Here is a 140,572-nt window from a genome sequence, read left to right as displayed (position 1 = left end):
TTGTCTAGCAGGATTTTGCAGTCAGTATGGGATGAGGGTTAATTTGGAGAAAACGAAAGTCATGGTATTCCGAAGAGGTGGTATAGTAACAAAAAAGGAAAAGTGGTATTATGATGGTATTCCTCTGGAAGCAGTATCCGCTTATAAGTATCTTGGTGTGTTTTTCACTCCTAAGCTCTCATGGAGTTTGGCAAGAAGTACCCTGGCACAACAAGGAGAAAAAGCTCTGTATATTTTGTTTGGATTCTTGAAAAAGTCTAAGCTTAACAATAACGAGTCCTTGTTTCTATTTGATAGAATGGTGTCTCCAGTCTTATGTTATGCATCATGTGTTTGGGGATTTGAAAGTGTTCAAGTTATAGAAAATGTGCACTGCAAATTTCTTAGAAAGGTTCTCCATGTTAATTCAAACACTCCAGCAGCAGTCTTGTATGGGGAGCGAGGACGGTATCCATTACATGTAACAACCATGTTCAATTTAATTAAGTATTGGCTGAAAATATTAAACATGTCCACAAATAGGTATCCTAAGGCTTGCTATCTGATGTTATATCAGTTAGATGGGGCTGGTAGAGCCACGTGGGCAACTAAAATAAAATATCTGTTGAACATACTTGGATTTGGTCTAGTTTGGTTTGAACAGGGTGTTGGTGACATAACCCATTCCCTTAGAATTTGTAGGGAAAGGTTGCAGGATTGTTGGAAACAAACATGGGCGCTATCTATAAGTGAAACAAGTAAGCTTAATAATCATTCCATTATCAAATCAGTGTTGGAGCCTGAAAAGTATTTGCACAATATGAAGAGTAAAAATTTAAGAATTGCTCTTAGTCGATTCAGATGTGGTAACCACAAACTGCCTGTTGAAATTGGGCGGTGGGGAGGAGTTGCTAGAGAGGATAGAGTATGTAAATATTGTTTTGATAATCAGAGTGTATCAATTGTGGAGGATGAAGTTCATTTTAATACATCATGTTACTTGTATAACAAATTCAGAAATATGCTTTTGCCAAGTATCTTTGTACTCTCGACAAATTTTAGAAAGTCATGACAGATAATTCTTTGTCAGAATCTTTAGCACTGTATATTGTTAAATGCACGAAGGCAAGGCAGGTTTATCTCAGAGGTTAAAGGGAGACAACTTTATATATAGTTTACGAGTGCTTCACTTACTTTTGATGATTATAGTAGATCTTTTCTTAATGATTGTAATTGTTGTTTGTATTTTAAAATTGTTGTGACTTGATTATATACATATGTACTCTGGGCTGGAGGCCTTTATTACAGAATAAAAAAAAGAGAGTCTTGTTATGTCAACGTTATCGTTTTTCAGAGTGCACGTGTAACCCCCTGGATGCCACAGCGACACGTATGTCCCTCCTTTTCAACCCTCATTTCGAAGTCGAATACTCCCCCCTTTTGTTTATTATTTACTGTCATTTTAGGCAACGCAAAAGTACTGAAAGTGACTTCTGAAAATTAGGTACATCGTAAATCTCGCCAAATCACAATTCACGGCGTCATTTACTGTGTGTTTAGAAATCTAAATATCGTTTTTTTACTCGAATAATTAAAGTAGAGAAATAGCATATTAGTGATTACGGGCATCAAATCACTAATGATAATTCTGAAACGCCACTGATCAGCCTAGAATCGTTTAGAATACTTTGGAAAATACGCATACACGAACGTGTACGTTCCGCCATATTGGATTGTGATTACAAAATGCCGGTTATGAGACGCCTATTCGATCAGGTATATTTCAAACTCAGCTGATGTACATGTTTCACTGAGTTTCTCATACATTTTAGAAACAAATGACAAATGGTCTTTGTCACCAATGCAAATTATCTAGATGCATCATGCGAAATATGTTAGGTGCTGAAACGAACACTGCTCACAAAACTGTACTTGCTGATATGTAAACAAAGAAAAATTCAGATTTTAGGCTGTGTAGCATTTCTTTAGGTACTTTCGTCTAACTGTTGCATACACGCGTTTGAGAATACTCTTGGGAAGAGTATAGTTGCACTTATTATGGGATATCAAATATATACAATACAATGAAGTGGTAAATTCAACAGAAGCCGTAAAAGTTTCCGTCCTGTGTGACGCCATGACTGACGCTAAGTCACGCACAACGACGACGGTAGTTATCTGCATTTCTGACTAATTCTCTTTGTTACATTGGAAAACATGGTACACAAATAACAGTACGCAGATTGTCAGAATGTTTCTGATTACTTACGTGACACACTTATGTATACTCAACAACAAAAGTTCCTGTGACACCACTATATTAGTGTATTTTTCAAACAAGTAAAGTTTGGTTTTCAATATTGTAGTACATGTATGGAATCAAGTCACAAAAACGTAACTGCTACAGAAAAGCATGCATTCCATGCAAAAGTTGACTTTTATGCAAGCCCCGTGCATTTCGCTACCCAAGAATGGGTATAAAAACATGTGCGTTAACGGGATTCTATATGCATTGTTTAGCTTCGTGCTAACAACAACCACTCAGAAAAACAGTAATATTACGCAATTATTCAACATTACGAAATGCCACGCCTGTCCGAAAATGAGCGTCTGCGAGCCATTGGTAAGCTTGAAGCAGGATCGAGTCAACGTGATGTTGCGAGACAATTTAACGTCCACAGAAACACCATTTGGTGTTCATGGCAACGTTGGCAACAGACGAATGCAGTCAGAGACCACCCTCGGAGTGGCAGGCCACGTGTAACCAATAATCGACAAGACAACTGGATTCGAACAACACACCTACGAAATCGATTCCAGCCAGCAACAGTGACTGCAAGAAGCATCCCTGGCCTTCGACGAATATCTTCACAAACCGTGCGTCGTCGCCTCAGATGTGCAGGGATCGTCGGCAGAAGACCCGCCAGACGTCCCATTTTGACAGGAAACCTGGACGGCCATGCAGTGGGGACAAGTTCTATTCACTGACGAGTCTCTTTTTCACATCAGCCACAGCGATGGACGGATTCGAGTGTACCGACATCGAGGTGAACGTTGCGTCAATCATTGTGTCATGGAAGAAGATTGGTTCGGGGGCGGCAGCGTTATGGTATTGGGTGGGATTACAGCAAGACAGAGGACCCGTTTAATAGTGGTAGAGGGAAATCTCAATGGACAGCGCAACCGCGATGAGATCATCGGCCCTGTTGTTCTACCGTTTTTGCGTCGTCATGGCCCAGGCATTACCTTTCAACATGACAACGCCCGGCCTCATATTGCTCGACTTGTTCAGGATTCTCTTCAACAAAACAATATGAATGTCATCCCCTGGCCGGCTCGCTCCCCTGATCTCTCACCAATCGAGCACATGTGGGATGAGATGGATCGGCGCCTTCGACGTCAACTACGTGTTCCACAGACACTCCAGAAACATGCTCAACTAGATATGGACAGATATCCCACAGGACTTTGTGCGAGGCCTGGTCGATTCCATGAGACGAAGATGTGTTCTTTGCATCGATACCAGAGGTGGACACAAACGCTATTGATTTGTAAATTGTCATTTTGGCTTGTTCATGTTTTTTTTTTTATGAAATCACGCATTTTCTGAAGTCAGTATGGTCAATTAAACTTACAGGCGTCTTTATCTGTTGCAAACCGAATTTTTTTTCAAATTTGGTAAAAAACATAACTTTGCATTAAATCTTATTCAATGTCACAGGGACTTTTGTTGTTCAGTATAGATGCACGACTGTATTTTGCTATAACCTGGTGACAGTTGAATCATCTTAAGCATGTATCGATATGAGCCGTGATCCATGCATATAGTATCATGTTATTCTAAACCTGAAATAAAACAGATGCCAAAATCAATATAAGACGTCTCCAATACGAAATATGCAGTGCTGTAACTGAAAAGGAAAAGGAAATATATAACAATTAATCTGAAACACTATTCGAAATATACATATTGAGATTTCTAATGCTTGTGCTTCTTTTTTAATGACTTCTGCATCATATAATCATGCATCAATCCTCGAGGGATATTAGGTTCGGGTTCCCGTATAGCCTCCTGTAAAGTGAATATTTCCTAGTGAATCTTGTAGTACTTTTCTGCGGTTAGATTCGTTTTACTATGAAAACGTCGCGATCCTGTAATTCAAAGTCGGGATTCTGTGCCTGCTTGGGGGTAAATGTCTGAGGCGTCGGGGTGGTCATCTCCGTATGATTGTTGTCAGATTGAGACGGAATCGTTTGGTTGTCTGTAGCAACAACTGGGAGTGGGTTAGTTGGTCTGTCTTTCGTGTTAAGAAACCGTTTAAGCCGGTTAGCGTGGATAAAAACTTAAATACTCTGTAATCATGACAGTAACATAGTATGTAGGTGAAATGTTGCAATTCACTTGAGTCGTCATATTGCTTATATGCTATCGAATAATATCTAAGGGATCTGAAATTACACTAAGGGGGTAACGAATAGTACTGGCATCATACAACTCTGATGGTTTATCTGGTGCAGTCAAGATCGCTATCTTGTCGTCGTAGTCAGCTGACTTGGCGAGATCATTGCCTTCACGTACGGTTCCTATCAGTAGCGAACAAATAGGAAACCTGTTCAAAATGTGTCATCTGATTATGGTGGCAAGTATTTGCCCGATCGATACTGAACTGCGAAAGTGAAGTAACTTATTGTTTTTGATTGGGGAGGAATTGTAATATTTGACAGGGAGAGAAATTTGTTCTTGCTCGGTCGTCACTGTTTGTTGACCAGCAACAGGTGGAAACAAAACACAATTACCCAGACAGGAACAACTGTTGGACCAGTCAAAATATAAGAATGATAATTCATGACAGCGTTTTGCTGTATAAGGAAATCTAAGCCTAAAATCAGAGACGCTAAGTCGGCAACATGTCGAAAACGTTGTTCTATTTAAATGTTACCAATAATGGGTGGTGAAACATCTGACTTTCGCAAAATAATACTTTCCACAGACCTGAGTCATTGAAAATTTGAAGACTTAGCAATCTAATAGTATCACCTGAATCCACAACTGTAGAAACTAACTGTTCTCCCAAAATAACATGAATCCTATGCTTGTTGTCTTAGTCTGCTTACAGCATCGAGCATTGGAAACAGGTGGGTCACGTGACGTCAAATAAGTATGATGAAAAGTTTGCTCAGCACAGTGGGAAAGTTGCCTGCAGGATTGTGACTGTAATTGTTCATTGTTGGGTGGGGGACCTGAGTAGTGCCAAGCTCTACATATTCCTTTTAAATGTCAAATTTTCAGACAAAATTGAGACTGTTCTTGGCACACGGGACACCTATCTGAGTAAAATAAAACATACTTACCACCACTGATGAGGTTGGCCCCACTCCTCAAGAGTGGGATGCCGTCGTCAGTGATGCTGTTAGTCCGGCTGGTGCTGAAACTCTTGTCGTGTCTGCTCTCACGACCGAGTTGGGTAAAGAGGATATTGTCCGAGGGATTGGGGATACTGATTCTGACTCTAGTGAAAGTTATTGATCTCTGACGGCGAAAAGGCATGTGTCGCTTAGAATATCGATTGCCACCTGGAGTTCCGTACTCTATATAAGAGCGGAGCGGACGCGGCAGGGAAAGGTGTCCTCCGTAGAAGGGAAGTCCGATGTTCCTATAAAACAAAGAATGGGATCATCTTAAACATTTTGTTAAAGAGAAAGCCCGCATTCTCGACCATGTCATAAATGCGGGTGTCAAGTGGGACCCTACTACAGTTACTAAAATTATTGTCGTTCCTTGTCATCATGGCCAGTTAAGCCATGACTGTGCAGCTCGCCCTGTCAGCATCGACTCTTACGACGCTTACTCCCAATTATCTCCATCAGCATTTATACTCGCATAATAAAGAAACGCAACACCAGCTTTCTACTCGCATTAGTTTTACTAAATCACCATCCATCTATCAATACGCGACAGGATCAGAACGGCAAGGCTCGTCACTAAGTGGGGTGAACTTAGAACGATCGGGATTTGACGCAATTGACTGCAAACCGCGTTCTCTTCTCCTAATGTTGACAGTATCATTTTATAGTGTTTGGGCCTGGCCTGTCTTTGTCACATGTACTCATAGATCATTTTAATTGGTTAAGAACAATATCAGACCATGAGCTCGTGTTTGTTTCGTTATCAGCTAATTACCGGAACCTACTGCCCGAATAAAGATGTCTATTGATTAATTGGCGACAACACCCTGCCACTGTCATCGCTCTATTGATTTCCAGCTTGTTTGCACCAACACCACGGCTTTCTGTCTCCATCGTTTTAATAGCTATAATAATCAATTTAGAGGTTGACTTTGGTATAATTTTCTAATTGTTTTAGAAGCATTTTACCTAAATAAAAATATTTTACCTTATAAATTGGAACTTATTTCAAAATTGTATGAAGAGCCGGGAAACAGCGAATACGCTAACAGTCAAAATGTATCTACATGCTTAAGAATAAGGTAAATGATTCTATGTTACTTCGTATAACCACAAAGCATAAATATCACGGTATATTATTCAAGTACAATATAAATATTTAATTAATAGGGATTCATAAAAGTCAAATGTCACTGCATCTCAATCGTTTTTAAAGCTATAATCATCAATTTAAAGGTTGACTTTGGTATAATGTTCTAAGGTTTTGGGGATGCATTTTACCTTATAACAGGTCCCCAAATAAACATTTTTATCATTATGTCAATGTCAATAGGGAAAGTATTCACCAAAATCTTAAATGTAAGACTTTTAATATGGTCATTCGAAAATAACATCATCTCTGAAAATCAGTTCGGATTTGGGAAAAATCGTTCAACAGCAGATAGTATATTAACCTTATATGGAATAGTGAGGAAATATTTATCAAAATCAAAAAGGAGGAAGATATTACTGTTTTTTTCATCGACTTAAGCAAAGCTTTTGATTGCATAATCACTCCTTCCTGTCTTCTAAAGTATGGAATTCATGGGAATTGTCTGACAGTGCTTCGATCGTGATATGTTGGTTGGTTGGGTTGTTGTTTCACGCCGCACTCAGCAATATCCCAGCTATATGTCGGCGGTCTGTAAATAATCGAATCTGGACGAGACAATCCAGTGATTAATATCATGAGCATCGATCCACGCAATTGGGATCAATGACATGCGTCAACCACGTCAGCGTGCCTCACCACCCGATGACGTTAGTCGCCTATTACGACAAGCATAGTCGCCTTTTATGGCAATCATAGGTTGCTGAAGACCTATTCTACCCCGGATCTCATATTTACTCTATACCGACACAACATCTGAAATACTCCGAAAGACCATTTTTAGTCCTTACACATAATTCAAGTTTAGAGTCGTGATATGTATCTATAATACCTTGCCCAAAAAACGGGATAACGCCTATAAAATCTGCAATAAATGGAATCATAAGATTTCTTCTTGGCAGCTAATAGTAAATAACATAATTCTTCCGAAACTTCTACCTTTATTACATCTCTGCCATAAATCCTGTTTTTTGGCTTCAGGTACACTAACTAAAATTTTCAGATTTTCAACAGATTTCCTCTTCATTGTCAATGACACATTCACCTAGTTGTTGCCAAGTAGCATCGTGACCACCCAATCAATGAGGTAAGCAATGGCGGCAACCTCACTTTTTAACACCTAGAGGTAAATGAATTGGGGAGGGAGTACGTCGGATATAATGGGGGTAATATTCTTAGAATTATTAACAATGATAACTATTGTTCGATAATTCTTACAAGTCTTATGATTCCGGTGCGATCTGCCTCTAGTAACTCCCTGTGTAATTTCTTTTTCTGAAACCATTACTTACTGATTCTCATCCTAACGCGAGATAATTTCCACTGAAATTCCAACTGAGGACTTGTCAAGAATCAGTTTAATATGTAATGCGTTCACTAGAATTACCGTTATATTTGCTGATCTTGATCGTAATAATGATATCGTTTCTAATCTATTTCTGCTTAATGACGTCATTTCTTTGATTTGTGACACTCATACCGGTGCTGACGTCAGTTCCGGTGTTAACGTCAGTTCCGGTTTGTCACTTCCCTTTTACTAGGTAACGACGTCTCTGAAGGTCTATTTCTACCCAAAGACGTCATTTCCTGATTAGATGGACCTTGTTCCGTTATTTCAGGTGCTGACGTCACTTCCGGTTATGTTCTCACTTCCGGGCTACTGGAGGCAGTTGATACACAAGGTGCTTCTAATCCATCCTACGCCTATCAGACAGAATAATCAAGAGTGTACTCCTCGCCCCCCCCCCCCCCCTTTTTTTCGATAGAAGGGGGAAATACTACCGTCGGATGATAGTTTGCACCACGACAATAGGCCCAAGGGAATATTTGCACGTCACGTAAGTAAATGCTGGTGAAGGTGTTTTGTGAGGCCCATTAACAGCTAGAAACTACTTGTTCTACTGAGACTGATGTCCGTGAAGCGAGACGCGTGGCTAGGGCTCTGATCTCATGTTGAAATGTTGAAGTACAGAGTATCGTCCCGTGTCTGAATTTATTGTCTTGATGTAGATGAAGAAGGAAGTCTGCTATCATAGGGCTTGGCACAGCATTAGTTATAATCCCTTTTAGTTATAATTCCTTGAGCAAACTTAATGACTTGCGCTGTAATCCTGGTGAATAGCCAAGGGGCTATTGATATCCCAAATGGTAAGACTTGGAACTCATAACGTCGACTATTTCGTGACGTGACGTGAGGATAGACATCTTGTAAATCTAGGCTGATAAGCCAGTCTCCTGTCTTCAGCGTGGCCCGTAACTTCCGTACGTATTCCATCCTGAATTTGGGCGGAGGTACCAGGTATCTTTTGTTGAGGATCTTCCTTATGATCTTCCTTATCATCCTCATTTCGGTTGTATTTTTCTTCGGGACTAGTAAGACCGAAAAATATATACCCTTGGTGGATGGGAAGATCCATGGGCTTTGGCAGCTAGGTTGATAGCTCATGTTTGGAATCGTTCTGCGGTATCTTGTCTGACTGTATCTCTATCACGTGTCCCAATTTCTGTTGAATGTCGTAGGAGATGATATGGGTAGTGACATTATCAACCTCTTGGTTTGGTTGGAGACAGCTCTGGAGCGGATCTGGGCTAAACGTTTTTGACCCTGTAGCCATAAAAGTTGTGAAGACATCCAGACTTGGGAGGAGAGTAAGTCTTGATTATAGTATCTAAAAGGCTATGGATGAGTCCGACTTGATCTGTCCTAATAGTTGTGTCTCCGGTTATGCCTTTATAGGATGACTAAAGGTTGAATGATGTGTCTGATTCCGGCGACAAACCAGTTAATGTAAGCGCCAATATCGAATGAGTATCTGGAAACCGATGTCAGATCCTTAATCCGCGAAGGAGGTAATGTGATGATAGTGTTGGGGTTGCGTACCAACTTGTTGAAATCCTCGTCCATACTTGGAAATTCCGGAAGTGAAGCCTGGTGCGTCCTATATAACTTCCGCTTCAATGGAGGTAAGGGAAGTCCTCCATCATGCGTAAGCTTGTGTAGACTATCAGACATCTCGTCTAGCGTAGCTAGGCCAAGGTTATGTCTGATGAATGTGTTGAGACAATGTAGGAGCATGACATCCCGCGTATTCCGGCATCTGGAGTGGCAAGTTCTCTGTCACAGGAGGTTGAAGTACAGGCATAAGATGGTAAAGTTCTTCTATTAATTCAAGGAATGTATAACCCTCCGTGTAATTCCACTGGGGTGAGTCTTCAGCCTTATCTTCAAAGCACTCCGTTTTCGCCTCCGAGTGACCGTGAGTTGCTCCCGTGGGTGTGGATAATCATAGTAATCATCCGTGTCTTCCTCGTGGGGTTCGTCATCCTCCGATGTCCATGATTTCGGTATAATTAACCTCCGTCAGGCTTGTGATGGTCCGTGAGTAACGGTAGCCGTATGGCAGCCATCTTCTCGGTCGGCGGACAGGTCGGTTGAACGGTTGTCTGGACGATCATGTGTAGTCCGCGCGGATGGCTTGGGAGCCGCCGGTTGATGGAGATCATACGGTGAGCCGAGTGGCAGGACGGTCAACATGGAGTCCGTGCTGTTGACGTACGGCGTCCCAACGGTTGGCTGGCTGGACGGTTGGTCGGTCGGCTGGGTTGCCGTGAGCGGCTGGCCCAGTACGTGCGACGACATTCCGGTGTCTTAACGGTTAGCTGGCTGGACGGCTTGTCCCCTTGAGTCAGTGGAGTCCGTGCCGGCTTGATGCAGTGTTCCCGTTTACCGGTAATTACCATTTTTTTACCGGTAAAATTAGGCTTGGACTTCTTTGACTACCAGTGGACCGGCAAAGTACCTTATAAATCTTTGTTGTTGAACAAGAAATCAGCAATTTCCATATGAGTATATTTTTGAACGAAGCCAGCTTGTCTGTTAATTTGCTATCAGGATTTCCCCTTGTCTATTTTCAGTGCAATGACATAACATGTCTGTCGCTTCGAGGTTAAATACATATTTGTAGCAACTTAGTCTCAAAACATTTGAAAAACAGAGACAATTTAGACTGAACTTTGTATGAATGATGTGTAGATCTAACTAAGTCACTCCAGAGATGATGTCATTGCACTGAACATGACGTTGGAAGAATTAAAACCAGCTAATTTTCATACATTTTTTTAATTGATACAATTGTGACTGACAAAGTTTTTAGTTTCAAAAGCCAGCGCGAAAACTGTGGATGGCTTGGTTTCCGTGGACAGTGGGTTGCCGTGAACGGCTGGTCCGTGATGGATACCGTGCGGCTCCCGTCTCACTACTTCATTTCTTATCAACCATGGCCATTTTTGGAACAAACAGGAATGATGATTGCATTTAGTTGTTGTGGCCTACACAATACGAAAGGTAAATCTATGAACATGCTTTGTGGCTCTTCAGAACTTTCTAAGGTTTGGCCTATACTTGACATAGGTTTCTATCATTATGTCATGTACATCTAAAGTATTCTCATCCATGACCCCTCTTCACTGGATTAACCATGTGGGGATGATGACCCTGTGTCGATTCCTGAGTGAATAAAAGTAAAGATGAATATGAGTATGAATATGTCAGCAGTTGCTGGTATGATGCCTGTGGGTACATGCATAATGTATATTTCCTGACCTGTGTGATATGGCACAGGAATAAACAATGAAACCCCACAGTATGTATGAACCAAATGTCTTGGTTACCATGAATAAACTTTAAGCATATCTGATTGTGGAAGAAATGCATGCTATTTACAATAATAATAGTATTGTATAGTAGGTATGTGTTTGGTATATGCACTGACAGAGATAGTCCTTGGAGCAGTCTGTATATAGAGATTTAAGTATTGGTGCACCAGTCACTATGCCATCTACTTGTATCACTACATACCATAACTGCAACAGTATACATGTTCTAAAATAGGATGAAAAGGCATCTTAACAGAAACTACTATCAATAAAGTCTTACCATTAATGGTATGCAAATCTATCCTGCGAAAATAAATAGTGGTTACGTAAGGTATGAATGATGTCACACTAGAATTGACGTCATACCTGAAAATTGGTGACGTCATTCGACAATTGTGTTTTTCTAAGTTGGCCGTCTTCATCAATACATTTCTTTTCTGAAGAAGCTCATAAGGGTTAAGAAATAATTGATAACAAAGAAATTCTTACACTCGGATGTGTGTCTCGTTTGGGAAATACAAGAATTCTGGCACTTGTTTCATAAAAATCAGTATGACACACGTTCGTATAATAATCTCTATTTAAGTTGAGTTGAGTGACTTCATGATCAGATGGTAAGTGTGTGTTATTGATCATACGATTCACAGCTCATGTTGTCAACCACTTGTTTGTTGTCATAAGGCTGAAACACTGCTGACTGTTATGTAAGATAATATTCACTCAGTCACCTACGAAATAAGGTTGAATTTCATTTGTTTCATAAAATTTACCAAAAGTTATGATTCATATCATTTTAAAATAAGCGTTGAAAGTTTGGTTAATCTTTTGATATTACCTTACCTAATTTGTTCAGATTGACATAATGAAACTCAGATATATCAGATATATGCCCTAGGAACAGCTTTTTGGTTGTTTCTTTACTGTCTTGAGTATGATTTGGTGAGTTTCAGATGCATTTCAACTAAATGATCTCCGGGGGCCTCCATGGTTGAAAGACAGGCCTCGCAGGACTGCTGTGTGCTGACAAAATGTTCCAGTGGTGTTCCATCTGTCTGAATATATAATCAATTCTTATTTAGCAAGTAGTACAAGATGGTTGACTCAAGGTGAAATTGGGTGGTAGGGCATCTTAGTGGTTAAACGTTCACACTTCATGCAGAAAATCTACTTTTGATTGTCCACATTGGTACAGTGGGTGAACCATTGCAGTTGAATTGGCAACAATCACGTCATAATCTAAGGGGGATAACTCAGGCCTGTTTAGCTCGGTAAACGAAGGCCTCATAACGGCATATCATTTTCACACTATTGTGAAAAAAACGATTGTATATTTCCAAACACTGATACTAACTAATTTTAAAATTGCGTTTTGTTTAGAATATGAAAGAAAGTGGTATTTGCTTGTACACTTCCCCTTTAAGACACTGCTAGAATATATACTGTCTACAAACTAAACCAGTTGGAAGAATGATGATGGATGATAACAAAAATCTCACCCTCGTGTCTTTTGACATCAAATATATCAACACTTGTCGATAAAAGTTTAAAACTCCTCAGGAAGTCTCGGAGTTTTTTCCACTTTTATCAATTCCTGTTGATAATTTGATATCATACTTAAGACATTCGGGTGAGATTCCCTATATGTAACTATTTTCAAAAACGCGAGAACGCAAGATCGGGACATTTGACCAATGTAGCGATCTCGCGTTCTCTGGCTTTTGTGTCAATTGCCGTTTCAGTCATATGTAACTATTTTCAAAAACGCGAGATTGCAACACTTGACCAATGTCGCGATCGCGCGTTCTTGTGCTTTTGTGTCAATTGCGAGAATGCGAGATCGCGACACTGGACCAATGTCACGATCTCGCATTCCGGTGCTTTTGTGTCAATTGCCTATATAGTTAAATGCAACTATTTCCGAAAACGCGAGATTGTGACACTTGACTTTCTCGTGCTTTTCTGTCAATTGCCCATACAATTATATGTAACTATTTTCACTTGACTGATGTCGCGATCTCGCGTTTTTTCTGCCAATTACCTATACAGTCATCTAGTGGCTCAGTCGTCTGAGGCGTCGCAATTCGCTGTGAAGAATTGCGTCCCTTGGGCGTGTCAGAAACCTATGATGGTGGGTTTCGACCCATTTCAACCAGAAAAAGCAGGGGTATAACTGGAATATAAATACTGTTCAAAGCGGTGTTAAGCCAAACTCACTCAAATATGCAGACCAGTGCCGGTCCCTAAGGCTGGATATTGGGGGTACTTTTCCAGTATAAGCATGCCTATCATGTGGATGTCCAAAGTGCAATAAATTAATAGTTAGAGTGTGATTGGTTTTTAAAAATACGAGAGACGGGACGCATTTTGTATGGCCTAAAGTAGCGAATATGGTGTCGTGTAAAACATCGGACAATATTATTTTAGCCGAATGCTACAAATTGGTCTTTGAGAATTTGGTTTTATTGAATAAAAATTATGCTCTCCGTGTAAAATATTGCCTCATGGAGAAACTCACTGTCCTGTTATTATTTCTGTAACTAACAGTGTAGCTGCGAATAGCTGCAGTACTGCCAATGTGGCATTAAGCAATATTTACTCTCTCACTGATGGTGATATTTTGTTTCCAGCTTCCAGACACTTTCATGTTTTCACTATAATTGGACATTCATGTACATAATTTCGTTTCTTAAATTCTATTGAGCATGTTGATGGTTTCAATTTGAAGTACATAGGAAACTGTAACAACGGGAGAGGACTCTACTCTACTCTACATATGAATTTGTGCATGTAACTTACATAGCATTTTCAAGTCATAAGTTTGCTAAATGCTACTTGGAGAATGAAGAGCATGAAAGAAGCATGACCACAGGACTCCCACGTGCGCATGAATAAAAGGCTGATGTAAGGTGTGATATAAAATAGTCTACGTTTTAACCTATTTATTATATATGCAGTAGTATAGGTAATGATGGTTCTGGCTCACTTCCACTGGAGCCGGATTCATATACCTATACTGCTACTACAGATGGAATTTTTTATGCCAAAATGATTATGCGATTCAATGATAGTCATAAGATTCAGCTAAACTGACTCCAGCTCACCACCACCTGGAGTCTATGATACAAATTTTTATAGGTAATGATGGTTCTGGCTCACTTCCACTGGAGCCGGATTCATATACCTATACTGCTACTACAGGTGGCATTTTTTATGCCAAAATGATTATGCGATTTAAGGATAGTCATGAGATTAAGTTAAATTGGGTCTAGCTCACCAATACCTGGGGCCAATCATTGCTTTAGATGAGCCTAAATTGTAATAAAAATATTCTTTATTATTTTTATCGATAAAGCGATATTCAACATTTTTATTAAGTTCTTCGTTCATTTTACTAGGAGACCAGACTATATAACTACACTCTTCTTGTAAATTGATAAGAAACAATTTATAACCGTATTTGGTTGGTTTGACATCACTGATATAATAAAAACCTTGTGGTAATTCTCTCCATTTAATAGCTTTTTCCATTATTATATATATTTATGTAAGCATTTGTCTAAATGTGATCAAACGATAGTAAGCAATCTATTTTTAATCTCCAACCAGTTCTTTGGTTTTGGCACGGAATAATTGACGCGCTTGTTGCCTCCCCTGTTCTATGAACTTTTTTTTCTCATCTTCGCTAATACCACTGGTCTTATGAGATATTGATCGAATCTCCTGCTTCATTTCGTTGTATTTGGTGAGCTCCGACAGCACTAAACGAAACTCATCCTCGGATATCTTACAATTGGCCATTGCTGTCGAAATATGATCCTCAATGCTGTTCAACTTTGCTTCGGCGAGTATCCGAATACTATCGTGTTTTAATGCTTTCTTTTGTAACCTACGAGAAATGAATTTTATCGCTATTCCTGCCAGTCCTGAGACTCCAACGGTTATTTCCATGCCGAGCACGATAGGCGTGGCAATTATAGTTGATAGTAAACCGATACCCGCTACACCGAGTCCCATGCCAGATACTACAAGCGCGGTGTCAACTCCGTCCAGAGCATTCACGGCTCTGCGATACTTTTTATACAATCCAAGTCTCAACTCCCTATCCTTCTCTATTCGATGTTTTATGTCGCTTATTTGATGTAATCGAAATCCATCAACAGTATCCATCTTTTCAAATGCTTCATCGAGCGCCGGATATAAACTCATAGTGTATATTACGATCATATAATAGTCTTTAATTGGTCTTGCTTAATTGTTTTGAGACTATACATCAATCTTATCAAATGTATATTATAAGGCAATAATATCTTAGTAAGAGAAATGCTGTCACTTTTAATAATTTGGACCCCCTCGAGGGTTGCAACGGGTGATGCTCCGATATGAATAATACTGCAACGTCGACGCTCGTGTTTCTTATGCCATTTAATCGACAGACCTGGTAATATTTCGAAGGCATTTTCCGGTGCATCTCCGAACAAGACTTCAATAATAAGCGTAGAAATATTAGGTATTGCACTCAAGTTATATTTAATATCATCGAATTCAGTAACCAAATTTAAAGTAACATTTTTTAAGGCCGGACGACTATATATCATATGACCTGGGTTTTCTGGCAGGGGAGTGACTAACACACTTTTTCGTTTTGACGAGTTATAAGCCGCGAGTACAATGCCACTATTTATTATCTTAGTTAAATTATGTCCCTTACCCATCATCACATAAGGTGGGGTAATGACGATATTCAGTAGCCACTCGATGTTTGCTTCGACCATAGTCCATTTATTATCGTCGTTGCGAGTATATTATACGAATTGTTTTTAATGAGTCTACTAACGTCGACATCGCTTAAATCTTCTAGATTACCTGTGAATGTGACTTCTTTCTGCTTGTATACATTATCGTGTAAGTGTAAAGCGTATAACTTACCATTGTAACCGGGTTTATCAAATCCTTCCGTGTCTCCGAGATCGGAAAGCGCAATTGTATTAGTTTGTCTGAGTGTTCCAGGCCCTGATGCATCAACCATTATTTATAATATGGAGTGTTACACTTAAGTATCCTATATGTACAGGTTGATGTTTTACATCTAATACAGAAATTTTGAGGTCTGAAATAATACCACGCTTCAATTTTTTATATTGTAATGACGAGAAAGATTCCGTTCTACCGCTATTATATTTTTCATTTTTCACTGGAACACTTCTGAGCAGAGTTGAAGGACTTTCTAGTTGAATATTATCCGTCATGCTTATTTGATCAAGATGGATGAACAACTCTTTATAGGGAACTAAATCAGGTAATTTAACTCCCTGTGTTGTTGGGTTGTATAGGTTTGAAGAGTGTAAATCCAAGTTTATAATATAAGTTCTCTTCAATCCGTACACCTTTTTCTCCAGTGGCTAATTTCAGCATCCCATTCGACTCATTTTGTGTGAGACTCATTCCATTAGGCTTAAAAATTTCATCATTGAGTGAGCATACGCTGTAATACCCATCAGGTATAGTAATTAATTTGTCAAATGTATATTCGCTTATCAGTGTAAGCAACTCATTATTACCTCTCGCAGCATTTATATTGGTCCACAGTGGGTAATACGTTACATCACAGATAGCTACTTCGATTCGTCCATCCGAGTTATCGATAGTATGAAGCAGTTCAATAGACTGACCATTTGTTATTCCCGGGAGTGTAACATACATATTAAATATACAATGATACTACATCATAACTTAAATATGAAATCGAGATACATTACTAATCAATCGATTATAGTAACTGCCTCTGGTGCTGAATTTTTCATTAAATTCCCAGATATCTTTGAAAATTACAGGGTCAGAGCAACTAGCGATAAAATGGTGCACGATGCAATGCCCCAGGATTTAAACTATATAAGTCTGTTATATTATTTCACGTGTACTATCAGATTAGACGTATACTTAAAGAAATTAGTGCTCCATTACCGCTGGATCCAGCATGGAATCACGCAAATAATCATTATAATAAGAGGGCCTTCGAACGTATTTGTAATGAATTTAATGTTTCTACGAGTAAAGATTGGGGCATTAAAGGACCTAGCCATGGTCTAGGTATTCCGTACAATGGACAAAGAACTATTAAAGATAAAAGCGATTATTTAATTAAAGAGGGTGTGATCCCTTCAGGCTTTGCTCTCTCGAGTAAACAGTTTAGAGCAGATCGTATGAACTTTGAGAGTGGCATTCCTTATATTATAACAAAGTTTGTGCATCCAAACGATACAACAGACGCTTGGAATGAATTTCTTAATGATAAAACGGAAAATAATTTTACTAACCCAGGATTTAAAAAGAGTTAATGAATCGATAAGAACTTATGTATGGGCAATTCTCGGTGCACAATCGCAAACACGAACGTCCATTATCGGTACTGGGACAGCGTTCGATGCGCAAAAACAGTTTGTCTCAAACGTGGAGCACGCCATTAATTCACCAGTTGACATACCATCGTCTATAAAGCATTTTCAAGATGCATTACAGTACGCTCAATCCAAAGTGGACTACGTTTATGCGCCAGGACTATACATGTCTCCGAGTAATATGGAACTTAAGATCGGTCAAGTGATAGGCTATAATAATAAAATTGTTATCGCTACCGATCAACAAAAACCAGGTATAAATTCAGATATTAACGTCGAATTAATAACTCAAACAATCACAGGTGAAAAAGGAATAGTCAAGCCACAAACACCACATGTTTCACAAACATCTACTAACGCACAAGTACCACCGCATATTGAGGCTAAATATCAACAACATATCGATGAAAAAAACGCGCTTGTAGTGGGTGGAGTCACGGTTGGTTTACTCATGATTTGGTTAAATAGTTCTTAGCGAACTGATCTGGTTAAATAGTTCTTAGCGAATACGTACAACAGCCCTGCAATTGCTACGATCAACCCCCACAAGTTTTGACTAAGCCAAGTGGTGGTCTTAGCTAATAAATTCAATAGCCAGGAAACTATACTCCCTATTATACCGGGAAGTGCGGCCGCGGCTTTCTCAGCGAGCTTTCCAAGTGCTGAACCTAATGCTTTTAAATGCTTTTTTATCCACTCTTTAATACCATTTTTATCACTAAGCGGTGATCCGCCACCACCTGTACTGCCACCTGTTAACGAGAGAGTCAAAGTCGATATAATAAATCCCAACGCGGTTAAAATACTGGCAATGGTTATTCCCTGTTCTCTGAACAATGTTTTAATTTTATCGGCCAGTGTAGTATCATCGTTGAGGAATTGATCGATAGTTTCTCGAATTCGACTGATTTGCGAACAAAGTTTCTTTCTATTACTGGAAGCTGCTTCGAGCCGGGCCGATCTTTCCTCTTCTAAGTTACGCAATCTTTCGGCTACGCGGCGTCTACTGAACTCATCGCCCGCCTGTTCAAGTTTTGTTTTCTCTTGAGCTATATGCTTGTCGATTTCGGATATCTTGGCCGTATTATTCATCAGTTCTCCCCGCATTGTTCGCATTGCCTTGTCAAGACCTCATAATTCCCTAATACTAAACTCCGAGGATGGTACCTGTAACGTGGAATTATCGTAATAGGTATCTAAGATTTCTCCGAGTTCGTTAGAGGCCACGTTAGAGGCTGCTTCCAAATTATCTGTGTTACAGAGTTCTTCCCGCACAGTCCTAAGAACCTTAGTAGTCTTCGCGGGAAGTTTTGCTCATCCGTATTCTACAAAACCTAATTTATCACGAACAAACTCGCGGCTATGTTTACCAGCTATAGTAGACAAGGCTAGGGGCTTACGAGTACTATAATGCATAAGATCAATATGCGGAGAGTCACGCAGTCGCAATATTCCTTTACTATCTAGCATAAACTTTGAAAATTCACGACCTATTGGGATAACATAATTTTTATCTTCTTTTAATGTATCGTAATAATCATCAACGGCTGATTGTAAAAGGGCATCATTTACGGTTGGGTTCATAAAGCTGGTTTCATCAGTATCTTCGATTGGATTCTGGTCATCAAAGGTATCTAGATCTAAGTCATTATGTTCAAAATTATTTTTATATTAAACATAGGGTACATGTTTTCAATATAACAATGTCTTCGCAATACGGACGCAAGTTAAACCCACAACGTAGACTTCGAGATCCATAAGGGGTCAAAGCAATTCGTCAGTCTGTAACTATAACTAATAACCCTAGTACCATCGATCAGAATCAAATGCTTCTGGTTCGTTTTCCTAATCTTGGCGCACACGATGTGTTAGTTCCGGGAACTGTCCGACTAGCATTTACGATTAGTTTGACTTCTACAGACGTTAACAGGGAGCCCGTTCAGAACATAGGTCGTGCTATCGTTAAGAAAATCGCCATTAAAATTAGCGGTAATGAGGTTTTGAGTATCGATGATAGCGATGTATACTATTGCTACATGGATCTCTGGAGAACGGATAAAGAGCGGGAAAACTTACAGTACCAAGGTATTTGTAATAAGAATGCATTGAGACTGCGCTTGGGCGCTAAAAATGGTGTTGATACCAACGAAAAATATAAGGCCATTGCCGACGCATTAGGTAACCGATTCTATATTCCCCTAGACTTTGAATTACTAGATTCCCACATGCCCTTTTATCAAGCATCCCTAGGCGATAGGTTAGAATACGAACTCACTTTTAATGACTACGGTAGAGTAATCAGAGCTGCTGATGATGCTAGCTATTTTATTGACAATATCTCGCTCGAGTATGATATGATAACGGATCCCGAATTAGCCAGACAAATTCGTAACCAGTATACAGGAAGTTTAGCCATTTTGTACGATCGCGTGCTGCGACACCGAAAGATCACGAGGGACAGAAAAGATACCATGTGGAATATAAATCTAGACGTCCCCATGAGGTCGTTGAAGGGTATTTTAATGTTGTTCGAGGACCCCTCCGATGCGTTTAAAAGAAATACCGAGAAGTTCTACAATCCCAAGATTACAAAAGTAGAATTGACTATTGAGGGCGTTCCTAATCAACTATATAGCCAAGGAATGCTAGCGTATCACCAGTGGGATGAGATTAAAAAACTTCCTTCTATAAAACATTCTCCGGAAGTTAACGCGGTCGTGAAAGATCTGTCTCTCGGAAGTGTATCGATGGGTGAATACCTCACCACGAAGTACGCGCTACGGCTCGACATGCGAACAACGGACGATGACCAACTACACGGCAGTGGGAGGAGAATAGAAAATGCTAGCGAGGGTGCCACCATACAGATAACGAAGCTTCAGGAATTGGCTGGTAAATTAAACATATATTTGTACATGATTATGGATGCGCAACTTAATATACAGAATGGGAGATTCGTGCAAGCAATCTATTGATAATCTTTTACCTAAAGATCCGCACTGCGCTATCATATGCGGGCAAACGGGCTGCGGAAAAACAGCTTTTATTCTAGATATTTTAGAAAGTCATTATCGGGACGTTTTTGATCATATTATTATTCTGTGCCCGACTATAAGCGTAAATAAAACATACTTATCGAGAGATTGGGTAATGAATGATGACGGGGTACACAGAGTCGATCCGGGCGATCGTTTACAAGACTGTCTCCGAGTATGTCACGAAAAATACAAAGGAGAGTCAACCCTTTTCGTAATAGACGATTGCAGCGCTAGTAAAGAACTAACAAAAAAGAAAGATATGCTTTCGTATTTAGCATTCTCCGGTCGGCATACTCAGCATAGCGTTTGGGTACTTACTCAAAAATACAACTCTGTCCTGAAAGATCTCAGAGAGCAGACGAAATGGGTAGCGCTGTTTCATTGCAAAGATCGAGATTCATTCGAGGAATGTTTACGCGAAAATGATGTCATTTATACCAAGGGCGAACGAGATAAAGTCAGAAAACTGTTAGCGGCAACGAAGCACTGTAAACTCGTATTAAAAACCGATCAACCAGCTGCTTATGCAATTGCTTAGCAAAATTATAGCAAAAATGTAGCAAATATAGCAACTGCTTAGCAAAATTATAGCAAAATTATAGCAAATTGAACATTAGCGGTTAATATTACATAAAATGTGGTTCGAAATCCTCATTCTTTCGCAACAGTTCATTATTACGGGTTGTATTGGATATGTCATATTATATTATGTTAGACTTAAATATCTCCTTAGGTATTACATTGTGGAATGTGACGAACTCATCGAACAAATGCTCAAAGAATCTGAGCCTGATCAACATACACATCAACATGCTGAAGTAGTTACAGATAAACATAGAGAAAGACTTGCCGCTTTGGTAGCCGGTGGAAAATGTTCTCAATATTTGGGGGAAAATTATACCATCGAAAAAATTGATAACATGACCGACGAAGAGATTAAAAAACTGTACGCTCGTTACGAGTCTAGACTGGGAGCTACCATGACTAAAACGATAGGGTCGTCTATATTACAACTATACACAGTCGTAGCTAGTACGTTTCTCCCCATCCCGGCAGAACATCGCATGTATTTATGCGAATCTCTCGAGAAAGACCCATTCATCGAACACGCTATAAGCGCAGTGAGCTGTGAGTTTTATCATAGATACGGAATGTTTTTAGCTCCGTTCACCACAGCTTTAATAACGGCTAGGTATTGTCAATTTAAATATACGTGCCCACTTAATAATATAAATGGAGACACAATCACAACAGATGACACCACAACAGATTGTAAAAGAGGAACCACAACAGATTGCGGAACGAGTGAATGAGGAACCACCACCAGTGAAGGAGAAAACACCACCAGTGATTGCACCACAAACACAAAAACAACCCAGAGTGACAAAGAATCCTTTGAAAATAGCCGCAGGAAGGAAGGGTGGGCTGGCGAGGAAAGCGAAATTAATAAATAATTCAAATATTAATCCGATTAAAACATGGGCACTAGTAGGAGTTGCTGGTATAGCGGCTGTATGGTTCTTTTAGAAGAACGGAGAAGAGAAAACGTCACCCCCGCCGCAACAACAAGTTCAATTAGAGGTTAGTCCTCATATAATGCTATAAGAAGCATGACTACTCCAGTTACAGACGGTAAAATGTTGGTAAACGCGATGTATCATTCAGCGGTGGTCACCGGCTTGGCCATTGGCTATGCTCGTATGGCTAAAATGATTACTAAAGCCACACCTCCCAAGCTAGATTTTAATGGATTTGATATAGGTATGATGATTCTTGATATCGGATTAGCAATGGCAACGAAGGATATACTCATCAAACAAGGACTTATCCCAGAAGAAATAATGAAGTAATTAAACATTTGAATATTTTATATTCATATACTATGGCAACAATTGCGATGATGGTCGGTGGAGCTGTTGTTAATGCTCTAGCTTTTTCGGGGAGTAATTATTTATTTTCCAGTATGAGGGAATCAAACGCTAAAGAACTTGAAGAGGAGCGTAAACGACATGACGAAGCTTTAGAACAATACCAAGCAGCCCAGTTACAATATACGCAGCAGAGAATGAAGAGATTAGACTTTATTCATGCACAACTGATTAAGGAAGGACATTTAATTCAAACGTTTAAGGATGTCGAATATGCCATGCACGAATACTACCTCGTTTTTGGGAAAAAACTAGACCCAATACCGATACCAACAATGAGTCAGTTTTATACACCGTCAGAGGCTCAGAAAGACCGAGAGGTCACATTTGTGATTATGGGGTTATCTGCTCTATTGATTTTCAGCTATACAATAGCTACTCATGAATAACCACAGCTGTGGCTATGCATAAACCATGACCTAGTTATAGCGATCTATAAATAGCCTAATCAATATCTCGCCTAGTGTAGATGTGATTTGCATTTAGACAAATGATATGAGAGATGTATATACCATGAATAACTGCAAGTTTACACTCATGGGGAAGACGACTCTATGTAATAGACGCTGTGTTGATATTTACTGCGGTATACATAATTATTACATCAGGCGCGGACACATAAACTATACGTGTTCTGAATGCGGGATAGGGGTCAAAGGTCGTTATTGTTTATGTAAGAAACACGGTGCTGATAGGGTCAGGAACCAGATTATTTATGCTAGGAAGAGAGATTACATCAATGAGAGGAATAGGTTGGGGAGAATACGTATTTAGATATATGAAAACAACCAATTAGACATTTGTCTCATTTTGCATATACCATTCAACCACAATGGTTTTTGTCAGAGAGTTGAAGGCTATTGCAAAGCAAAGTTGCCTACGTGGATATTCTCGTATGAGAAAAGCTGAATTGATTACCTTACTCGGTTTGGAATACAACAAACCCCAGACTGTTAGAGAACTCAAAGTTCGAGCGAGAAACAGTGGGCTGAGAGGTTATTCTCGAATGAGAAGAGCTGAATTGATCGCTTTACTAGATAATAATCAACCTAATGATGATGATGATGATATTCAACAACAACAACAAGAATTAATATTTGTACCCACATCCGCCGGTGTTGGTAAATATCTAAGAGGTTGGAAGATGGATATTAATTCCATCATGGATGTTAACGATATTAAGCCCATCATAGCGAGTAAAATTAATGAGGAATTAGATGATTTACATAGTATAAAATACCAGCTGATGATTAAAATGACATTGAGTAAAAGTAACACAGACGATAGCACCGAATATACCGAACCATATTTCCGAAGCAATCAAGAAGTTATAACCTTATCCGATACAATAAACTCATCATTAGATACATCAATTCAGAGAATACAGGAAACTTTAGAACGCTGGACTAATAGAGGTTCTGGTTGGGGTGTGGATAAAATCGATAGTTTATATTTAGATATAGCAAATTATATGCCCTTCAAAGGTGGATCTTATATAGATTTACCCCCGTATTATAAGAATAAAAAAGCCATAATTAACGTAAAAAATAAATGCGATGACTGTTTACGAATGATGATCAAATCTGCATTGTTCCCCGTAGACAAAAATCCGGATAGACCTTCTAGCTATCCCCAAAACGATGGACTCAACTTCGATGGTATAGACGAACCTACACCAATATCACAAATTGATAAGGTGGAAAAGCAAAATAATTTAGCTATAAATGTTTTCGGACATTCTAAAGGAATTGTTGTACACAGGATAAGCTCCTCTCCGGAACATATTCCCAGAATCAATTCATTTCTGATCAAAAAAGATGGAAAATATCATTATACATGGATAAAGAGTTGAAACAGGCTATTATACGATCAAACAAAACATGCTAGAAAGAAATATTTCTGCGAAAGATGCCTGCATGGGTACCTCAGACAAGATCTATTAGAAGCGCATAAAGAAGACTGTAGAGGTGTTCGACAGAATGCTATCAGGATCGATATGCCTAAAGAGGGAAAAAATATATTAAAATTTGAACATTATTGTAATCAAATGCCAGTACCGTACGTAATTTACGCCGACTTCGAAGCTCTTATCAAACCCATAGAAAATACCAACCATAATAATCAAGATAGTAGTTTTACGTACAAAACTCAAGAACATATTCCTTGTGGGTTTGGATATATAGTTGTAAGGTATGATGGGAAAACAAACACTCCCGTGATGTACAGAGGACCTGATGCAGCGGGAAAGTTCCTAGAATATCTACAAAATGAAGAGAGAATAATCAGGGAAAAATTATCGTGTAAGAAACCCATGCGTATGACGAGGGATGATTGGAGGGTCCATAAGAAGTCAACGAGTTGTCACGTTTGTAATGACCCCCTGGATGGGGATTCCATAAGAGATCATTGTCACGTCACGGGTAATTATCGGGGAGCCGCGCATAACGAGTGTAACTTGAAACTAAAAATGAATTCTCAAACAATACCCATCCCCGTTGTGTTTCATAACCTTAGGGGATACGATTCACATCTCATTATGCAAGCTATCTCAAAGACCGACAGCGGTTTAACGTGCATTCCTAACAATATGGAAAAATACATATTGTTCTCGTTGACTAAACCTATACATTATAGGGACAAGGATGGGAAAGCCAGAATAAAGCAAAGTAATGGACTTAGATTCATAGACTCCGTACAGTTTCTGTTATCTTCCCTGGACAATTAAGCTAATGCGAACAATCCCGATGACTTTGCGATAACAAATAAATATACCGATAAGATAACTCATCATTTGTTGCTGAGAAAAGGTGTATATCCTTACGAATATATTGATGATTGGTCTAGATTCGAAGAAACTGAATTACCACCCCTCGAATCATTCTATAGTAACTTAACAGAATCTAGAATAACAGATGCCGATTATGAACACGCTCTGACGGTCTGGGATAAATTAGGTTGTAAGAATTTAGGCGATTATCATGATCTGTACTTAAAAACCGATGTACTGTTACTCGCCGATATATTCGAGATATTTAGAAAGACATGTTTAAAACAATACGGCTTGGACCCGGCATGGTACTATTCCAGTCCCGGACTATCGTGGCATGCATTGTTGAAGAAGACCGGCGTAGAACTAAAACTACTCACAGATTACGATATGCACTTGTTTATTGAGAAAGGATTAAGAGGTGGTATATTGATGGCAGCGAAAAGGTATTCTAAGGCTAATAATAAATTAGTGGAAGGATACGATCCCAGTAAACCCAATATGCACATATTATATCTCGACGCTAACTATTTGTACGGATGGGCTATGAGTCAACCTTTACCCACGGGTGGTTTTGAATGGGTCGATAATATCAATGAGAATAATATCCATAATATCAATGTGAATGATGTGAATAAAGGGTACATACTAGAAGTTGACTTGGAATATCCAAGTTCGTTACATAAAGACCATAACAGTTATCCGCTAGCTCCCGAAAGATTAATGGTTAATAAAGATTGGATGTCGGAATATCAACACTCCTTGATGGGTAATAGTAGGTTAGCTAACGTAGAAAAACTCGTACCAAATTTAATGGATAAGACAAAATATATAGTTCACTACAGAAATCTCCAGTTGTATCTATCGTTAGGTATGAAACTTAAAAAAATACACAGAGTTCTAAAGTTTGATCAAAGCCCTTGGATGGAGCCCTATATAAGGTTGAACACAGATTTAGGAAAGATAGCTACCAGCGATTTCGAAAAGAATCTGTATAAGCTCATGAATAACTCAGTATTTGGTAAAACTATGGAGAATCTAAGGAAGTGTGTTGATGTTAAATTAGTCAGATCTAATGAGGAAGAAAGACTCAGGAAACTTAAAGCCAGTCCGGCTTTTAACAGAAGCAAGATATTCGATAACGACTTGGCCGCGTTGCATATGCAGAAGAGTAATATAAAATTCAACAGACCGTGTACGTCGGTATGAGTATTCTCGACTTGTCAAAACACTTAATGTATGACTTTTATTACAACGAACTTAAGAAGCAATACGGCGATAGATGCGAGGTATTATATACCGACACAGATTCTTTGTTGATGGAAATACAAACCGAGGATGTGTATAAAGATATGGCAGAAAAAATAGATATGTACGACACGAGCGATTACCCTAAAGATAATCCACTGCACAGCGTAGTAAATAAAAAGGTGTTAGGTAAGATGAAGGATGAATGTGCTGGGACCCCTATAGTGGAGTATGTCAGATTAAGACCTAAGATGTATTCTATAAAGAAGTCCGATAATGGGGAGATAAGAAAAGCTAAGGGTGTTAAGAAGTATGTTGTAAAAAAGCATATCAAACACGAACAGTATAAAGAATCATTATTCAACGGTAGAACGTTCAAACACAAAATGAACTCTTTAAGAAGTTACAATCATAGGATATATGGATTAAGAATGAACAAGACATCATTATCCCCCTTAGATACAAAGAGATGGATTGATAATGATAGTGTAACTACCTATGCTTATGGTTATGGTGGTAATACCGTCCCGTCGGGAACTATGAACAACTCCTCTCGAACAAATGCCCTACCCGGTCCATCTTGAAGATAATAAAGAATAGGCTCTCCTTCTTTCGTAACCAATCGACTAATGTTATACGTCTTAAGGGACCATATGGGATCGGTTGCGCGACGTAGGCCTCCTTCGAGTTCACCTGCCTGGTATAAATATCTTACACTTACTCTATCCGGAAGTTTTCGTTCTATGCCTCTCCTCGGTGCTGAAGATTCGGACGTCACGGATTTCATTTTAATAGCATCGGATGGTTTCTTCCCTATTAATCTCGTTACTTCATTATTCAGCGCTGATACAACGGCTGATAATCGTGTCACCCATTCGGTTGATCTCAATCGCTCGGATTTCATTTCGATCCCATACTGATAGCCAAACAAACGTTCCGCTAATGTCCTGTTAAATCTTTCGATGGTAGCTTGACTGCGGTGGGCCTCTCTTTCACCACGGACGATTTCGACATCGTGCTTTGTTAACAGTTTAGTTATCGATCCCATAAACTCGCGACCGGGATCTACTTGAAATATTTAGGCCATTTAGTGGCACGCGTTTATATATGCGGCTCAGTGCATTAGCTACTTCTGTTGAATCTTTCGAGGTTAATGGCTCAGCCTCTTTGTATCGACTAGCCACATCCACTACTGCTAAAGCGTATTTATACGTTTTGCGTTTTACCTTATCGTGGGGAAGAAACAAGAGGTCAGCCTGATGAACTTCATTCATCGTAAAAATATCAAATTTCTTCCTCGGTATATAACGCGGTGCCGGTAAGTATATTTGCCACATCGCTTGTTTCTTTAACCAATCCTTGGCCACATCTTTAGATACCTTAGCCGCGGTGGCTAATTTTTTTATTGCTCCTACACCTTTCCAATATCCTCGTGGGCTATAGTCAATTTTATCCATTATTAATTAATATTGATGTTTCGTTTAATACATCTCATGACTATCGTTAAATCACATAGTCATTTTGGCATAATAAATGCCACCTGTAGTAGCAGTATAGGTATATGAATCCGGCTCCAGTGGAAGTGAGCCAGAACCATCATTACCTATAAAAATTTGTATCATAGACTCCAGGTGGTGGTGAGCTGGAGCCAATTTAGCTGAATCTTATGACTATCATTGAATCACATCATCATTTACGCATAAAAAATTCCCTCTGTAGTGGTGGTATAGGTATATGAATCTTGCTCCAGTGGAAGTGAGCCAGAACCATCATTACCTATACTACTTATGCTGATACCTATCAAGGGTCTTTAAAAGAGACTGCAAGCTGTTAGCTCTTGTTTCAGTGATATTCATTGCGATTTTCATTTCATGTCCACTTTGTCGGCATATTCATACAAACATATCCATTATATTTGATACTGACAGTTAGTGCTCAACTTATGTGGATAAATACCATCATGTTCCTTGGTAAACTCAATTTAGTTGTTACATCCATTATTATTCTTAGTATAGGATTATTTCAGTCATATTCTGTGTCTAAATCTAGGATAAGTTATTGTTTGTCAACACTGTTTATCTAGGTAAGTGTGAATGTGGTATACATTTTTAGAAAAATAATAATGTGACAAGTATACTGAACAGCATTGAAAACGCACCACCATGAAAATGGATGTATTTTTATCCGGGCTTAAGTCATATGAAAATATATAAGTGAATGAGTAATATACGACGTTCTGGACGAAGCATGAAGAAGAACAGCTCGTCAAAACACATTCCTAATTTTTTTGTGAGCGAAATCGCCAAAACGCAACAAATTGCGTGCACATCATGGAAAACGTGTTTTGTTTCACGGGAAGCATGCAGAATAGGGCTATAAAAGACAGACTTTTAAAAGCCACATCACTTGTTGCTGCAGACGTAAAGGGTACTGACCCAAGAAATGCCAAGATTAACAGCAGAGGAACGTGAACGTGCCTTGGGCATGCTTCAAGTTGGTACGTCAAGTAGAGTCGTTGCACAGCGGTTTCAATGCCATCATTCAACAGTCCTCAGGCTACTGAGCAGATACCAGCAGACAAGAACCACCAGAGATCGACCACGTCCGGGTCAACGTCGTGTAACTACACCACGTCAGGATCGCCATATTGTTCGTCGGCATCTTCGTGATCGTACACTTCCTGCTACCAGGACTGCAGCAACCGTACAAGGCCAACGGAATTGATCAGTGCTGACACCGTACGTCGACGTCTCCGCTCAGCAGGACTACGTGCTCGACGTCCATATGTTGGACCCATACTCACTGATCGACATCGATATGAACGTCTGCGTTGGGCCAAAAGGCTTCGTCATTGGAGATTGCGGCAGTGGCATGGTGTGCTGTTCTCTGATGAGTCCTGTTTTCATTTACGGAATGCTGACGGTCGACTGCGAGTGTGGCGTCGACCAGGAGAACGTTACCACAATGACTACGTTGTACAGCCAGATCGATGGGGGGGGGGGGGGGGGGGGGGGGCATCAGTCATAACCATCGAACAGAGCTCCATGTTTGTCGTGGAAGAGTTAATGCCCTTTACTACAGGAATAACATATTGGCAAATGACGTCATCCCATTCTTTCATCAGCACCAGGGTATGCACACCTTCCAGCAAGATAATGCATGAGCGCAGACAGCACGTGTTTCAACACAGTACCTAGCGAACAATAATGTGCCTCTGCTTCCATGGCCAACCTTGCCACCCGATCTATCGCCAATTGAACATCTATGGGATTACCTGGGTCAACGCCTCTCACGTCGTCCGCAAGTACAGAACCTGAGAGAACTTGAAGATACACTACGTCAAGAGTGGAATGCCCCAGAACACTATTCGCAGACTTCTTCGATCAATGAGAAGACGTTGCATGGCCTGTGTTGCATGGCGGACATACCAGATATTGACTTTTCATTTTAACCCTATGTGTCTTCCTTACACTGATGACGTAATTGTAATTACTGAGTGGTATTCCTGTTTCCTTTGTCGTCTTTCTTAATAATCCGTCTAAGTCTGTTCTAATCAAAATCAGTCACTGCTCAAGTTGTTTTTGTAATATTTCAAGATTAATTGCTGGTGCCTTTTCAATGCTGTTCAGTATATTTTAAGTGTCATTTTGTCAGTTTTAGTAAGTTTATATTTTATCTGTTTTCAAATAAATTGCCTATGTTTATTTCATACTTCGTTTGTGTCTTTCTCTATTATATGGTAGTCCATCTTATAATGATGGAATCTTTGGACAAGACGAGTAGAAACACTGTGCACATAGTAAGCGACATGCCAGCCCCTAATATCCCTCTATTGATCAATGAAGTACTTATAATTACAACTGTTCAATCCATTGTATTCTCGAGTGACGGTTGGGTCACAACCGTCACTAGCAATATACAATTAACACATTCGTTTGAATAGAAAACGAATTTAGCTTTAGCACCTTGCTAATTGTTTGGCATAAAGACAACGCCGTTTTGACAGTGGTAAACGTCAATCACGCCTGGTACATTTTATTCAAGAATAACTATATCACGGGGTTTTTTTGAGTGATAAACATCCATTTTATGTCAGGATAGTTTTGGGATTGTATTTCGGAATCAGATATGTTTTTCAGCTTAATTATTTTTTTCAAGTATTTTCGGGGATAATTTTTTCGATAATTTGTTTCCGATAAAATCCCATTTACCAGCACTAATTACACCACATTGTATTATTTGACACAGCTGATAGGGTTCCAGCCTTTTCTTCCAGGTCTGTATGTTCGTAACTCTTTGTGTGAACATTGTTCTACGTCGCTTTACTGAAACGGATTAAATTAAAATGTTTTTATTTCTCCTGACTTCGTTTGATATTGTTACATTGTATTGCTTGAGGGCCACAGTTATCGGTCAACTTCCTCCACCAATAAGTGTGTTGATATTTCAGATACAGCATACATGTATGTTATATCTAAGATATCAGAGTCTGTTGTCGAGTATGACATTTATGACCACGAAAACATCAAAGGAAATTAAGTCGGCTATTATATAATGAGGTGAATAATTAATGGCTACTATCTGTATATTTTGAAAATATATAAAACTTGAATAGGTAAAATGTAAGTTATCCAAAAAATTGACGGAACGACATTTTAAACAAACTTTGATATATATGTTTAGGATTGAGATATAGCGTGCTTCCCCGTTTCCAAATTCAAATCTGAAGTCAAATACTGTTATTGTTGTTCATAAACATATATATATTGTTAACCGAAATATATTGATTAAGACTGCATGAGTCATCTGTTATAGGGTACCCATAAGGGTACTTGATGCTTGCCCCAAAAGCATCACCATCCCAGTGACACACTGCCACTCGCGGACAAACGCCAACAGGATAGAAATCAATGAGAAATATGTATCTCACTGGACACGAAAACGTTAAAATCATTGGAAACATTCTGTTATCTACATACATGTATATACTTTATTCTTGTTGTAAGTTAGGATTTGGGATATGGATTATCATATAATCTCAGAGACACATATAGCTAGGTAATGTATTGCAAGAATAATGATAATACAGTAAACTACGTTTGTAACGAACACGCTTATAACGAACTGACCGATATAACGAACTTATTAAATAGTGCCGACCATTTGGTGTATATATGCTGTAATTATGCTTATAACGAACTACGGTTATTACGAACTAAAATTAGTGGTCCCCTCGAGTTCGTTATAGCATTAGTTTAATGTAGTTCATTTTCGACGTCTGTCGCACGACACATGATCCTACCGCCATAAAGCGCATCGCTGGGAGGATCTGAAGTTTGAATGACTCGTCCGACAAACATAAAGGCGTGGATTATTCATATCTTGTTCAGAGCAATGTAATCCGATCATTGCGTCACATCTATTGTGTCATTATGAACGTCATGACGTCATAATAGTTGCACGGCTGAGAACTAAACCTGGCAAGTTTCACTCAATTGGTTTCGTAATATACTGCTTACGATGCATCTATGCGGCGACACGCCCCCAGGTCCTATGTTACATACGAGTAAGGAAATACTCAATGTTTGATTATAATCAGCAACAGATTGTGTTTAAATTCCATTATCCGTAATGTCCTGAAATCAAGTCGGCAAGCTACAATAAATAATAAATAATAACTCAAAACACTACCTCGTTTACATGCCCGGCTCATCCAAAACGCTACATATCCTATTTCATCTGTAGTGGAGAATTCGATTTAGGGATTTACACCTACAGCACCTACTTGCTTTATAGAACAGTCAGTTCTACGGACACGCTCCTGCCGATGTAATAAACAAGACTGGGTTTCGAGAAACGTTTGCAATAAGATTCTTGGGACTATAACGAAAACAGATCAGAAATATCATATAAACCAATTTTAAGGACATAAATACATGACAATATTTTATGGACAAGAACACAGTGTTAATAAACCAGTTAACCATTTTCCAAGAAAACTTTTGCAAGGAGTTTGATAATGGAGTGAGTGACTTTTGTATAACGCCGCTTTGTTTATAAAATGCACCATGTCTACTTAAGTAGTTCTTCACTGAAAGAAAATATATTACCTAACGGTCTACATTACTTAATTGTTGTCTTTCTTTTTCGCAATAAAATGCCTGAAATTACTTACATTATTTGTCATTTCCGTAACACGTGATTGCCAATGTTTGATGAAGCAGACTTTACTCTCCGTGGTTTCCCTTGCAAACATTCTGACCATAGATTATGGTGCATTATCTATCAAAGTGTTTGTTCATGGAATTAGCATAGTGTACTCCTTTAAACGTTATTCATTGCTATTGTTATCTGTTATCTGTTATCAGTCCTGGTAGATTTAACTATTTTCACTGGCGTATTGCTGACATCAAACAAATAAAGAAACACACCAAATGTTAGGCCAGTGCAGCGTCAGCAATTAACTTTGTTATCATCAAAGAGTTAGCGCCGAATATTTTAATAGAAGAAGAGAGAGAAGTTAAACATATTGTGTAAATGTATTTGTCTCTGGAATCTGGAATAAAACCACAATGTGCATTCCTAAGAGTTAAAGCGGAAGCAATTACCGCCCAATTGCATTTACCTGTTTCCATAAAATGAAACTGGTACCAATGCCCTTCATACCCGCCCCACATGCAGTCCGATGGCGTTGGGGATTGGCATCACATTAGGTCGTTTTGTTGACGCTCCAAGAGTTCAAATACCGAGTTGAATATTCTCAGTTACTATTACGGTTTCGTAAGAAGGCTATTTTTAGGACTTTTCGGACGAATATGCCTCGCATTTCATGCAGTTCATTTTCTTCGAAATATACATACTTTAATCAACGAAACTTCAAACATTATGGATATTCCTGTTATCTGATTGACAACGTTCATTTGGTGTTCTGTATGCATCAGCAGTACTTCTATCATGGCTGTTATCCTCTTGAACGTGGCTTTGTGATGAAGACCAAAACACAGGCGTTCTTTAATCACATGTCACTAAATCTGGCCATGAAATATCCGGATTTCGATCACCTTTTATCGATCATGTTCACTTCATCAGCCGTTGTTAGGGAACACTCAATGTCACGCACAGCGCCAATTTTAGAAGTTAGTACAGCATCGTCATAATACCACCCTCTGCATGTGACTTTGAGGCGTGTTGAGTGGGAGTAATATGAATGTTCACATGATGTCGAGCATAGTCGTATGGCTGTCCTCATCCTAGACGTGTCTTACAATTGATGCAGCTGGGGAGATTGCTGGGATACTCTTTGCTAGTTACAACTATTCTGCAGCGTGAGGTAGGTGTTAGTTAAGCATATGTGTAACTTTGTCAGCGAGGAAGCCAATATCAAACATCGGATCAAATGAAAAATTCATTGAACATGAGTATCGTCTACTGACTTGAGCATTGGAAGCCGTGCCGAAAATAAGTATTAATTATTTTCCCACGGCGACTTCGAAGACATTTCCTGGAATTTCCATAGATAAAAACTTAACTCAGTCTACTATTCTAAGTACTGAATGTACTAGTGGGCGTATTACAGTGGTATTTGGTATTTGGTAAACTACTGCCTATAAGTTAATTCTCCTCACATCCATGTTTTGTTTTGAGCTAAAGTCGGAGGTAAGGCAGAAATGTGCGCAATTGCTGTTTCACTGACGCTTGGTGGTGTATTTGCTTATACCTCCCCATTAGATGATATATTGAACAAACTATGCGTGTTACATTTATCAATCACACTGACTTTATTTCAAACAATTATGCTGATGGGTATGTACCTCGGGGTAGATATATCGAACTGTACCCAGAGTCTCATGTTCATTCTTCCCTGCCCTTAAGGCGGGGAAGTATACGGGAAACGTTAATTTTGTGGCATGTATGTCGACATGTTGGTTTATTTGAAATTTCAAGCCACGCATTTACGGAAACAAAACATACAAATCATGTGCGTCGAATGTTGATGCTATTCTTTTCCAGCAATAAGAGATACTTCAAAATCGTCTCTATGTAGTTAATTGATGCATCTGACCGTTTCTGGCCATTAGCTGACATTATTAAACCATTCATGTGTAATCCGATGTCCTTTTTTCCTCAAGGACTAATTTTCACGATGTATACAAAAGAAGAACTGTATTCCGGAGATCGTAAATAACAGCATAATAAAAATTATGTTCTGAATATGCTTATTCATGAACAACGACGACATCTCAATTTAAATGTAATTCTACATTCTACATACAACACTTTTGATTGTTTGGATGCTCATGTTCACTAGAAATATTTGGAATAGTTATATTCCGTATTTTGAATTAACCCCGGCCCCCGTGTTTTTTTTTTAAATCAGTGCACCGCACATAGCCACGTGTGAAATGTTTGGTAGCAAAGTCAAAGCAAAATCCGAGTAGTGTGTCGGTGAATTTGCATCAAGGCTGTAGTATTTTTCAACCATTTGATGGAATTCAATGTACAGCCGTAGCTCTGGTCACTCATATATTTTGTGTCCCATGGCTCAAATGCATTTGCGTTTGTACCGTGTTCTACTGACCTCGATAATCTGTTGGATGAAGGCACAGCTCTCTACAGTCATATAGTTAACACCGAAGGCTATGAGGGGTATTTATAGGTCATAATCAGCTCCCAGCAGCCACTGCCTCAAGCGATATTGTCTACATAACAGATCAGTTTTATGGCTCCGTCACAGGTGCTCCAAATATTGAAGCAGGGAAAACAAATTTCATAGAATCATTTCAACAAGCAATATTGATAACCCCGTCACTTTTGGTAACTTTTAATGTTGTCTCCATTGCAATTTTTACGGATTTTGATTCGTATGCATTATTTGACTCTCATCAGCGGAATGGTTTGGGTCAGATTGATCCGAATGGACAAGCGGTTTTACTTCTGTTTAGTAGTATGGATGAATTGTTATGTTACATCTTAACAGTATATCAGGCGACTATGCTTGTCGTAAGAGGCGACAAACGGGATCGGATGGTCAGGCTTTGGTTGATGCATGGCATCGATCGCAATTGCGTGGATCGATGCTCATGATATAAGGCACTGGATTGTCTGGTCCAGACTCGATTATTTACAGAACGCCGTCATATAGATGGGATATTGCTGAGTGTTGCGTCAATCAATCATCTTCATATGAACTGGAACCAGTCATTGTTACAAGTAAACCACATTCCACAAGAGTTACTGACACTGGATAAAAAACAGTACATTGAAAAAAACCAAGTAACTCATCATGATCAGAATTACTATTCTTTGAAAGAAAGAAATAGAAAAAAGAAACTGACCAAAAAACGTAAAACAGGAGACGAGGAATTTCCGTTATTGATTAGTCCCGGTATTGAAATGTTCTCCAACTACGTGATAATATTTTGAGTATGTGTATCTGTGGTTGTGACAAACAGACCTTATCTAGTATGACTTTTTTGCCATATGGAGCCCTTAGTATTTTCATTTACATTATTATAACCAAATGCCAAGTGTAAAAAGAATGTGATCTATTATTTGAGTATGTGCATCTGCCAATGTTGTTGGCAGTTTTGATACTATTTCCACATGTTTACATTTGTGCCAGAAATTGCTTCCATTTCCTTCGATCTACTTTTTCAATAAAGACCCAGGTTAAAATAGGTCTTCAGCAACCTATGCTTGCCGTAAGAGGCGACGAACAGGATTGGGTAGTCAGGCTCGCCGATTTGGTCGATGCATAACATCATATTCCAATTGCGTAGTTCGATGCTCTTGGTGTCAATCACTGGATGATCTGGTCCAGACTGGATTATTTACAGACCGCCGTGATATGGCTGGAATACTGCTGAATACTGCGGCGTTAAACAAGAAACTATTTCTAAATAGACCTACCCTATGCAAATGTATCAACTGTATTGCCCAATACTCAAAATAAACTATTTTTTTCCACAACAGCGTTGTGTTATTTGTGGTTAATATAATTATGCTCCATCATGCCTTTCAGTAACATCATAATTATGCGTTTGTGAGGCATCACATATGGCGGGGAACTTTGATGCTCTGCATCAATGTTTTCTTGTATCCTTTTGTATCCAGGTTCTCTCGTTTGGTTCACAGGGCTTGCTAGCCGCTAGTTTTGCGACCGTTCCTGAATGGGCTCAACAGCAATCAATAGGCATATGAACAGCAATTGCTGAACATATTGATATTATTGATAAGGTCTTTAGATTTCAAAATACAATTAAATATTGTATGTTAAGAGTCAATATAATTGATAATAGTTAAGGTTATGGATCTTACCCATCTTAACCCCTGTTGTACTGTTGTGTGGATATGACGTAACATTTATTACATTCATCACATCACGTCCACACTTTGTTCAAAATTTTAAAACAATTCTTACATTGGAACTTCCGATCTCATTGATATACAATAAAAGTGTTTTGTTTAATACATTGGTAAAAGATAAATTGATCACAATGTCACGTTCAATACAGAGTTTTTGGATTCGAATACTGAACAGAGACAGTTCATGTTCATGGGATAAATTGGCCAGAACACTTATTTCTGAGCATGTGCTAAGTTTTACTGTTGGGTGATGACGAGCCCCACATCACCTAATTCTCAAAGAGCCTAGGTCGCACAGTCGTCTAAGGCGCAGCAATTCGCTGTGCTGAGTTACGTCCATTGGGCACGCCAGAAATCTATGATCGCTGATTCGAATTCTGGGTCGACCAAATTGTGTTTCTAGGTTTGCCAGCACCATTCCCATGCTCATGAGGTCCCTCAAAGTGGTAAACGTCTGAGACCTGTATCACTTCGGGCCTTTCCTCATTTATACTGCAATGTATTGTATTGTACAAATACATAACAAAGAGACTTAACAATTCAGAAGTGGGCTTTTCTTTACCCAGATCACCCAGTCAAAGCCAGAAACGAGAAGGAAAAAGTGATTAATTGTCTATTCATATATGATCGAAAAGAACATATAGATTTTGGCTGAAGAAATATAGACTTGCAAAACAATTATAGATTTGCATCGTGATCTTAAATGCTAAGCAAATCCAGTCACCTACACACAGTGACTCGACACTTGTTTGCACCAATCGGATACGTCTTTACGGTCATTACTACTCTCCCCCCCCCCAAAGAAAAATAGAAACACAAAAGATCGAGAAAGTATATTTCCCAACCTGTAAAAATATTTTTATATAGACATGTTTTAACTTCCAAGTAATCAGTGTGTTTCGTGTACAAAAACTATTATATTTGATGGTGGTACAGTTTGTGTCGCCATTATGCATCTTCTGTGGGTTTTTTTACGAATATCAAATACATATTTCGAAATATGGACGATTAAAAGAGTCCAGCATTGAACCATGTGCAATCGGATTCACATATTTCAAACCCTTGAACTTTGTACACTTTATCACTTTTCACAAACGGTTACGTTTATTAGTTGTCACGAACACTGATTACAATCTCACGAGTATAGTTACGTTAATACAAAAGGCCGGAGATAGAATGATTTGTTAATGACAGCTGTTCTTATTTCAGTTGATTTAATTCAACATAAGAAATTAATAATTCACTTATCATGGTATAGCAGAAATCTGTTTACATCAATATCTGATTGGTTGGTTGGTTTGTTTGTTGTTTAACGCCGCACTCAGCAATATTCCAGCTATATGGCGGAGGTCTGTAAATAATCGGGTCTGGACCAGACAATCCAGTGATTGACATCATGAGCATCGATCCACGCAATTGGGATCGATGACATGCATCAACCAAGTCAGCGAGCCTGACCACCCGATCCCGTTAGTCGCCTTTTACGACAAGCATAGTCACCTTTTACGGCAAGCATGGGTTGCTGAAGACCTATCCTACCCCGGAATCTTCACGGGCCCACATCAATATCTGATGCTATGTCTACTGTAGATAATGATAATGATTTCGAAAAGTAGAAATACATACCGTGTCACACTGAGGGGCAAAAGAAACTATACCGCTTAGTTGATTTTATCATAGGTTTGGTTATAAATTGATAATGTCTTCAGTTAGCGAGTTATGTCCAACAAATGAAATGTATTGGCGCCAAGTCAGCACTCACAGGAAACTTCTATATGGTTATAGTTTTAGGAAATATAATTTGATAAATAAAAATAAAAACATTAATATCATTAAAATTAGTATAAATTAAACAACATTTTTTCGCATAATTTTTTCAACTGCTGCTGATGTGTATCTTTGACATCTTATCGTTGCAAGTTAATAGATTTGTTTTTTTTCGACACAGATTACAAACATGTTCATTTCTTACCCTATTACTTAACATTCTAAACACCATTTCTTACCCAGCCGCAGACTATTTTTTACCAACTGTTGCAGGAATGAGTGATGGTTAAATTGACATAATTAAATTGAACAACAATACTTTTAATTTAGTACACCTATAAAACAATGATTCGAATTTTATGAAGCAAATATGTGTTGATCAGCCACCAGCAACCAAACCTAGATCATAGGGACTTACCCTGCCTCAGCCTTCTGCACGATACCCCAACATGATTTACGTCCTCACCTAGCTACTTGTGGTTGTGCACAATATTAGCCAGAATTAAAATATGCTTAGCAATGAGTTGGCTGGTTGATGACAGTTTTGATAGTAAACTAAGCGGCAAAAGAAAGTATAGGTTGGCAATTTGTAATTTTCCTTAAAACAGCGATAACTAGTGGAAAGTGGGTATTGGGAATATGACTGCCCAGGAACAGGTACCAAAAAACACTTCACCGAACGCGCCACCTTTGACGGCGCTCGTACGGTGACCAAAAAAATGGTGAAACAGGTTTCCCGCCTATGGCATAAAGTGCACGTGCATGTTAGCTGTATAAATGCAGGGTATAACCACACGTGATGAAAGCACACAAAGAAATGCCACGACTGTCACAGGAGCAGAGAGAGAAAGAGAGAGCCATCGGTATTACCGAAATGGGTGCAACACAGGTCCAAATTGCCAGAAGGTTTGGTTGTACACCATTGACAGTAGCCAGGCTGATTCAACGGTGCAGGCAGACAGGGAGGACACAGGACAGGCCTAGAACCGGACGACCCCGACTGACAACACCACTGGAAGACGGTCAGATACGGCTCATTCCCCTGCAAAACAGATTGATAACGGCGACGGCGACGGCAGCAACAGCGTTTGGACATCCAATTAGCCAACGTACAGTACTACGACGACTTCGTGCTGCTGGAATCCGAGCGTATCGTCCTTTCCGAGGGATGGTACTGACTGCTAAACATAGACGCCTGAGACTGCGATGGGCGAGGCAGATTCGACGTTGGCAAGTGAGAAATTGGCGTCGAGTGCTGTTTACTGATGAAAGTCGGTTTAACTTGTTTCGAAATGACGGCAGAGAACGAGTTTATCGACGCAGAGGGGAACGTTTGGCTCCGGTGTGTATTCGAGAGGTCCATCCATTCGGCGGGGGAGGTGTCATGGTGTGGGGCGGTATTTGTGGAGATCAGAAGACTGATTTGGTGATAATACAGGGAATCCTGAGCGCTGTGCAGTACAGAGACCAAGTGTTGCAGTCAGTTGTGCGTCCGTTCTTACAAAACCAACAGAAGGGGACATTGTTTCAACACGACAATGCCACGCCCCATTCTGCAAGACTGACTCGGGACTTTCTAAACCTGCAGAACGTTGACGTTTTGCTCTGGCCTGCTCACTCGTCCGATATGAATCCTATTGAACATCTGTGGGACCATCTTGACAGACAGATTAGAGCACGCCATCAGCCTCCCGTCAACAGACAAGTAGTTCCAAGATGGCAGCAGGCGGAGGTCGTATGTGATATCGCTCCTTGTTGTGTTGCAAATTATGAAGACGCAAAGACGATCTGAAGTAAATTACACATTCTAATTGTACAAATACTATCAGAGTACACTTCAGAGGTACCTTGTGAGCAGATTTCTCGACCCAATCACAGAATTGAGCCATGATGTCAACTCGAGAGGGCCGAGAGAGAGGAAACGCAAGTCAACAAAAAACACAGACAATACAGAAGTGTGACCAAAAACGGAAACCATCAGGATCACCAACGGACTCAATACCACCTAAGACCCCGAAGCAGACGGTCCAATCTACACTAAACATGACTGATGTGTTTACGTTGGGAATGAGCAGCACACCAAATACAACCGACAAAACCAACATGGCGGACACACCCCAAGCTGGGGCAAGTGAAAACGATCCACCCCAAGATAAGTCCCTCAACGTCTCCTACCCGTCCTCGCTATTCAACTTCATTAACGAAGCGTCAAACGACGTCATCACGACGAAACTTATCAACGCTCTTATGATGCCAGAACTTCAGGACAAATTCCGAGAATCGTTTACGTCCGTAGCGACAGCAGTGATAAGTGGTCTTGTAAAAGATATTGTAGCTCCCCTACAGAAAGAGATAGAGGATCTGAGACAGGAACTAGAAGAAAAAACAGATGAGCTGGAACAATACAGTCGTCGAAACTCAGTGAGGATCACCGGCTTAAAGGAGACTGTGGACGAGGTACCCGAGGAAACAGTTCAAGACATCCTGAAGATTGTACATCCCAAGATGTCGGTCCAGGACATAGACAGGTGCCACCGGGTGGGAAAGAAGATGCCAGGACGAAACAGGGCTATCATCGTTAAATTTGTGAGCTACTGGGACAGGAACCAGGTGATAATAAACAGAAGAAAACTTCGAGGACAGATATATTCGGTGTACATCAATGAGGACCTAACTCAACGCAGGAGCTTGCTGTACAAATCTGCCAGAGAATTAAAGAAACAAGGAAGGTTTGATGGCACATGGACGTTTGATGGGAGAATCTACACCAGAGACCAACCAGAAGGGAAGATCCGCCACATACAGCGTGATGCTGATTTGGACAGATACCGCCAAAAGAACTGAAGATGCAAAAACTGCTTTGTGTAAAAACATTAGGTGTCAAGAATAAACTTGTGATATCGCAAGGGACGAAAGTGTATGTGGATTTATATGTGCCATTTCAAAGGATGTATGTGTAAGGATTTCTTTATTACTCCAAAGAACGTATTAGTGTGTATTAAACACAGTATATACTGTATATGTATATTTATGATAACACAACACATACATTACTTCGCCTGGGCTGACAATGTTAGTCATGTTGTACATACTATTTGTATATTGTCTTACCTTATCCTTAGCTTTCCATTCACTTCCTGTTTTATCCATATCCCTGATCTCACTCTCCTCTTATATTCCCAGAAAATGAAAACTCCAAAATATATACAATCCATTCTTGTATTGCCATGCTATGTACACACTGATTCCTCACTCAGCATATGGTCACAGCGTCCTAACATTCCCCGATCGTTCACCCAGAAGAAAAGTACGATTGTTCCCTGACTGAAACTGACATATGGGTAATGATATATCTCAGTATCGCGTTGCGATCGGGGTGTTCAACTGTAAAAGTCTTCTAACAGGTTGTGTCAATTGTTTATCTGCAAATCTTCCATCACAAAGTTTCTTTTGAACGAGCTGGACATAATGCATTATATTTTATCACTAGAAGTTAAAGCTTGTAACACTCGACTGTGCCTTTGTGTTCTGCAGGCTTATCTCGGCAATGTAAATGTAATTCTCGTACTCCTATTGTTAATACAGCTTGCAGGGGACGTTGAACTTAATCCTGGCCCACTGACCGGTGATGTAACTAAAATTGACCACTCATTGTCGATCTTCCATTTAAACACCAGGAGTGTCCGTCATAAGCAAAGGTATCTTGCAGAATATTTGTCTGAATATGATGTAGTTTGTTTCACTGAAACACATCTGGATGAATCTGTAGGTAATGAAACTTTACAGTGGCAATCATTTTATAATCCATTACGGAAAGATAGAAATGCTTTTGGGGGAGGGGTTATGATATACATCACTAAGTGTTTAACATACAAGAGAATGCACGAACTAGAAAATATTACTGATGAAAGTATATGGATAAAAATATTTCTTCCTCAAGGGCCTTTATTACTCTGTGCTGTTTACAGACCAGAACACAATTCTATACAGTTTTGGAGTCGGTTAGATACTTCTATCGAAGTTGCATTGGATATATCTAGTAAAATGGTGATTTAAATGAAAATTTATTATCTAACAGGAAAAATTACATAAACGGGATTTTACACAGAAAAAAATTAAGGAATGTAATTGATGAGCCCACCAGAGTCACTTCTAAATCTAGCACACTTTTAGATCCAATCATTGTTAGTGAAGATGTTGATGTAAAGGTCAGTGATGTGATCGACTTCGATAGTACAATATCTGATCACAGAGGTACTTATATGGAAATGGACACACAAATATGCACCAAGATAGCTTATAAAGGCAAGGTTTTTTGTTATAACAAAGGAGACTTTGTTAAATTGAATGATCTCATATACACTACCAATTGGTCTGTATTATTTAATGAATGTACAAATGTTGATGATATGTGTGAAGTGTTGTATGAAAGATTGAACGATTTTGTAACACAATGTATTCCATCTAAAATTGTCACTATTCGACCAAATGACAAACCATGGTTTGATTCACATTTAAGAAAGGGGTGTAGGATACGTAATAGGTTACGAAAGAAATCAAAAAGGAGTAATAAGGAGACAGATATTATAGCATACAAAAAACAACGCAATAAAGTCAACAACATGAAAAGTTATGCGAAAGAAAAGTTCTATTCTAACATCGAGGAATTTCTTTCGGAACTATATATAGTAAATAAACAATCATATTGGAAATTACTAAGATATGTCGTCAAAAACTCTGGAACATCTACGAGCATCCCCGTTAAGGAAACAAGATACCGATGACTGTCCCACTATATTTTCAGATTTAGAAAAATCAGAGAGATTAAATGAATATTTCCAATCCATATTTACCCTAACAGAAGAACGGGAAGAATTAACATATTTCAGTCAACGCACCAAGAGTATTTTTGACAAATTAACTGTCTCAGAAAATGAAATATCTGACGTTATAAAATGTCTTCAAATTAACAAGGCATCTGGTCCAGACAGAATAAGTAACAACCTATTAAAGAAAACAGTAAACAGCATTAGTATTGTTTTATGTATGTTATTCAATCATTCATTGGCTTTAAATGCATATCCAACAGAATGGAAAAGAGCGCATGTCATGCCATTGTATAAGAAAGGAGATCATTCAGTTGTGACAAATTACAAACCAATATCACTCATTAGTTGTATTGGTAAAGTATTTGAAAGAGTTGTATTTAAGCATCTTTATAACTACTTTCATGACAATAAATTGTTATATAAATACCAGTCGGGCTTTCAAAAAGGCCATTCCACTCTCCATCAATTAATTGAATTGTATAATCAAATTTGTATATCTTTAGATAATAGAGAAAAATATTGCATGTTTTTTTGCGATGTGTCAAAAGCATTTGATCGTGTCTGGCATAGAGGGCTTACGTACAAATTAGAAATGTATGGTATAAAAGGGAATTTACTTGAATGGCTGTCTAGTTACATAAGCAATCGTACTCAATCAGTGTTTGTAAGCGGGGCTCTATCCAAGCCAAGGATTTTGAAGGCTGGCGTTCCACAGGGGTCGGTGTTAGGTCCCTTTTTATTCATTGTGTTTGTTAACGACATTGCTGATGAATTAGATTGCATAACAAGACTCTTTGCTGACGATACAGCACTCGGCTTTTCTTCACCAGACAATCAACTTGTTGAATCAACTCTAAATTTAAATCTGAGCAAGCTGTGTAACTGGGCAAAACGCTGGTTAATTAAATACAACCCAGATAAAACAGAAGCGGTTATATTTTCCTTAACAGATGAATATTTAATCAGACCTCATTACCTTGTACTTTGATGAATGTAAAGTTAAGAATGTTCAAAATCATAAACATTTGGGTATAACGTTTGCATCAAACGGAAAATGGTCCTGTCACGTAGATAACATAATTAAGTTAACATCAAAAATGATAAATTCAATGAGAAAATTAAATTCATATTGAACAGAAATACATTAAATAAAGTATATACAATCTTCATAAGACCCCATTTCGAATATGCGTGTGAAGTGTGGGATGGGTGTTTTATCAACTTAGTTAGAAAATCTCCAACTAGAAGCCAGAGTAGTTACTGGGCTCCCAAAGTATACTTCGCACACACATCTGTTTTATGAACAGGATGGGAAACGTTAATAAAACGAAGAAGGAAACTCAAGCTATGTTTGTTCTACAAAATACAAAGTAATATTGCCCCAACTTACCTTAAAGACATTGTACCAACCACTGTAGGTTCAAATATATCATATAATTTAAGAAATTCAGACAATATTGAGATTCCATATACTAGATTAAAACACTCAACGTGTTCTTTTATTCCATCAACTGTAAGGTTATGGAACACTATTCCTGCAGCAGGTAGAAATTGTACATCTACATCCCAATTCAAGACATACATACAAAAAGAGCAAGTCATTGCACCTCCATATTTTTCCTATGGTGTAAGAAAGTTGAATATTTATCATACTCGATTAAGATACATGAAAAGCCAGTTAAATTATGATTTATACAGAATAGAGGTAAAATGTGATCCAATATGTCAATGTGGTGATCCATGTGAAAACGCATATAATTATTTATTAAAGTGTCCATTGTACGTCCACCAAAGCAAAACTATGTTAATAATAATTCGGGACATTTTACAGTACGCCGTGAACAAAATTGCTAAATTAGATTTAAATTTGATGTTAAACGGAAATGAATGTTTGTCCATTATGGAAAATCAACACATCTTTAAAGCAGTGCAAATGTTTATAAGTCATACAAAGAGATTTGGGTAACACTTTAATGTACATATACTAGTCTCTCTCTTTTGTACATTTCTTGTTATCTTTACACTCACTTCTTTTCTGTTTTCCTTGTATGTGATTTACTGTACACGCTTTGTAAATACCATGGAGAGGGAGTCCTAAGTTGGATAACTTGTTCCAAATCCATTTCAATCTGAATAAAATATGTTTAAATCAACAGACAAGTATTGCAGCAGGCCCTGAGAGACGAGTGGCAACGGATTCCAGGCCACGTCATCAAAAGACTGACGTCATCGATGAGGCGGCGTATTACAGCTTGCATTGAGGCAGCTGGAGGTCATACACGCTATTGAAGGCAACTGTGTCGACAATGAACTTGTAGTGTGTCTGACAATGTTTTGGTGACATTTCAGACAACTTTTGAAAATGAAATTTCTTACCCCACCTTGAGCTTACATTACCTGTGATTGCACAATTTCATTCAAACTGTGGTTGATCAATCATGTGTTACACCTTCCTAGATTATATTTTAATTTACAACAAAATCTCTTCGTGTTATTTTTTTATTGATCATGGAACTCGACCTATACATTCTTTTGCCGCCCAGTTTAATTACATGTCACACACAGGGGTGGGGGACAATCATTTTACGGTACTTTAACCTGCTGGGCAGAGCCTTCAATAATCTTTGTCGGTAAAAGCATCACACGAAATCTACAAGCAAGCAATTAGTTAATCACATACATATTACAAATTTACGAGAATTTCAAAGAATCAGATGCCCGCTAACACGGGGGAAAAATCTTTCAGATTTACTGTTTCCTGAATCCCTTGCAAATGCAAAGTCTTACACGATCAAGCAATATATGCTTGACGGTGAATCTTTCATCACAAGCGATACACTTAGGAGGTTCGACCTCATCGGGTTTGAGCAGATATTCGTAAACTGACTGTGGCCAATACTTCGTGGCAAAACGACTTCATCATGTCTTTACTGAAAACCCAAGAAGGTATGACCGATTGTTGGCCAAACAATGGATCTGAAAATATGCTGAAATTGTTACATTGATTTTGTTGTTTAATATAGGTCAAAGTCGTTACGATAACTTTGGCCCCAGTAGTAAAGATGGAACTAAAGTATTGTCGGGAATGCTAGAAAAATGCTTTTTGCCTGTTAATAAAGGATATAATTTTTCACAGACTGTTGTAATTGAAATATCGAGTAACTACCGATCGACCTACCTATGGTTAGAATTATTTCAGTCACAAAGAGTCCTATCGACCAGTTTAGAGGAGACAAATTCTACCGAAAACAGGAAGTTTACATTTATTTTTTTGTCAAATGATGGCAGTCTGAAACGGCCTATAGAAATATGCGCACTTGACGCCGTTATAGTGATAATAATGTAGTCTTCATAAAACATCTAATCCACAAACAAAAGTCATTTTGAGAAAATTCCAGATGTGCATCTTCTAAAACGACAAAATGACGCTGCGTTTATTTTGTTAACATTGCTCCCGTGATGTATGTTACATTACACTTGCATTGCTATAACCATGGTACACGATATGAAGTCTGTATTGGGAACTGTATAAAAGTTCTTTACACTTTAGAGAGTTAGAGGGAAAATATTTATTTATTTAGATAGGATGAATTACCGAACTGCCCAAGCTATATGGCTTTCAATTCATACCACGATTAGTAAACAAAACATGTATAGGGATGGTCTCAAAAACAAAACTTGGACGTAAAAGGTTATTAGACAGCTTTGATACTGGGAGATTAGGTGTGTATAGTGTACAAGCTTTATGAGCAGAAGGTAACCCTGACTTGTAGTAGAATTTGGGAGGAATTAAAGATACAATTAATGTTAACTGCACTTACAATTGCCCTCCAAGAGATGTGATTTCGATACACTGCTCGTGTCGATGACCGAGCACTTTTCAGGGAAGATATTCCATCCTGTCTATGAGATCACATTATCTCCGAACCATTCATAACTATCACAGTCAGGGCGTCCAGATAATTTACCTTGATGAATCATTCCACTGCCGACATGTGGCTATCGGCAGATGGACAAAAAGCATCCACAGACCATCAGGTAAAGGTAATCGTGTCATTGTTTTGCACGCTGGAACCCATGATATGGGGCTTATTGATGGATATGTAATAGTTTTCGAGGCGGAAAAGAAAACTGTTTATTTTCATAAGGAAATTATAGGAGGTGATGTGTTCATAGACTGGTTGGAATTTCAGCTATTGCCCATTTTAAACAACGTCAGTGTCATTGTCATAGATAACGCCAGTTAATATAACGTCCGGGAATCAGATACTGTCGCCCAAACCATGAGAAGTCTGAAGGCGACCATACAGGAATATATGACATTGTCGACTTCAGACCATATGAAACGAAAGTTCAACTCATGGAGAAAATTCGGCTGAATAAGAGCTCTGTAAAGTACAGGACATACATGTATGTGCTGGCGGCACAACACGGTCACGTTGTCTTACGTTCGCCAGTCAGACATTGTGAGCTCAATCCTGTTGTGCCCATCTTGGCTAAAAGTAAAGGGTTCCTGGAAACACATAACACAACATTCAAAAGTACATATTCATATACGTCATCGGCGGAGATAAATGCTACTTCAAGAAATCATCTATAGAACAACAAATACTTCTGGATTCCAAAACCGCAACCTTCCAATACTCATCCATGCAGTACATATCCTCAATTACAACGCACATGTCAGTAGAGTACAATGACAGCAATGGTTTGAGACCACCCCCAACTCGGTGTCATTTGCACCCGTGAGAATGCATGGGACGGTGTGAGGTAATCACCTCGGGACAGGTGTTCGGTCATTACCATAGGTTATAGGCCCTTTCATACATGCATGACAACACACGAAAAGTTGATCATCATTTTACCTGTAAAAGTACATTTTAGGGGTAATCACAGTGTCAGTTAGGACAGGCTAGATTAAGACAATTTGCGTTATTTTGATACATGCTCTTTGTTATAGTCCTATGACTCGTATTTATTAAATGAAGCCAGAAAAGCAGTTTTCTAGCATTTCCGACAGTACTTTAGTATCTGGGATTCTTGAGGAAACAGTTTTGGATCCAGTGACAGTGGCACTCGCAACTTTGCCACCATCCTTCGACCCTTGAATTACGCCCTGCATCACCAGAATAGAACCTCCTATAGCTTTATGACCGGGAGGGAAAAATGAATGGTAAGAGCTGTCTGAACTGACGGATGTCCATTTGATCTGTATTTTTATGTAAGTTTCTTGGAGATGTAAACGCTGGCGGTTTGAAATCAGGAATTAATAGCTGTTTGTCATTTGATTTATTCTCAAGACATCTGCAATTCCTTTGTATAATGTTTTGTAGATTAATGGCGGTGCTTTCACGGGAGATATATCACGCGAAAGTGAGGAAGACTTTGTAGTACTCCTATTTGTATCCTGTGGAGATGGAGTTACCTCCATGTCCAGAGGACCAAAGGAGCTATGGACCCCTATGGAGATCTCTAAAGTAGGGGTGGCCTTTGGTGATGGTGTTTGCAGCTGCTCTGGTGTCACAGCTGGTATTGCTAGTGAAGCGGTAGGAAGAGATTGGCTTGGCCCTTGTCAGATGAGTCAGACCTGCAACCCTTTTCTTAGCTTCTTGGAAGGAGATATTCTGTTCATGTTTGATCTTCAAGATTTGATATTTACGTTGCTACGCAGGACAGGACTTTGAAGGGGTCATATGGTTCCTACTCCAGTTTGCGAACTTCACGTTCTTTATGAAGCAGATGCATGGCGGGACTTGGATCCTTGTCCAAATACTTGGCACGTGTAGCACCGGAGTGGATCATCGATTGATTATTACTAATACCATCTCCGATGTTGTGGCCCTATTATGGTTTTGTGGAAAGGTTGACAACGTTGATATTTGTTTTGCTTGTTTGTTTGTTTGTTTAACGCTACACTCAGCAATATTCCAGAGGCGACTTTGCTTGTCGAAAGAGACGACTAACGGGATCGGATGGTCAGACTCGCTGACTTGGTTGATGTATGTCATTGTATCCCAATTGCGTGGATCGATGCTCATGATATCAGTCACAGGATTGTGGGGTCCAGACTCGATTATTTACAGACCGCAGTCATATATAGCAGGAATATTGGTGAGTGAGGCGTTAAACAACAAACAAACAAGCAAGCAAACAAACCTTTTTGCATAAAAAGTCAACGCAAGAGGATAACCTTGTTTATCAGCTAAAACATTGGCGTAATATGGAAAAGAGCAGTGAAAATTGTATGAATTGAATACTGAAACTCAGCGATCACACCAGGTGTAAAAAGCATGATTAGGGTATTTATACTAGCAAAGGGGTAAAAGTTGGAAAGAAGCCCAGTGCATGCAATATTGGATTGAGGGCTTCCAAAATCTTCTCCCCTCAAATTATCTGGTTAAATGCATCCAACCTTTGCTGTTGCGCGTGAGATACACCTAGGTCTAGCCAAGGCAAAAACACCAATCCTTTCGAACATGGAGGCATGGGTAACAGCATTACAGCCAATGAAAGAAAGGAATCGTTCTTCTTTATTGTGTTTCAGTGGCCTCTTTTGGGGTTTGACAGTTATCAACTTCCAGAAAACTACATATACGTTTATCGAGACGTTTTGAGGCAGCATTTTCTGGAAGGCTAGCTGTACCTTATATAAGTTTTGCCTGATTGTTTGTTTGTTGTTTAACTCCGCACTCAGCAGTATTTCAACTGTATGACGGCGGTCTGTAAATAATCGAGTCTGGATAGTAACAACTATTGATTGTGAGATAATTAGTTATCACTATTAATATGTTTGTTTATGAAAGGGGTTGTCACCAAATAATGTTAATGTAAATACAGTGGTGTAAAAAGATGCTTTTACTTGGTGTATGCATCTTTCAGACACATGGATTCGTCGGAGTTTAGAGATCGAGGGAAGGAGATGGTGGACTATATTGCTGATTACATGGACACTTTGTCATTGAGGAGAGTGACACCAGAAGTGGAGCCGGGCTACCTACGTGAGCTACTTCCATCTAGAGCCCCCAGAAAAGGGGAGGATTTTACAGTCATCATGAAAGACGTAGAACGTGCGATAATGCCAGGGGTATGTGTGGACTTTGTTTGGCACATAAGGAGATACAATGAGCGGTTTATGTACGAATACGTTAACGTGTTATTAACAGCCTGTAAGGTTAAAAAGATAGGCTTTTGAAATATGGATATTTCCGATTTCCCTTTTCCTCTTTTGAAATTTTGAGAAGCAAAGTTTTCTGCCAACTACTGATTCCAAACCTCTGGGTTATCAGCCTTTGGTATTACAACTATGTCCGGTAAGGTCTCAGCACAAGAACTTTCATTTCGTCAGCGTCTGAAGACAAAGTTTTTGAATAACCTTTACACAATACAACAACTAGGTGAATTCAGTCAATTCATGTGAGTTCTTCAATCCAGATGTCTATCAAAATATAAAATGAACTGCATGTTTTACTCTGGCAAATTCTCAAATACAAAATATTACTGGTAACCTTAATTATTTTAATTTATCAATATCCGACCTCCGAACATGATATTATTTAGCGTAAATAACATAAATAATAGAACTATCCTTGATATACAACTTAATTAAATAGATTCCAAAACTAACCTAACGTACACTAATCTATACTAAACTTGACAGTCACTTTCACAAATCACAATCACATAACTGAATACCTTCTAAACTTGCCCCAAACTCAATGTATTACTGATAGAACATGTGTCAATATATTACACAGTGCATACTGTGAAATCAATACAAACTATACAAATATTTGTCACAGTTTGACAATGTCCCCCGCCGTTACAAAACGACATCTTACATAATTTCCTTAAATTTAAGTAAAGCAGTTGCACAATATGTCTCCAGGATATCCACAAAAATTTGAGCTACACCACTTATAATTGCATTTATCTACAACGGGAAGTTGTGATTTCATGTGATGGACAATATAGAATATCTTCTTCATAAGAAAGGATTACCTACAAATGGATCTAGAAAGTGCTACGTAACTACTTCAGTTCAAGCGATTATTATTGGGTAAACATAGTACATGAACCATACACTCTGGGCATAGCTATCTCACATATAACAGGGAGATGATTAGATTCTGTCCATAAAAGCACAACTAAGTCAAACACCTAATCAAACATACAGGAAGATACAAACACATACAAGGCAATGTTTTTCTCCAGCTTTATGCCCCTTTACAACATGCAAGCCATTTACAAAATTCCAAAAGGGATAATCCAACATTTTCTTGTGACGCTAAACGAATCAATATCACACATACCTGAGTAATCATCAATAATATAATAATTTCTATCACGAACTCTGGCATTGGTCAATAGTTGATCGATTATGCAATTTAATATAGGTAATTCTAATCTAAAGGTTGAATCGTGGAAATATCAAGCTTATGTATATAGCTTTCATATACTGATGCCATGTAGTTTCTAGTTTTCTATTCGTGAATATAGACCTTAATATTTGTAGAAAAAATGTTTAACTATCAATGCCGATAGAACCACACGAGGAGCGTCTTTTAGTTTGTTGGCATAATATGATGTTGCATTAATACCAATTTATTATCACATTTCAGATTACACACTGGCAGCATCCAAACTTCCATGCTTACTTCCCCGCTGGAAACTCCTATCCGTCTATACTTGGGGACATGTTGTCTGCAGCTATTGGCTGCATTGGATTCTCATGGGTATCGATGTTCAACATCATTGCATTGTCATGGCTTAGGTTACTCAATTTAACTATGTAACATCAAGTAAAGAGTTCATCAAAGAAATGTTGCACAGTACAGGTACTGTACGTAAAACAGGTGGTAAATTTACTCTCTTCACAAGCAACTAACTCACATTTGATATCTACTTTAAATCGTGAAGTTATTTCAATTTCAAGATTTAAGTTATACTTGAGTAAAACTAGGATGAAGAATACGTCTATTCTTCAGACAACAGAATATGAATTTGTAAACAAATTACGTAACAAGCAGTTAGTATGGATGTCAACTCTATTTACACTGGTGCGATGTTTGGGTGCAGGTGCTAGTACCTTTGTCAAGCAGCAGATTAAGAATCTGAACAACAATCTTCACAAAGTAATGTTGAAATGTCTGGTTATTATGTTAAACAGCTTGGACGGGGCAGAGCATTTGAGGCGAGATTGTCTTTGTCACCCTAGCACACATACAAACGGCATGTGTTTGTGTGCATATATTTAGTATATTAATATTGGTGAAGACATTCAGTCCGTAGTATCACTGATGTGCAATTATCAGCAATCAAACGACCCCATTTATCTTTGCCCCTGTGCATATACAATGTATGTTCTAATGCTTAAAATGCTTATTTTTAGTAAACATGTTTATGTACACAATGAATCGTGTTTGCGTTTCAGGCTGCAAGCCCGGCATGCACTGAACTTGAAATAATAACACTTGACTGGGTCGGTATGTCAATATTCAATTAAATACCTACAAACCAAGACAAAATTAGTAATACAAACGTTAACATCAATGTTCAGCAAGTCTCTCTGCACGTAACTTAGCATAAATATATATATATATATATATATGTATGTATTTATATTTTAGCACAATGTATATAAATACAACTCGTCCCAAACACAGTTCCCGAGACAACTGAGGTGTGGCAACCACTTTCATCTCGGTGTGTGTATGTGGGTCTGTACTTCTCTACGTTTAGTTGTGCCTGTACGTAGATGTATATGACACAGTGGTAGCGTGTGTCAAATTGGACATTGGGTCATACGACTTGGTCTGTATTCAACCAGGACGCTTTTACCTTCGATGACCTGCATTCCTTTTGGATGTATGTGCTGGTGACAAGCACATACATCCAAAAGCATTTGTATATACTGCATTGATGTATTCATTGCAAGGCAAGTACTTCACATACCACAGTACACTTCTCGTGGAAATGGTTGGTCCACTTCGAAGTGAAGTGAATAAAATAGTAGATGAAACACTAACAATTAAATGTTTGCATTTCTGTGTATGAATGTAAGACATATTCTATAGTCGGCACCAAATTCGTGTGTTGGCTTGTTCATATTGATCGCCTAGGCCTCCGACCTAAACTGACGTGTGTCGTCATCACAGTAGCCATAGTGGGCAATATATTCTACAGTAGAAGAAGTTAAGTTAGGTTCTGATCTAGATCTTAATTGAGATATTAATATATTCATCTAATAAATTTCCAAATATTGGTGGTAATGAATTGTAAAGTTCTAAATTTTGTCATTTCAGGAAAGATGATAGGTCTGCCAAGTATGTTTCTGCATGAAAGTGGTATTGGTGGCGGTGTAATTCAGGTATGTGATATAATTTTGTTTGCAACAAGTACGTTAACAATGGCAGGTCTCTTTTTGCAACATTAATCAATCTCTCCAATTAGGTTTTGATGATAGGGCATGATTTGAACCAACAACAGAATATGTCAATGGCCAGCTGACGGATCATTGTATAATTCCAGAATATCTAAACTAATTGGATGAGTCGAAAATACATTTTTCAGTATGATTATACACTGTTAACATGGATAAATGTACCAAAGCTCTAAGAATAGGCTTAGCATCAGCAGTGAAAATAGAGGTATTTTCTGGTAATTCAGTGCATGATGTGTGATCCAACAACACAGGCACTTGCTACTTGGATTCATAAGTAAAAATTGAACCATGAGCATCCATTTACTTTTATTGCATCAGACCTTTTGAAACTGTCAAAGATATATGCCGGTTTTGGGGTTGGAAGACAATTTAGTAATATATGAAAGAGCCTAATTTCATAAGGTGTGGTTTTATCCTACATATAGAGACGGTCAAGAGATTGTCGAAAGGCCCCAAAATATAATCATACCTTAATCACCATCTACTTGTCGCCCGTGATTTCAATGGAAGGATGCGGACATGCCTGGATTCCATTGCATATGATAACCTTGATTTTATTCAAACCGATAGTGATCATTATTCAGTAGATCAAGTTAACATTACAAAAAATAGTATAGATAATGTTGGGCATAATAAGCTTGGGGTTAAATTAGCAGAACTTTGTGCAACAAATGGGATCCATGCTTTGAATGGTAGACTATTTGACGACCAGGCTGATAATTTTACTTGGGTCACACCAAATGGTGCCAGTGGGGTAGACTATATTTTTAACTCCTCCCACTTTTTACCGCCATTGGTGTACACGAGAACCATTTCCCGCTTTTTTTTCTCTACAGACATTCCACAATAACTTTCCGATTACAATGAGTAATAAGAAACAACATGAGTTAGCAATATTCCAGCAAACATCACGGCGGAGGGCACCAGGCATAGGTTTCACACAATGTACCCATGTAGGGTCTTTGGCGTGACGAGCGAACGCTATATCCACTAGACTATCCCACTACCCCACCACCCCAGATAATGATAATGATGATGATGATCATTACTCAAGCCGTGTTAGGGTCAAGGTCACTTGGTGTGCAAACAGAAAGCAATACTTTCTTGAAAATGTGACTTTATTAGTGATATTATTGAGATGGATGTATAGCAAGGTGGAACAGCTTTATTATCATTATTTCATACTGCGGCGGATCGGTTCAATAGAATATACAATACAAACATGTCACACAGTGTTCCGATCCAAACTCCTTGGTGGGATAATGAAGTGAAACATTCATGTTTGTTCGCACTCCGCAATATTCCAGCTCTATGACGGCGGTCTGTAAATATTCGAGTCTGAACCAGACAATCCAGTGATTGACATCACGAGCATCGATCCACGCAACTTGGATACGACCTGTATTTTGGGAAACAGTGTGACAAACTCAAGTAATGACCCAAGTGCCTTTTGGAAAAGCTTAAATCATGTGAGGACAAGGCCCCTCCAGATTTATCAGTAAATTTATTTCCTCTTGGAAGATATCGGGAATCTGCTAAAGAATCCATTTACAGATGGTGACATTAACTCTTGCCTGAAATATCTTGAATGTGGCCTTGATGGACGTGGAAATGAATTCTTTAATACAATATTTTTTTATACGACCACACTTTAGACTGGACTTTTCATCAAAGTTATTGATTGTGACTTATTACTTAATTTGCCCCATCCCCGAATCTTGAAGTACCAAAGAACAAAACAACTGCAGCAGACTATCTCTGATGGACGGACCCTGTAAAGTTTTAACATCAGTGGCAAATCCACCGCCAAGACTACTAATCAGAGTGTCAGAAAATAATGCTATTGTTGAAACACAGGCATACATAGTTATTCAACTACAGATTACATTTGTGCCCTGCAAGCAAAGGCAAAATGTTTTAATATGTCTTAACTACTCAAATAATAATATGGTGCTTGGTGAGTGAGTGAGTGAGCATTACTATGACTGACCGAACCCCACTCTATATTGTGCAAGGAAGTGTCACTAGACAGTACTATTCGGACAACATACTGACACCCATTTTTGTTCCATTCGGAAGGCGTGTGGGTCGACGTTTTGTCTTTCGCGGCGGCAAGGCCCGTGCTCACTCCACCAGCGCATGCATAGAATGCCATGGCAACAATGACCCCAGACCGTTGCCCCATTGAACTCGTCTGGGACATGATAAGGGGACGTGGGCGTTAACGTCATAGGCCGCCGACCACGTTGGCTGAACGTGACCAGGAACTGCAAGAGAAGTGAGACGGACTCATGTGCAGTTTTATGATTTGTCGAGTGAATGAATGTTAGCTCGGTCGTGTTGGTATTCTGATCCAAAAACGTCAATTTCCCACCTTATCGTCTTTTCCCTATCGTCCTTCAAGATCGTTGGGGGTCATAATATCTACTGTCATACTTCACTAGCCATTGTAATGCGTTCCCAACAAGTTCATCATAATTATACAAGTGTTACGTGGAACTAATATATCTTACAATTTTTTAAATGTTTAGTTATTTCTTACTATTCCCTACGATTGTTTAAGACTATCTATATAATTATGTACTGTTGTAGATATATTCATCATGAAAACACTTGGGTCAAGTCTCTTGGGATGTACATGTACATGTAGGTAAAACCACTTGGGTATCTGACATCAAGTCAATTTCATTTCAGTATCGATTTGATTTTGTCAGCCTTGTAAAGACATTGGCAATACTAAACTGTTCATATCGGCCAAAGACTTAGTTACTGCTACATTCAATGCAACTATTTTCTTAAGGTTTCGTGTCATTATTACTCAGAGTTTAAGTCAATACTATTAACGTTTCTGTATATCAAAGGAAACTTAAAGCTGTGTTTAGGTGTGACAACTTTAGATTATCAGAAAAAAGTGGTAGGCACACACATACTCAATACCAAGATAGGTTAAATGTGGTAAATAAACATAGGTTAAATGTGGTAAATATACATAAGTACACTAATAATGGTACTTGGGGAATGTGGTAGGGTACCCATGCAGTATAACTGTACATTCAGAGCAAAGAAGTACCGGTGCAAAAGGCTTATTCATCTTGATAAACACAGACTGCCCTTTCAGTCTTACATCATGCTGAAATCTCTTGATGATGAAGGGAAAACATCTTGGATATCTCAAATCAGGTCAACTTTATTCCAGTATGGATTTGGTCTTGTGTGGCTGAGTCAGGGTATTGGCAATTACCACTGTTCATGTCAGCCTTTAAACAAAGATTGTATGACTGCTTCATTCAATAATTGCACTCCTCCTAATTGAAATTTCATCAAAATGTCATTATTACTCTCAGTGCAAGTCATCACTTAATGTTGAAAAATATCTTACTGGTAATCTTTCTGTACAACAAAGGAAACCTATAGCTATGTTAAGATGTGACAACTTTAGATCATCAGTAGATATAGTGGAAGGCATACAAACATTGTACCAGTGCCGATGGAATAGCCTCGTAGTTGAAGCGTTCGCTCGTCACGCCGAAGACCCGGGTTTGATTCCCTACATGGGTGCAATATGTGAAGCCCATTTCTGGTGTCACCCGCTGTGATATTGCAGGAGTATTGCTAAAAGCTTTGTAAAATTATACTTACTCACAAACACTGTACCAAGATAGAGTCTGTGGTGTTACTTACGATGTTTAAATAATGTTGAAGATGAATTACATGTATTGTTGGGGTGCAATCGCTACTCGCAGGCGAGAGTTAAATACCTTTTAAATAACTCTGTAAGTAACCCGAGAAAGTTAAAAAGACAAGATTTTGCACTTTGTCGGACACATGTTCAACCCAATAGTATGCTATTGTATATTTTATTACATTTTATGTAAACTGACGTCGAAAAGAAACTTTACCACTTTGAAAATGAAATTACAAAAAAATAAAAACAGTTCAAAAGTTCAAACTAAATCAAAACAAAACACATCGTCCAAACACAATAACGCTCTATGCAGAAAGTGGCACACGTCCACGGTGCGTGTTGTTTTAGGAAATGCGAAAAAGGGGGAAAACATGTGCCGCTTGAGTAGCCGAAATTACGCTGCATTGGGGGTATATAAGTGATACGAATGGCATGTCAGACACTCACAATGATGAAACAAATCCCCATAGAAATGCCATGACTGACACCCGAACAACGGCGAGCGGGCCCTGGGTATGTTACAGCTGGGAGCCACTCATGCCCACATTGCTAGAACCTTTTGTTGATCATGTGTTGCTGTAACTAACCTGATGCAACGTTACAGACAGACCGCGCACACATGAGGACCTGGTTAACTACGCCCAAAGAAGAACGGTACTTGAATCACTCCCAGACAGTAATGTCATCAGCGACGAATGCCTGACTCAGAGGGCAGTAACTGTTATTGACATAGATTGAGGTTGGCCCGGACTGTATATCGTTGGCAGCGACGTGACTGGCAGATGGTCGTCTTCACTGACGATAGCCGGTCCTGTCTGTTCAGAACTGATGGAAGACAGCATGTTTACCGCCGAAAGGGAAGAACGAACACTGACCTGTTGCGTTCAGGAGGTCGTGCCGTATGGTGGAAGGGGTGTTATGGTGTGAGGAGGACATAGTGGGCAGGCGAGCACACCACTTGTCATCGTTAACGGAAATGTGACAGTTCGGCGTTACATGGATGGCATTCTTATTCCCATTGTCAGCTGTAGTGTCCTTTATCAGCATGACAACGCCAGACCCAATACAGCCCGAATCGTTCAGAACTTCCTTGCAGCCAACAACGTCAACGTGTTGCCTTGGCCTGCACGCTCCCCAGACATGTCCCCCCATAGAACACCTCTGGGATGTCCTTGGCCGTCGTGTTCGACAGCGACCACACCCTCTAGCCAACCGAGGCGTCATCAGAGGACTGACTTTTTCTGTGCGCTTGAGTTTAGCAGGGGGTCGTCACACATGCTATTCATGTGACGGGTGATTGAAATTGAGCGAATTTAGATGCGTGTTCCCTTTGTCATTTGCGTTGAAAGCTTGTTTTGCCAGCCCCAAATCAATTCGGACAACTGTCATGCCAATATCGGATGCTGTATGACTGTCATTTTAAATGATGATTGCGTTGGGATTTTGATCTTTTCAATACATTTTACTTTATGCATCTATATGTTGTGGTTTTTAAACTAGACAGAGGCGAAAGTTTCTTTTGGTCGTCAGTTTATTATGTGTCGGTGGTATAAACTACTGAATAAAGGTATCCGTCTAAAAGCTACTCTTACAGGCTCCACCATAAACAGTGGATTTATAGTTCAATTTGGATAAGCGAATAAGCGTATATTCAGCGTCATTATTGTGGGTTCACGCATATAATAAGATATAAAAGTATGAAAAAAAGTCTCATTTTCAACTTTCGAGAGTGCAGTTCAGTTGCATCTGGAATGAACCCGCAGATGCAATTTTATACCCGCATTTACTGTTATTTGTCATGGACGTGCACGTGTACTGGTTGCTGTTATGTGAGTGTTTTGGTGTGTTTGTTTTCATCACCTTCAATCGTGCAGTCATTCTTAAATCATGGTTCACGAATGTGAGGGCTCGCATAGGAGTTAGGACTACTTTCATTAGCTTTATTATTCAGTTTGTCAGAAAAGGACTGACCATCTTGTTGACGGTGGATCATTGGATGGGTTAATAGTAATGGGTAAAATGTTCACTATTATTATCACAGACTGTTAAGAAGTTCTGCTGGGTATACGATATCTGAGATGTCTAATCATCGGATGTTTTTAAAAATACAAACAGTCGGCCATTAGCCAAATTACATTATTGAAAGCAGGGCATATTATTCGACATCTATTCATAGCATCATATAAAATATGAGCTTTGTGAATCTTTATTTCTGCAGTCTTTCCTGATGCTAATAATCTTTGGACATACTATCACTTTCTTGTACCTGACAATTGTTTTTTAGTTTGTTTGTTTGTTTGTTCTTTCAGGCCGCACTTAGGAATATTCAAACTATATGACGACGGTTAATTTTTTTTATATAGAGCCTTGGTCAACATAGTACTAGAAATACATGCGGAATGTTTTTAGTTAAGCTAATTAATCATTAATAACGATTTTGTTGCGAAATCAATATCATAATTATGTATTTTTCAGGGCTCTGCAAGCGAATGCATACTTGTGGCACTATTAGCCGCCCGACACACAGCTATGAGACAACTCAAGAACCGATTCCCGTTCATCGAGGATGGATTATTACTGTCTAAACTTGTGGCATATTCATCGAAACTTGTAAGTTGAAATTGTATTTCATACAATGCGTTGTATTTGACACATACAGGCATCTATTAATGTCCCGCAGTCATAAACACGTGAATATCCGGTTTAGAATTAATCTTCAGCAACCTATGCTTGTCGTAAGATGCCACAAACGGGATCTGGTGGTCAGACTCGATGACTTTTGTAGATGCATGTCATCGTATCCCAACTGCTTTGCATCTTCCTGACTTTAAAAAGTCCAGTTTCCACCCTTGCCGAACGAAGCTGGAATTTCTGGGCTCGACCTAAGCGCGACCATTGGCGACTACGAGTAATGAACATTCTATTCCCCAGCCTTCTGACCAATCATATTTCATTTCTCATATCACCCTGCATTGCTTCAAACAAAATGGTGGCGCCAACTCAAGACGATCTTTTCGATAATTAAGATCTTAAATGTAATATAACGGATTGTTTTTCTCGCTAAGTGCATCTACTCACAAGAGCATCCAAATATATATTCAACAAATATCCATATTACCGTTCGTAACAGTATAACTACTCTTGGAAATCACATTCGTGATACCTGTTGAGAAAATTAAACAGCTCATCTTTGGACTTTTGTTTTATATATTTTGTATGAATATTTGTTGTCCCCAAGTTATAAATTAGATGCAATAGTACTACTTAATGTGCTATACATAACGATACTAAATAAAATCGTTTACTCAATCGAAAAAAATCATTATTAAATTTAATAAAGTATTATTGTCAAATTCATATCTTCTGACAGATTAGGATTACCATACAGAACAGTATTTAGACCTAACCTGTCAGTGTAAAAGTAGCTGTTTGACCTTAAATTAGGTATGATTAGGACACGAAGATGATAACGAAGACTGCCTTCGTGATAATACCATTAAGTACACAGTGAAACATCTTGAATGAAACGGTCAAACGTTTGACCGTAAAGTCACTACACTTTACAATGAATGATTTGATTTTCTCTTGTTCCTTCCTTTCTAAATATGTTATGTGCATTACTATTATTCTTTGTACAATAAAGTCTTGATCGATAGCTTAGATCAATGCTCATGATCACTCACTGGATTGCCTGGTCCAGACGCGATTATTTACAGACCGCTGTCACACAGAGTTATTGCACAAACAAAAACATCTAAACGACTTCCAAAGAGCTGGTGAGTTAAAATTAATAAACATATCGGCAGCATTTCAGCCACATAGTGACTAGAAATGTTTTCAATAATAATGATTACATTTAGAATGTATAATACCCGTCGACAAAGGCCAGTAAAACAATTAGATTATCATACAATTATAATTAGTAGGAGGATCATGACATAGAAATGTTTTGATCGCTCTTCTGAAGAAATTAAGCATGACACATGACTGCCAGAGGTAGAACGGTTTCGAAACCAAAATCTAACACACCCGAAACATTGCACGTGAACCATGCAATTCGTCCCTGCACGTGAGTAGGGGGGTCAATCTTGATTTGGACACTTCAGTGAAAGGTCGTCAAATCGCTCTGGCCGTACGTTAGTATTGTTAATTTTTGTTATCGATAGTAAAGCGCAAGCTCTCTACTCTTGTTTTAATGCAGTATTAGTGATCAGATTGGGAAGGTGTCGTCTACAACGTGATGAACGCCTAAGGGCAATTGACATGCTTTAAACTGGAAGAACTCAACAAGAGGTAGATATTACAGTTAATGTATCCCAGTCTATCATGTGCAGTCCAGGATCAACTAATCAGAAGCCAGGCCTTAATGAAATCGCTGTTCACGTGCACCAGGCCACCGAGGTTTAAGTTGCTGACCACACGATTTGAAATCGTCTTCATGCAGCTAATTTGCATGCTCGGCGACCACGTGTTGTACTACCGTCGATCCATTCCAGCAAAACACCAATGGTGTTTGGAGCGAAGAAACTTAGGCAATCGCCGATGGTCTCATCATGTAATGTTTTCAGATGACTCAAGATTCACTCTGGATTTCTGGATAAGCGTGGAGGTGTCATAAGCGTCTTGTCGAACACCATGCGAGCGTTTGTATTGACATGGGGCGGGATCACGTACTATGACTGCCACAACGTCACTGCCTATTGTCAATGGCAGGGTCACTGGACACTACTACACGGACAACGCACTGATGCCAAGAGTTGTGCCGTTTGCACGCCATTCTGAGCCATGTTTCATTGTTCAGAACAATAACGCCCGTGCCCACCGTGCTAGTATTGAACTGACTACCTCCAGTAGCAAAACATCACCACAATTCATTGGCTCGCCATGAGTCCGGACGTGTCCCCCATAGATCACGCCTTCAAGATGATAGTGTATGTCTACGTCAAATGCAAGGGCGCTGCAAGAAAAGTGGAGAAGACTCCCTTAAATTGTAACTGGGACCTTGATCCGAACCATGCTGAGCCCCATAAACGAATGTTTGTCCAATAGTCTGGGCATGACCCATTATTGATCAAGTCTTCGCAAACGTTCAGACTTTTACCTCGCACCAATAGTTTTTGTGGACCCTTACAATAAATTGCCAACGTGTTCTATCACTTATTCTAATAAATACATTAATGAATTCATATATAAAAACCTGCCAACGAAGGACAGTAAAATAAAAGACTTATCACAGAAAAAAGAATTATAATTAGTGAGGTGAAATGGTGTTTAACGTCGCGTCCACGATTATTGCACTTACATAGCGACGTGCATGCACGTGTGTGTGTGTGTGTGTGTGTGTGTGGCTGCTTGTACTAGTCCGGACTGATGCCGATTTTTTGTGCTAGCTCACTGAGAAACCATGCCGCAGATTAACATGAATACCTCACTCAGCCACAGTTTACTGACTCCGAGCCGACCAGTCCTTGTTTTAGCCCTTAAATGCCGAGCGCCAAACAGGGTGACAACAAGTACCTTTTCAACGTCTTTTGGTATGACGCGGCTGGTGATCGAACCCCGGACCTTCCGCTCTCCGGGCGGACGCTCTACCACTAGACCACGGAGACGGTCATCATAAGTAATCATAAAAGGATAGCACTGTACATAACAATACATGATAAAATATGATCTTACTACAGATCGCCAGCAACTTAAGGTAGATCACCGTACTAAGGACCACGGGGCAGGATTTACACCATCCCTTCAAGTGTTACTTTGAAAGATGTGTAACTTACGTAACCACGCAGGGGAACAATAATTTTACAGTACCTTAACCACCTCTATGGATACGCCACTGACAACTTCTGTTGTTAATTTAATCTACCAATGTTAAAACGACATATTCTTCACAAAACAAAGTAACCAAAGTGTTTAAAAAACAAAACAATTTCCTTTCACAAAATAAAATAAACGGGAATTGATACCATGAAAAACATAATTAATAGATGATGTTTTGAAATAGTTATCCCCTGTGATGGCAAAATCAACACTGTCAAGCAGGTGATTCTTTCGTCACAAGGGATACAAAATCGAGGATCCTCACCTATCAATAAATATTCATGAGTATATTTGCTATGGCCAATACGACATCGTCGCATAATGACCTCATCAAATCAGTAGATGTGTAACCAATAGATGGTTTAATTTCATGTAATATATTTATACCTACTTAGGTGTCCCACTTCTGCATTAGATCTCTGATGTTAAATCTGATGACAGGTTTGTTATCGCTGTTGGGGATAAGAAGTGGTGAAACAGATTTGTGGAGTGCTGCGTTATCTGCAGCATCAGCCATAGAGTTCCAAGTGATTTTAACATGGCTGGGTAACCAACAAAAGACATGTCGTAAATGGCCAGTAGCAAGCTCATCATATAATTCAACAATTTCGATTAGAAGTGGATGTGGACATGGCATGTTATGAATAGCCTGTAGGCACGAAACAGAATCCGAATATATTTAATGCTTTTTATATTTTGACGGTTTCTGATACATTATAGAGCTGTTACAATGGCATTGGCTTCTGTTGTGAGAATGGAACAGTTATCGGGTAATCTGGATGAGATCTGTAAATATGGATTTGTAAGTATCATATGTGTTGCTTAATTCATCATATTGTTGTTGATAAATTAGTCGAATTGTTTCAGACTTCTATTGTTCAGTTAATGTTAGGTCCACCACTGGCTTTACAAACTGCCATGGTGGAGAAGACTAAAGCTGAGTGGAGGCTATGTTTCCAAGATTTTGGAGTATCAGATTGTATTATTATTCCAAATTGTGGAATAAGAGATGATTATTTAGTGTAGATTTTCGTAAAGAGGATTAAAATCACAGCCATACGCTGGATTGGATTCAATAGAAATATTATTTGGACATATACTACAAAGATAATTTAATGCGACGTTGTTTAAGGAATGGCTCATCATCCACCACGTACAAACTATGAAAAGGCGAAGTTCTAAAGGCTCCAAGGCAGAGCCTCAGGCCTTGATAATGAATAGTATCTGACAATTTTTACAAGCCCCATCAAATATGATAGAGCCGTAATCAAGTTTAGAGCAGATACGTGTTCTGTAATGTTGAAGGAGGGGGTTCTGATCCCATCCCCACTTTGAGTTTAAAACAACCTTCAATAGGTCCATCGTGTTCAGATATTTATTCTTCAAATACTTCATGTGTGGCCAAAAGGTCGAAATTATACCTAAACATTTGGCATCTTTTACAATGTACAACTTTAATAGGAGTGTCATCTTCATTTAAATCCGGGTCTGGGTGAGGTTTGTATTTTCTGAATGAATACAGTTTGTTTGAGATTTTGAAAAGTTAAAGCCATTTAGATTATACGGCGCTTCACACACACACACACACACACACACACACACACACACACACACACAGCCCCTTACAATCTTAGTTATTTATTGAAGATAAATCTTTATGTTACAAATCAATATTTTTCAAATAAATCAATTACTTTTAAACGGCAAGTAAGCTGAAAAAGATGATTGCGGTTTTGTTGCGAATATAAATTTCCCTAAATACATTTTATCTCTTTCCGAGAGAGAGAGAAAATCTCATGACACTCGTCGAAAGTATTAATTGCTGAAATTCCAAACTCCACACACTCCAAAACAAACATATTTGGGGGCTCAGGCCTAAATGTATCGGTACAGCGGTGTGTGACAGAAGATGTGATTCGCTGATTCATATGTGATTATTAACAACTCTTATACTAAATAACAACATTGCATACATTGTTGAATGTGAGAAACGTCAAACGTGATCTGGATATTGTGGACTAACAGTTAACAATCTGTAACTAGCATTGGTTTACTTACATCCTGTTTGGGTGCAAAATAAGGTTAATTGTCACTTATGTAAATAAGTTAATGCAGCACCTGGCCAAGGGATAACCCCCATCGTGTTTGTTTAAGCGGGGGTCATTTCAAACACTGTTGGGGACCGGCGAATGCTTGTCACACATAGATAACGACTTGTGACAAAAAATACACAATAGATACGTTTTCCTTCACTTTTCAAATTTACACAATTCACAGTCCAACTAAAAGTGTATTTCTGGTTGGCAAGAAGTTGCCATTTCTCCCTCTCAAGGGCATGGGCTAATGCTTCTTCTTCTTGGGTGGCATCAACCTACTTTTCTCAACCTGCAGTGTCTCAGTGAATGTGCACAAAATGTGGATGCCACCCCTCGAGATGGCGTCGACCCAATGCACAGTGACATGTTATTGTGCTTGTGACAAAGTCATCTTTGGTGTTTATGGTCGTTGGGCATCCTCTTTGGGGAACATTTCCAATGAATAGAAGTTTGGCATCTGGTCTTAACCATAAACTTCTATCAGGCAAAAAACAAGAGCTGACCCCTCTTAGAATTAGGAATGAATTGAAGAACAATGTGCGCAGTACCTACTAACGTGTCCTGCTTCGTTTGCATTAGTCAGATGATGTGACATCCAATCATAGACTCATGACCCGTGAAGATCAGGGGTAGAATAGGTCTTCAGCAACCCATGTTTTATGCTTGTCCTAAGGCGACTAACGGGATCGGGTGGTCAGTCTCGCTGACTTGGCTGATACATGCCATCGTTTCCCAATTTCGTGAATGGATGCTTATGATGTCAGTCACTGGATTGTCTGGTCCAGACTTGATTATTTACAGGCCGCTGTTCATATAGCAAGAATATAGCTGAGTACGGCGTTAAACAACAACCAGACAAAAACAACCAAAAAAGGTTCAATCTGTCATGTTGCCTTGCGTCTTGATGCAACGTTTCATCTTTCAGGTTACTTTTCTTGAGAAAAGGTTCCTCCTGTAACGTTGATTTGCGTCTTGTGGCAACTTTCGATTCATCACTTTGCATTGCATCGTGAGACAATGTTCAATCTCTCATGTTGCATTGCATCATGAGGCAATCTTGTTTAAGCAAAAATGTACGTTTAGGGGATGTGGAATTAATTTTTATTGTTCTTTTATATAAAACAGGCACATTCATGTGTGGAGAAAGCAGGAATGATAGGTTTTGTGAAGATGCGTCAGTTAGATGTTGATGACAAGTACTCTCTCCGTGGTCAAGTACTGGACAATGCTATAGAGGTGAGTTAACACATCAAGCGCATCAGTTCATACTGGTTGGTTCAGGATTCAGTGCTTTACCACATAATGGATAGTGTTATCAGCGCGAAACAACATTACCAACGTTACCATTACGTTTGGATAGAGGTTTTCCCATATGTGAACGTTTCTGTAGAAACTATGACTGCAAGTTACTTGACACTATATTTCGGGCGGTCCACTCAAACGCGGTTTCTAAAGTTACTTCTTTTGGGGAAATATGTCTTTAACATGTATCATTTTTAATGCAAATACTACACGACATACGGCGTTCATAAGTGTATGAACAACACAATTTGTCGTTCTTACGCTTTTCATGAGACCGTGTTCTTGAAATGACGTAAACACTGACAGACGTCTACCATATTCCTGGGGAAACCCCTGGGAATTCCCTAGCACGAAGATATACAGAAGCGTTGTTTTAATTTAGACCCTTTGAACTTGAACTTGAACTGAGCTTATTAGCATACATTAAAACACGTCAGAAAGATTGATTGCTTGATCGTTCACGAATATCCACGCTACGACCCACCCTCGAGAACAAAACGAAGAAATACACATCCTGACAATCGTAGTATCGACTCGATCCCTGTCTAGACTAACAGTGACAGTCAATAGCGACCTTTGAATTAACCTTAATATCTATTTGACACATCTTTATAATCACCTTTCAATGATCGCCCAGCAAATCTCAATAACCTTTTTCTAATAGTTTTCTAATACAATCCCAAACGCTCCCAAGTATGGTGGCCTAACTTTGGTTTCTAGCAATCTAGGCCCGAATTTCAAATTGCGTCTCTGTCGATACTTTAGTATTTTAGATCTGGTTTGAAACGCAATTGCGTGACTTGTTTACTTGTTGTTTGTTCATATTTTCGAACAGTTATAAAGTACATAATTAAATAAGAGTGAACTTCAAGAATACAATTCAACATCGCAATACATGTAGACATATGGGATAACGTTGCCTTCAAGATTATTGCACGTGTTTGTGTGTGCGTGCGTGCGTGCGTGCGTGCGTGCGTGCGTGCGTGTATGCCTGTGTGTGTGTGTTTCCTTGTCTTATCCCAGGCAGTGTAATTAAAATACCATATTTTAACAGCGTGTAATGTCGAGGCCAGGGAAGTGTTAAAAGGCATTTTGCGCTAGTTTGAATGTACCTTGTCATCCATGTTCACATAATATCTTGCCAGGTTAAACTGATGTTTACAGGTCTGGCGCCATGGAAATTAATACCTTTAATATTATATTTTCTCCAACAGGAAGATCGACGACTGGGTCTCATTCCTTTCTTTGTAAGTCAAACTTATTTAATTACCCTAAATAAAATATTAACGATGCGCATTTCCATGGAATGTTATGCTGAAGTTTCTGGGAAAGATTAAATTCAAATCAGCTATTCTTCTGCAACTGAACAATAATAGCTGTTGAACATGTTTAACGTTTCTTTTCGTGGTCGACTACTGCAATCTCTGGTTTCGATAAAGAGACATCGACCACGTGCGACAATACAAATACATGTCAGCATTTCATTCTTGGAAGGTTAGACTGTTGTCGAATACTGTTCTGTTTAAAGAAGTATATGTGATTAACGTGAGACTTCGCTTGTTTGATACTGAATAATGGGTTCTAGAGACGTCTGCATGTTGTGAGGTTACGCTCCTATGTCCATCAGGTTTGTGGCACTCTTGGGACGACAGCATGCTGCTCCTTCGATAACATTCAAGAGATAGGCGAAGTGTGCGCCAAAGAGAATGTCTGGCTTCATGTGGACGCGGCGTATGCTGGCAATGCCATGATTTGTCCAGAGTTTCAACACTTACTTAAAGGGATTGAAGTAAGTTTCACGCATAACAGTATTGTCCGTACTGGCTGAACGGTCATGCACATGTATGATATGTACGGAAACACATAATAAAATGTTTTGTGAATAAACATATTTATTGTCAGCAATTACAAAGCGCATACCTGTTTTATTAGTTAACATTGAAATGAATGAATGAAACTCGGGGAGGACGCCTCACATCATAGTTTCATTGAGATTTGTATTTTTTTGTATTGAATGCAATGATGACTTCCTCTGAAAATTAGAAAATACGAACTTTACATAAAACAATCCCAATTTTGAACCGAATAAAAAAAACAATAATCACAATTTTCCTGCCAAGGGCACATAACAATGGAATCCTAGATTAATCCCTGTGTTCGTGAGCAGCGATTATATAACTCTGCACAGCATTAGGTTTTCAAAGTTGGATCGATCGTAACATATACCCCTGTAAGAGGCGACTATGCTTGTTGCAAGAGGCGACTCTACTTGTTGAAAGAGGCGACTATGCTTGTTGTAAGAGGCGACTATGCTTGTTGTAAGAGGCGACTAACGGGATCGGGTGGTCAGACTCGGTGACTTGGCTGACCGCCGTCATATAGCTGGACTATTGCTGAGTTCGTCGTTAAACAGCAAACCAACCAACCAACCCGAGATGGGTGCAATGTGTGAAGCTCATTTCTGCTGTCCCCCGCCGTGATATTGTTGGAAAAGGCGAAGAATCAATCACCATATTTTGCAAATACATAAAAAAAGAATTCTGTGTGACTGTATAACAAGTTTATGATTTCTACTGCCTCTCTCAGCGGTCATTATGTACTACATGTGTTCAAAGTGAATAACATGCCATCTGGAGACACTGACCGTGAGTTCAAACATATCCTGCATAGAAGTGAGTGCTTGTTAACTAATACGTGATGTTATGCGAACCCGGAATTGTATTTATTGACACGCGGTCGCTGATTCTCAATTTCTTCACTGTTTAGGAATCACCCTCTTAAAAACGTAATATTAGTGAGGTATAATAACTCATTGAAAACATCATTTACGTCACCAATTGTAGAACTCAATCTTGACAAGTGTCTCTAAGATAAGCATGCGAGCTTTCATTCAAAATTAAGTAGTTTCTGAGGATCTTGTCCCAATTTCACGCAGTATACACTAAGTTGAATAGCACGGAAAAGGGCAATAACTAATTTTCGAACTTATTTAAGCATGGCCCGTAAGATCTGTGTGTAAATGTTGATTTCTCTAACTTAAACAGTTTTTGAGAAAGACGGATGGACGAACCTCGTTCCTATATCCGCCGCCCACTTCGTGGCGGGGGATAATAACATGTGAAGATTAGCATGCCATGGAAAATGTCAAAATAACTCCAGAATCTTTAAACAACGAACAATGCGACCAATATATACTGAGTCAAATTAAAAACTTTTTAATTACATTTTTAAAAGTAATCCGATATATGATGTACAACGGACAAATGTATCAGAGAAGGTAATTTTTAATCATTAATGTCCAAAGAAGGATTTTAATTAACGGTGGTAACCATAATTTGTTCCAAGCGCCTACGGTATTCGGTAATAACATCAACAGTTTAAATCATAAGTCCCAAGCACGAGAATCTGATGGCACACAAGTTCAGTAGCGTGTATGGCCACCATGTGCGTTGACAGCTGCCACACAACGCCTCCGCATGGACCTTGTGATGCTTGTGAACACCATTGACGACGCCATTGTTGCTGCAAATTGGTGCCAAGATCTTGCAAATTCTGTGGTTGGTTCTGGAGAGGGCGCAGACTTCTGCCAAGAGCATCTCAGACGTGTTCGATGGGATTGAGGTCTGGAGAGATTGACGGCCAGTCCATGACGTTGACCTCCGCATTCTGAAGGAAATTCCTTGTCAAAATTGCTGTGTGGGGTCTGGCATTGTCGTGTTGGAAGATCAAACCGGGTCCATGTGCTGCCATAAAAGGCACCAGTTCTAGTGCCAGTACCTGGTTGCGGTAAGCAGCAGCGTTGAGGTTGCCACGGATGACAAGAAGCCTGGAACGTGCGTTGCCATAGAATGCACCCCACACCATGACACTTCCGCCTCGAAATCTGTCAACTTCCTGTACACAACACTGGGCGTAACGTTTATGACGGCGCCTCCACACCCTCGCCCTGCCATCAGCAAATCGAAGATTAAATCGGGATTCATCACTGAAGACGACTTGATTCCAATTCCTCTGAGTCCATCGTCAGTGTCGCTGTGCACACAATTGACGTTGACGTCTGTGTAATTGAGTCAGAATCGGCCCGCAGTATGGCCGTCGTGCTTGAAGGTGAGCAGTTCTCAGACGGTTTCGAACAGTTTGCGCACTCACTCTACCCCTAAACAGTTCATTTCTGGTGGATGTAGCCGTCAAAAATCGGTTACGGAGGTGATGTAAGACAATCTGACGATCCTCTGCATGTGACGTCACACGTTGTCGACCTGGCCGAGGGCGATCAGCGGTGGTACCCGTTTGCTGTAGACGCGTCTGTAAATCATAAACAGTCCGTCGACTACAACCCACCGTCCTTGCGACTTCAGCTACGGACGTTGCCGTCTGTAACATGCCGATGGCACGTTCACGTTGCACATTTGAAAGGCGTGGCATGACACATGGCCGTAAAGACTTTTGTTTTCATGTGTTTTTCTTTGTTTGGTAATGACTGCTAAAAAGTATGGGTGAAAAAACGTGCGGTATTATGGCTACGTGACCAGTTGCACGTGAAAAACCACTTTTGCCACTATAGTGCAGTGCACATGATTTTGATCGATTCACCTGCACAAAAACGGGTGTTATCTGAAGACAATACGTAGCCATTACTGTTTAAATACACAATAAGGGCCCACAATGATAACTGGTCAAAATGTTAAAGTTTTAGGATTGTGAAGTTTTAACTTTGGTTCAGTATAGTATGTTGTTCCGCAAATGTAGGACAAACGTGACTAGTAGCGCGATAGTGACCTCTGAACCATTTATCGCGAAAAATACTGCAAAGGTATTTCGAAAATGGCTCAATAATTTCGTGTTAATGCTTATGAAATGTAGTATACTCTTCCAAAACAGAAACGCAAAACCAGAGGTAGGAGTGTGTTTGAGGTAGGAACATATACTCAACAACAAAGGTTCCTGTGACACCAATATTTTAGTGTATTTTTCAAACAAGTAAAGTTTGGTTTTCAATATTGTAGTACATGTATTGAATCAAGTCACAAAAACGCAGCTGCTACAGAAAAGCATGCATTCCTTGCAAAAGTTGACTTTTATGCAAGTCCCATGCATTTCACTACCAAAGAATGGGTATAAAAACATGTGCGTTAACGGGATTCCATATGCATTGTTCAGCATCGTGCTGACAACAACCACTCAGAAAAACGACAAAATGCCAAGCCTGTCCGAAAATGAGCATCTGCGAGCCATTGGTATGCTTGAAGCAGGATCGAGTCAACGTGATGTTGCAAGACAATTTAACGTCCACAGAAACACCATTTGGTGTTCATGGCAACGTTGGCAACGGACGAATGCAGTCAGAGACCATCCTCGGAGTGGCAGGCCACGCGTAACCAATAATTGACAAGACAACTGGATTCGAACAACACACCTACGAAATCGATTCCAGACAGCAACAGTGACTGTAAGAAGCATCCCTGGCCTTTGACGAATATCTTCACATACCGTACGTCGTCGCCTCAGATGTGCAGGGATTGTCGCCAGAAGACCCGCTAGACGTACCATTTTGACAGGAAATCACCGTCAAGAACGTCTACATTGGTGCAGACAGCGTCTACGCTGGACGGCCATGCAGTGGGGACAAGTTCTATTCACTGACGAGTCTCGTTTTCATCGCAGCCACAGCGATTGACGGATTCGAGTGCACCGACGTGGAGGTGAACGTTACGTCAATCATTGTGTCATGGAAGAAGATCGGTTCGGGGGCGGCAGCGTTATGGTTTTGGGTGGGTTTATAGCAAGACAGAGGACCCGTTTGATAGTGCTAAGGGGAAATCTCAATGGACAGCGCTACCGCGACGAGATCATCGGCCCTGTTGTTCTACCCTTTTTGCGTCGTCATGGCCTAGGCATTACCATTACCAGGATTCTCTTCAACAAAACAACGAAAATGTCATCCCCTCCCCGGCTCGCTCCCCTGATCTCTCACCAATCGAGCACATGTGGGATGAGATGGATCGGCGCCTTCGACGTCAATTACGTGTTCCACAGACACTCCAGGAACTTCGAAACATGCTCAAGCAGATATGGACAGATATCCCACAGGACTTTGTGCGACGCCTGGTACATTCCATGAGACGAAGATGTGTTGCACTGCAACCAGAGGCGGACACACACGCTATTGATTTGTAAATTGACATTTTGGCATGATCACGCATTTTCTAAAGTCAGTATGGCAAATTAAACCATTTGAACACTTACAGGAGTCTTTATCTGTTGCAAACCGAAATTGTTTCAGATTTGGTTGAAAACATAACTTTGCATTAAATCTTATTCAATGTCACAGGAACTTTTGTTGTTCAGTATATATTGATACGAGGAACCGTTGAAGGTACTGAGCTAAAATGTTGTGGAGATAACACTTGGTGATTGTAGTCATCTCAGTTATTGGTACATAGGAAAAGTTCAAGGTAAAGGTCAGCTACCATCAATAACGCGTAAGTCCCCGGTTGGAATCGATAGCGGCCTGACATCTCCTGCCCATGGACGAGACGAGTATGCGAATCACATCCTGGGGAACACCATTGGTAGCAGCCAACTGCTGCAACGTCTTCGGTTGTGGTTGACGTCGTCGTAGCCGTCTATCCAATTCATCCCACATAGAACATCAACGTTGTTGTTGTGTAGACATGCAGTGGAGCGTTGTCCTGCTGGAATACACCGTTGCCTGTAATAGGGAGGACGTGTGGTAGGAATTTCGTTGATGTATCGTTGAGTCGTAAGATTGCCATGGATATAGACCAAACCTGCCCTGACATGATGAGAGATAGCAGCCCACATCATAACGCTACCCCATCAAACCTATCCACTTCCTGTATGCAGTTTCCGGCGTAACGTTCTCCCCGACGTCCTGGGTCCGTGTTCTTCCATTCCCTCCACGGAGGAGAAATCGTGATTCGTCGCTGAACCAGACATCTCTCCATCGCAGTTGAGGCCATACCCTGTGTTGACGACACCAATGCAGTCGTTGTTGACGATGTTGTCGACAGGTGGCTGTGGTCGTCCTTTCATGTATGTGGCATGTTGACCCATGCTGTTGAAACCGATCCAATAGCCTTGTGATGGTGCTAGGCGCTACATTGAAAGCCCTGGCTACAGCTGATCGGGATTCCCCTGCCTGGGATTACAGATGCCAGGCAATCAAAAACCCTGCACTTTAATACCGTTCATAGTGCTGCTGCACGTGCAGTACGTGCAGCTCAATGGTCCTTTGTTAATGTAGTGAGTGCGTTTTTTCGAATCGTACGTGTTTCCCGTCTAATGGTTTGCATGTCCTTGTTGCGATCATTTTGACCCGGGAAATGTGTCACTGACACTACAACACATTAAACCAGTTGGTCCGCTAATTTTGCTTTTATGGTCAAATATATCCGGATTGCGTTTCTTTTTTTGAAGAGTACATGTGCTTAGTTTTTGTAAATTTGTCGCATTCTTAACTAACATTCTAACTAAAAGGACACCTAAATAGAAGAAGAATAATCACTCTTATGGTTGTGACACTTTGAGTAATCCAAATATTTACATGTTTCTTTTAGTATTTAACATTGACAAGGAGAAGAACATTATATTAGTTACACACTCAGCTGCAGACGCATTCCAAATGGCAGATTGTGACGTAATCTGGGAACACTTGCAACTGTACAATGAAAGTTACAGTGAAGCATGGCTTTCTTCGTTTTGCAATCTTATTTGTCATGAGTATTACGAAATCAAAAGTTGCACACCCTCAACGTATACACCGTGTAAGCGAGAGGTGATAATGATTTTGTAACATCTTGAGCAAAGCAATGATGTGTCAACAATCTGCACTATGAGTTAACCATGCACTGCGAGGGCTGGTCAAAAAGTTCTAAGTCTGACTAACTTTCAACTAAGGGCCATAACAATGTGAACTAGTCAATGTAGTACATTGTTGGAGAAGTATATTTGCAAGTGTATTTGGTCTGTTGAGGTCGTCTGTATATAAGTGACAGACAGCTGAACGTGATAGGGTCCAAATGGACACAGAAATGGAAAAAAGAACGGGTACCCAGCAGTCATCAAATTTTTTACTTTAGTGGAAAGTACTCCCCAAGAAATTCATGACCGCATGTCACAAGTATATGGGGCTAAGTGCCCTAGCTATTCAACTGTTAAACTTCGGGCAGCTAGGCTAGGAGAAAAAAGCCTTGATGATGACCCTAGGTCTGGAGGTCCCTCAACTGGTCCTTACCATTTCTGAATTTGAGGAAGACACAGGTCGTAGCCATGGATCCAGTGAAACTATTATTCATGAACATTTACAGATGAATAAGATATCTGCTCTTTGGGTGCCAAAGTTTCTAAATTCTGATCTTACTGAAAAAATAACTCACATTGCAAAAAAAAATTACAGCTAATTGAGGAATTCGTCAAATTAAAAAAGAGATTAGTAATGGGTGATGACACATTGGTTTACCACTATGATCCCGAGTCGAAACGTCAACCGTGGAACACTATGCCACTTCAAAGAAAATCAAGTCTTCAAGATCATTGAAGAAAGCTATCGTCACTATATTCTGGAAAGCAACGAGTGTGATCCTTGTTGTTTACTTACAAAGTCAAAAGACGATTACCGGTGCCTACTATGCGGATTTGCTTCATCGCCTGAGAGATTCTATAAAGAAGGGCAGCGAGGAATGCTGACTGCTGGAGTTCTACTATTTCATGACAGTGCCTCCCCTCACACCTCTTGACATGCAAAGGCTGCTGTGCGACAATGAGGGTTCAAAGAGCTTCCCCACCCTCCATACTCACCAGACCTGGCACAAAGTCATCTCCACCTGCTTGCTAAACTTCCTTCGTGGAGCGCGCTATGACGACAACCATAACCTCAAAGATGCCATGATTGGGTTTTTCAGGGTGGCTTCAGAAAACGTCTTCCTGACTGGAATTGAAAAGCTTCTCTGTCGACATGAGAAGAGTATTTAAAAGCAGGGATATTATGTTGAAAACTAAAACTTTCGCAATTGTTGGTTTTGTTTGTTAGGCTTTGAACGTTTTTACCATCCTCGTACAACTAATGTATTCATAACTTCTTAAACATGATGTTAAAAATAAGTGGGTCTGTATAACCCATTGCACCGCCGTTATATTGCAAAACATGATTGTAGATGAATATAAAACATCAATTGCAGAAAATAACCAATAGAAGAGAATTCAATGTGTCACATCACAGTCACGTTGGCATCATGTAGACACTGGACGTTTTTCAACAGGATTCCTTCGCTATTGAGCAGTACTTCTTCTGCCCAGCATATTATTAATACAGAGATTGTTACATTTGTGTGTGTCTCATAATGATTAAAGGAAACCTCCGTGAAACATTATGTACATCTATGTCCCAACAAAAATCTGCCTATTGTGTAAAACCAATATCTTTGTAAAACAGTACATAAGTTAGTAAACAGCGTCGACTCTAGGTTAATCCAAGTATGTTATGACCAGTACCATTTCCAATATCTTCTATATTTGCGTCTTTATAACACATTTATGTTGTTTGTTTTCAGAATGCCAACTCTCTCAATTTCAACACCAACAAATGGCTCCAAGTCAACTTTGATTGCTCATTGATGTGGTAGGTATAACTGAACAGTGTCTGTTTGATTTAATTTTTTCAACATAGAGCTGCGTGCCCTATGAAAATTGTATCTGATGAAAGAACATTATGCATATGCGTGCAGTTATATGGTAGTGTATTTTATTGTTGAACAATGTTTTGTTTGTTGTTTAACGCCGCACAATATCCCAGCTATATGACCGCTCTCTGTAAATAATCGAGTCCAGGCAATCCAGTGATTGATATCATGAGCATCGACCCACGCAATTAGAATACGATGACATGCATCAACCAAGTCAGCGAGCCTGACCACCCGATCCCGGAAGTCGATCCCGTACGACAAGTATGTTGTACCGATTCTAAAACAGATCTTCACGGGTAACTGCAATCGTCAGTACGTTACTATGCTAGAGTGGTGTGGCAACTTCCAGAAACGGCGAGACTGGTCACGCATTGTACAGAGCCTGACAGCACTGTCTAGAAAGTTCTGAAAAGCTAGTTGGGCGGTATAACGGGACAAGAGCATGCCTCTTGCATCTCTCACACAATTGTCTCTCACGTATTTTCATAACGTCAACACCAGCGTGATTACCGCGCATCATTCCTGATTCCCTGCCTTGCCCAAAATGGAAGCTTGACCACTGTCGCCACTTGGCGAATATATATTATCATTATTACTGACTTTTGCTATCACCACTGTATTTGTGTGTTAGATACTGACCACTGTCATCATATAATGTATTGCCATTGAATACTGTACTGACACTCTACTGTGTGCTGACATTGTAATTGCTGTACAGTAATTTGTATTGATTTGGAATACATTTGTTAAGTGCGTAGCACTTGTTTGTTTGTTTGTTGGTTTCATACTAAGTTCTATTACGTACAGATTTCTGGGTTAACATATTGTATCAATTTGGGAATCGACACTTAAGTGTGCGTATGTTAATGTACTGCAGCACGGTTGTTGTGGAGTTCTTGTGGCAGTCAGCTAGACGTTTACAAATTACACGCTTTTCTAGCTTTTACTTGTTTTTAATATAGATCAATTACACTGACACAATTAATGGGCAATCCCCTCATATAAACTGACTGAATGTTCGAACATATGACAATAAACTAACGACTAATAAACGAAGTATTAGAATCATACCACTATGTTCATCTGAAAACAGAGGCTCAAACACATATTCTATATCACGAGTACTTTTACATGTAGCACGCCCTACCAGTTTGTCGTGCCCTGCGCATGAAGCTTAGGTAGAAATATACTATTACTTGCACAACCAGTTGTTATGGATAGTGAAGAGGTCTTATTTTTATTATGTAGCGTGTTACTCAATTCAGGACATTTACTATCCCCAAACACACATGCGTCATAATCTCTTCATCATATAATGTCATTCTTCAATTATGTGCTCGAAAACTCTCTTCCTGTGTCTCATAGACAATACCTAAACATTGCAAGTTTTCCTCTGGAATGTGCGCATTAATATATATTACATCAGAATGTAAGTGAAGTGTCAGTCTCACAGTGACTACAGTCAATATGTATCCCAATTGAAACCTGTGGCGTAACTACATATTGTCAAAACAACAATTCCCTGCACAAATTGTTTCTACTTGCGTCCATAAGACGTGACTTTTGTTTAGCGTCTGCGTAGGATGTCCGCTCATAACGTTATGAGGTGCAAAACGAAAAAGTTAAACATTAGGACTTATTTCGACCACATCCAACTGTTTTAATTTGGGTAAAAAGTTCCAAGCCGCAGCGGTCTACAAACACAGATGTGGAAACTGATCCCGCTAGGCTAGTGTTCTCGTAAAATTGTTTCGCAATTTATATAATAGTATCCAAACTTGCCAAAACCTGTAAAATAGGTAGACATTGATTTCAGTATAGTAGACTATTCTTTTGATAATGATAGCAATTACCCCAGTAGTTTCTTCAGATACCCGATGGTTAATTCTGACTCGATCGCCGAAGGACAAGGGCTGAAGCCATGTTTGTTTGTAAACACTGAAAGTAGTCTCTACTTGACCTTTGATCTCTATCCGTATATGACCCCAACGGATAAAGTCTATATCCGTTGGAATTGTCCTATATTAGCCGTGATACAGATCTAACTTTGATGACCCATGTAATTTTAAAGATTTTGATTTTAATATTTAAATCCTACCGGCATTGTTCAAACACGTATGCTACACATTGAAGGCGTGGACAGTAAACTCACTAATATTGACAATAACCTCTCGAAAGCGACTATACCAGGTGCTGACAAACTTGATGCCTTTGTCAAAATGCCAATGTCAAGTGCGAAAAGATCCAGAAAGTCTCAAGCCACGTCTGTGGGATTTCGATGACCACAGTAAAGGTGGACGCGACGAATGGCATGTACTGTTAAACGACTCTCCACTAGACCTCGTTCCATTGTTCTTGCCATGTTACCTAATTCCGACAAACGCTGGTGAGTTCTGACTAGTACCAGGACTCTGGAAAAAAAACCAAATCATATAGGCGTATATTATGCGCACACTCATATGCACAGCTGTAATTGTTGGAAAATCCGCACAATACTGGATGCCCCTTGACTCACCATGAAATAAGACAACAGTACACGTAAACAATTTTGTTTTGTTCCACCGGGAACACGGTGGGTATATTGTCCTCACTACGTGATGTCTTTGTACTTGTCACTGTTTTAGTGTCCTCAGACAAATGGCTTTATGGTGTTATCAAAGCAATTTATAAATACGAAGGAGATCCCAAACATCCTGAACATTTTAAACCGAAATCAATGTTGTGTTGTTTTGAAAATCCGTTACAGCAGTTGTATTGATGAAGCAAACCTTCAATCGATGTTTTAAAAAGCCAAGGGAGAGAACTCTATGGCGACGTCACTAAAACATTTTAAGACGCTTCAATATATTTGCCACATGCATAAAAAAATACAGCTATAATATACAAAATACAATATTCACTGTCAAAACACAACATTGGTATAACTGGGACTGGCTTCAGGGTCATTTTTCACATGTAACAGAATATAAAATAATGTGTTTCTTGTGGTGATTACCTTACAAGCATCTCCTCGTTTAAATGCACAAGCGGAAAGCGTGTCTCCAAATATGTTTGCTTTGATTTTAAATAATCTTGAAACAACTCTTCCTGAGTAGACATGTTATTGTGAAATTAGATCCCAGTGACAACAATAACCGCCTAGAAAACTTCATAGATATATTTGCATTGTTATATGCCGACGTTACGGCTCTAGAACATATGTTAGATTCATTCATCAGGTATAGTGTTAGTTGGAAGCTAAGAATCAATTTTACGAAGACAAAAGTTTGACGGGACTAAGAGTGATTACAAGCATTCCTAAAAAAATCAGTAATTATATTATACATAATGTTGATTCTTTTCAATACCTCGGCGTTACTTCTCAGAAAAATTACACTTTACAAAGACTAAGAATCAAAGTTATGCGTTTCATTTTAAGCCAAGGTCGACAACTAAATCTGACTTTTTAATAATTTAGTTACTTCTATCTTTCTTTTTGTTTGCGAAGTATGTAGTTCTGAAAACTTAAATAACATATACATTTACGGTTGACTAAAAATTTACTTAAAAGGTATTCCTACTTTTTTTTTATATCAATGTTTACACGAACGTAGTTACAATCTGATGAAAATGTATCTCTGGTAAGGCCAACAAATTATCTTTCGATTTATAACTCGAAAACAACAACCCTACCAATCAATGGACGTGCTTTCTAAACCTTTCTCACCTAACCAGTAACACTAATTGTTCTATTTTATGCCGAAAAGGATGGGGTAGTGGGAATCATCAAGGCATATTTTCAAATCCATATCATATTGGCAAATGCAAATGATATGATCATATCTGCTGGGGAGTAGGCGATCAGATCTGATTCGTTCTAATGGCTTGTGTGGTGAGATGGTGGCGGACTCAGTTGTCAAAGAGGTCTGGGGTCAATTCGAAATTTGTATTTTGCAGGCAAAGTCACTAATATCAGTAAAACCCTTCCGTTTGCAAGACATGCTGGTCAACCCATCAATGCGAGCAACACCGAGTTGATTGAGAATGGTGGGTGGGTGGATTTTGACGTTGACGTACACGTCTGCCGAGGAGGTGGGTGAGGTGAAATGGGGTTTGACGTCGCGTTCAAGACTATTGCACAAATATAGCGACGTGCATGCATATTTGTGTGTATTTATGTGGCTACTTATACTAGTCCGGACCAATGCCAATTTTATAGTGCTAGCCATACGAAGATACCACGCCGCAGTTTAACACGAATACCCCACACATACTGACTCCGACCCTTGTTTCAGGCACTTAATACCGAACGCCAAGCAGGGTAACAAGTATCATCTTTTCACGTCTTTTGATATGACGCGCCCGGGGATCGAATCCACGACATTCCGCTCTCCGGGCAGACGCTGTCTCCACGAGGTCTGCCGATGACATCCCGGACAGACCCGTGAAGATCCGGGGTAGAAGAGGTCTTCAGCAGCCCACGCTTGCTGTAAAAAGCAACCCTGCTTGTAAGAGGCGACGTACGGGATAGGGCGGTCAGGCTCGCTGACTTGGTTAATGCATGGCATTGATCCTAATTGCGTGGATCGATGCTCATGATGTCAATCACTGGATTGTCTGGTCCAGACTCGATTATTTACAGACCGCCGTAATATAGCTGGAATATTGCTGAGTGTTGCGTTAAACAACAAACAAACAAACGTCCCAGACATGTTCAGTAGGGGGCAGGTCAGGCCTGAGTGCTGTCCATGGCATGCTGTTGGAGGAATCGGATCACATCCCTGGCACGATAAGCACCTGCATTATCATCTTGAAAGACGAAACGTTGCCCAACACCTTGTGCAAATGGCACCACGAGTTGTCTCAAAAGTATTGACTTGTGACTCAGCCATTGACAATATGGAGCGCAGTTCGGCCAGTCATTCTGATACCACACCCTATTATAGACCCATCCCAAACACGATCATGCTGTACGACGTTAACCACCATTAAATGCTCATTAGGACGTGTCCAATCTAGGTTCCTTCGGTCGTCGAAGACGAGAGTGAATCTCGATTCGTCAGAAGACATGACATTAGCCCAACGTTGATTATCCCAGTGCTGACGTTTCATACACCACTGACGTCTCTCATTGAAATGACGTGCAGTAAGTTGTGGGATGACACGTGGACGTCGTGCACGCAAATGCCATATCTGCAGACGTCTGAGCATGTATTACACCAATTACCTGTTGCAACCGGTCCCTTGTCTGGGTGACATTTTGCAATGGTTTTCTTTATGCCATCGTTCTGACTAGGCTGTTGCCCTTGGGCGTCCAGAGCGGCGTCGATCATCGACGTTATGTGTTTGTGTTATGTGCCCACAATACATTAATCTGCTGATGACAGATGGGGAAACATGCAGCGTTTGGGCAACAATATTCTGACGTGCGCCCACCTGCAACATGCCTATGGCACGCAAACGTTCAAGAACGTTGCAAACGTCGAATGATCAATGACGGTGCTTCCTCAATGCTTAAATGTGTTTTATACAGTGTCTCTGAGCGTTTCGTTCCAAGAAACAGTGTGCTTCTGCTCACAACTGAGTCTTAAAGACAATGGTAAATCTGGCATACCACCTGTATCCCAATGCGCGTGCTGTCCGATGTCACAATATTGTGTTAAGGTGCTTGATTTTTTTGGAAATTTTCTTGCAACATTAGTCACTTACTTTCAAGTGCAGACATTCGTGTATTTTCCTCTAGTTTCCCATCAAAACAAAATAGCCCTACTTTTTGGTGTAGTATATATTTAACATATGCATTTTATCAATATATTAAGATGTCTCCCTGCAGTTAATCTTACCATTTGTCAAAATTTAATCTTACCATTCGTCAAACATTTATGAGTTAAGAATGTAAAATACCAGTAGATCATTCGTCAGGATGGCAGATGTTCGCCGAATTGTTCAGCCACAGAGTGGTGGTCGTCAAGCTCTTCGTGATGGGTTTACATACAGGGAGTAGACAGTAAAGGAACTCTGAGATCAGCACCAGCGAGGGACAAACACGAGGCCCATAATGAAGTTAGATTAAGATCTATATACCGTGACAGTCGTTACCGGACCCGCCTACAATCATAGCAATGTTATCACCCGTGAGCTGTTGTTGGATTAGTATATTATCATGACAGAGGGGACGTGGGTAACTAGCACATGGTTAGACATTGGATAAATCATTATAATCACATTCATAATATTCTCTCAGTCGTCGAAAATTACTGAAATACACATTTGTAACAACGCTCAGTTATCAACCACCTATGGGTAATAGTTGTTGATATTTGACTGTTTACGTTATGCTATTACATATCCACAAACAGAGCTGTTCGGTTGATTTAAAGGATGTAACAGCCGCTGGCACTTACTTTTATTTTACTCACTGTCGGTAATACCATCTTATCAAGTAAGATGCAAATTGAGTAAAATAATATACTAAATATATCCGCCGAAATGCGATAGTTTTCAGCTGTAATATTTAGATCATGTCACTTGCCTCCGGACCGAATTTACAACAACTGGCACAATATGTTGTCCAATGAAGATGCCGTTGATCTCGCCACCAGACATGATAGAATTGGCATTGTTTATCCCCCGCCACAAAGTGCGAGGGAATATAGGAATAGGTGTTGCACCTCCGCCCGTCACGCATATTTGATTGTATTTTCCGGCCTCTTCAGGTTTATATGAGGTCTGATTTTGTTTCACTTGCATAAACACAAAAAGAATATGCAGCAATATCAAACCGACCCATTATATACCATTGAACACGAATACTGATTGTTTGCTTTTTTAATCAAATGTATCATCAATGACATTGAGAATAACGTCCGTTATTTTCGTCCATGACTTTCTTTACCCAATGTGCTTACACAATAGCGTGATTGCGACGGGCCCATTTGAAGCGAAAAGAGCAAAGTATCTTGCTTACATTATTTCATTTCTAGCGGCTATAGTGTCATATTACTACATCATATTAATAATTCCATTTAAAGTGTTTGAAGATGTTTTAGGGACGAACCATTACGCCTGATCACCACTGTGTTGCAAAACGAACTTATTTCTTAAAGCTTGTTTCCTTAATTATAAACAGCAGAATCTCTGCACTCTGCACTAATGATGTTCTATTTGAAGCAACACATTCATAGACAATTTCGTATTGACGACATGTCGTGTTTTAGTTGTTCCGATCTGTTCCATTTCTTTTCTGAAGATTAGCTGATCGCCAAGGGGTGACATACTGAACTGTATTTTGAGGCAAACAAAGTAAACAAAATATGTTAATAAGAAGCAAGTGTTGACAATATAAGGGGGAACATTTAATCTTTGTTGAAATATCGTACCACATACAGGAAGGTAAGGTGTTGTTAATTTCGTGTGAAAACGAATTATGTTGAGAAAATGCAAAAGCGGACCTCAAATGCTATATTCACATGTTGTGTAAGATGGTTGTCGACTTCTCGTGAGGTGCGGTGGTATTCCTTGTCCTCAGCGTCGCCTTGGACTTTTACGTTCCATAGCACTCTCGGTGTGCTATAGCTATAGCTTTGGGAGTGCCACTGACGGGAGTGTCGACTGTATTGTTGGGCCGCTAGCTGGGCATGTGACCAGGTTTGTCATTGACACCAGTGGTAGCTGTGGCCTTGCCATTGTGGATATATCTGCCATCGGTGAATTCAATACTGTTTGCATTTTTTATAGCATAGTGTGCGTCATTATGCTGATGATTGTTACTTACACATGACAGCAAATTTCTCACATTTGGAACCTGCTGTTGCATGGATGCTGTTCACATCCAAGAATGTGTATCATTTGTGCTGATCTGTTAACATGTGTTTTTTTTTTTTATAAACTGACGTGCACTAGCGAATAATTGAATGAATTTGTGCTTGTAATCTATGTATTTCCTACCATCTACAGGGTCAAGGACAACGAGGCACTTACAACTGCTCTAACCGTGGACCCTCTGTATCTGCAACATAAACATGGCGACAAGGCAATCGATTTCAGGGTCTGTATATTTGCTTCATGCAGAACTGACTGCTTTATTTATTAGTTTGTTGTTTGGCTGTTGGATGTCACACTTAGTGCAGCTGTATGACGGTTGCCCATAGATAATTGAGTCTGAATCACAAACAAGTGATTGATATTAGGGGGTACTATTATTATCATCGGGGAACGGTCACACGTCCTATAGTGTGACCACCGGAGTGAGCAGAGATGCTCCTCAAATGACATATACACAGAGAAAAGCACACCTTTATTCCTGAACCATGACAAATGGCAAAAATCATGGCATGGGATGACTAACCACAGGAGCTGGGCGATAGCAATGTCATTGGATAGAACAAACATTTGACAACAAATAAAGAAGATATTGGGGAGTTGTGATTGAAATTTACCGACAAAAACATCATGGTAACACAGGTATTGTTTTTACCTTAGACCATACCTAATAAAAGTATGGAGTTACAGGATTAAGTAAAAGAGTTACGTTTGATGTTTCATTTGAAAATGTTCCTAAAAGTCTCTACTTGACATGACACGTGAAACAGATCAGTAGCGGGTATAATCGCCACGTGGCCGGCTGACGCATTCCACCTTACGTCTCATGCCTCCAGTCAGACGTTGTATCTGTTGATGGGTCAACAACAACCACTCCTGATGCAATGCTGCTTCCAATTGGCGTAAATCTTGTACAGGAGGATCTCGTGCCTGTATGCGCCGCCCCAAAATATCCCAAACATGTTGAAGGGGGTTCAAATCTGGGCTCATTGCTGAGTTGTTATTGGATTGGCATGGATTGCATGCGAACGATGAGGCCTGGCAATTACAATTGTATTATTAAAAGTGTTACACACTGAACCTAACAAACCCAGAACACATTACGGGGATTCATACTAATCTATCCTTAAAATGAGCAACAGGTATACAACGTGTCGCAATCATTGAGTGTGAATAAGGTCATATTGATTAAATATCATTCACCGAATATGAAGCAATATCGGGGAGAATTCCACTATATATCCACAACTCCCGCAATGGAGAACAAGGGGGTACAACTTAAAAAGTGGAATGGCATCGGGTGTGACACTGATCCGTCAAATATATATTGTTGACATGGAAACTCGAAAATATTTCTTTCGGAAAAACCCAAACAATCAAAAGACACCAGTTTACCACTTTACCACAAAGTTTGGTGAAGAAATAAAGTACGGTTACTGTTATTGTACACTACCGCCACTGGACCTACCTGTGTGCCAAGTTTGGTGAAAAACATATTGTACGTTTTTCAAGATCTGCTCGGCCGGAAACGAGCAATATAGCCATTTCTAGCCTAAGTCAAAAGTTGTTGTTATGGCAACTCTTGACATATTCTTGTCGAGCATCCCGTACTATCATTAAGCACCTGTTCACCACTAGACCTATCTATGTACCAAGACTGGTGAAGACATTGTACGGTTTTCAAGATCTACGGAAAAATCTTGCACGGACAGACAGACGCATAGACCGACGGTGCCCATTTTAATATTCCGCAAAACGCGTTGCGGAGAATAACAACAATTGAGCAAGAGTCGTATGACACTCTTTAAAGTCCTCGTAAAAAGAGCATCCTCGATTGTACTAGGAAGTTGTAAACACCAAAGGCTGGAGCTGCTCGATATATGAAGGAAAAGTTAATTATTGGAAATTTGAATCATCCCTTTTGTCATGCAAGCAGTCTTTGTTTATACACTCTGAATCAGTATGATCAGTATTTCTAGCTCAGGTGTCTAAAACAGTTTAGGTAAATATAACTTTATATAATGTAGACAAAAATAAATATCACAATGGAAAACAAAACCCAAACACATACATGTATGCCACATTAATTAGTTGTAATTAGTATAGACTTATTCAGTTTATTCAGCAGCACAGCCTCATGGCCAAACGTTACAGTTTTACGTGACACTATAGACCTGTGAATATCCGGGGAAGAACAGGTATTTAGCAATCCATGTTCGCCGTAAGTGGGGACTACGCTTGTCGTAAGAGGCGACTAACGGAATCGGGTGGTCAGGCTCGCTGAAATGGTTGATCCATGTCAACGTATTCCAATTTCGTGGACCTATGCATATGATATCAATCACTGGATTGTCTGGTGTAGACTCGATTATTTACAAACAACCGCCTTATAGCTGGAATATTGCTGAGTGCGGGGTTACACAACTAACAAACAAACAATATGTGTAAAGTACTCACATTGGATGGACATCAGAAAATATGATACCTATCTGCACACGTGCTACTGTTTACTCTTAATGTCTGCAGCACTGGGGCATTCCTTTGAGTCGGCGGTTCCGGGCGATAAAGCTGTGGTTCGTTATTCGAACATATGGATTAGAGGGGCTCCAGCATCGTATTAGAGAGGTATGTTGACCAAGTTTCCCACACTTCACTCCAAAGTCTATGTTATAAGAAAATAAGCCGAATAAGCATAATCTAATCTACAACCAATGAATATTCTTACTGATCATAAGAAGATATCGTCTCTATAAAGAGTTTGCATGGATGATCCCTTACCAATAAACATTCATACTTCTTCACTGACCTCGACACTGCGACTTGACAATTTAGTTTAACTCACGTGGCCTGACATGCTATTTGAGCTTCTGTCGTTACAAATTGTCCGTCGGCGGCCTCTCTGAACTCTTTACATTTTCCTCTCAGTAATGGCTTAGTGGATTCATGAAGCCATCATTGATTTATAAAAATAATTTAACAACCCCCACCCACTTAAAAGGGTCAGAGGTCTGTGGGTGATATGTTCACCATATGTAGTATCAGATTTGTTGCAGCAGCCATATTGGAAAATACAAAAATATTGCCATTACTCAGTGACAGAAATGTCATCTGAGTTTATGTAGTCGCAAGTTGTCCGTCGTCAGATTTCACATTTTGTTTGCATTTTCGGCTTCTTCCCTTAAATGAAGGGATAGGTTCAGCTTAAATGTTGTGAGGATGCAGTTACTCGGGAAGGTTGGCGTTTTGTTGAGCCGTCATATAGCTGGAATACTGCTGAATGCGGGGTTACACAACTAATAAACATTTGCTAAAGCATCAAGATATTGGGGTTTCAATATGGCTGATCTATTTATGTTTTCAAAATCTTGGTCTCCAATGTTGAGAAAACCAGATCCGTGAGTTGGATAGTCACTTCTGTAGTATCAAGTCTCTTGAGTTTATGTCTGCAGATCTTCTCCTCAGAAACCACTTCACATGCTTGCATTCGCCAATGACGATACCTGAACTTCTTCAAGAGTGTTCAAATCCTTTTGGAAAATGTCCGCCACAGCAGTTATATTGAAAACCCCATAAATGTCATAGCTTGGCAATATATATTTATCCACATGTAAAGAAGTTTTATTATTAGCTGGGGACTAACATAAATTTTCTGGGAAGTGAGATATTATAAATTGTGACCTTGATGCGACGTTTATTCTTTAGCAACGCCCATAAATTCTCATAAATTTCCGCTCTGTTTACATTGTAATCTTCTCCTGTGAAGCTTAACCAGTTCAAGCAGCATTAGGAGAGGTATTTGCAGGGTGGTCCAGGCAACGTTTCAGAGTCCTATGGCTAGGAATAAATAGCGAACAAGTTCAAGCAGCCCAAAAAGTGCCCTCAAGTGTGCCAATTACCAATTGCACGGCCAAAGCCAAAATACCTTTTGTTTTGCCCTTCAGAGTGAGACTAAGTGACTTTTAAGCCTTTAAAGAGAGGTCTCGTTCTTGTGAAAGACTAGTTACAAAAGACACATGACCCTATGATCCTTCTTACCTCACACTAACCTTTGAAAAGAAAGAGCCATGCACTTTAAGCATGCGCTTAAATATCCTCCTCTGATACTGCTTGTGAGATAAAGTTGATGTTCCATATTTTGTTGGATTGTTTTTCAAACCGCAATGCTTGGAAAGCTGAAACTTTGTATGAATATTAACGGCAATAAGTAGTTTCACGTAGGTTCAAGGCAACATTTCACTTCAGTGTCGTAGACAATGTTGCAAACGTAAAGTTTTCTTTTTCTGATATTGGTTGGTTTGGTTGGTTGGTTGGTTGGTTGGTTTGTTGTTTATATCCGCACTCAGCAATATTCCTGCTATATGACGGCGGTCTGTAAATAATCGAGTCTGGACCAGACAATCCAGTGATTAATATCATGAGCATCGATCCACGCAATTGGGATCGATGACATGCATCAACCAAGTCAGCGAGCCTGACCACCCGATCCCGTTAGTCGCCTTTTACGACAAGCATAGTCACCTTTTACGGCAAGCATGGGTTGCTGAAGACCTATTCTACCCCGGAATCTTCACGGGTCCTTTTTCTAAGAGTGCCTATTCTAAAATGATGTTAACATAGATGATTTGTGCCACCCCCCCCCCCCCCCCCCCCCCACACACACACACACACACACACACACTTTGCTGCATCAGTTTTGTTTATCATTATTGGTGTTTGCTAGCAAAAATGGTTGGAATACAATCAAATCAACAAAATAATGGTGAACTAAAAAATATTAAGAACTGGAATTGAATTTTTGAATTGACTTGAATATGCTGATACTTATGTTGATGTTTGTCACCATAACATGTACGTTGTTTTCGTTAAATTGATATACTGAGAAGACATTTACAAAATAAGAATTTAAATTTTGTGCAACGTAAATTTTGCTGTTAATTTTAATATGGCATTCTATCAGATCTTTCAAACTATTGTTGAAATTGAAAAACATTTTGTCAAAACTTTTCCTCCTCAATATTAGCAGAAATATTTGAATATCAATGCTCACAGCAAATTGTGTGAAGTGTCTATCTCTTGTGACAGTTTATAATGCTGAATCCATGCTGCATTAGAAAACGACCATCTCAATATTTCAATTCCTCGCACTGTAAATCTTCTCATAAACCACGTGATGAAATTTGGTATTTGTTGAGTTTGTTACGGTTACAAATGTTGTTTTTGCAACAAAAATAAAGATTCTCAAGGGACAACATGTATTTTATCTCACCTTCTCCCAATTGCCAGACTGAGAAAGCTGAACTTTGGCATGCATGTTTCTCAGTGATGACGCCATATGTGTGTTTTCCTTTAAAAAATAATTGAATATCAATGAAAGCACGGTTAGATAAGTGTCATTCATTGTTACGATTTCAAACTGCTATCCAGGTGAGCTACAGTACCGTGACACTATAGTTTGTCCAATGTCTCATGTACATGTACATATATGTATCACGTGTGTATATTGTGTTCCAGCATGTACGTCTTGCAAAGCTGTTTAAGAAGTTGGTGGAGACTGACGATCGTTTTGAAATAATGGGTGATGTGACGATGGGTTTAGTTTGCTTTCGATTGCAGGTACATTGGTGTTGTTATGTGCTTCTCAGTGTTGACCAAGTATTGTTTTACTCCTAATATTAAATTACGTCATTCGCGCTGATTTGAAATTGCTTCTGAAATATGGACTAATTCAGACTAAATAGACGTATATCCCATTGAGATAATAATATGCCTACGCCTGCAACAATAGTGAGTTCCCTTTTCTACTTTCTAACTCAACTTGACCAGATTGTTTGTTTGTTTGTTGTTTAACGCCGCACTCAGCAATATTCCAGCAATATGACGGCGGTCTGTAAATAATCGAGCCTGGATCCGACAATCCAGTGACTGACATTATGAGCATTGATCCACGCGCACGACATCTGTCTTTAACTTTTATATGCCCAACTCTCCATTTGCTGTCCGCGACTGGAATATGTTGGTTGACTCTCTACGATCTGCAGAATCTATTGTTATTGAAAAACGCTTATACACTGACTCACTTTTAAAAGTCATATTCGATTGGTTTAACTATTTGTCAAAGTGGACACACAAAATAAAATTAAGTTGCACTGTGTATTGAGGAATGCTAGAAAGTGGATGCATAAAAGGCAATATGACGCCTGTTAAAGAACGCTTGAGATTAGAGCAGAGGAAAGCCGTCGCAAACTATTTTACGTTCAGCAAAAAACCGCTGGCCATACCGACGCCGTCTGCTCTGCTTCATGCTTCGCCACCACCTAAATTATTATCGCTTGCAGCAAGAACAGCAACGAATGTCATTGGAAACCATGGAGGTGAGGTGAAATTGGGTTTTACGTCGCGTTCAAGATTATTGCACTTATATAGACTCTGAGCCGACCAGGACTTATCTAATCCCCTTAATGGAGAGTACCAGGCAGGGTAAAATCAAGTACCATATTTTATCGTCTTTAGGTTTGACGCGGCTCGGGATCGAACCCCCCAACTTCCCCACTCTAGGCGGGCGCTCTACCACTAGACCACAGAGGCGGTCTTGGAAACCATGCAAGATCCATCTGTGCTCTAACAAAGATTCAGCTTTTCATGAATGGAGGACTGCGGTACTGTCGTCCTTATCGGGGCAAACCGTGCATCATCACCATCCTTCCGCGTATCCTTTGTTTTTGCAGCCGTCATATAGCTTGAATATTGCTGAGTTTGGCCTTAAACAACAAACATAACAAAATTGTTGATGCAATGCCTTAACTTGATGGAACAAATGTGGGTCTAGCTCAACCGATGTATGTGCTGACGCGAACCGCCACTCAATGACGTTCCTTTCCATGTCCAAAGATGGCGACCACCTCAGCCTCAGAGTAACGAAGGAACATCTCAGCTTCCCACGTTTACCCGCCTTCGTGACTTAATGCGTCGCCGTTATTCTCTAGCCTTTGCGCAAATGGTGGTCACATCAGATACTCACCTCTTGTTCTTGGGTTGGTGCTGTAAACTTCCATGTTGCTGCTGGAACTTTCATCCGCCAGTGTCTACCGAGCATTCATTTTGTCACACAGTTATCATTCTTTGTCACACCAGTAAATATTTACTGACCTTATTTATTTCGAGTTAACGATAACTATACGTTTTCATTGTGTGTTAAAACATATCAAGAAATATATACTCGCGGAGGAAAGTAATTGTGCTTCATATATGAAGTGGTGTAAAATGTTATGTTATTGAACATGTCGCTATATGGCTGAAATAATGCCGATGCGACGTTAAATTTTAAGTTGGTCATTCGTCTAATCAAAGTTTTATCATAAAAAAAGTCATGAAACATCCCACACCTGGTACACAGTAGACAGAGCGAGCAACACGCCCTAAAAGATTGGTGGTGTAACAACTCTAATAACAATGTCAATATCGGATGTGACCACCATTTGCGTACATACAGGCGAGGCAGCGGCAGCGCATTGAAGACACCATATGATTGAGGAAAGCTTGGGGATGTTGTTCCAATTGTCAGTCAAAGATTGTACCAACTGAGCTTACGTTACCGGATGGATGTTGTCCTGGAAGGCGTCGTTCCATCTTATTCCAGACATTTTATTGGGGAGAGGTCTGGAGAAACAGTCGGCCATGGCGGTGCAGGAAACCTATGCTGCAATAAGTTTGCTACAACACGTGAAACATGGGCGTGCATTTTCTTTCTGCAACCCGGCATTTGCACACAGGGTAAAACATGATATTTCAATGATGTCATCCCGTTTGCGTACGCCAATCAAAGTTGCATAAACAATGAGGTTCCACCTCATACTATTACAATTCCTAACAACTGACGACATTGAGGAACACGGGCATCACTATAACGTATGGATGCCAGTAGACCCTTGTAGGACAAACAGCTATCCAGATGAAATCTGGACTCATCTATGAATAGTATACTGCCCCAGTCGTGTTTTCTGAACCACAAATGCTGTATACACCAAGCTAGGCGTGCCTGGCAGTGACATTGAAGGAACGTTGAGTGTATCGCTGTCGGGGCCAGATGTTGTGCTCCCTCAACCGGTTGTGTACGGTGCTTCTACTAATTTGTCTTAACCCATGAGCTGTCCGAGCTGTTAAATGTAGTATTTTGGCATTGCTTCCGTGGATGAATCTGTCCATGGTTATTTTACGCCAACAAAACGTTTTAACAGCTTTTAAGTGTTTTACTATTTTAGGAAGACAAAATAACACCATTTAACATGTGTATATTATATATTATTGCCTGTAGTGTGTTGTTCTGAAAATTGTATCAATTATATGTGTGCATTATCTTAAATACAATCACGGAAGGACTTTCTTCATGCACAAAGTATTTGAGACACATGGAGTTAATACCACGTGGATTCCCAAGATTCGAAGGATCTGCTTGAATGTTTGCAATCTCCGAAAAGAAGCAAATTCAATTCCGTCAATACCTTTGATTTTTCAACTTTGTACACCACTATTCCACACAACAAATTCAAGGACAAAATTCATTCTTCGAGGCATGGGGATTTGTTTGTAAACGTGTTTGACCATAGAAATAGTTTGGGTACACATCAGTACAATTTGTCCAAAATGAACGCTTTTACTGTCAAAACAATGTGTAAGATATTGGACATCATCATTGATAATGACTATGAGAAATATAGGGATAGGACAGACTATGATAAGATGACTGCGGATATATTTAACTATAGTAGACAATATTTTATTAATTCTATTGTTTAAAGTTTTAGCACTATTTTGTTTTCCCAGGCCATTGGTCAACAGGTGGTATTGTATCGCTTCATGGGAGTGAGGAAATTATGGGGGTATTACCTTACTGTCAATATTTAGAAAAATAAATTTTTGGTGTTTTGATCAAGAGAATTCCGAGGTGGGCTACCGTTAATGAAAGGGTTGGATATGCAACAAGTGATCAAGTGATAATTTATTTACACCGTGTAAAAAGATAATTGTAAGAAAAAGTGTAAATATATGTTGCTTTTGTTGATTTGAAGGTGTTTTTCAACAAGTTGGGTAGGAACAAATTTTTGTATCTTCGTCAAAATGTTCGAATATATGGGAAGATGTTACAGAGAATTAAGAGTACGTGTTCGGTATTTACGTCCAGTGTAATGAATTGCACCGTTATTACATGTCCTGTCATTGTCCGTTATTATTATCAAAAACTTTAATAGTTGTATTCAGAAGAGGTGGGAACATGGACGTATGGTGACGGTAACGTTGAAGATATTAAACAATAAAATTTTCTTGGTATATTACTTACAAGTCAGTTAAATCTTTGTTAAAGTGCACAGTTATTGTTGATATTCTGAGTATAGATGTACCAAGCTGCTATGTTATTGATGTCTTCTGCATGGGTTACTGGCTTCACGTACAGAAATACAATAACTGAATTGTCGTTTGCTCCAAAGTTGTTACAACATTCAAGCCCTTGTAAAGCTTTTAAAAAGTTTTATGGTAAAAACCTAAATGGCATTTCCAAATTCGACGCATCAGTGACAAACATTATGTCCGATGCAATTCCCCATTTTGACCCGCACCATGTCTTGTCGTATTCATTATGGTGACTCGCCAACGCATGTTGCCGTGACAGGTGTCACCTTTTCGCGAAAACCGGGTATCATCACTATTTGATTGCAATTCATAAACACGTGATCATGATACAGTCGTACTCGTACAATGGTCTCTGCGTTTAGTAGAGATGTCTAATGGTTATGGTAATGTGTTTCTCTGTTTGTATTTACTATTATAGTATCGGGAGTATATGTGAAAACCAATGTTTGTTTTAAGAGTTTGGGGAAACATTAATCACTTCAATCACATTCCAGAAAGACGCTATTTGATTGATCCAGTTCTCCGACACACAGTTTATCATAGGCTACTTAAAACGTAACCCTCAAGAAATATCATTTAACCATATACAAGACTTAAACAGCAACTTTCATTCTCTGGAGATTCTAGGCCCGAGTGTAAATTAAAGCGACAAGACCTTCACAATCTTCATAAGAAATCTCTGCTGCAGCCAGATTTGAATTTGTGATCGCGATATCTTTTCACAAATACATTTCTTCATGAAATCGTAACCGTAACAGTTTTGAAAGAATACCGAAAACTGGTTCTGGATTAGTAAATTACCCATCTCTGGACAGAATACATACCCGGTACCAGTAAGACCCTATATAAACCCAAATGGGGATACGGTTTGCACAGTGGCCAATATTGTGTCGGCAAGGGTCATTGCCTGAAGATAAGTTTTGTGCCCCAGGCTGCATGGTTTCCAGGACGCCACGGTGTAACTGTGATGTTGATGTTTACAGCCTCGCACAACCTTCACTCACTATATATGTTTTACAGACGAATGTTTGTTATAACGCTCTGGCTCTGACATAATTTCATTGCAGGGCCCCAATGCTGTAACACAGAAACTACTCAAAGTTGTGAATGATTCTGGGAAGCTGCACATGGTGCCTGCTCTCATTAACGAGCACTATGTCATCCGATTTGCCATTTGCGCTGAGATGGCTGATGACAAAGACATATATTTCGCATGGGACGTCATACGGAGCTTTGCTACAGATCTACTGATGTATCAGCGCGACAGCAACAGAGACACGGAGAAGGAAAGCTCTGAAAGCATCAGTGAAGAGGATGACGAAGTGTTTCCAGAATTTGACAGTGAGCTTATTTTCGACAACCAAAGATGCAACATGCAGAGAGCACGACTTCGCAGGAGTTTATTTCTTAAGATGGTTTCTGATCCAAAATCATACAATCCACGGGTTCTGAAATCGTTACATATTGACAATCGACGTCATAGAAGTCAGTCGTTGGGAGGGGGGTCATCCAAGTACCACCAGACAGGGGACTATTACTTTGGAACTCCAGTATAATGATGTAACAAGTCACATTTCACAGAAACTGTACTGTTTCTAGCCCTCTATTGCTGTATCTAGTATCTCATTTCCTGAAAGATTATTATGTCTCGCCAAATTATCTCCTTCCCTTCAATTATGTCCCCTGTGTGTCGTCATATAGTTGTACAATCTCATAACGTTAACCTTTCTTAAATCGTATATGTTGCGGGTTCCTTGAGCTAACTTCAGGTTTCAGTTTGTCATTAGACAAAACTTTCATTCTATTTGAAGTACTTAGGTGTAATGTTACTACATATGCCTGCCTATATACTGTCACATTGTGTGTATGCATACATTCAAATCTGCCGTCATATTTTGTAGCACTGTGTCAAATGTGTCAAGATTTTATGTACACGCGTTCATGTATGTACATGTACGTGATATTTGAAGAAACAGTGATTTCGATATTGTTGTTGACCCCAGCTCCTGATGAGCTGCTTATTTGTGTAAAATAGGCAAAATAAAATCCCACTCTACAATTGATTTTGAGTTGCTTGTGTTCAAATGCGCAATTTATTGAAACCAATAGTTTTCCCAATAAACACCAGGCAAAACGTATGACGTTACTGCACTTAGCTAAGTCATGTATGTCATGTATATCGCTGTTGTAATCTTTTGCGACATGTTTCACACTTGGGGCAGCACATAAACAGATGTAACTTAAAACATAACTGAAAAGACGATTTATTTCAGAATTATTTTAGAATATGTCTACATTTTGGTTTATAAATACCATGCAGACTGGACACAAGGGAGTAAGACATTAATGTTACGTTTCCGAGCTCAAACGATACATACCCTAAGTGATTGATATCATGCGAATAAATGCTCGTTGTCCAATTGGTGTTGAGGTGCTTGCTTACACACAATACGTGTAAATAAAATATTTGAAATTACTCGATTGTGATTGGTCAATCAGAGGTATGAAATCACAATAACCACCTCTCATTCATACAGCCGATGTAACGGCCGTATCAGTGCGGAAGCTAATATGTATAGAAAAGTACTTCTTTCTTATGATGAGTCTTTGTCGTCAGGCAGCTGTGGGTTACAAAATGCAGAGTTGCAATTACTATGATGTGCAAAGTTTGTGTGGACGTCACATTAGAAATAGACTGAGAGAATGTACTTAAAGTTGTAGGGACCACAGAGAGCTTAAACTTTGGCTTTCTTTCTATAGTCGAGTGTGGCGTTTTATTTTCTATGCCACTGTTGACAGCCGAGGTATGGCGTTCCACTCTCGAATGAGATATCACATGTGTCACATGTTTTGTTCTTCTGTCAGATGTAGGCTTCATAATATCTGTTACTCCCTGCAAACACAGAGCCAAAGCTGACGGTACTTCAGTGACCCACCTCAGTGTTAACATCAAGGGGACCAGTTCATTGAGCATATGCAACACTCCCGTAGTTTGGTGCCGCTACCTCAGTCTCCAAGTAACACTTTTATTGAATTTGTATGCGTGTTGCCCCGGACGTTTAATATGAACCACTTGGAGCATCATAATACGTCTAACACAATTTTGACAGAAATTGACACATTGTTTCAAGAGCCTGGCGTTAACGTTCATAATCATGCGGTCTTAGCCGCCTGGGGATTTGTAACCAGATCAACACGCCAAGTTCTTTCCTGGACGAGTCTAACAATGTTCTCTGTAAATACCACTACAAGACGTACACTGATTTCATCTCTCTAAAAACATCCTCTATCAGTCAGTCAGTCTTAAAGACATAGTTGTTCTCCATCCGACCTGTGCCGTTCCCCATCCGCCCCGCACTGCAAAACAGCCATCGATCTGATTGGTTATAAATAAAATATATGTTTCTCCTTTCTGTCGTCTGTTAAATAAATCTACGACTCTATAACTCCACCTTACATAATCGTGATATCAACAGTTAATTGGCAAGTCGTTACTTTCTTTTCATGATGCCTCATGCGCTACGCATAACAATATATTTGCAATCTTAATTATCTTATCTAGCAAGTTAAAAAGGTTTTTTTATATGTAGTACTTTTCCAACTCCTGATAGTTCATGAAAGCAGAAGACGATTAGATCTCTGTATAATGAATATAATGAACAGAAACCAAGCAACGCAGCATGATGTAGACGCACTTTCATAAAGACGAGGCTATAAATGCATACGTTTACATTATTGTAATGTTGAAATCCCTCTGAAAGTGTGGAATATATTTTAGAAAATCTCAAATAAAACAAGATTACATGCATTAACCAAGTCAGCAAGCCTGACCACCCGATCCCGTTAGTCGACTTTTACGGCAAGCATGGGTTGCTGAAGACCTATTCTACCCCGGATCCTTACGCGTTTATACATAAAAGCTAACATTTTCAGGTATTATACATAAACAGTTATTATGTATAATATATCATGAAGCAAAATATTGTGGTACATTGCTGTGTCATTATGAGGAACAAAAAGGACTTTGATGTCAATTTTGATTCTGTATCAATGCAATCAAAATATTCATAATTGTCGTCACATCGCAATCCCGAATACATCAGGCGCTATGATTTATGTATTCAGTAGTGAAAATCTCTGCCGTCGATTGAGCGATTCCGACTAAATCATGAGCATGTGTATATGAATCACTATCAAAGAGTGATGATACCAGTTGTTCGTAAAAGGGAATGGGAGCCTGTTGCTCATTCTCATGTTGAGCCAGCCAGTCCATATAAAATTCACTGCTTGTTTCACAAAGTTGTTGACAATCATGCTGTGTCGAATTTTAGAGTGATGTTTTGTTGACCCGAAATTCTCGAGAATTATTCATACCGTTTTGACTATCGATATTTACCATATCAAAGGTATATGTAGAACATTTTCGGACTTGATTTCAAGGGAATTAAAGCGTGTCATATTTGTAAAGTACTAGCAGACGGCAAACAAGACCATTGTGGAAATGGCACCTTTGACAGGGGGTACGCGCTGTCCATGTCAAATCGGATGTTGGTTGGTAGCAACTACCATTTTCTCGCTGGACAGAAAATAAAGTGATTTGATCCGAGCACGTGGAGCATGTTTAGGCAGATTTTTTAGCTCTTTGGCATAATAATTTGAACTAAATCTTACTGATATCATGCACCGAAGTGCTTCCGAACCACAATCGAAAACTACAGTTATTATGAAACAGATGAGTACACTAGATTTCAAAAGTCACTTCCCCTGTATTGCGAAACTATTTCGCTATACGTTCGCGATAGTGCCGTGAAAGTATCGCGAAAATGACTCGAAAGTGGCGCGATAATACCGCGAAAGTTGCTAGAAAATGCTCGAAAGTTGCGCGCTTATGCCGCGAAGTTTCGCGTAAGTGGCGCAAAAGTGCCGTGAAAGTGGCGCGATAGTGTCGCAAAAGTCGGTAATGGTGCCGAGAAAGTGCCGCCATATTGGTACAGTGCATGTACACTTCAGAAATGCTGTCGTGCGAGTATGTCGGATGTATGTTCAATCTAACCTGGAGCTATTCTCGTATAAGCCTTTTGCTCGTGTTATATTTAAAGAGGTGTAGGTGGTAGGTCCATTAACAGTATAAAGCTTTACATGGATATGTTCTTAAAACTGTATTTTTTCCGCAAGGGTGCATGACCTATTCTATATTAATCAATAAGAAATTCATTGACAAATGTTTATATTCCCTGATGTGTGTAAATCATTTGTATAAGTTATCAATAGTCTTCGGAATTGGGAGCAGTGTATGAGAACGCAATTCCCAGTGGTGCCTGAATACACTTTTTTTTCTAGATTCAGCCCCATTTTGGTCCTCAGTTCATCTGATTCATACACAATAAGGACTTGCGTTCGTCCGTAAATGCCTGAAATGCTGAGTGTTAACAGCGGCCATCACAGTCTCTGTTTAGCATTTAGCATTCAGAATATATGAAAATACATTTCGGTTTGATGTGCTTATGAAAACGGATTAACTTTCCTCAAAACGAAGTAGAAACCAGGTGATACACGGATGATACATACATGTAAGGAAGAGAATTTATGGATGGTAACTTTATTATGAGGAACACAATGTTTCGAAGTAATATTTACTCCTTCATCAGGTGAAGGAGTAAGTAATATACACTCCGAAACATTATGTTCCCAAAATTAACGATGTCTTCCTTATGTGTTGAACTTGTAAAATGATTTTCAAAGACATGATACATAGACGGTTTTAAAATGATAGGTCAAATACTGTGTTGTTTATCTGTTCCACATAGTGGTAAGTTGTAAGATGAGTTTCTGCTCGTTAATCAGACAAACTACTGCTACACTTGGTTTGTGCAAAAGTTGATGCACCTACACCTGTATGTTTAACAATTCTATTTTATTTCTAATTTTGGTGGAAAAATCGGTGGCTATTCCACCGTTATTGAACGGTATCAGATCACCGACACACCTAAAGCTTAACCCCGAGAAGATGCGGGTCAGAATTGGTCTTCAGTAACCCATGCTTGTCGTAAGAGGCGACTAATGGGATCGTGTGGTCGGGCTGGCTGACTTGGTTTATGCATGTCATCGTATCTCAATTGCGTGGATCAATACGTGTGATGTCTATCACTGGATTGTCAGGGCCAGACTCCGATTATTTCCAGACCGCCGTCATATAGCTAGAATATTGCTGAGTGCGGCGAAAAACAACAAACAAATGAAATGAATCATTTTGAAAAAAATATTTCAACGCAACGTATTGAATTTGCCGAATTTCTTTCCTACGTTGATGACTTTACTGACTCTCTTTGTAAAGAGTAAGTAACAAATATTGTGGATGCTCACAGTGATTTTGATAAAGATATTACTTTACATGAAATCGATTTTGCAATTGAATGTATGAAATCTGGAAAGGCATCCGGGTCTGATGTAGTACCGATAGAATTCTTCGAAAATGCTCCTCTTTGTATTAAGATATTACTGAAAATATACAATACAATATTGATGACAAGTATTTACCCCGAGCATTGGTCCTATGGTGCTATTCCGTCTGTGTTTGAGAAAGGTTATCCCGAAATTCCTTACATTAGAGGCCCATTACCCTCCTGGATGTAGCGGGTAAGATCCTTGTCAAGATTATTTGCAGTAGACTAATTACATGTTCACAACAAGAAAATATTATTGCTGGAGAACAAGCTTGTTTTCGTAAGGAATTTTTTTTTTAGACTGTAGATAATATTTTCATTGTTGATACTATTATAAATCAAATTTAACTATGCCAGAAGAGAGATAGAGTGCATGTTGCGTTAATTGACTTAAGAGCAAATTTATATTCAGTGTATCGAAAAGAAATAGTTTTTAAACTTAAGTTTTGGCGAAGTCTTTTATCCCAGGAAGAAAATGCTATCTTGAAGCATTCGTATTATGTTTAGTATCAGCGAGCAGACAATGGTAATCTGTTGCGCTCCAAATATCCTCTTTCGAATCAGAGATCTTCAGATATTGATTACCAGGTGTGGAATGGCGATATAGAAAATTATTCTAAACAAGAGTTTTGTTGCATAATAATGGTGCGATTGACTATCGATTTATTTCTGAACATATTAACGTTACAATTAAAAGAATATTCATTTATTAGTATTATTGATAGCAGAAGGAAGAATGTTAAGTATTCCAAAATTGAAAGGACTTTGTCCATTTTGTATTATCCCTTATGTTGAATGTGATCATCATATCCTGTAAATATCATTATCATTCTAGTTTTAGGAAGTTTATTCTTCCCAAATACTATTGCAAAGCTTCAACTTATTATTTGTGAAAACTCTGACGAGATAAACTTATTTTTCTAGCCCTAATTTCAAGGATGTGCTAATACTGTGGTTACATTCTTAGTAGCATTATTTATGTATACTTTGATCAAAAGCAACAATTCAATGTTTGTTGCACGCTATACCAGTTGATAGTCCAGATGTACTTAATACTGTCATATGTAATTATGTATAATGGGTCGGTGGCCTCTTTACGCGAAAAGACCATCAAACCTTCAGTTATATTAGCGCCGGATATAGTGTTGAGAGCAGAGAAGAGCACGCGCAGATCACCCATAGAGCTTACATACGTTGTTGAGAAAATTAGCAGAGTGTCCACTCCCTCTCGTATGGAATCCCCGGTATAACCCTGTATCACTGTGTTGCCTTATTTACGTGGTCACGATGCTCATTTATGATTTTACTAAGGATGTAATTAGTGCTGGCCCACCCAGCTCCTTTAACTATTTGACAAAGACTGTGCACAATAAACATATGCCAACAGTGATGTTTATTCAAACCTCTGTTTCTTACATCTCCGTGTGCATTCAGATGGCGGTGTCTAACAGCGTACAATCAAATGTACATTAAAAGGAGACAGGTCAGATCAAGCGACCATGATTAAAAAGTAATACAATATAGAATATATACTCAACAACAAAAGTTCCTGTGACACCAATATTTTAGTGTATTTTTCAAACATGTAAAATTTGGTTTTCAATATTGTAGTACATGTATGGAATCAAGTCACAAAAACGCAACTGCTACAGAAAAGCATGCATTCAATGTAAAAGTTGACTTTTATGCAAGCCACATGCATTTCACTACCCAAGAATGGGTATAAAAACATGTGCGTTAACGGGATTCCATATGCACTGTTTAGCATCGTGCTGACAACAACCACTCAGAAAAACAACAAAATAACGCAATTATTCAATATTACGAAATGCCACGCCTGTCCGAAAATGAGCGACTGCGAGCCATTGGTATGCTTGAAGTAGGATCGAGTCAACGTGATTTGCAAGACAATTTAACTTCCACAGAAACACCATTTGGTGCTTATGGCAATATTGGTAACAGACGAATGAAGTCAGAGACCATCCTTGGAGTGGCAGGCCACGAGTAACCGATAATCGACAAGACAACTGGATTCCAACAACACACCTACGAAATCGATTCCAGCCAGCAACAGTGATTGCAAGAAGCATCCCTGGCCTTCGACGAATATCTTCACAAACCGTACGTCGTCGCCTCAGATGTGCAGGGATTGTCGCCAGAAGACTCGCTAGACGTCCCATTTTGACAGGAAACCACCGTGAAGCACGTCTACAGTGGTGCAGACAGCGTCTACGCTGGACGGCCATGCAGTGGGGACAAGTTCTATTCACTGACGAGTCTCGTTTTCACATCAGCCACAGCAAGTGTACCGACGTCGAGGTGAACCTTACGTCAAACATTGTGTCATGGAAGAAGATTGGTTCGGGGGTACCAACGTTATGGTATGGGATGAGATTACAGTAAGACAGAGGACCCGTTTGATAGTGGTAGAGGGAAATCTCAATGGACAGCGCTACCGCGACGAGATCATCGGCCCTGTGGTTCTACCATTTTTGCGTCGTCATGGCCCCGGTATAACCTGTCAACATGACAACGCCCGGCCTCATATTGCTCGACTTGTTCAGGATTCCCTTCAACAAAACAACATGAATGTCATCCCCTGGCCGGCTCGCTCCCCTGATCTCTCACCAAAAAAGCACATGTGGGATGTCGGCGCCTTCGACGTCAACCACGTGTTCCACAGACACTACAGGAACTTCGAAACATGCTCCAGCAGATATGGACAGATATCCCACAGGACTTTGTGCGACGCCTGGTCCATTCAATGAGACGACGATGTGTTGCTTGCATCGCGACCAGAGGTGGACATACGCGCTGTTGATTTGTAAATTGACATTTTGGCTTGTTCATGTTTTTATATGAAATCACGCAGTCAGTATGGCAAATTAAACCATTTGAACATTTACAGGAGTCGTTTATCTGTTGCAAACCGAAATAGTTTCAGATTTGGTAAAAAACATAACTTTGCATTAAATCTTATTCAATGTCACAGGAACTTTTGTTGTTCATATTTGTATTTGTTTGTATATAACAAAGCAACGGTATTTACAATATAGGCCTGTTTTGCAGGAATGTGTGTATACACATACATGTATGCTCACATTATATTTAACTATTTGTGTATTCTGTCAACGGAATGCACTTTGATTCTGTAGGGAATACCTCCTTATGACATGGCCACAGTATTGTGCACATCTTAATGTTGTAGATAGTATTATTAATGTCAATTCTAAAATCCCCCAAAATGCAAACTAAAATCAGGAATTATCCACAAAAAGAGGGTACGGCCTTCTCTATGTATTTCAGGCGAAAGAATCAGCTCATCTCAGTCCAATATTATGTAGCCGAGGGGAACCGAGTTCTGATCCGGGTAGTGTGTGAAATGGTTGGCCGATTTTATCAACCCGTCTGATTCCGGGACAAGCCGAATGCCTTCTTGCAGGTTACGGAAATGAGGTTAGGCCATCTCCTATACTACTCACGTATACACCCGTGATATATCCCATAGTTACGCCCCTTTCGTAGATGTTTACTTCCTATTCACTCGGTCACGGTGAATCCTTTTTGTCTCAAGCATAAAGTCCGTAGATTATGTGCCAGTAAACAATTTTAAACAAGTGCTTATAATTATTTGCTTAGTCATCAGCTATGTCAAAACCTATGCCATCGCATTTAACAAGAATAGTTCAAGACATGTACTTCATTCAGATTCAGACCTTTGATCCAAATGAGAACATTTTGAATGTGTGAGAAAATTGTTTTTTTAAGAACTGAACGCAAAGAGTAAGATAGGGCGGGGGCTGCTTGGATTTTATCAAAAAATATATAAATTTTCATCAGAAATGCTTGAAACAAATATTTATGCTTCAAACTGCTGACAAAATAAGAAAGTTTTTGTTATAAAAAATACATTGTTGCAAGAGTAATTTTGAAAAAAAGTATTTAGACTCATAGTTTTATTTACAAAATATCTGGTTTTTCAGATGTAGTTGAAACAATATCAAGTCTCCATACAAAACCACGGCAAGGCAGCGGCGCCACATTGAAGACACCAGATAATTAAAAACAGCCTGGGGGATTTTTTTCCAATGTCAACCGGGCGGTCGGGTAGCCTAGTGGTTAAAGCGTTCGATCGTCACGCCGACGACCCGGGTTCGAATCCCGACACGGGTACAATGTGTGAAGGCCATTTCTGGTGTCCGGCCCCGCCGTGATATTGCTGGAATATTGCTAAAAGCGGCGTAAAACCATACTCACTCACTCCAATGTCAACCAATGATTTTGTCCCAGTCAGCAAGCGTCACCGGCTGGTTCTGGTCCTGTTGTGGGCGTTGCACGATCTCTTCCCAAACATATTCTATAGGGTAGAGGGAGAAACAGAGTTATGCCACCTAAAAATGTCTGGTGCAACGTATGGCCCGGTATTATCCTGCAGCAATATGACGTCACGTCCCCGCGTTTGCATAAAGGGTAGGACATGACCTCAAACAATGTCGTTCCGTGAGCGTACGTCATTCAAATTTACATTAACAATGATGAGTTGTGTTCTTCCATGATGCCACCCCATATCATTATACTTCCACTCTAAAACGGACAACGTTGAGTAACGCAAGGATGCCTGTAGACCTTGCACGACCATCAGAGCTGTCCAGATGAAATCTGGACTCCTCTCGATCTGTGAACGGTCTACTATCCTACGCTGTTCTTCTGAATCTCAGATGCAGTCTACTCCAAGATTAAGCTAGGCGTATCTGACGGTGACGCAAGAAGGACAATTGGGCGTATTACTGGACGTCGGGACCTGATCTTGTGTTCCCTCCACAGCACGTAGACCTTGTTTTTCAGCAAGCCGTGGCATTGCGTAAGCGTTATTTACAGTTTAAACGAAATTGTTTCTGTATGAGCACCTGAAGACTAAACAATCCTTGTGTGCTATTTACATTAAAACACACGTGTTAGTGTCATCCTTCCAACAAACAAGCAAACATCCAAATTGTGCGCAGTGTACGTTCAAATTGTCATTTACGAGTCGAAGAGATTTCTTCATGAATACGTTTTGAGAGTTGCAATATATAATTTCAGAATACATTTAGCACAGCTACTATTTTCCGTTGGTATATAGGCCTGTTGTACCAGCAGTCAAGACATTCATCAAATGATAAAGATTAATGTGATATTAGCTGCATCATTTGTCTTTGTTTACTTGCTAATCTTTGGTTGAATGCTTTGTTTATCCTTTCGTAAGTTGTGGAGAAAGTATTTCCAAGCGGCCTTAAAATCTGCTACTCAACACTGTCTTCCATCTGTTCCAAATGTTCAATTTTCATGTGTTGAATCGAGAGAGTGAGTTGGGTTTAACACCGCTTTTAACATTATTACAGTTATATCAGTTGTGTCAGTTTAATGTAGGAGGAAAACCCGAATTGATGCAGGTCTCAGACGTTTACCACTTCGGTGAAACCCACGAGCACGGGTATGGTGCTGACAAACCTGGAATCATAATCGGGGCTGACTCGAAGCACGTGGGTTCGATGTTTTCATGGTATGACAGCCGTGTGTCGGGTTTTAGCGCTTCATATCATGGAAGGGAGTCAAACATGATTATCTAGACCGACAGGTGATAGTCAGTGTAACGGTAATGTATTTGAATATAAACTAAACATACATTATGTGTTAAATAATAATAATAACAATATAAGTAGTGTATTTCAGGATTTGTACTCTCAGATATATGTAAATCGAACATCATCGAATAGAAATAAGAGCAGAAATCCGCAAGAGGCATTTGTTTGGAAAACGTGTATCTTACAAACGGAGCATGAAACATCCACTCTAAATGTCGCAATGATTTTAAGAGATGTTTTGATCGGCTTAAACTGAAAGAAAACTTTTCAAAACTAAGGACAAATTTAACATTACTTAGGAGTTGATGGGTAGCTAATGGGGTACGATTAGTACAAATGTTGAACATACGTTAGAACACGATCGCTAACAGAAGCACATAACAGACCTCACGTGGTGGCGGCATGCAACTAAGGCATTAAAGGCTTTTTGTCGCCATTTCATTATGTTCACAAAATGGTGATGTAGTCGTTCTACACATATACACCATTTAGCCATAATGTGTACATAGTGAAAACCAATAAGGGACATCTTGCGTTGATGGTTCGCCATATTGTGAAATGCACTCTGGGATGGCATTGCCTGCCTTCGCAACCTCCAGACATGAGTGCTTGTGTTAAGCCTGAGCTGGAATGCTGGGCCAAATTTTAGTTCAATTACGGCGCCGCAATTTCCTTATGTTCGTCACAAACGTCAATCAACCAGTTGCCTAGCGACATCTTTGTTGTAACGTTAGGCTTTCAGTCGAGCCAGCCCAGGGATCTTTTATGACACTATACACGAGCTTTGCCTGCGGCTACATTTCTCCGCACAAAAACAAACAGTACAGAACTTGAGCTATCTCTCGTTGATCGAACACAGGGAAGAAAATCAAGCAAAAGTAAAAAGTTCTTTGAAAAGCTGTATAATTGCTTTCAGTCTCGAAAGGGCGTCCCATCTTAATAAAAGCGTTATCCGTAGGGCCAGGGATTTTGGTATTTGTACACCATTGATTCAAAGTCTTCGTTTGTGAATCAGTCCTGGTTTATTACGAGTTTTCAACGGACAAATTGATAGTATCAATCAAAGAGAACCAATAAACTAGAGGCGATAATTGACGCGTGATGGGCGATGATTGACTCTAAAACAAAGTTCCCACCCTGTAAGTGAACGATAACAATTTTCACATCATCCTATTTGCTTTCTATTCAGTTTCACTGCCCAGGAACCATACTGACCAAAATTATTTTTCCTCTTATGATGTAGACGACAATTGTTCGTATGTTTCGACATTAAAAAAGCATGCTAAACTATGACATATACATACTGACGGTTGTTAAGTTTTATCCACGGAATGCAAAGTCAGTTGACAGTATCGTACTGGTTACATATCGGTAAAGTCAGTTGACAGTATCGTACTGGTTATATATCGGTAAAGGCAGTTGACAGTATCGTACTGGTTACATATCGGTAAAGTCAGTTGACAGTATCGTACTGGTTACATATCGGTAAAGGCAGTTGACAGTATCGTACTGGTTATATATCGGTAGAGGCAGTTGACAGTACCGTACTGATTATATATCTGTAAAGTCAGTTAACAGTATTGTACTGGTTACATATAGGTAAAGTCAGTTGACAGTATCGTACTGGTTACATATCGGTAAAGTCAGTTGACAGTATCGTACTGGTTATATATCGGTAAAGGCAGTTGACAGTATCGTACTGGTTACATTTAGGTAAAGTCAGTTGACAGTATCGTACTGGTTACATATCGGTAAAGTCAGTTGACAGTATCGTACTGGTTATATATCGGTCAAAGGCAGTTAACAGTATCGTACTGGTTACATATCGGTAAAGGCAGTTGACAGTATCGTAATAGTTACATATCGGTCAAAGGCAGTGGACAGTATTGTACTGGTTACATATAGGTAAAGTCAGTTGACTGTATCGTAATAGCTACATATCGATAAAGGCAGTTGACAGTATAATACTGGTTACATATAGGTAAAGGCACTTGACTGTATCGTACTGGTTACATATCGGTAGAGGAAACTGAATTGTAAAATTCAATCTCATATTATTCACTCATGGTAAACCGCATATGGTGTGTCGTGTCGTGTTTTTTATGTATGTTTTGTAATCCAATATCATGTGCTATATATAATACCTATTGCTATGTGATGGTATGCCTTTTACAAGACGAAAACGATTCTAGAATTTACGATTAGCAGGTCTTTGTCAATCTGTATTTATGGAGATTATGTATTTGAAAACACTGTTGCTGTCGCACGTGTGTGTATCTGGCATGGCGCACTGACGCATTGTGTCTATTGATGTAGTTTTGTTCCTGGATATATCACAAGCTCTGTGTATAAATGCCTGTGTAGATTCCACTATACAATTTGCTGCAGCGAGTAAACATTCAACTTAACAATCAAAGAACACTCATATTTTAAATTACAACAAGCACTCGTCTTCTCACCTTTCCTTTCTTTCGGAATATAACTGACAGTTCTTGTACTCCAAAGGGACTGAAACTTTTACCGTGCATATCATGCCGTCATTTAGAGATTGTGCTTGTGTCTGATCACAATAGAAGGGTGAGGGTAAACTGAGCTATCCCCTGATAAATGCACATCTCCCTTTTCACATTAATCACACACACATTACAGTGTCACACAGGGTATTATATCAAGGATAGGACCAACAGTTTGCCATCGTGAAGACAGGCAATTCCGGTGATTGGTGCGATTCTATTACACAGGGGACATTTAATCAAGCAATCAAGATGGGAGTTTCATTCATGTGTCAATGAGATTCGCCACATATCGGTGCCTTAGCCCATGCTTAAATGCCTTTGTTTATTATTTGAAGAATGCACACAAACCACTGCTAATCGCCAGATTAATTTAATTCACACTGTATATATTATTGAATTATTGTTCCTCTAAATGCCGTTTTGAAGTTTGATGCTCCCCTTTGATTTCCATCTATTACCGTGTCATTGTGTTGCTCAATGGTATTCTTGGTTCCTCGAATACACAGTTGTTAAATTACCAAGATGCGTTAAAGCGATTGTAATGCCTTGCGCTCTTTTCTACCTGATAAGGGAGCCGATTATATTGGGATCAAACAGATTATAAGAACCAAACCAAACCATCGTTGAAGTTGAAATTAGTTATAAATAGCTCTCATGTGATGTCTTAATAAAATCGGTTGACAAGGGGAAACTTTGAGTGAATCAGGATTTAAAAGCTTTGCGTTTTGGCTGATATTGACATATACCTAACTTTATGGATCTCAGTACAACGTCTGCTGTATGTATCTAGTCGTTTTCCTTGAAGTCTATGGCCCCTTGAACATCATGCGTAAGGATTTCTTGAGCCTGTATGAAATCACGTGTTGCTTTCATTAGACTGACATACTACTTCGGTGTCCATCCAGCTTTATCAATGCCTCATTTCATGTAGGCGTTTATAGCATTATGTATATCTACTTATGATGGAAATATGACAGGCCGCTGTCGCCAGGTAGAAGTATTACTGTGCGGCGTCGGTTAACAAAACACACTTACTTTTGGTAAATTGTGTGATTGGCGGATACTTCCGGAAGGCCAGGCCATGCTAACCCAGATGAATGGTTGTTGTCTGACCTCAACAAAGCAACGTGTTTCTGTCATGTTCGTACCATTAATAAGAACACTTTGAAGAAAAGGTTATTGATGTAAGAACATGGTGCATATTACATTATTTCGAGTAAAATATACTCAGAGGTAAAAGATACAAACATATGTCATTTTTCGGGAGAAGTTGTCCAAAAACAATCAAACAAATGCCATCCGTAGTTTCGTCACCAACAATATGTAAAATGCCGGACTTCTTATAGAAAACATCTCTGAAATGTAGGGATAGGATATTAACAAGAACTGTGCTGCCCTCATTACTTATTTATGCATATGAATCGGAATTTCTGCCCTGATTGGCCAAATAAAAACAAGGAAATTAACTATGCTTCATGCATATCGATGTTTATTATCGTTCAATGGTCAAACAGCCAATTCCTGTCCACTGATTTACCCATCTGAATTAGAATTATAACAGACCAACAGAACCGCTTCATCTGCTTTAGTTTTAGATCTATACATAAAGATCTACAACAAGAGGGATGACTTCAACTTCCAAGAATCACCTTTCCCTTTATGTTAACATTCCAGCAGTTTGAGCCTTTTTGAGATACGATCGAGCATACTCTTGCGACAAAGGTATCAGTGAGTGAGTAAGTGAGTGAGTGAGTTGGGTATAACGCCGCTTCTAACACGAGCACGGGTATGGTGCTGACAAACCTAGAAACATAATCGGGGCGAACCGGGATTCGAACCTACAATCATAGGTTTCTGCTGTGCTCTAGGGACGCAACTCTGCACAGCGAATCGCGGCGCCTTAGACGACTCCCCCCTCCCACCCCCGTGCCCCCTCGACAAAGGTATCAAAAAGCATCCTACTTCTGCTCCAAAGATGTTTTCACAGGCTTACAGCATTCAAGGCCTCAATAAGACTTTCAAAAGGCTTTGTGGTGGACATGTTGAGGACAATGCCATATTGACACACTTGCTTTAGTGTTTCTATGTTTCGTCAGTTGAACAATTGATTTGCCTTTGCATGCGTTTATGACGGTAGCCATAGGTGGGCCATGAGGCGCTCATCTTTTCGTGAAAATGACATGTTCATGATAAAGTCGGAATCGGAATCGCACAATGGACTCTGCTTTCAGCAGATCTTACTTTAAATTATTGAAAGGATGTTGTCGCTTTCCTTTATATGTTGATAATATTAAGCCGATATAATTATGAATCGGCGCGAATGAACACAGCCATTAAGCCATGTGTCATTTCACAGGGAGATGTTGTTTACAAAATGGTTAAATGATTCAATTTTATAAAATGGATAACCAAATCGTTTTCGTCACCGTTCGTCTCATGCCAATATTGTTGAGATCGATACACTACATCAATACTCTCGACCTGCATGGTGAACACCGGTGCCTCGCCTGGCATATCCCCGAGACACTGCCATCTCAAATGCAACGTTCATGAATGATATGAATGAATGAATAAATTTCTATATTTCACAAGTGTATCACTATTATGTTACAACAGATTAAATTGGGGTTAATTTAACACATTTCTGAAATTTAAGACATATTCACAGAATATTAATGATATGTTTTCCCATATACACTGGTTCATAATTCCAGATTGTAAGTTTACTGAGCCCCAGAAGAGTGCGAGCATATCATTTTCTTCCAGAAGTTCAATGTGAACATAACTTTCGACATCCAGTTTGTCAATGAGGGTAGAGAAGAATTCATTTCGATCATTTATAAAATATTCACAGTGTAGAAGTACATGTCGGTCATAATCATAGGCATGTCTGCCACATTTAGAACATTCACGTGATGTAATGGGTATGGAAGCTATCGTAAGGGAATATTGGATGCAATACCTAAGATGAGGATAAGGTAGTGCTAGTTTCCATAATACATGTATTTTTAGTTTAGAGTGAACTGACCTGTATCGGACCAGATCCTCTCTCAATGACAGTCTGAGTTTCCAACTACCTTCTTCATATGAGTTATTGCATCACATACAATTCTTCTCCATTCTTTTTTACAAGGAAATATTCCAGTACTGATAAACTTCAAACTGACATTTTTAAGGTTATATTTACAAGCAGTTAATATCACTGTGTCACATATGCTAATGCTAGTTTTGATATTATGAGCATTGACTAAGGCTAAGTATGCAAATATAATATGTTTTATAGGAGATAAGCCTGAGTTTGTACAGAGTCTTCCGAGGAGTAGTAGCCTGCATCTGTCTATGTATCCTGTCAGCGTCCACATTTCAAGATTTGCTATGGTTGAATCAGTTGATGATTTTTGGTCTAGCCCTCTGGATGCCGAGTTTTTTTTCTGACGCACATTTTCCAAAGATCGGAAAAGTGAAGGTTGTGCGAGAATTGCGCTCACGCGGCACTGGCTCTACCTCTGGCTATAAAATTACACAGAGGTGGAGAATATTAAATTTCCTATTTGATGGTGTAAAGTTAACTGCAAATATTAAACCGGTTTTACAAAAATACACTTCTAAGTGTTGTCCGAGATTTTTTTCTGCCTTGAAAAACAGTAAATTTCTCCGCTTTTTATCGTACACCGATAAAAGTACTGTGCGACGATTTTTTTTATTTAGAAGCTTTACGGAATCTGTGAGCGAACAAAATACTGCCTAATATCTGAACGACATAACTATATATCAAATGGAGTTATATGCGTATGTATAACGACATACATGCAATGCCAAAAATAGCTTGCCGTGAATGACAAAAACTGATTTTTCTCTATGACGTCAAAAGGCGACAGAGAGCTTACACACGTACAAAGAAAAGGGGGCATAACTCCGCTAAGCGTAGAACTAGTTTATTGTAACTCAGGTCACTTGGTGAGAATTAGCTGTTGGCAAGGATAATATATTTTCGTGGTGTTTTGTTCACGAGGAACCAAACTATTCGAACACAAATATCGATAAAGAAACTGTATACGTTTAGTTGTTAAAAAACCCCATAAGAAATGATGAAATCGTACTTCCTAAAAAAAGAGGTAATAGAGAAATGGATGGCCCTATCTAACCTATAACTATAAAACCTATAAAAGTGTAATTTGACTAATGTTGCACCATTATTAATGGAGCACTAGCCTTATCATCAAATGTAATGAAATACCAAAAAAATAACACCATTCTATTTGACGTCATGGCTGGTTTTATGTCTTTTATAACGTCGGAGAAAGACGACAATGGTATTTAGATTAATATATATCCCCCCTAATTTTCGTTCATGATAACGGAATTTGACGCTTTTTCGACACAACATAAAATGACTGATTTCACCAAATAAATAATGTCTTGAATATGTTAACAATTAGATTGTTCATCGTGTGTCTTAATTGGACAAGACACGCACCTGTTTGGCATCGATTTACGCAATGAAATACACAAAAAAAATATTTCAAAACAACCAAAATGATATTCAATATTGGACATATATTTGTTCATTATTATGTTATTATTTCTCTTCATCTCGTCTCAGAATTACGCAATAAAAGATGCGAAGAAAGCTCTATTGGTTTAGAATTATCAGGATAATCGTATAAGGTTGAACCAACGGGGCACATGGCATGGGTTTTGTTTTTATACTTTTTACAATTCCTGGAGAAATAAAGTAAACAGTTTAATATCCTGTGATCACAATATTGAAAAAAGAATGAACCCATTGATTATTCAATGCAAAACGAGAGGAATAATTCGTAAATTGTTTGTGGCTATAACGCGCACCTGGCGAATTGTTGGATATCATTGTTCTGTGTATCAAACGACATAAAAAACAATTCCAAGACCAAGACAATTCTTTCAGCAATGTGTGCATATATTTTAACGAATAATATTATCCATATTGTTAAAGTAATACATTCAGTTTTAGTTATAACATAAAATTCATGGACATTCATGGACATTGGTTATATGAACTTATAATATTGACTATTACACATCACAAGAAATACGTACATGCTGCAGTTACATTTACACTTTATCTTGTAACACTTGTCCAAAGGAAAGAAATATCGTACTCGACACTATAAACATATCAATTTTTATGTAAACAATGTTCAAACAAACAGGAGATTATCAAAGGTTCGTTCATACATGTTGTGGCCTATATTTACGAACATTGACAAATATCCAAAGTGAAAATAATTGTGTGAAAAAATGTATAAAAGATATGCAAAATCTACATCATAACTGAAACTGTAAACAGCATGATACAATGATCGTGTGCACTCTCATTCAAGGACCTTCACCTCAAAGAAATTACCAAATATGTACAACAATGTTGACGTATGACATCACTACCGGTGACCGACTTTTACAAAATGGCGTGTTCACTGTCATCAGTACGCGGGATTTTACGAGGGGACTTTCGTTGATTCAGGGATCGTATATACATAAATGTGACATGTACATGTAAGTAATCAGAAACATTCTGACAATCTATGTACTGTTATTTGTTGTTATAATTTTCATTGAAACCAACGAAAATAGTCAGAAATTGCGATAAATACTGTTGTCATTGTGCGTGATTTTGCGTCAGCAATGGCGTCACACAGGACGGCAACTTTGACATTTCTGTTGAAAAGATCAAATCATGGCAATGTATCTTTTTTAAATTCCCTAATTCTTCCTACGATTCTCTTCCCTTGCATATTATGAACATGTTGAGCCAATATCTTGAACGAATAGACGAATGGATAACTCAAAATAGGAGAAAATGCTACACTGTGTAAAATCTGTATTTTGCTTTGTTTACATTTCAAACCAGTGCTGTTTTTCTAGCACAGCGTTCGTTTTCACACCTAACTTATTTTGCTTGATTTCATCCAGCCACTTTGTATTGGTGACAAAGATCATTGGTCATTTGATTCTAAAATGTATGAGGAATTCAAGGATGTGTGTATCGCAGCTAAGTTTGAAATATACGTGATGTTACAGGCGCTTCGTAACCGGTGTACCTGAAACGTGATTTTGTAAACACCATCCAATATGGCGGAATGTTCACTTCGGCGTTCGTGTTTGCGTATTTTCCAAAACATTCGAAACGATTCTAGGGTTATCGGAGACGTTTTGGAATGATCATTGGTGATTTCATAAAGGACAGATACCCGTGATCACTAATATGCTATTTTTGAAATTCATTTATCCGAGTAAATATCCGAAATTTAGATTTCAAAACATGCTGTAAATAACGCCGTGAGTGGTGATTTAGTAATGTGTAAAAAATGGCGACATTTACGATGTACGTAATTTTCAGAGGTCATTTTCAGTACTTTTGCATGGCCTAAAATGCCAGTGGATGATATCACAGAACAGGAAATTTCCCACCTTATTCAAAACTGTGAAGTGTATTTGTGTGGGTGATGTATTTTGAATTTTATTCGACTTCAAAGCGAGGGTTGTAGAGGAGGGACATATATGTCCCTGTGGATGACTCTGGCAAAGTGCCGTTGAACATTCTCTATCTAATCGTATCTTTCCCACGTATGCCGCTTAGCAGCTCACACGCGTAGAAGCTGGTAGAGAGAACAATTCGGTGCCATATTTTAACACATACAATAGGGTGGAGATCGTAGCTATTTAATCCTACAGATTTGAGTTTACTGTGCGCCTCGCGTTTTGGCAACATCGCACTACCATATTTGTACATGTCACTTTACCTGTGGAGGATCGTAATATATGTACATATGTGTTCATCGACGAATCAGTAAACCCAGCGCAAGTCCTCAACTTTTTGATTTTGTATTAGTAAGAGTACATGTAACAGAACAATAAAGACACGCTTGTCTTGATCGAATAAGTCACGCGTTTTATCGTCCACTGCCGCATCTGACGTCAGTACGAGTCCTATCATTGGTCAGTGCGAAAGCTGTGTGGATTGCTGATGCAGGATAGTCTTTCGGGCTTCCCTGGTCTACACTGAACGGAGTTTGAATATGAATACCTTTGAATACAGATGTTTCTGACTTGGTGATATCAGTGTTTTTGCTATAATAACGTGTTGATATTGTCTTACTATCGTCGTTGGAGAATCCTGCGCACTTTATTATCAGGTTTGCTGCACTTTGAGACAACAGTCAGTGATCGAACTATCAGTTACGTACGAACGTTGTATTCATACACGAACCTTATAACAGCGACATCTTTTCTTCAACGTATTATTCAGACAATGTGCAAATTTTAAGTGAGTAATATATAAATTACTCCACTCGTTCCCGTTAAATACCGTATTAACACTCGTTGTGATAAAAACGGATCTAGATATTGAGTCAATGTTATACCAAACGCGATGTAAAGAAATATCAGTTTATGGACAACTAAAATACAGAACACATTTGAAATGAAGGAAGTGTTGACAAACATAATAAATCATGCGTGTGTATATATTTGTGTTTGTCTGTACAATATAGTAATAATTAAATAAGTTGAGTAAGATTGAACACAGTTTTAATTGGGTATAGCGCTTTCAACTCGTACCACGTACGAGTCTCATCAGGCCATAGCTGAATAACGGACATGAAGTAGTAACATATAGTTACGTGACGTCATAACATTTAGAACTATGACGTCACAATACCAAGTTGACAATGGACAAATAAACTTACGCCTTTACATTTAAATTAGGCGCGTATTTATGAATGAAATGGTGCTCTTTTTGTGTGAGTGATTATGGTTTCACGCCGCTTTTAGCAATATTCCAGCAATATCACGGCGGGGGACACTAGAAATGTGCTTCACACATTGTACCCATGTCGGGAATCGAACCCGGGTCTTCGGCGTGACGAGCGAACGCTTTAACCACTAGGCTACCCGACCGCCCCTGCTCTTTTTGAAACAATGTAGGTTCATGATCAAAATTTAGCTTATATAGCGGGAAAACTAAAAAGTTGCCGCTTCCACATGTATCTAAATGTTCACTGAATGTAATCGTGCGGTTGTGTGGCTGCTTTATTTGTGAACGGTGAAGATTCATTCTTCTTTTTAATTTAAGTTCTGTCTTTCCGATATATTTTTCATTGCATCCACTACAAACAATCAAGTAAATAACATTTCTAGTATCACAAGTCATATTTTGTTTTACAGTAAATTTAGTGTCCTTTGTAATTTGGACTGAACAGCCTTCAATTATATTGCTGCAAGTTAGTCAACGTTCGTCACCGCACTTAGAAACCTGTGGAGTGATGACAACAGAATCAAATTTAGAACTTGTCAAAATCTTTATAAGATTTTTGGGTTGTCTTTGGCTGTTGATAATTTTGTATTTGCCCAATATCTTCTCCATTTTAATACTTTGATTACCAAGTTGCCTTGATTATATGCTTTCAATGCCTGTCATATGTTCGAGTGAAGTATTACGATGTAAACAAACTGCTTGAGTATATACAGCACCATATTTTGTTCGGTGATTCCGTAATATTCAGATCGATAACCCACTCAAAACACTGTACTCAACCCATGCCGCTTCACTCAGTATATTTGCTAACACCAAAGCGTTAGCGTTGTATTCAGTAATGGTAGAATGGAGATAAACATACTGTGTTTTCAATGTAGAGCTAGGTTACCTGTAGATTTAACCCCGCTAAATAGAATGTTAAATTTAGCGCGGTTAAATCTACAAGTAACCTAGCTCTACATTGAAAACACAGTATGTTTACCTCCTTATTGTCACCTTGGTATTGTGACGCCAAAATTCTCATAGCCAATTAAAACTGTGTTCAATCTTACTCCACTTATTTAATTAGGAGCACCTTTAGAATACAGTACCACAACTTCTCGTGAGGACGGTCTCTGCCGTAAGTCACATGTCTCAAAGACAAGCAACCAGTTTTTGTGTCATATTTTGTGACCTTCGGATTGTTAGCTCGACAGCTAACCGACTGAGCTACGTCCACACTGTGAAACAAATTTACCTAGTCATGCCTACGTCGTTACGGAACTAAACGAAAAGGGTCGAATAGGTGACGGACCCTTACGAAGGTTACGGGTAGGCATGGTGTCTTGTGACTTTAGTTTATCGACACTTACGAATGATCCCGATGCCATTTGGCACACTCGTCCCATTCCGGAATCTACAAGATACCGAGTGGCGAGGAATGATCCGATATGGCGCGAACTGAAAACGGCGTCAGACGTCAGACGTTGAACTCGCGAGTACGCATGAATGACGTGTTATTTAAAAATTCGTCGGGTAGATTTTGTGACAGAAAAGTGTGGTAGGGAACACTGTAAGGATGATGTGGATATATAATAGTAAGGAACGAGGGAGGCATGTGCATGGCTAGTGACACAACGGTGAGTCCGCTTTTGAATCAGTACTGAAAAAATATAGCCGGTGAAAGTTGCTTGTGTGAATGTTCCAGGACAGTTTCCAGTAGCCAAAGTATTCGACACAAAACCATTTCATTCTTTTTACTCGATGTTTTTGTGTGAAGAATATAAGGAGCCGCTATAGAATCTATATTTAATAGATACTAAACGGGTAGATTTACGGTAAATTACCGAACCCTAATGATCGTGAAGGGATGATTGATCGTAAAGGGGATCCAAGGGCTAAGGACAGAATTCGGGTAATCTAATAGCCACTAAACGGGTACCTAACCCTAATGATCGAAAAGGGCTAAGCTAGTATAGAGTTCGGGGTAACCTACCCTAACACTAGCGATATTTGGATGTGTTCAGCGCCAATATAATATCCCTTATAAACTACATTCTTGTGCATAATAATGAAAATGAATGCACAGAAAAAATAAGACGTGTATATTAATTCCCATTTATAACCCTTTTAGCCACTTGAATTACGAGAAAAAGGAAATAAAGAATAAATAAAAGTGCTTTCGTAAATTAGCGCTTGTTATAAAATGCGCCGCCGCAGGCTATATTCAGTAAAAAAATATTCAAAACTCTCCACAGCGCTAGGCGAATTCAATGACATTTCAATGACATTTCGTGTAGAGATGATAGATCACTGGGAGGAGCTTATGCACACGCGATGACCTCTGACGTCACAGGGCATTGTTTCCCCGGTGTGATTGGCAACAAAATACTACAAATAACGTCATAGGGTATTGTCACGTGTTTGAAAAGTTTGTGGTACTGTATTCTAAAGGTAGGCCTTTAATTATTACTATATATATATATATATACTTACTGTCATTGTTACTGACCCAGGCCAGGTTCCATATGACACACATGGAACAGTAGATTTGTAAGGTGACGCTTATCTTTTCTCTATATATTGTTTGACCACCATCAGAAGCAATCAGATCCCGAATTGTGGCCTGGGGAAAGTTCATCCACTTAGCCTGCAGTGCTTGGGCGAACTGTCGGAGGTTCCGTGGTGGTAGCTGACGTGCTCGCATTCGCTGATTCAGTGCATCCCATAAGTGTTCGATTGGGTTTAAACCTGGAGACCTGGAGGGCCATGGCAAGGACTGGATGTTGTGTTTCCTGATAAAAGTCTGTTGTCAGATTTTGATGTGAAGTTCGCTAGATGCATACCACTGTTTACATTGAATAGTGCTTAATTCCTGACACACCCGTGAAGATCGGGCCCATGCTTGCCGTAAAAGGGGACTATGCTTGTCGTAAGAGGCGCTTAACGGGATCGGTGGTCAGGCTCGCTCACTTGGTTGATGCATGTCATCGTATCCAAATTGTGTGGATCGATGCTGATGATGTCAATCACTGGATTGCCTTGTCCAGACTCGATTATTTACAGACCGCCGTCATATAGCTGAAATATTGCTGAGTACGGCGTTAAACAACAAATAAACACTAAACATTCCTGACAACTAATCATTGTCTTAATACGAGGCAATAAACTTCTGCTGAATCAGAACAATGTAATACAGTTACAATAATTGTTTTACAACTAATTACACTGTCTCATTTGTATCTTGTGTTGTTAGGTAATTTTGTCATCTTTTAAAGGTTAAAGAGGGGTGAAACGATCAGAAATATCACTTTATTTATTCGTTCTTGGGAATGTACAAGTAACCGTCAGTGTTAAAATCATTTTAAAATCAACGTACATTGTATGAATATCAAAATGTGTCCTTCATGCGCTCTTCACATTAAAAGATTACAATACGATATGAACAGTAATTAACTTGAAAAACGATTTTTATATAATTATGTTTTATATATATTAATCTTGTTGATTTAGATGAACGACTGTGGTGTTCTTGATTACGGTGTTCTCATCTGATATTAGGTCCTGGCTTCCGGTCCATCTTTTGCATATCGAACTCACAAAAGTTCAAACTTGAACGACAAATGTTTGAAATATTTTGTAATTAGGTATAACATGTCACTACGCGTTTGTTGATAAGTTTACTTTGTCACAAGAAAGGATCAATTAGTATGCGGTCGAATTGGGGAAGAAGATGACTGATGAATAGCCGATCTCCAGTAACGATATATCAATCTTGAGTTTGTCTGTGATGCGTGCATACTTGCAAATCTCGTAGTATATACAATGTGTTGCATAATTGTTTATTTACCCCTTGATAACAAAATCTATATATGAATTCTAAACAGCCTTGATTTTAACCCTTTCAGCGATCTTACCTTGAGTTAGTATTCCCTCTACACTGTCACGTGGGTGTCGATTAGAACAGTGATAATTTTGGAATAATTACAGTTGAATTCATGGCTATTCTACATTCATTCAAGCACAGGATCAAACAATAAGAAACGTTAACATGCTGGGAATATCACTTGGGAAACTGCCAAAAGAGTCCCAAGAATTCAATAGGAAAGCCCTCTAAAGACACGATTTCAACATTGAATATCACTTGATTGAGATTCCTCACACAAAGTCAATAAAGTCAAGTAGCGAAAGAACAGTTTGTTGTCTTCTCGTCATATTGGATCTTTTGCTCTTGCTTCTGAGATCTTGCTTCGCAAATATATTTCAGTAATGATATGCCTTTTTTACAAAAAGTGAATCTGTACATGTCCCATGAACGTATATTATAATTCCTTGTGTAAATACTGTGTTCACCATGGCTTATGTATTCTCATTAACCCAAAACTGGACCGCCTAATATAAGTGTTGTAGTGTATGGGATATCTGCCCGGGGAGCGGAAGGTTGGTGGTTCGATTCCCTGACCGTGTCATACCAAAATACGTTAAAGCTAGCACTTGCTTGACATTCGGCATTAAGGATTTTAAACAAAGACTGATGGACTATGAGTCAATATACTTGGTCTGACTTGAGTACCCACGTTAAATTGCGGCATGGTCTCTCATTGGGCTAGCTCTAAAAAACGGCAGAGGTCCATCATATGTGGAACAGCCAGAACACGACGTTCAACCCAAGTTCACCTCAATACAACTTTCATGAAGAGACCTATGGTTTAAATACACACGCAGACTCTTGACAAAGTTAAGTGTGGTATCCCTATCGCAAAATTAATTTCAGACAAGCGTTTTCATTCCAAGTAATGGACTAAGACCGTGTAAGTCTGCTAATCGGCCAATTAGCCAGCATAGCGCCGTTTGCCTTGACAAATGTATAGAGACCTTATTTATCCTAGACACACCTTAAAAGTGTCTGTCGGAAATAGTATATCTATTCATTAATATTTACTCGATGATGAAAAGCGATGTTATTTATTGAAGACAATGCCTTACTGATAAACAGTGAAAAACATCCAATTTATAAAGATATTTGGAGGAAAGTAAGTGTAACGTTCTACCAAACGAATAACTATAATTAAGAGACTTAACCTTCTTCACATTCAGTGAGCATAAGCTCGTTTTGACAATCACATGTACTACACATGCCTTGAAATTTAATTACAAGATCCACAGATCTTATTTGCCTTGAGAAGTATTGGAACGTTTCAGTATCCGAGAAAGTTCGGAGAGGATCATGTTTATTACGTCCACCTCGCAAATCATCAATTTACTTAAGGACACAGGTGGGGGCCAAGACTCGTTTTGGCATCACCGGTACAGTCCAACAAAAAGCAAATAGTATTTTCCAGATAAGATGTGATAAGACCACAGTAAATTGGCCTCGGCTCGTATCGACCAGCCAGCACGTGTGAGCCCACCGGTGGAACAGATTAGTCAGTGTTTGCCAAATGGGTTATCGCATAAATACGACGACGAAAATAAATATCTATTTTTGTTGGAGTTGTGAATGATTTGTGAACTTGTTAAAGGTCTAATGTACAATACGCACTTAATATGTTTGATTAGTTACGATTCTTGCAGGCATATTTGTACCTTTGATGTCACAGAGTGTCCTTTATTTCATGGTCTTTACAAAGTAGAGACCACGTGGCAAGCGTAAAGAGGGTTACCCACAATAACATGTAGGTGCTATGCAATACACTCACGATTGGTGTTAAATTGTGTATTTGGACATTGGAAATACACCAATATCATTTGAACATTCACCAAATTGTCATTTGCACCCTGGAAAACATTCCCAGCAATATTGTAATATTCGCTGATGCATTTCATGCTTAATAACTGCACAATCAGGCTCACGATAGCTACCATAAAAGTCAGTGTGACACGGTAACGCGTTGAAAGGTTTCACAGGTGGAAACCTTTGCCAGATCATCGGAAATGTCACATCGAACAAAATATTCACGTATTTTAGTACACGCTCTGCAGTGAATATTTCCAGGCCTGTAATTCATGTAGCGTCGTCTTCATGAATAAGTTAGCATGCATATTTGTCGGATGGAAGACAGCATGCGCTGGCGTTAGATGCAATGTTGTGCTAATGTTATTTATTACTCGCCCGTTGAAGTACCACTGTTTCATGACAATAAGCTGGTATGACACGTGCCTATACCAGGAACTAGTTTCACTAAGAAATATTGCAAACTCTCAGCAGCGCTTGGCTTCTTCAATGACATTGCGTGTGAAATGAAATATCACAAAGAGAATTTCACACTGTATGCACGCTCAATGAACCCAGCAACCCTGATGTTAGGCTGACGTCACATGACATCTCACAACAAACGTTAACAAATTACGTCATAAGGTTATGTGACATGTTTGTAAACTTTGTGGTGCTGGTCCCTGTTCCACAATGCAATCTTAGCTCAAAGACTATCGTAACTCCTATATTTTAGCATTGACTGACGACAGTTGCAGCGCTAAGACTATCGTAACTCCTATACTTTAGCATTGACTGACGACAGTTGCAGCGCTAAGACTATCGTAACTCCTATATTTTAGCATTGACTGACGACAGTTGCAGCGCTAAGACTATCGTAACTCCTATACTTTAGCATTGACTGACGACAGTTGCAGCGCTAAGACTATCGTAACTCCTATACTTTAGCATTGGCTGACGACAGTAGCAGCGCTAAGACTATCGTAACTCCTACGATACAGTCTAACATAAATATAGTCACTCTCTCGTCAACGGTTAACCTAAGCTGTGTGTCATTTTATCTGATGGACTGATGGATGTTGTTTGGTACTAGTTGTTCGTCGTCAATCGTTCGTCATACTCTATGTAAAATAGGAATTTCATACGCATTTAGATACGAGCTGGGCAGAAGAGTACATGCCATCAACTTCGATGTTAAGCATGCCTATCGTGTAGATAAATCTTACCGTCTTTTTGTGTTGAAATCACGTTTGACCGTCTGTGAGAACTTGGCAGACTATTAAATAACATCAATCTACATTTTTAATAACAGTAAAAGTTGTTAATTGTATCTTCCTTCTGAAATTTGAAATCTACGATCGTTTCGTCAGGTAAAGTTGATGCTGTCTCAAATATATTTCGACATTAATCAGCTGCGCTGAGTCAACTCGCAGGCTTACACCAGTGTGACGAGAGACTGGACTACCGCCTAGGAGAGCGGAAATAGATTTCGAGGCAATGCCGGTATCGTAGATGTCACAGTCCTACAAATACAATGTCCGCCGGACATTGTATCCTAGGGTCAGTAGTCCCGGACAACGATACCCAGTGATCAATAACTTTGGACATTCAGTACTATGTACCACTGTCCCATGACTACTAATCTTACGGAATCGATGTCCTGGGCTCGGAACTAAAGTCCTATGTCTTGTTTTTCTGCATTATGTTCCGGTACACATTGTCCGTCGTTAGGAACCAATGCCCGCGCCAAACAAAACCAATTATTCTAGGTGTAGCACAGGCACAGTGGCACTGTTACGACGTAAATTGTAATAAAAAGGTAAATTGTAATACTTGCAGCAAATTGTAATAATTTTGACGTAAATTGTAATACGCAAATTGTAATAAAAATTAACGTAAATTGTAATAATCTCAATTTGCGGTAAAATGTAATACTTTTTTACGTAAATTGTAAAAACCTTATAAGTTTAGTGTCAAAGGCGTTAAATGACTAGAACCTATCCTTGTCAGGGTTGGTACAGGGTTTATCGTACAATCGTCATTAAAGTATGGGTGTGGGGGAGGATTGAGGTCGTTATCGTACATTGTTGTATAATTATATGTATATATAAACGCATTGGAATTTCATTTCTATGGTTGTCCAGAAGAGGATTAATTACTAGAATGAACTTAGTTTTCTTTTTTATTTGAGAAATACTCTGTGTGTTTTGTATTATATTTTGACGAAGAATTCAAATACAACAAATGAGTGACAGATCTCCTGTGCAATGTCAAATGAAAAAAAACTGTCGTCAGCAAGTGCAGCATAGATTTCCCATGCATGGGAAAGGAGAATACTTAATACATAACATTATATACAATGTTTTTATTAATATCAAAAGAGGGGCGTGGATATTCTTTACCTACATTGCATATACTATTAGATATTGTGTATTCTCGATCTCTGTGAACTTCTCACAGATAAAAAAATAATAATCAATAAATGCAAACCATGTTAACTTATGCAATATTTGTAGCAATGTATGATCAACATATGGATCATTAATATAACATAAAATATTTCCTTTCATAGGAAGAAGTATATTTAATGAAATAAATGAATAAATGTAACTGTCTGGATTCCTTTCATATGTCATGAAGAACTAACAACAACTTACTGATAACTTTTGCTTGGATAATAACTCCTTGCCCCAACAACAAAAACAGAATCCATCATGATAACGGCACGAAATCATAATTCAAAGCATACACAAATAATATTCGGTATCTTCGGGCATGTCTTGTTGAGTTTCAAAGAGCATCAGAATGTATAATAAATTTGTTGCAATCAATTATTGCTGAAATAAATCTGTTTTGATCAAAATTGAAAGGATGGAAAATCTATAATGAAAAGGGTTTTGTCACTAACGTAAATATTCTCTTTGACCTTATACGAAGAGTATTCTGAGATCATTAAACTCGGCAATCGTTGGTGGATTGCGCCAAGCAACCTTGATACCAAATTTGGTACCCCACGTATAATGCGGTACATAATTTTCGAAACAGATAATTACGTTTTTCATAAGTTATCACTAATTTGTGACATCTATACGGACAAAAATTACCCCAGAGGATAATCTTCTCTGGGGGTTTACGAGGATTAAAATAATTCCAGCTAACATCAAGCACTGTAATAAAATATTGAAATTATAGCATACCTTCTTAACATTCCAATGAAAAGAATAGTGACTAAGAAACCAAATTATATTTATAGCCGATACTATGCCCGCATCAGTATACACACACACACACACACACACACATACACACAAACACACACATACACACCAACACATACACATACATACAAACACATAGGTATGTATGTATGTGTGTGTTTGTGTGTGTGTTTATACATGTATGTATGTATGTATGTATGTATGTATGTATGTATGTATGTATGTATGTATGTATGTATGTATGTATGTATGTATGCCAGTAAATACGACCTCTATATGTCATTGGTATCAGATCTATGACAGCACTTCTACATATAGTTCCAAGTGAAAGATGAGTGACACTACTTTGTGAGATATATATGTATATGTACGTATATATGTATGTATGTGTGTGTGCGCGCATGTAGGTGTGTATGTAATGACAGTAAATGTGAGCTCTATGTCATTGGTATCACATATATGACTGCACTTCTACATACTCTAGATTACAGTATCATGTACGTAGATGAAAGTATGTAAGTGGACGATAGTATCTAGATGGCATACTATCATCTACGTAGAAGATATTATCATATACGTAGATGAAAGTATCTTCTACGTAGATGATAGTATTTTCTACGCAGATGGTAGTATCTTCTACGTAGATGATAGCATGCCACAAACATCACATCACTTCCAATAAATGTATTTCACTATGTTGACACCACCCTTTAATGACGATTGAACGATTAAGCCTATACCAACCATCCCTAACTTAACAGTTCTATACGTTTGTCATCATACACAGTATTTCTCGAATTGTACATGTGAAACGCAAGCTCAACTGACTAAGATCATTTCTAGTCAATTGGCGTCTTGGACACTACGGTAGTAAGGTTATTACAATTTACGTAAGAATTTATAACATTTTACCGCAAATAGAGATTATTACAATTTACGTCAATTTTTATTACAATTTGCGTATTACAATTTACGTCAAATATTATTACAATTTACGTTGTTATTACAATTTACGTCAGAATTATTACAATTTGCTGCAAGTATTACAATTTACCTTTTTATTACAATTTACGTCGTAACAGGCACTGTGCACAAGAAACGTAGGCTTAAATATTTTGTTTCACAACGAGTTCATTGACGTAGAGGAAAACATGAATCAATGAACCAATTAAACGATTACTCCTGCTCGGTCCCATGCTGTACATGTACAGAGATTTGACATCTTCATAACCGTAAAACCATGATACATCATATACATATCGTAGGTAATTATGTCTACGGAGAATATTTTTAAGTTCATTTTTACACCGCATTTTGAAACATATAAGTACGAATTGTTCTCTTGAGTATGGTATGAACCTTAACAGAGTGAGCGCCAAACTGAATGAACGTCGGAGCCAGTCTTTCTTCTTTCACCCTATGACATGCATAGGTGCTATGGAGGCCGTGACAAACGTTATCTGCAAGTGCTTCCCGCCTCATAGCCATAATATCTGACAACATACATAGCACATATATCTGGGTCAGTAAAAGGACACAAGGCCTTCTTGAGAATCATAGCACTTGTCGCAATATATCAGGAATGAATGTTCGGCGAACGAGAGTTGTAAGCTGGCGTATGGCCATGGACTTTAGTCGTCACTGGGAAACACTGTCCTCGGGAACAGTCCTACCGGACCAAGACTACTTTTACACCGGCACGCAAAAACACCGTATGTAAGATGATGCATAATCGTGTTTCTCATACTCGGGGAGCATAAAACACCGCTCAAAACGAAACTACAGTCCGTAAAATCGCTTGCACTTCCGCCTGACACCGCCATTGCCGCCCCCCTCCCCCCCAACCACACACACCCTCCAAACACCCCACTCCCAACCCCCGGAAAAGCCAGTCCGTCCATGGTGATTATCAATTTGCGACAACACTCGTTTATTGATTTTTCAGTTCTGTATGATTTATCCTTTAATTGCACACAATGTAATTTGTTTTACTCTGATATATGTGATATCCTAACAAAAGTTGAATGTTACACACTCAGACGTGTATCAATCTACGCAACTAGCAGGTTATTATAGACACTATGCTGCTCTGTAACGCATCATTAAAGCAATGATATAAAAATATAATGGAGATAAGAGGTACTGAAAGATATGACCTTTAAAACTCATCAGAAAAATATTGACGACATGGGATCAAGTGGGGATCATTAAAGGAATATTACGAGCATCCAGAGTGGAGCCCTCATTTTGTTAGAATCACGTTTGCGACGCAATCCGATATCTTATGAACGGCGACAAATCTCTTCTGGTAATAAAAACCGCGTTCTATCAAGCTTGTCTTTTCCTGTCGTCTTGCTGACTGACGATGTTCCATGGGAGACTGCCCCTTGGAACTCTGGATCAAGGAACTTGAGAGCCTTTACCAGGATATAAAGGGTATTTTTTATCGCCATAACGTGATAGAAGGTAATAGATTATTTCACGAAGCAATGAGTGAACGTTTTTGTCTGACTTTGTCGCTTGAATTTCAACTTTCTGCACGTGCGTTTGATAAAGTTTATCCTCCGTTCTGAAAATTGATTGCAGCTTACGCCTCTGAAATTACGGCGGATTTCACTTGCTGGATGTATCTTAAGCCTAGTTGAAACTAAATCTGCATAGTTTAAGTGTACCAGAATCAGACTGTTCCATAACTAACTGAATTTGATGCACTTATATTGAGTTAAGTACCACCGAGGCATAAACAGAATTTTCTATAAAGGTTATTAAAATGTCAATTTCCTTTAAAGTCTCGGAAAAGGAATTACATCTGAGAACGATAACGGAGTGAATCCTACATCCACAAAGCTACCGCTTTTTGAACAAATTTAGAAAAACGATTTTATCAAAAACTATACTAAATTTATTGTGTATGTCCAAGAAACGAGGTACATATGTTGGCCTTCCATTTCATCATGTATCAATGGTACATCAATCGCTGATTCAGTTACATACATTGGACGCATACATACACGACGCCCGTGTATCATTGAGAGTATTCCGGGGTTTCTGTCATCTTCACAAGACTGACGACTGAACCAAATCATTTTTAACGATTTAGCAAACCTACATAAATCCGTGCAAACTGTAAAAATAAACTTGTAGGTTGAGAAGAATAACATTAGAAAACCTGACAAAATTTCAACAAGTGCAAAAAAGGCGAACACACTGCCGTTTTCATGATCTTTGGTAAGGCCATAGGCTACGGTGGCCAACTTTGATTCGCATTCCTTCGGACTCAGCTCTCAGCCGAAGCCGAACTTTCACACTATACAATGTCAGCGTTAATAATGTTAACCCTGGGTTTACATTTTACTGCATAACAGTCTGCGCTAACCGTGTTAACATGACGAGCTACATAACAGTACAGACACAATTGCAATTTAAGCTGCCTTTGTAGACACAAAACTGTTCACCTTTCAGTCTTGTAAAAATCACAACACTGTATCGAAAAACTCCCGTGTCGTCGGAAGGGTATGAAAACCTTAGGGTCATACGACAATGATGGCTCAGGGCAAAGCATATGTCAGCCATGGCAAATAAGTAACACACTGTTCAATAGGAAACTCTTTTTCCCAACGTAATACAAATGAACTTTGTAGCCGAAGCTTAATCGGCTTCAATTACGGCCGCGAGAAAGCGATAGAACGAGGCGAGAAAGCGATATTTCCAATAATCCCGTACATTAAAAAAGGGTTAAAACATATAGCTTATACATAGACAAATGATTGTTCGTGTTATCAGCCACTGTTTGTATTGTTTGCATTGTCGGTCATCTGGCAGATTTTGACTTGAGTCGTATAAAGGCTCATCCGAATTCAGAACGACAATTATATTGATTGTGATGATTGTATATTTTGAAGACAAAAGTTCTACATGCATGTACACTGTTATGTTTCCCTTCAAACATACAGATTGGGTAGGTACATGGTTTCACCTTACAGTCACCTATACGAGTTTTTCATTGCTCTTCTTCCTTTTCATTCAAATAGAAACACATGGCCCAATGGTGGTCGAGAGGGGATATCGCTTTACCGCGAAAAAGCGATAAATTGGCAACACGAGACGAGAAAGCGATTCCCAATATCGCTTTCTCGTCACGTGCTATCGGTTCATGGTCTCGTGATATCGCTTTCTCTTCTCGTGTTACAGCTTTATTGCACTCTCACATGTGAAGTCGATAAAGCGATGACCCCTCTCGGCCACGATAGTTCAAAGTAATATGTACATCAGCGTGCTGAAAATCAATTTCAAATGTGGGCTTACTTTGTCCCTGTCATATAAGGTGATCCACATTTGTATATCGCCAAGATTCATTAGCTTTGTTTTGTGCTTAGAATCAATTTCGAGATGTGATTGCATATTTTATTCAGGGATAGCGAGTGCAACAAGTGGACAAAATTGCTAAGCTTCATTAAGTTGACTTTAGTGACCCCACATATGTAATCATTTTTCAAGAATAAATGACAACAAATAACATTAATGGGAAATGTTTTTAGTCATTAATTAGTGTGACGTCACCTCCTCGAGACACCAGCTGATCACTCTCACTATTGAAAAATAGTAACAAGGTAAGAAACCTACTATAAATTAACTTTCAAGGGGTAGTAGAACAACTTAATTCTACTATGAAAGGTTGGGGTCAAATGAAAAGGAAAATTCCACACTCGCCCCCAGTTTCTTAAATTCCAAGGCTGTAAGGTATGGCACCAACGCAAGCGTCGCTGTCGATGGATCTGTTGGGACGATGGCCGGTCTTCTGGATTCCAGCCTCGCGAAGATGGTTCCTGAGAGTTTGGTCCGATGTCCTCCTCAAACCAGGGATGCGTCCTGCAGTCTCCGTAGCTGTGGCATTCCGATGACGTAGGTGGAACAGTCGAATTTAGCGATCCTGAGCAGGGAGGGTAACGCTTGGTCGGCCGGTTCTCGGGCGGTCTGCAGTGGAATTGAACTGTGTGTATCGGCCCCAAAGGCGGCAAATGGTGCTGTGGTGGACGTTGAAGTGGCGTGCACAGTCGGATTGGCCACAGTCAGTTTACTCACGAACCTCCTAAGTGTATCCCTTTGCGATAAAAGGTTCTAGCATATTGTGCTTGACTGCACGTGGATTCACATCATGAAACAGTCGATGTAATAGATGTATTTTCCCGTGCGAGAGGGCATCTCCTCGTTAACTCCTTGACAGAAATTAATACTTGGGTTCTTTTTATCTTAGGTGTGATGCTTTTATAAACAGAGATCATTGACGGATCTGCCCAGAAGGTGAAAGCACAGTAAAAGGTTACCCCCCCCCCCCCCCCCCCCCCCCCGTGTGACACGTAATTCCTATAATAATCGATGTAACTATCATCAATCAGTGTTTTCACGCCACCCGCTTCATCCCTGAACATTTCTTAATATTTTCTAGTAATGTGTACAACCATCAGTAGCTAATGTGATGACGTAAATCCTGTTGGGGTATCGTGCAGGAAGCTGAGGCGCCGTAAGTCCCCATGCTCCCCATCATTTAGTTGCAGGTAGCTTAGAGTCAATGTTTTAAACAGTTGTCATGCTAACTTTGTATTAATATGACGTGCTTGTGGATATTGATTCTTGTTCTCGTCACTATAGGTCGAAGTTATGCCGATGCGACGATAAATTTTACTTTAATCACTCCAGCTCTCAAAATGCCTTTGTGTGAGGTCTTTTCAAGTTCTTCCCGATCGACCCATAATAATTCAACTTATTGCAAACAATCAATACTTTGATAATAATGCAGCACGTGCTACGTACTCCTACATCCGCTCTTGAAGATATGTAATAAATCTCACCTGAATGTCTTGTGATATCAAATATATCAACACAAGAAAAGTGTCTGTGTGGATTGAATACACAGCTTCAAGTTTTTTTCTTCTTTTACATGTACATATCGTTCATTTTTACATCTGCCATTCCCGCAGATTGCCTCAGTGGATATCGGCCAGCTGAACTATTTTGGACTATCCATCGAATTTCTCTTCTTCGACCACCGGTTGATTACAGGGATAGGTAATTCGAAGCTTTCGTGTGTTCCGGGTCATAATCCTGAATGAATTTTGAAGGTACTCTTTTGGACATTACAAGCTTAGTATTAATGGTTTCTGGTCATATTACTGTTTGAGAGTGATTTCGAAATTGAAACACGAATTTTTACACTGAAATCGGTTCGTACAGAACTGAGTTGTGAAACTGGCAAATAACCACACAGGATCCATGATTAACTAAAGATAATTATTGATCGATTAGGTTTACCACCACAAAAGGCAATGCCACAGGTCAAATATGGGGCGTCAGCAGTAAATACAAGGCCCTATTACATATGTCAGTGCATTCACGAATGTCCAAGGTGACTTTCGAATATCTTGAATGCAGCACGTGCTCTCTTCCTTAATCCCGTCAACATTGTTGAGAGCTGGCTGGCAGTCAGTGCTGTCAGATAGACATCCCGTCCGAGTTTACACATTACACTCTTTTAAATAAGTGTAACAATGTGTACAGAACTCGAAAATTTAAAACAGCTTCTACTTTTGCATTGACCGGTTGTAACTGACTTAACTGACTACATGACATAAGAACAAAACATATGCCTGAGAAAATGTACACTTTGCAAGACGGCCTTTTACTACATTGTCATGCTCTGTGTGTAGTATTCCACTACAACTCACCAGACGAGGCAAATGTTTGTGTTATTTATAGTTCACATAATATTTTGATAATTAATTTTGCCTTACCCTTACGCTTTATCTTCCATTCACTTTGGATAGTGATTTCTTTACAGTTATTGTCACTGGCAGCAAATGATTGAAGTGATGGTAAAATGTCAGCAGCGAGTGATTGGAGTTACCGTCCCTGGTTGCTTATGGGCATGGCAAGCTTGATCGTTCCAAAACGGCTGCCTTTACCTATATAAAAGCGACAAGAGGGTGAATCGATGCCTTTTTCGACCCGAATTGCGTCTTGCCAGCTACTTGCCAGTTTATCCATGCCAGCTTTCAACACTATTTATGATTTAAGCACTCAGACATTTTGAACATTCAAGGGTGCACTTATATTAACTCTGGAGCCTGTTACGTATTGCTGCTGGCATATATTTCACCAATTGTGATGCTTTTTTAGGGTAAACCTTTTGCGTTTCAGTTTGGAACAGTTTTACTATTAAATGAGGTTCTGTTATATGACTACATGTTGCTAAGAAAAATGTAGTGGTGTTCCGATATTGTTTGTTGGTTGTTTAACGCCGAACTCAGCAGTATTCCAGCTATATAACGGCGGTCTGTAAATAATCGAGTCTGGACCAGACAATCCAGTCATTGATATCATGAGCAGTCTGACCACCCGATCCCGTTAGTCGCCTCTTACCACAAGCACCGTCGCCTTTTACGGCAAGCATGGGTTGCTGAAGACCTATTCTACCCCGGATCTTCACGGGTCGGTGTTCTGATAAGTGTCGGGAGGTTTGACGTACAAATGTGTTCACCGAACACTGTATCCGCGATCATGATCAGTAGTGGTAGGCAATGATACATAGTGTCCAATATTCGAGGACATTCAGTGCTGGTGTGGTGTCAGTGCTTAATGTCGCGTCCAAGAGTACTAGTCCGGACTAGTGCCGATTTTATATGGCTAGACCACTGAGATAACATGCCACAGTTTAAGGTAATACCACACTTAAATCAGACACAGTATCCTGGCTCCGAGCCGAGAGTCTTTAGAGAGTTTAGCCCCTAAATGCCGAGACCATCTTTTGACGTCTCTTGGTTATGACGCTGCCGGCGCGGGGATCGAAACCCGGACCTTCCGCTCTACGAGCAGACACCGGAGGCGGTCTACATTCAGTACTGATTCATGTATTTTCATAATTCTCATGAAGCAATGTCATATCGGTGAACTATGCGTAAGTCTTTGAGGTGTATTAGAGTTATTAGTGCGTTTTAGATACATTTTTGAAAGGCAATTTTTCTACAGATATAAATCGACAATGGTGTAGTACGCCGATCTTGATTGAAATATTATGCATTTGTATCTTACAGAGAGTTCGTTAATGTGTTCACTTAATTGGGAAGACATAACCTGTAGATGATCCAATTTGTTGTTTAGTAACCAATACCACAGACCATTGTATGCTCCATATTTGGTTATCCGGACATTTTCGACCCACTACATGTTTAACCAAAAAATGGCTTACAGGGGTTATACTGTAAAGGTTTGGGAATATAACGTAAGACTTAAAGAATGCAAAACGTATGTGGGACACTCCCCAACATGTTCATGTGCATGGGGATTATGTTTTGTTAAGTGGCACATTTAGATATATTGAATGGTTACGACAGTAGATATTTGTTAACCTACTTACCTTGCGCTGACTTGCGAAACAGGCACTGATACATAGTGTCCAATATCCAAGGACATTCAGTGCCGGTGTGGTGAGATCATATAAGGTTTAATGTCGCGTCCTAGATTACTACACATATATAGCGATGTTTGTTAACCTACTTACCTTGTGCTGACTTGCGAAACGGGGGATGGGGCGGTGGTGACGAAAGAAAACCATCATTATCTATATTCTACACTTTTCGTTCCGAACATGCTTAAATTTTTGTGATGTGAAATCCTTGCCCATCCCATGTGTTTAAGTTCATAAATTTGTTTAGTTAAATCATGCAAAGCCTTAGAGCTACATCTGTCAAGCGCTTGTTTTATACCTGAACACATTTTACACTATGCATCTGATAGCATATTATGGACAATGCCCTCAACAAGCCAGTATCACAGTTAATAGTACAACTCATTCCATTGCATACTTTAGTAAATATAGATTTGAGGAAGAAAGGACTGTAGTTTGCTATTTGAAGAGATAATGTAAAAGTGATGGATGATGTTCATGCATGTACATGTAGAATGCATTTAAGAATTGACTTTCACTTTGTGTGAGTTCATTGGAGTATGAACCATAGAGTGAGGAGCTCGAGACAACCTGCTGTAACGGGGAATAGAATAGATCAGGAGGAGAGGTTACATGAGCTTTTGTATGCATGCCAACATTGCTCTACAGGATTCAAATAATATCATAAGATGAAAAATGTCTCTGTCTCAGTAAGTCCTTAGTAAATTTATCATATATCCGAAGTTCTTCTGGAACCTGTTCTTGGGCATACTACTTCAACAGTATTCTTTAAAACTTCATTTAAAACTCTCCTTTTTCTATTTAATGTCCTCAGCAAACAATCGGCATATCCACTCTAATCATAAGGGCGGTCGGGTAGCCTAGTGGATAAAGCGTTCACTCATCGCGCCGAAAGCCCGGGTTCGATTCCCGACATGGGTATAATGTGTGGAGCAAATTTCTGGTGTCCCCCGCCGTGATATTGCTGGAAAATTGCTAAAAGCGGCGTAAAACTCACTCACTCACTCTAATCATAAGCCCCACCATGGAGGACCCTTAATTCCCAGTGCTCTCTCTAAATATGAAGTAACACCTCCTTACGTCACGGGTCCTAGCTCGACATGGTGTTCTTCCTCTACCTACAAAACCTGAGTGACCATGTTAAATCAGAGAGGCGGGCAAAGATCATCGACAGAAGCGGAGGGATGGGCTGGTCGTGGGGTCGGCTACGCCCGCCGCATCTCCCATGAATAATCGCAGTCCGACGTCCTGCCTATGTGTAAATGACAGAGCAGGTCTCTGCACCGGGAAAAATTAGTCGCGAGGTACCGGTGTGCGGTCTGTCCCGTGATTACTATCAACATGTTTTTATTCGACCATTATTCCCATCAACAATAAACTTAGCTGCTGTCTTCTTCAAGTTTTGTCTTTCGTCGTCCACCCTGGGCAACCACCCGAGGGCAAGTCGTTTGCCCTTGGACAGATGGTGGAGAAATATTGGGGTAGCCTGAATTGCTGTGACTTACTCACCTTACCGTAACTCGCAGCAAAGCAAATGGTAGGTGGCCGGCCGCCATCTAGAAGGAAGAACGAAGACGACAACATAACAGCAGCCCAGCCCACCCGATCATCAACAACGTGACATCAGCCTTTTTAACCTAACCTACCATCCGAAGGACAAACCTGTGACAATTACAATTACAAGAAGTTATCATTTATCAGTTGTCGGGTCATTGAAAGGTGATTATAAAGATGAGCCAAATAGATACTAAGGTAAATTTATAGTTTGCTGTAGACTGTCACTTGTCAGTCTGGAGACGGGTAGAGTCCAGTGATGCAAGTTTGATAAAGAATGGAACATAGTTTTAAAAATGTGTAGAAGTAGTGCAAATACTTATTTAAAAAAGTCTAGGTGAATGTTGAAGGATGATATACTATTTTTATCATATAATGGGTAGGTTTCTCGGCAGGATAAAGCCAACGGATAAAAACGATATATGTTGGGGTCATATGCGGATAGAGATGCAAATATCAAAGGTCAAGTAGGACTACTTTCACTGTTTATAAACAAACATGGCGTCGCCCTCGTCATTCGGCGATCGAGTCAGAAGTAACCATCGGGAATCTGAATAAACTACAGGTATAATTGCTATCATTATAAAACAAAACAGTCTAACATACTGAAATTCAGTGTCTAACTGTGACGTAGCTAAGGCATTTTATAAGTTTTGGCAACTTTGGAGATTTCGAAACAATTTTGCGAGGGCACGACCCGAGGCCTAGCCAAGCGGGATCAGTAGCCATATCTGTGCTTGTAGACCTCTGCGGCTTGAAACCTTTTCCACAAATTAAAATAGTTGGATTTGGCCGAAATATGTTTGAATTGTTACCTTGTTTCGTTTTGTCGCTGTGTGTACATCTGACTACATTTCTAAACGTTATGACAGGACAGACCGACTGTCAACATCGTCTGACTAGACTAGGGTTAGAGTAGCTTCCCTTTGACAAAGGGCAGTTACTCTAGCGGACAGACCGATGAATTGCCGCGAAAGGCAATTAAAAACAACTGTTGTTTTGCGTATATGTTGCTTCGCCACTGTATAAGAAACAGATTTTAGTTGGAACTATATTGGCTACTGTCATTGTCCGACTGACACATCACTTACCCTGTGACGTAATAAATATGAATGCGCGCATTCCAGGAAAACTCGCAATGTTTCGGTAATGTTTGTGAGAGAGGGAAAGCAATTTTAAAGCACAGAATTAAAGAATGACATTATACGATAAAGAGGTTATCAAGCTTGTGTGTTTGGGGATGGTAAATATCCTGTATTAGGAATAAACACTATGTATTTAGCTCGCCAAGGCTCGCTAAATACAATGTTTATTCCTAATGCAGGATATTTACCATCCCCAAACACTCTCGCGTGATAACCTCTATATATTACAAACAGGAGTCCTTTACTGATATCATATGTGCTAAACATATGATGACATAATTATTATTAACTTAAGTAAGGGCGAATTCATTATCAGTCATACAATACCTACATGTAATTATTGAACACATATAGATTCGTCTTCATGTTCATATTGCACTCTCACATGGATGGTATTTACCCGTTATACCAGTCTCGCAAGAACTAGCATGAACAAGATTATCAGTTTTTACCAAACCTTTATGTAAAACAAGTTCTTGTTTGCCGACAGGCCTAACGACTTTGTTCTTCCAACATAGAAACAGACAGCTGTGATCAGCGAAGCATGTGCTTGGTGTGATGGACATGCATTCATTCTCTGTCAGCCCAGATCTTTGTTTTCTGTGTAAACACTTTTACTAATGCTCAGTGATATTACTACTTACGATAATGAAGCTACAGCGCAGACTGTTGTTTCGAGAGAAGTCCCCAGGCTACACCCCATTGTTCTGTGCTTGTATTCGCTGCCACTTCCAGGTGCACGTTTAATATGATCGTTGTTTAACGCGTGACATGAGCTGACGTTTGAAACTTGATCAATCTGCTTCACAGTTTCTAGCGGGATACAAATAAACCCTGATCATGATACATGCCGAGTATCCATTACACAAACACAAATTTAACACAAACACAAAAACAATTATATTCGGATTGTATTCATCCGTTTATGGCCCTGTGTGGTCTCATTCAAATTTTGTTAGTTTTTTTGTTTGTTTGTTTGTTTGTTTGTTTGTTTGTTTGTTTGTTGTTTAACACCGCACTCAACAATATTCCAGCTATATGACGACGGTCTGTAATAAATCGAGTCTGGACCAGACAATCTAGTGATTGACATCTTTGAGCATCGAGCCACGCAATTGGGATTCGATTACATGCATCAACCAAGTCAGCGAGCCTGACTACCCGATCCCGTTAGTCTCCTCTTACGACAAACATAGTCGCTAAAACTTAACATCTAATCAGCAATATTGAAGCTACACACGTCATTTACAGTATTAATGAAACATATCACTAGCTTTCCTGAATGGTGACATATATATACTGAACCAAATTAAAAACTTCACAATCCTAAAATTTTAACATTTTGACCAGTTATCATTGTGGGCCCTTATTGTGTATTTAAACAATAATGGCCACGTATTGTCTTCAGATAACAAGCGTTTTTGTGCAGGTGAATCGATCAAAACATGTGCACAGCAGTATAGTGGCAAAAGTGGTTTTTCACGTGCAACTGGTCACGTGGCCATAATACCGCACGTGTTTTCACCCATACTTTTTAGCAGTCATGAACAAAAAAAGAAAAACACAAGAAAACAAAAGTTTTTACGGCCATATTTGTCATGCAACGCCTTTCAAATGTGCAACGTGAACGAGCCATCGGCATGTTGCAGACGGGAACGTCCGTAGCTGAAGTCGCAAGGACGATGGGTTGTAGTCGACGGACTGTTTATGATTTACAGACGCGTCTACAGCAAACGGGTACCACCGCTGATCGCCCTCGGCCAGGTCGACCACGTGTGACGTCACATGCAGAGGATCGTCAGATTGTCTTACGTCACCTCCGTAACCGATTTTTGACGGCTACATCCACCAGAAATGAACTGTTTAGGGGTAGACTGAGTGCGCAAACTGTTGGAAACCGTCTGAGAACTGCTCACCTTCAAGCACGACGGCCACACTGCGGGCCGATTCTGACTCAATTACACAGACGTCAACGTCAATTGTGGGCACAGCGACACTTACGATGGACTCAGAAGAATTGGAATCAAGTCGTCTTCAGTGATGAATCCCGATTTAATCTTCGATTTGCTGATGGTAGGGCGAGGGTGTGGAGGCGCCGTCATAAACGTTACGCCCAGATTTCGAGGCGGAAGTGTCATGGTGTGGGGTGCTTTCTGTGGCAATGCACGTTCCAGGCTTCTTGTCATCCGTGGCAACCTCAACGCTGCTGCTTACCGCAACCAGGTACTGGCACCAGAACTTTTGCCTTTTATGGCAGCACATGGACCCGGTTTGATCTTCCAACACGACAATGCCAGACCCCACACAGCAATTTTGACAAGAAATGTCCTTCAGAATGCGGGAGTCAACGTCATGGACTGGCCGTCAATCTCTCCTGACCTCAATCCCATCGAACACGTCTGGGATGCTCTTGGCAAAAGTCTGCGCACTCTCAAGAACCAACCACAGAATTTGCAAGATCTTGGCACCATTTTGCTGCAACAATGGCGTCGTCTTCCCAATTATGTGTTCACAAGCATCACAAGGTCCATGCGGAGGCGTTGTGTGGCAGTTGTCAACGCACATGGTGGCCATACACGCTACTGAACATGTGTGCCATCAGATTCTCGTGCTTGGGACTTATGATTTAAACTGTTGATGTTATTACCGAATACCGTTGGTGCTTGGAACAAATTATGGTTACCACCGTTAATTAAAATCCTTCTTTGGACATTAATGATTAAAAATTACCTTCCCTGATACATTTGTCCGTTGTATATCATATATGGGATTACTTTTAAAAATGTGAAGTTTTTAAAACTCATATATATATATATATATATATATATATATATATATATATATATATATATATATATATATACTTTTATTGTACTAAAATATGCTTCGACATTCAATCTCATTAATATCAGATCTTAGTTCTCGCTACCGCGAAACTAAGATCTAAGGACATTCCATTACCGGTCATGTCAAAACGTCCTTTCATCCGACCGATCAGAGCCTCGCTGACCAGAGTTTTCAGGTATATTTCAAGCGAAGTCTCAAATGGAAGTCGCCAGTTTGAAACTGTCGTCGTATGGCTTGAGAAAGTAAGGAGTGAGTTAAAGTTTAACGTGGCATTATTTCAGCCATGTATCGACGGGAACAAGTTGATGAATACACATGTGAGTCATGAATATACAGTTTATTTGAAAACATATTTGGGTATAACAATGTTATTTATACAGTTATAAAACACGAGCTACAGGCCACCAGTGGCCAAATCTAGGCCACCTCGCTGGGGATCACGGGGACTTACGGTGTCTCAGCTTCCGGCACTACACCCAAACAGGATTTACGTCACTACTTTCGACATTGGTGAAGCTACTTTCTGATTGGTTAATGTCGGCTGCTCGTTAGTCATTTCATAGGTCGGTTAAAGTTCGCGAAAGGTCGATCTAACGTGACCCGTAGTGTGATGACCTCAGATGTTTGTTTAAAGCGGAAGTGAGAACTAAGATATGATTTTAATTACATTTCTTCGATATTTGGATCTCACATAATGAGGAATAATATAGATAATTTACGTGAAGCGTGTGCACTGGTCCTCCTCTATAGATGTAACAGCCCTATGTGTGACATTCTTTCTGGAACATTTTAGTAACCTGTGGATTTCATTTTGAATTTTCAACAAATGACAACAGTTTTCGTTATGTATTGTTATGCGAGATAATATAACATGCATGACAAATCACATGCAAAACTGTGTGCAATTTACCCCTCGTCTATCCTTTATATGCAGGGGCAGTAGTATAGGTAATGATGGTTCTGGACCACTTCCACTGGAGCCGGATTTATATACCTATACCGCTACTACAGATGGCATTTTTTATGTGTAAATAATGATGCGATTCAATGATAGTCATAAGTTGTATTAAACGAAACATCAATATTAATTAATAATGGATAAAATTTACTATAGCCCACGAGGATATTGGAAAGGTGTAGGAGCAATAAAAAAATTAGCCACCGCGGCTAAGGTATCTAAAGATGTGGCCAAGGATTGGTTAAAGAAACAAGCGATGTTGCAGATATATTTACCGGCACCGCGTTATATACCAAGGAAGAAGTTTGATATTTTTACAACGAATGAAGTTCATCAGGCTGACCTCTTGTTTCTTCCCCATGATAAGGTAAAACGCAAAACGAATAAATACGCTTTAACAGTAGTGGATGTGGCTAGTCGAGGCTGAGCCATTAACCCTGAAAGATTCAACAGAAGTAGCTCATGCACTGAGTCGCATATATAAACGCGGACCGCTAAAATGGCCTAAGCTATTTCAAGTAGATCCCGGTCGTGAGTT

The 140,572-nt window shown here is 39.4% G+C and overlaps 1 protein-coding gene across 1 annotated transcript; it reads left to right on the top strand.

Moving 5' to 3' along the window:
• Positions 1–33,769: 33,769 nt before the first annotated feature.
• Positions 33,770–95,840, top strand: LOC124124275 (aromatic-L-amino-acid decarboxylase-like). Its single transcript, XM_046487421.2, has 14 exons — positions 33,770–33,897; positions 50,408–50,612; positions 52,147–52,260; positions 52,959–53,010; positions 53,830–53,894; positions 60,130–60,264; positions 66,696–66,806; positions 68,087–68,119; positions 68,500–68,661; positions 76,445–76,512; positions 84,512–84,602; positions 86,903–87,001; positions 89,888–89,989; positions 94,849–95,840. Exons 2-14 carry the CDS (start codon positions 50,412–50,414, stop codon positions 95,335–95,337), a joined length of 1,722 nt encoding a protein of 573 aa, XP_046343377.1. The 5' UTR covers positions 33,770–33,897; positions 50,408–50,411; the 3' UTR covers positions 95,338–95,840.
• The last annotated feature ends 44,732 nt before the right edge of the window (positions 95,841–140,572 follow it).

This window comes from Haliotis rufescens, unplaced genomic scaffold (assembly GCF_023055435.1).
Source record: "Haliotis rufescens isolate VD_foot unplaced genomic scaffold, xgHalRufe1.0.p SCAF_13, whole genome shotgun sequence".
NCBI lineage: Eukaryota > Metazoa > Mollusca > Gastropoda > Lepetellida > Haliotidae > Haliotis > Haliotis rufescens.
The sequence above is the reverse complement of the archived record's forward strand: the minus strand, read 5'-3'. Positions and strand labels throughout refer to the sequence as shown.

Bases quoted from the DNA above. Each gene is read 5' to 3' on its own strand.
- LOC124124275 (XM_046487421.2), top strand. From the start codon at position 50,412: ATGGATTCGTCGGAGTTTAGAGATCGAGGGAAGGAGATGGTGGACTAT. The intron at 50,613-52,146 runs GTATGTGTGGAC...ATCACATTTCAG, and splicing joins AACGTGCGATAATGCCAGGG to ATTACACACTGGCAGCATCC. The intron at 89,990-94,848 runs GTACATTGGTGT...ATTTCATTGCAG, and splicing joins TAGTTTGCTTTCGATTGCAG to GGCCCCAATGCTGTAACACA.